The 141,736-nt window shown below is 49.9% G+C and overlaps 2 protein-coding genes across 5 annotated transcripts; one reads left to right on the plus strand and one right to left on the minus strand.

Moving 5' to 3' along the window:
• Positions 1-39,236: 39,236 nt before the first annotated feature.
• On the plus strand, positions 39,237-101,073 carry Znf710 (zinc finger protein 710). 4 transcript variants are annotated; one of them, XM_063250048.1, is made up of 6 exons: positions 39,237-39,477; positions 40,625-40,812; positions 90,130-91,618; positions 94,940-95,131; positions 95,419-95,593; positions 98,929-101,073. In XM_063250048.1, exons 3-6 carry the CDS (start codon positions 90,158-90,160, stop codon positions 99,096-99,098), a joined length of 1,998 nt encoding a protein of 665 aa, XP_063106118.1. In that variant the 5' UTR covers positions 39,237-39,477; positions 40,625-40,812; positions 90,130-90,157; the 3' UTR covers positions 99,099-101,073. The 4 variants fall into 4 exon arrangements, with proteins under 4 accessions (XP_063106118.1, XP_063106119.1, XP_063106120.1 ...); XM_063250049.1 differs by lacking the exon at positions 39,237-39,477 and adding an exon at positions 40,178-40,305; XM_063250050.1 differs by lacking the exon at positions 39,237-39,477 and adding an exon at positions 61,406-61,513 and having other exon boundaries at positions 40,319-40,812.
• Positions 101,074-102,911: 1,838 nt separating this feature from the next.
• On the minus strand, positions 102,912-117,273 carry Idh2 (isocitrate dehydrogenase (NADP(+)) 2). Its single transcript, XM_003475240.5, has 11 exons — positions 117,087-117,273; positions 109,313-109,404; positions 108,675-108,840; positions 107,025-107,185; positions 106,801-106,944; positions 105,907-106,043; positions 105,574-105,725; positions 104,041-104,153; positions 103,799-103,896; positions 103,629-103,721; positions 102,912-103,276 (listed from the first exon to the last, which is right to left on the minus strand). Exons 1-11 carry the CDS (start codon positions 117,199-117,201, stop codon positions 103,189-103,191), a joined length of 1,359 nt encoding a protein of 452 aa, XP_003475288.1. The 5' UTR covers positions 117,202-117,273; the 3' UTR covers positions 102,912-103,188.
• Positions 117,274-141,736: the final 24,463 nt, after the last annotated feature.

Raw genomic sequence — 141,736 nt, forward strand, 5'->3', positions numbered from 1 at the left:
AGAGAGAAGCTTTCAAAGATAAATAAATACAAGCAATATATAATGAACTGTTACAATTTAGTAATAGACAATCTAAAGTAAAAATGGGCAAAGGATCTGAATAAGTTTTCCTCCCAAGACTATATACAAATAGGAGTGGGGGTATAGCTCACCGTTAGAGAGATTTCCTGACATGCCTCAGACCCAGGACCACACACATACACAAAAATACACAAATAGCCAATTCACTTGTGATGGTTGGTTAGCATCATAACTACTACAGAAATGAAAATCAAAACCAAGATGAGATACTACTTCATACCAAGATGGCGATAGTAAAAAAGAGATCATGGAAAGTCCTGGAAAGCACTGGGGAAAACCTGAACACTCAAACACTGCTCTTGGGAACGTAAAACGTGGAGCCACTTTAAAAATCAGTCTGGTGGTTCTCGAAAGCATAAACATTTAGTTGCTGAATTACTTAAAAATTCCACTCCTAGGTACGTGCCCAAGAGAAAAACCACACAAAAGGTTAGACACAAATATTTAAAAGTAATCCAACATAAAAATGGCCAACGATCTGGATAAGTATTTCTCCAGGGAAGACAGAAATAAGGCTGAGGATGTAGCTTAGAAAGCTTGCCTAGCAGTCACAAGACCCTGAGTTCAAGCCCCCAAAGCCCCCCCCACAAATTCATAGCCTTATAAATAGCCAAAAAGTATCAACTAATGAATAAATAAAATGTATGTACATAAGATGGAACAGTACTTAGCAATAAAACAAAATAGTGAACTAGGAGCCAACTTTGCTAAGTGAAAGAAGCCAATCACAGAGGACCACATGTTACATGATTCCCTTACAGGAAGTATCCCAAACAGGCAAATCTGTGGAGACAGAAAGGAGACGTGATTGCCTAGAACTCGGGTAACACGTGAGCTGGAGTGTGTCTTTCTCCGCTCTGTCACTGTGACTACAACCTGGGAATAACGAAGGAGCAACAGTGTACGGGGCTCCTGGGCTCCCTCCTGGTCAGGCCAAGAGCCCGGGGCGGGAGGGCGTAGCTGCGGGTGAACCGGGAGAGCGAGGGGCCAGGGACAAAGCACGGTCCTCGAGCTCATGCCCTGTGACTTCTGAAAGTCCCACCCTGAACACATACCCCTTTTGGGGGACATTATAGATTCAAGCTGTAGCAGAAGTGACCCAGCTGAGGGGTGTGGGTTGGTTTGGGGGTGATAAGTGTTCTAAAACCGACCACACTGACGGTTGCCTAACAATGTACTAAAAGCCATCAAACTGCACATTCTAAATGGGTGAACTGTATCATGCGAGTTATATCTTAATAATATTTTAGCCAGACATGGTACCACTGAGCCAAGAGGATTGCAATTTCAAGCCCAGGCCACACAACCTAGTGACTTACTCAGTGAGGCTCTGCCTCATAGTTAAAAATATGAAGGGCTGGGGATGTAGCAGAGTGTGAAGGCCTTAAAGTTCAGTTCCCAGCATTAAAAAATAAAATGGGAACCAGCGCCATGCCCGGGCAGCTGCCAGACTGGAACAGACAAACCCCAGCCCTTTCTCATGAGTCAGTGGTGTTCACAGACCAGGGGTAGAGAGAACAAAGCCACACCAGCAAGCAAGCCCAGTCTGGGAACCAATGCCATGCGTGGGCCGCCACCAGACTGGGACAGACAGACCGAAGCCCCTTCCTGCTTGCAGGCAGGCAAACAAGAGGTACCACCCTCCTGGCCCCCCACCCTGGCATAAGCAACAGGCTTGTCTGGAGAAACACAGGCTGTGCTGACAGTTACGGAGGCAGAATGCAATCGGATGCCTGTGGTGCTTCATTAATATTGCAGGGCCAGGACCAGTGGTCTGACTATAGGTTCTGAGGACAGTGGTACACAGGGTGACATCTAGGAGGAGCTCCTTCTGAGGATTGCAGCCATTGCTGATTCCCTATGGTCTTATTTTGAAGTCCTGTATCGTTTCCATTGTTTTGTTGAGTTGGGTTTTATTCTCTTTTGTAATTATGTCAAATCGGATGATAGGAGCAGCTATTTCAAAGATATTAAGACATATTATGGTAGCAATTTTGCATTTACTATAGGCTTGTTTTGAAGTCCTTTATAATGTTCATTGTTTTGTTTTTATTGTTTCTATTCTATTCTGTTCTGTTTGATTTTTACTATGTCCAAAGTTACTTACAGCTATTTTGAAGACATCAAATGGCATTATAGTAACTATTGTTCATTTCATAATGTTTTGAAGTCCTATATCTCTTACACTGGTTTGTTTTGATTGATTTTATTCTGTTTTGTCCTCTTTAAAATTAAAAAAAAAACATTAATTTTAAAGCAAAAATAAATAAGGGCCAGGTATGGTGGCACGTGCTGGTAATCCCAGCACTTCAGAGGCTGAGGCAGGAGGATGGCCATGAGTTCAAGGCCAGTATGCACTACACAGTGGGACCCTATCTCAAAAATAAAACCAAAAAACCCCCTATTTTTTAAGAAAAGAGGCCTAGCTTCTGCACCATATGTAGGCCACTGGGGGGACAGCCAGAGGCCAGCCTTTTCCTGTGAGTCAGTGCCATTCACAGACTTCAGGGAAAGATAAAAAGAAGTCAACAAGAAGCAAGCCCTTCCTGCCAATCAGTGCCACGCATGGGCTGCTGGGGAAGTCAGATGGCAGCCCCTTCCGGTGCACAGGCTGGGAAACAAGAAGAGCCACTACCACCCGCAGGCCATCAGTGACCAGCTGATCTGGAGAAACACAGGCTGCGGTGATAGCTACCGAGGTGAAATGCAATTTAATGCTTATAGTGTTCAGTGTTTCACTGACTTTGCAGGCCTAAAGACAGGAGTCTGATCATCTATTCAGAGGATAACAATATGCAATGTAGCATCTCTGGGGATCTCCTTTTGAGGGTGGTAGCCATTTAATTCCTTATTATCTTGTTTTGAAGTCCTGTATCATTTTCATTATTTTGTTGGATTGTATTTTATTCTGTTCTGTTTTGTTTGATTTTTATTATGTCTGAAGGTATCTGCAGCTATTTTGAAAACAAGAGGCATTATGGTAGCCATTTGGATTTATTATTATCTTGTTTTAAGTCCTTTATTGCATTCTTTATTTTTTTTTTTTTTGTTACTGGGGATCGAACTCATGACCTCATGCTTGCCAGGCAGGCGCTTATGCACTGAGCTAAATCCCTGGCCCTGCTATTTTGTTTTCATTGGTTCTATTCCAATCTGTTTTGTTTGATTTTTACTATGTCTGAAGACATCCACAGCTATTTTGAAGACAAGAGGCATTATTAACCATTGTTGATTTCCTATTGTTTTGAAGTCCTCTGTCACTTACAATGGTTTGTTTTCATTGGCCTTATTCTGTTTTATTTTGCTTGGTCTTATTCTCTTTAAAATAAGGGCTGAGGATTTAGCTCAGTGGCATAAGTGCCTTCCTGGCAAGTACGAGGTCATGAGTTCAAACCCCAGTACCAAAAAGAAAGACAAATAGTAATAATAAAATAAAAATTTTAAAAAGAGGCTGAGCTTATAAATGCCAATACATGGGAGGTTAAGGCAGGAGGATCACTTCAAGGTCAAGGTCAACCTCGGCTACATAATGATTTCAAAGCCAACCTGGTCTCCACAGTTATGAAGCAGCTAGAATTGACACACACACAGCTGATGGTACAGGACATTTTGGAAAACTATTAAACTATTTCTGTGAAAGCTAATATATACAGATTCTAGATAGCCAACCAGGAAATACATATCTATGAACACCAAAAGGTCTATGTGAGAGTTTATAGTAACATTATCATAATCCTTCAAAACTCAAAACCACCAGGCACCGTGCTGCACACCTGTAATCTTGGCACTCTGGGAGGCTGAGGCAGGAGGATCACAAATTTGAGCCCAGTCTGGGCAATTTAGTGACTCAAGGAGAACTTGTCTCAAAACAAAACATAAAAAGGGCTTGGAATCTGGCTCAGTACAAAGCCCTGGATTCAATTCCCAATCCCCTCTCCAAAGTATAAGTTGTAAATAAATTGTAGCGTCGTCCTATATGGAATGTGATACAGACACAAAGTGAATGTGCTAGTTTGAGAACAACGTGGAGAGCTGGGTAAGTGCAAGCAGCCCCATAGGTTGAAATCCACTTAAGGGAAAACCCAAAATTAGGCACAACTAACTTACATGGTTCGGGGCTTAAAAATTGTGATGCTACACTTGGAAAACAAAGGCAGGGAAGTTGCCTTTCTGGGCGGGGAGAGGAATTGAGAACCTAGGATGGGTCTGAGGAGAAGCAGGAGGTGTAGAGCAGTTCTGCAGGGTTCTCAGCCAGTGAGCTATGCAGGTGGGCCCCTGGCATTTTCTGTGTGTTGCTCAGTTTCACAATGAAAAAGCTCCCAGGGGCACCACGGGTACAGCTCGGTGCCAGAACACACCCACGTCCCCAGCACTGCCGAAAAAGGCTGCTGTCTGCTGGCAAGGAAATATTTTCTTGAAGTGTGGAACGGTCACAAAACTGTCACAGGGCACATGGCTCTTCTTACTCTATGGATGTCTATTTTTACGCGTTTATACAGTGATACACTGTTTGGTAAGACAGTAGTTAGCCCTGTATGCAGCCAGGGTGTGGGGTTTGTTTTTGTGTATTTTCTAATTTTTCTGTAATAAGTCTTTATTGCTTTTCTAATAAGAAATAAAGTCATTTTGTAGCATCGACTGGGGAATAAACCAACAGATCAATAGAACAGAATAGAAAACTGAGAAAGAGATTCAATAGATAGAAGAATTTGATGTGGGATTTTTGAATCAATAGGAAGAAGATGGGTGGCTTGATACATTTCATGGGTTCAATTGGCTGACAATTTGGAAGCTCTGTCTCACACCAGATGCTAAATAAACCCCCATTTTATTTAGAAAGAAGCAAAGGAAACTGTGTTGCTGTTACAATTTTAAAAGTAAAAGCATGAATGTTTTGAAAGAAGATGTCAGCGGATAGTTAGCTCTTGAAGTAGAGAAGGCCTTTCTAAGCCTAGTAACACAGCTAGTGAGAAACAAAAGAAAGCCTGGCAAATTTGACATTAGAAAGCCATAAAACTATCTATCAACAAATTCGCAGTAGTAACTGCTGTAGGAATAACTGTGGAGTGCCTGTGTGATGCAGAAAATTAGAAAATGCCCTGTCTGCTTGTATTCAGAAGAAGGAGAGACAGAGGGAGAGACAGAGGAGCTGCGTTCTCATCAGTGGGTCCCTCCCCTGGCTGCAGGGTTTAGGACATCAGCCCTGCATGCACCTCCCCAGGGAGGAGGAGTTGCTGACCTTCACTGGGCTCAGTTAAATGGGGCTGGAGTCCCAGTGTGGACCCCACCTCCATCTTCCCATGCTGCCCCCCCGCAGGCCCCGGCTCTGGTGACTCCCGAGCCTCTGGCACTGATTGGCCAGGGTCACTGATTGGCCTTGTCCTGCCCCAGCCCTTGCTGTGAGCTCCCAGAGCCCTTGGAGTCCAGGGTGGGGCAGCAGTGGCCAGGCCTGCTGAGCTGTCCACCCCAGAGACAAATGGCCAAGGGTGCAGTGTGACAGAGGCTCCTCCCTGGCAGCCTAGGGACATAGGACTGTGACCTCCTGAGGGATCCATGAACCCAAGTGCTCAGTCTGGATGATACTGGTCTCTAAATGCCTTAGAAACTGGCCACGCACATGGGTTGGTAGAAAGAGGGGTCCCCACCCCTCTGGGGTACAGCAGAGTGAGTGGTGGCCTGCAAAGCTCCCTTATTATTTATTATTTACAGCCTGAGCACCTCCTCCTATCAGATGGATGGAGTGTTAGATTCTCTTAGGAGCCTGAACCTTCCTGGGAACTTGGCTGTCAGGGGTCTGGCTTGCTGGCTTCTTTAAATCACTCACAAAACCAATTCCTGGTGCCAACATGGTTGGGGGCTGATAGGTACACTGGTGCAGAACAAATGTGAAATAGCCAGGCGTGGCGGCACACACCTGTAATTTCAGCACTCGGGGCTGAGGCAGGAGAATCATTGTGAATTCGAGACCAACTTTGTGGGCTACAAAGTATGCTCAAGGCCAACCCAAACTGCATAGTGAGACCCTGTCTCAAAAAGATAAAGAAAGAAAGAAAGAAAGAAAGAAAGAAAGAAAGAAAGAAAGAAAGAAAGAGGAAAAGAAGAAAATAGGGGAGCTAGGGATTTAACTCAGTGGCATAAGCACCTGCCTTGCAAGCAGGTGGTTGTGAGTTCGATCTCCAGTACCAGAAAAAAAAAAAAAGAAAAGAAAAGAAAATAGAAAAAGAACAAACGTGAAACTGCCTGGGTTCAAAGCCAGGGATCACCTTTGCTGGCTGTGTGACCTCAGACTTATCCCATTTCCCCTCTAAGAGAGGAGGGGAGCAGGTGGAGGGCAGCAATTCCTAGCCAGCACCCTTCAGAGTAACAGTAACCAATACAGGAAGTGCCAGGGACCCCCACTATCCACTTGTCTGGAAGAAATCAGAAACATGAGAAGAGGAAGAAACAAAAGGCAGTCTCCAGCCTCCAGCCCAAGCAGTACCAGGAGAGGTAAACACAGAAGAGATCGGGGTTGCACACCTGCAGTTTCTGAAGAAACAGCGTCTGACATAAATACCTTTGTGAAATTGTAAAAGAACTTAAAACAGAAATACTAATACAAGAAGCTATAAGAAAAATAATAAAAGAAATGCTAAACACCTCTCAAGAAGACATAGATGGAAGAATGGAGGAGCATAGAAAAAGGAGGGAAACCTTTGATGAAGAATATTAAAAAAATCTAGAATACATGAAACAGATTCAAAGAGACTACCAGGATATTAAAACTCCATTGAAAGCTGGCAAAACTGCTTGAAAGAAACTAAAGATAGACTATCAAACCTTGAAGACAGATTTGCAACATGTTATCATAAAAGGAAAGATCTAAAAATAACAAGGAACCAGGAAGTAACAATACAAAGGCTAGAGGATGACAAGAGGATCTATAACTTACAAATAAAAAATGTGAGTGAAGAAGCAGGAGTAAACACAAATGAAATACAAAGGCTAATTACAGAAATAATTAAAACTTCCCAAGCGTAGGATATCTGAGGCATACAGAACCCCAGCCATCTATAACCAAAATAGATCTACACTCAGACATATAATAATATCCCAGAAATTCAACACAAGAACAGAATATTAAAAGCTGTCAGAGAAGCCAGGTGTGGTGGCTCACACCTGTAATCCCAGCACTCGGGAGGCAGAGACCAGCCTGGGCTACAAAGTGAGCTCAAGGCCAGCCTGAACTGCATAGTGAGACCCTGTCTCAAAAAAAAAAAAAAAAAAAAAAGCTGTCAGAGAAAAGAAACAGATCACCTATAAAGGAAAACCCATCAGAATCACAACAGATTTCTTGACACAAACCATCAAATCAAGAAGAGCTTGGAGTGAAGTATTCCAAGCCCTGGAAGAAAATAACCTCCAACCCAGATTGAGGTACCCTGCAAAACTATCTCTCAAAATTAATGCAGAAACAAGATGCTCCCATGACAAAGAGGAACTGGGGGAGTTCGTGACCACCAATTCAACCCTACAAAAAATACTGAAGGACATTCTAGAGAGAGAGAAGAAAGACCATGGCTTCAGGAAAAGTGACAGAGGGGGCTCACTGAACAGGGAAGACCACTGGGGAATGAAGGGGAAAAGTAGACAACCAAGACAGAAACACAGCATGGCAGAGATGAGGCAGAGAAGGTTGGCCATAATCACTAACATAGATGGCCTGGATACACTAATAAAAAGAAACACAGGCAGAGTGGATCAGGAGATCGGGTCCATCAAGATGCTCTATGTAAGAGGGTTCATGGACTGAAAAGTCAAAGATGAGAAAATAATGCTTTATATGACAGGGAACCAGAAAACAGTGGGGGTAGCTCGCCCATCAGCAGCAGACTGGTTGGAAAAACATAACACTTTTATACAATGGAGAACTACTCAGCTGTAAGGAAGGAAAGCCTTGAGGCTCTTGTAGGTAAATGGATACAACTTGAGATCAAGCTCAGGGGTAAAAAGGTTCAGAATCACTTAGGTAAACAGCAAGTTATCTCCCTAATCTAAAAACTAAAGGAGTTAGTGGGATACAAAATGTACAATGCACCCTGTGAAAGTGAAAGGGAGGAATTGTCTAAAAGGGGAAGGCAGAGGAGATTGTTAATCTTTTATCATGATTTGAAATCCATATTGTTTTCATCGTTCTGTTTAGTTTGATTATATTCTGTTCCAGTTTGTCTACTTGTACTAGATTTAAGAGCATAGACAGCTATTCCAAAGATAGCAGGATATACTAGGGTAACCATTTTAAGGTTCCTGTTAACTTAATCTGAAGCCCTGTATTGCTTTCAGTGTCTTGTCTTGACTGATCTTATTTGAATGTGTTATGTTTGACAGTATCAAGTCTGAGCGTATAGGCAACTACTCTGAAGACAGTAAGATTCACTAAGATAGCCATTCTGGTTTGATTGTTACCCTCTTTTTAAGTCCTATAATGTCTCCAATGTCTTGTTTTTATTGATTTTGTTCTGTACTGCTATGTTCAATTTAATTGTGCCTGATAATATGGGCAATTCTATGGAAGATAACAAGAGACATCATGGTAACCATTGTAGATCACCTTGTGGTTTTAAATCAAGTACTATGTCCATCCTTTTGTTTTGAATTACCCCATTTTTTGTTTGTTTTTTTTCCCCATTTGGTTTTATTCTTTTCAAAATAAAATATATTTAAAAAGAGAGTAAAGGGTGTAAATGCTGTCAGGACAGGGTCTGCCTTCCTGGGCTCTGTGCCATGCACAGTGTAACCATGTAAGTGCTTGTCTTCATCACCACCACGAGGGACCAAGGAGACTCCAAAATCCCGACCCTGAACAGCTGAGTGCCTGACCTCCTGCTTGGGAGGCTGAGGCAGGAGGGTTGTGCGTGTGAAACCAGCCTGGGAAATTTAGGGACACCTTATCCTGAAAACTAAATAAATAAAACAAAATTTTAAAATTAAATAAAGATTTTTTTCAACAAACATCAAATCACAGCAAAATATTTACGACATTTATGGCTGACAGAGCTCAACTGATGTCTATACATTCAGGAGTAGAAAATAGTTGCAGAGAATAGAGTAAAATAGCAGAAGTGATCAGCCCTCAAAGACAGCATAATGCCATACTTTGGTGTTCTTTACCTTTTCTTTTTTTTTTTTTTCCAAATTTTTAGCAGTTGAAAATGTGCTCTATTTTCTAGTTAAAAAAACCAAGTCAGCCAGATGTGGTGGCTCACGCTCGTAATCCCTGCACTCGGGAAACTGAGGCAGGAGGATTGCCACAAATTCAAAGCCAGTCTGGGCTACATAATGAATTCAAGCCCAGTCTGGGGCTACATAGCAAGACCCTGTCTCAAAAAAGAAACCAGCACACAACTATTTGCAGTCTCACTGTTTGAATGTTCACTTTGTATGCTTTGATCCTGTGACCTGAAACACCATTTCTAAGATGATAGCGTGTAACCTATTAACTGGTGATAGCTTACTGTTTTTTTTTTTGTAGTTCTGAATTACTTGTACCCTTACACTGTTTTGTTTTGTTATGCTTTTTTCCCCTCTTTTTCCTTTTAAATAAAAAAAAAATAGCAAAAAGAAAAACTGAATTAAAGGGAAACTGTGAGAAGAAACCAAGATCTACAAGTTTTGAAAGGACAAGCAGGAAAAATAAACACAGAAAAGGGAAATAATTGAGAATAATTATTAGAAGATATGATATACTATAAAATACACACATGAGCTGGGCATAGTGGTGCACCCCCATACTCTCAACACCGGGGCGGCTGAGGCAGGCCAATGTGGGCTACCTAGTGATTGAAGGCAAGCCTGAACAACATAGCAAGATGCAGTCTCAAAAACCCAAACCAAAATAAAACAAAGTCAACTAGGCAGGAAAGTGGCCCTATGTGTATGTATGTGTTTTCCAGTGCTGGCGGTTGAATTCTGAGCCTTTTGCCCTGAGATACAGCCCCATCTTTTTTATTTTTCACTTTGAGACATGGGTTTTATAAATTGCCCAGGGGGGCTTGAATTTGCAGTCCTCCTGCCTCAGCCTTCCAGAATACTAGAATCAGAGATGTGTACCACCATGCAGAGTTGTCAGAGACCTAGGTTGGCCCTATGCCATCTTCCTTAGATTCTTCCCCAGCCCACTATATCAGAAACTCTGAGAAGGGTCTACAAACGTGTATGCTGAATCACAGGTTCAAGGCCAACCTGGATAACATAGTGAGACTAAAAAAAAAAAAAATTGTAAACAAACTAAACGCAAAAGCTGGGCATGGTGGCACACATCTGTAATCCCAGCACTCAGAAGGCTGAAGCAGGAGGATCACTCCAAGTTCTGGGCCAGTGTAGGTTACATAGTGAGTTCAAGGCTAGCCTGAACTACAGAGTGAAACCCTGTCTCAAAAAACAAACAAATAAATTAAACCCAAAACTACCAAAAGGAGGGAAGTAAAATATAGTACAGCAAAGAAACATAAAATTAAGACTAGAAAAACAATTTTAAAAACTCAACCAAATATAAGTTATTTTGCTAAAAAAATTTGGCGAAGCTATATTAAGAAAAAATTCAAATAACTAAAATCATAAATTAGAAAATAAAAATAAAATCATAATATAAAGAAAATAAATATTGCTGGGGAACTGTATTTACACCTGCAAAGAATAAAATTGGAGTTTTATTGCACATAAAAATTAATTCAAAATGAATTAAAGAGAGAAATGTAAGACTCAAAACTACAAAACTTTAGGGGAAACCCTTCATGACACTGGCCTGAGCAAAGGTTTCTTGATTATGACACTGAAAGCACAGACAGCAAAAGCAAAAGTATACAAATAGGAGCACATCAAACCTAAAGACCTCTTTGTGTAAATAGACACAAGCCACAATGTGAAAAGCAACCTACAGAATGAGGGAAATATCTACAACTAATATATTTAATGAAGGATTAGTATCCAATATACATAAAGAACTCCTACAACCCAGGAACAACAAAAATAACCCAATTTTTAAAATGGAGAAAAGACTTAAATAGACATTTCTTTGAAGAAAATAAACAAATGGCAATGAGTCCATGAAAATCTGTTCAACATTACTAATCATTAGAGGAAATAAAAATCACAAGATTTTATCTTACAACCCTGAAAATAGAAACCATTTTAAAGAACAAAAAATAGTCAGGTATGGTGACTCATACCTATAATCCCAGCACTTAGGAGGCTGAAGGTCAGCCCAAACTACATAGTGAAGACTTCCGGGAGAACATGGCAGATAGATAGCAGCAGCTATGGAGGCTCTCTGAGATACCCCGCTTAAAATCCAGGAATGGTGTGGAGCGAGAAGTCCTAAGTAAGGGGAGATACACCCTGCCGATCCAGGAATGAACTAAACTAAGAGAAACCAACTGGAAACACAATCCTGGTGCCATAACAGGAACAGATAAGGTCTCAGCGTGGAAGCTGGAGCCCGCGCCACCGGAAGCCGTGATTTGAATTTCCTGCAGCCGCTGCTGCGTCCCAATCGGCATAGCAAAGAGAGAGGCGTGAAAGCTCTGAGAGTGGGAAGTGGTGAATGGAGTTGAGAGCGGGACTGGCCGGGAGCCCTGCATCGACCTGCGGTGAGTGAGCGGATCGGGGACCCTTCCATAGAGTAGGAGGCTTCAGCAAAGGACATACTGGGACTGGGCAGACTTGCCAGAACAGGACGCTGCAGTAACTTTAGTCGCATATTCCCCTCTCAAGCAGGATTGGTGGGGAGGGCCTGGCTTGGGTGTCGCCGCTGACTTAAGACCCAGTAGGCTAGCCCAAACCAGGTCCCAGAACCTGGAGGTGCACCCTAGCAGTGAAGCCTTCAGTAGGTTGACCTGGAGGGGCGGGCCCACCAGAGGCTGCCCAGGTCTGTGTCTCCCTAGTACACTGCAGTGGGCGGGAACACCTAGCCGGCGCATTCAAACAAACTAACTGACAAAGAAAGAAACTGGGCCTCCTATATATGCTTGTATGGAAGGAACAAAAAATATGGGAAGAGGGAGCAACAAGAAGGGATCCTCGGCCCCCAATCCTGAGAAACATGCAATATCAGACACGGCACCAATAGACATAAAGCGATATCTCCAGAGCCTCATAGACCAGTTCAAAAATGAAGTTATTAACGACCTAAAGCAAGATATAAGTAGAATAGTTAGAGAAATGCTAAGCACTGCCCAAGAAAAAACAGATGCTGGAATGGAAGAACAGAAAAAAAGGGGAGAATTGTTTGATGGAGAAAATAGAGAAAACATAGAATACGTGAAGCAGATTCAAAGAGATTACCAGGAAACTAAAAACTCTATTGAAAGCTGGCATAACAGCTTGAAAGAAACTAAAGATAGATTATCTGAACTGGAGGGCAGATTTGTAATGTGGGAGCATGAAATGAAAAACTTCTTAAAAATAACAAGAAAACAAAGAGCAATAATACAAAGGCTAGAAGATGATAAGAGGATCCATAACTTAAGAATTAAGAACATAAAGGAAGAAGTAGGGACACAAAAAAATGGATTACAAAAGCTATTCACAGAAATAATCCAAGACAATTTCCCTAATTTATCAAACCACCTACAACCCAAACAGAGCTACACCCAGGCATATAATAATCAAAATTCCAGAAATCCAATATAAGAACAGAATACTAAAAGCCATCAGAGACAAGAAACAGATCATTTACAAGGGAACACCCATCAGAATTATAGCAGACTTCTTGACACAAATTATCAAATCACGAAGAATGTGGGGGGAAATAATTCAAGCTTTGAAAGATAATAACCTCCAGCCAAGATTGATATATCCTGCACAACTGGCCCTGGAAATTGATGGAAAAACAAGGTGCTTCCAGGATAAAGAGGAACTAGGGGAATTTGCAACCACCAATTCAACCCTAGAGAGAATACTGCAGGATATTCTAAAAAAGGAAAATACCAAGATTCCAGAAATAGTGGCAGAGAGGCCACATTGAATGGAGCAGAAAGCGAAATGAAGAAGACAAACTGACAACAAATGACAGAAAAAGAGCTCAACAGAAATGAGGCAGAGAAGATCGGATGGTAGGAAGAGCTATTTTGGAGAAAACAAGACATCATAATAGCTAGTGCTGATTTAGTATCATCTTGTTATGAAGTCCCATCAAGCTTTTATTCTTCTGCCTCCATCGGTCTTAACAGGTTGTATCTTATTGGATTTTATTATATGTGATAATATAAGCAAAAACTTTTATAGACAAGATTATACAGAAACCATTGTTCATTTTCTGTTAGTTGGCTCTAAATACCCTGTAATACTGTCATTCTCTTGAATGGTTTTATATTGTCTTGATATGTTTGGTGCTACAGTATATGAAGTTATACTCAAAGATTTCAAGGAAAGAGACACTATGGTAACTATTTTTATGTCGGGATATCTTGTGGTGAAACACTATTTTGCTTAAATGGTTATGTTTTGACCTGCGCTGTTTTGTTGTTATGCCCTCTTTTATCTCAATCTCCTTTTTAAAATTACTTTTTTATTTTTATCTTTTTTAATTAAGGGAAAAATAAATTAAAAAATAGCAGGATACATTATAGTAACCTACTTTGATTTCCTATTAACTTGATTTGAAACCCTGTGTTGCCCTCACCATCTTGTTTTGACTGATTTTCCTCTATTCTGCTTTGCTTGATAGTACCAAGTTTGAAAGTATAGGCAACAACTGTGAAGACAATAAGATTCATTATGATGCCCATTCTGGTTGACTATTATCTTCTTTTAAAGTCCTGTAATGTCTCCAATGTTTTGGTTTTATTCTTTACTGTTTTGTTCAATTTTATTATAACTGATGATATAGGCAATTCTTCTTTTTTTTTTTTTTTTTTTTGGCAATTCTTCTTAAGATAGCAAGAGGCAGTATGGTAACCTTTGTTGATCACCTTGTATTTTGTTTTTAACATTATCTATTATGTCCATCGTTTTGATTTGACTGACTCTGTTCTGATATGTCGCATTTGGTTTTACTCTCTTCAAAAAAAGTAATAACAACTGTGGGAGTAATAAAACCCAAAATGTGTAATTGTCATTGTACAAAAGAAAAAAAAAAAAAGAAAGTGCTCTAAAGGTTATAACTGCATATATGTTTAAATGTATAAGATAGATAATCATATTACTGAGTTTTGTTGGATCATTGAACAAAACTGTTTGCAGTCTCACTGTTTGAAAGTCCACTTTATATGCTTTAATTTTGTAACTTGAACAACTATTTCTAAGATGAGAATATGTAATCTATTAACTAGTGATTTCCTGTTTATTTATTAAATTTTGTATTACTTGTAAAAAAAAAAAACTACATAATGAAACCTTGTCTTAAAACAAAACCAAACCAGAAAATATCAAATACTGATCTGACAAGGATGTAGAGAAATTTGAACTGTTTTGCCTTGGGGAGACTATAACATGGTATCACCACTTTGGAAGACGACAAAGTGGATTCTCAAAAAGTTAAACATAGGGGCCAGGGATATAGCTCAGCGGCAAAGCACTGGCATCACCATTCACAACAGCCAAATGGTGAAAAGAACATGAATGTCCACGGTTGGGCAGGTGGGTACACAGTGTGCTGACGCACACCTCAGGGCGCCGCTCAGTTTTTCAGGGAAGGGAGTTGGGACCTGGCTGCAACTGGAGGAACCAGGGGACACCATGTCCAGTGCGACATGCTGCACGGCACCACCTGCCCTGCTGAGGTCCTGGGCAGCTGTTTCACGAGGCTGAACAGCACCGTGGGTGCCAAGGGTTAGGGCTCAGGTGGAGGAGGAAGTGGAGGAAATGGTGCCAAGTTTCAAATCTGCAAGGTGGAAACTTCTGGAGACTGGTTGCACATCAGTGTAAACGCACTGAACACTACTGAACCTTACACTTAAAAACTGGCCATGTATTGTGGTGCATGCTTGTGATCCCAGCACTCGAGAGGCAGGGACAGGAGAATTGCCACAAGTGGGGCTGGGGATTTAGCTCAGCGGCATAAGCGCCTGCCTTGCAAGCAGGCAGTTGTGAGTTCAATCCCTGGTACCGATAAAAAGGAAAAAGACAAAAAAAAACAAAAACAAAAAAAGAGAATTGCCACAAGTTGGAGGCCAGCCTGGGCTGCATAGTGAGATCTTCTCTCTCAAAAAAAAAATTATGAAGGTAAATGTTGTTACTGGTTTTCTTACTGCAGAAAGTACACCTTTAAAAAAAAAAAAACTATTTGGAGAGGGCAAGAAAAAAATTTTAATTGCTTCACAGGTGATCCTGACATGCCCAAGAGAATCCAGATGGCTTCCAAAAGGAACAGCTGGCCCCGGCTGCGATGGGCAGAGCATTTTGACCAGAGAAAGCACGGTGCAGAAGAAGGAACGAGCAGCATCACTAATCCCATTCAGTGTGCATGTCAGGAGCTGGACACAGTGGCACACATTCCTAACCCTAGCTACTGGGGAGGCTGAGGCAGGAGGATTGCAAGTTTGAGACAGTCTGGGGACTTAGCCAGATCCTGTCTCAAAATGAAAACTACAAAGAGCTGGGGGCTAGTAGCGTCTGGATTCAGTGCCCAGCGCCTCCAAAGAAGCGCCTGCGTGTTTCCCGTTTGTGAGCACACGTGTTCCCTCACAGACTCCTTACAACAGCAGTCCTCGGAGGATCCTCCAGAGAGAGGGGACCCACCGGGAAGCACGCGCTGTATCCAGAGGTGACCAGAGAGGAATGAAGGGACAGCTCCTGCAGGCTGTTACACTTCTCTGAGGCCTCTCTGAGAAGCCAGGTGACGCCAGGGACGCGGGAGCCATCGCAGGCTCCTGAGCAGAAGCACCAGGTGTCTCCGTCTGGCTGCAGAGCGCACACCCGTGTGCCCTGCCCGAGGAGGAAAGCCAATCCGTGCAAAGCGAGTGGTAAACAGATGTGCGTCGCAGGCTCAAGGAGGCGGCCTCGGGGAGGGGGTCTCCGCCTTTCCGCGCCTTTGCCAGCAGTCCCAGGAGTTCCTGGCTCCTGCAGCTCCAGGCTGGCGTGGGCCCCTCCCGGCCCCTGCGCGCCCCCTGCTGGACGCTCCAGCCCGCCCGGTTCTGCAGGCTTAGGCGCTGGGCCCAGCCCGCTTTCATTTCTCATTAGCGCGGTGGGCCGGCCTGGGCGGTATTAATTACAGCCGGTTGTGTAACCGCCGGTGGCCGATCAGAGGGTGGAACGGCTTTCCCGAAGGCCTCCGGTCCATGAGACCCTCCAGAAGGGCCGAGGGCTCCAGGACTCAGGGCTCCCTCCTGCTGGCCCTATGCATGGGCCTTCCACTCCCAGCCCAGCCCTGGAAGGGCAGCGGGGGACCTAGGGCTCAGCGAAATGCCTGAGATTAGGCTGGAAGAAGCCACCCTTAAGAATGGAGAGCTTTAGCCAGGCCTGGTGTTCTATGCTGTAATCCCAGCACTCTGGGAGGCTGAGGCAGGAGGATCACAAGTTTGACCCCAACTTGGGTAACTAAGCGATTTAATGAGACCCTGTCTTAAAAAGATAAAAAGAGTTAGAGAAGTAGGTCAATGCGAAGGCCCTGGATTCAGTCCCTATAAACCCGGCATAGTGATGTATGCCAGTAATCTCAGCACCCTGGAGGCTGAGGCAGGAGGATTGCTGTGTATTGGAGGCCAGCCTGGGCTGCATAGTGAGACCTTGTCTCGAAAAAAAAAATTTTTTTTAATGAAGGAAAATAAGTACATATTTTCAAAAAGCAAACAAACAAACAAACAAACAAAAACTATTCATTGTTTATGCAGCCTAAACCGGGTTGGCTGGATTTGGAGGTTCCTGAGTTTCTGGTTCATTTTTCTCCCTTAGTTGATATCATAAAACTCAAGGGAGCTGTGAACGTGCCAGGTATCACGCTGCTTTAAAAATGCCTTTTCATTCTCAGTCACATCTCCTCCCACAAATAAGGGTGGGCGAAGAGCTTGTGGGTGACTCGCCCAAGAACCCCCAGCCGGAGGCCAGATTCAGTTTCACAGCCTGCCAGCCCCCGCACCCTGCAACCTCTGCGCCCCTGCCCTCTGTCCCTGAGCCCTGCCCACCAGCCCCAGCCCTGGCCATCCACCAGGGCCTGGAACAGGAAAAGTGCTCTGGCAATGCTAAATGCACACTAGGAAATAGCAAGACCCAGGTCGGTGCGTATTAAGGCCATCTGGGGGCATATGAAGATTCTAGACAGATTTTTGTTTTGGTTTGGTTTTTGTTTTTGTTTTTTTTGAGACAGGATCCCTCGATGCAGCCCAGGCTGCTTCAGACTTGTGGTGAACCTCCTGCCTCCACCACAGGAATGCTGGGATTACAGGCATGTGCGGCTGTGCCCTGTTATTTTTGTTTTTGTTTTTCTGTTGTGTGTTTGCTTTGTTTGCAGTACTGGAGGTTAAACCCCGGGCCCTCCTGCACAGCCGCATCCCCAGCCCTTTTGTATTTTTCATGTTGAGACAGATAAGTGCTGAAGGCATGTACACAGCAAGGCTGGGATACGGTGTGATTTGGCTACTAAAGGTTCACAGGACAGAAGCTTGGTCCCAGCGAGGCAGAATTCAGGCAATGGAGCCTTTAAGAATTGGGACCGGCTGCACATGGTGGTGCACACCTGTAATCCCAATGTTTGGAAGGCTGAGGCAGGAGGATCACCATGAGTTCAACCAGCCTGAGCAAAGTGGGTTTGGGGCCAGTGTGAACTACATAGCAAGACCCTATCGAAAAAGAAAAAGAAACAAAAGAAAGAATTGCAACCAAACACACAGATGTGTGCATACCTATAATCCTAGCTACTCAGGAGGCTGAAGCAGGAGGATCTCAAATTCAAGACCAGCCTGGACAACTTAATCAGACCTTGTCTCAGAAGAACTAGAAAAGGGGCTGAGGTTGTAGCTAAGCTAAGCAGGAGAGTGCTTGCCTAGCATGAGAGGGACCCTGAGTTCGAGCCCTGATACTGAAAAGAAGTGATTAGTCCTGTTCCCCAGGAATGGGTTGTTATAGAAAAAGCCAGCCTGCCCCTTCCTATGTGTGGCTTTCTGTCTCACCCTGCCATCTGTTCCCATCACGGCTTTCCTGTCCTAATGGCACCTGCCACACTGTGATGGAGTCGCAAGGCTCTTGTCAAAATCCTAAGAACTGGCAGCTGCTCTCAAATACTCAAAACTGTACCCCAAAAAACCTCTTATTTATGTATTTATTTTTAAAAATTTAACCTCTCATCTTTATAAAGGTCCCAGCCCCAGGCATTTTGCTACAGCAAGATAAAACCAGAGTAAGACAAGTCCTTGCCAGAACTAAAGGGACCTAAGTTTTCTGGGGGGCTTGCACATCTCAGCCACTCCTGTGCTCAGCACCAGCACCCTGCGGTCATACTCCAGGCTCCCAGAGAGTGGCAGGCCACACCCAGCCCCGGGACACAGTGTCTGTCATCCACACCACCCACTCGTCCTCCACAACATGTGCTGAGTTCTCTTTATCCTTTTCTTCTCTCCTCCTCCTCGCTCACAGAGGCGGATGTCCGCTGATTCTGCTTACACAGAGATCACGGCAGCCTCCTCCTGTCCCCACTGTATGACAATGTCACCTGCTCAGTGACAGGACTCACTGCTTCCAGCCCTCCCCCCAGGACCGACAGGCACACATGTTGGCCTGGACCACCTGCACCAGCCACCGCCCCATAGAGAGGCAATCAGGGCTCAGAAGGGTGTGTGGCTGGCTCAAAGTATGCACTGTGTGAGTGACCGTGCCACACTCGAACCCAGGGCCACCTGAAGCAACATCCACTTGCATCACCGTGGCTCCTGTTAAGGGATGGAATGGCCCAGCCTGCTCAGCATGTCTGTGTCTGTGCTTTCCGGGTAGCAGAGGCCTCAGCCAGAGGGTCTGGGGAATGCAGATGGCAAGCAGAGCGGCCACTGATGTTCTCCGGGTGTTCTGTGCCCAGGCACTGAGTTTTACCCACTGTGTCAGCCAGGCCTCAGAGATAATCCCCTTTTGCAAATGAGAAAAAAGACTTGAGAGAATTAGGGGTTTGCCACCAGCTCACAGTGTGGGAGATCCCAGGCCTCAGGGAGGCAGAGGCAGGAAGATCCCAAACTGAAGCGCAGTCTGGGGAACTTAGTGATTTGGCTCAAAAATAAAGAAAAGGAAAGGGCTGGGTTGAGCTAAGTGCAAAGGCCGTGGGTTCAATCCTCAGTGCTGTAGGAAAAAATAAAGAGCATTTAGACCTAGGTCTGTCTAGGCCTGAGCCCAGTCCTGTGAGTCTTGCCCGAACCTGCCCACCAGAGCCTGCCCTTCAAACTTGGCCTTGATGATGGGCTAGGGACATGGGCCTGGTCACTGAGGCCACTGGGACTCGGAGTGCCTGGCCTCCTGTTCCCGCAGGGCTTCCTGCCCCTTGGTGCTGCCCGTGCTACCCCCTTTCCACAGGAGAGCAGCTCTGGGTGCCAGGACGGGACCCAAGTGACAGCTTGAGAGTTCCCCGGAACCCTGGGAATATGAGTGACCCCTCTGTCTGGCCAGGCAGAATGGCCTGGAGCTCAGACTGCTCTACAGCACTTTCTTTTTTCTCTTTCTTCTTTCTTTCTTTCTTTTTTTCTTGAGACAGGGTCTTGCTTAGTAGTTCAGGCAGCTGATCCTCCTGCCTCAGCCTCCAGAGTGCTGGAATTACAGGTATGTACCAAATATGAACCGCGATGCCCAGCAACAGTTTCTCTTCTTTAGAATGTGTGTGCAGTGTTCATCCCCAAGAGGGGGAAGAAGGTGAGGGGGGAGTGGACAGTGGGGATGGTGAACAGGTCCTGTGCCCCCGGCGCAGAAGGACATTGATGGTAGACCGGCACTGGGAGGGCTGTTTTAGTGTCAAATGACGGAAAAGTTAACCCCAACTAGTTAAAGCACGAAGTAGATATATTGGTGCAGAGACCAGGAAAGCCCAGGAGTAGAACAGGCTGTAGGTGTAGCGTGATCAAGGGACCAGTGCAGGGCTCCAGTCCCCAGCCTCAGCGGCCTCCCCAGGTTGACTTTCCCACCAGTGTAAGACGTTGGACAGAGCTCCCAAGCCCCCAGCACTCGGGCCAAAGGAGCAGCAGGTTGAGTTCCCCCAGGTGAGGACGGCCTGCTCAGGAGGCTCAGGGAATACAAGGCCTAATTCACTGGACCTGGGCAGCCCCCACCTCTGCAAGCACTGGGCGTTCTGGGCATCCGAGGGGGAAGATGACCGGGCTCTGTGGGTGCTGTGTCCTCCTCCAGGACGCTTGCCTTTCCTCTCGGTATAGAAGAGTCTGCAACAGCCCTGGCAGCTTGAGGACAAGTAGGGAGCAACTGGCATCCCTGTCACCCTGGAGGTTTACTCTCAGGACAGCCAGGAGAGCAGGAGCTGGTTCCATAGCAGCAGGCTGGAAGGAGTCAGAAGAGGCACAGGCCGGGCTGAGATCAAAGACAGCTGCTTAAACCAGTGTAGTGGTCCACACCTGTAATCCCAGCACCTCTGGAGGCTGAGGCAGGAGGATGGCGAGGCTGAGCCAGCCTAAGCAACTTAGTGACTTAGTGAGATCCTGTCTCAAAATAAAATACAAAGACTTTTTTTAAAAAAAGGGTTAGGAATTAAAAAAAAAAAAAAAAAAAAAAAGGGTTAGGGATGTAGCTCAGTGGGAGAGGCCCGGGTTAGCCCCTACCACTGCAGTAGGAACATACCTACAACTGTGCATACAACGTGAGCATCACTTTTCTAAAACTCTAGCTGTGATGGTGGCACAGGCCCGTAGCCCCAGCATTCAGGACGCGGAGGCAGGAGGATCAATGTGGTTTCAAGGCCAGCCTGAACCACATAGTGAAACCCTACCTCAAAACAAAACAAATTACAAAATTCAAAATGTTCCAAAGTTCAAAAGTTTTGTGCGTGGGGGTACTAGGCATTGAACCCACTGGTGCTTTCCCACTGAGCTACATCCCCCCATCCTTTTGGTTTTTTTTTTTTTAATTTGAGACAGTGCTGTTGAAAAATTTCCAACCTTGGGCTTGAATTTGTGATGCTCTTGCCTTAGCCTCCCAGAGTGGCTGCCCCACCACCACATGTCATTCTTAATCCAAAGCTTTTTAAGCTCCAGGATGATGCCACTGGTAGAATACTCCACACCATGAAACTTTATTTCATACACAAAATTACTAAAAATACAGTATTGTATGGTACAAAATTATCTTCAAATTTAGCAGGGTGTGGTGGTGCACACCTGTTATCCTACCCTTCATGAGGCTGAGGTGGGAGGAGGCTGCAAGGTATGAGGCCAGCCCAGACTACATAAGTTCAAGGTCAACCAGAACTATTCTGTGAGACCCTGTCTCCCAAAAAAAAGTCATTGGCCACTTAGAGGATACAGGGGCTTCACCTGAGCGGAGGTTCCGGGAGGGCCTCTGGAGGCAGCAAAGGCACACAGTGCAGGACAGCCTTGGGGATGTTGGGGCAGGAGAACTGGGGTGCACCTTGGAGCCACGAGGCCGGCGGTGCACAGAGCAGGCTGGCAAGGGCGGATTTGGAAGAGGCTCAGGGACTGCACTGGGACTGATGCAAATCCTGCTGTAGGAAAGGGTGGGCTCCTTTTCCTTTTTTTTTTTTTTTTTTGTCTTTCTGAGACAGGGTCTCGCTATGCAGTTCAGGCTGCTTTGAGCTCACTTTGTAGCCCAGGCTGGTCTCAAACCCGCAACGATCCTCCTGCCTCAGCCTCCCGTGTGCTGGGATTACAGGCGTACTCCTTTTTGTTTTTGCTTTCTTTTTTTTCCTCTTCCTCCTCTTCTTCTTCCTCCTTTTTCTTCTTCCTCTTCTCTCCTCCTCTTCCTCTTTCTCCTTTTTCTTCTTCCCCTTCTGTTGCTGGGGACTGAACCCAGGACTTGCATACTGGCCTACATTCCCACACCCTTTTTTATTTTCTGTTTTGAGACGGGGTCTTGATAAACTGATACATCGTCCAGGTTGGGCTCTGTCTGGGTTGCTTTCCTCCACTGCAGAGACAAAATACCTGACACCCAAAATGAAGGAAGGAAAGGTTTGTTTAGCTCACAGTTTGTGGAGGTTTCAGTCCATAATCAGCTGGCTCCAAGGCAGGGTGGCATGTCATAGGGGCAACTGTTCAAGGTGGCCAAAGACAGCAAAAGCAAGAGCAGGCGGTAGGGAGAAAAGCCTCTTCTCCTCCCTTATATTGTAAGCAGGCCCCTGCCCCCATCCAGGGTGGGTGTGGCACTCACAGTCTCTGTGCTCTCCTCCTGTACAGGCAGAAGATGTTTACAAAATGAAGACCCCGACCCCTGCATGGGTCCCTAGTTACACTTCTAAACTTTTCAAGTTGACACACTGTATCAGTCATTGTAGGCTCCACCTTGTGATCCTCCTGCCTCAGCCTCCCAGAGTACTGAGATTATAATGTGCACGATGCCCAGCTGCGTGGGTAAGTTTCTTAACTCTGCCTGTTTCCTATTTGCAAAACAGCATCTTCTCCAGCTCCACACTAACCTCGGAGCTTACCAAGGCCAGGCCTTTTCTTAAGTACTCTGCCTAGTACAACTAATGGCCACTTGCCCTGCCCCTGTGAGATAACCACGGTTCCCACTTCACAGATGATGAGCGGGCTTGGGTGGAAAGGCGGGCACGAGGGGTCAGTGGGTAAAGCAGTTAGTGAGGACCTGGCCGCCAGGTCTGCTCCACCATCTTTGCTATTGATGTTTACCCACAGGGCAATGGGAAGCCACTGTGAGGTTCTCAGTGAGAAAAAGAACATTTTACACTTGATCTTAGCAGAAAGGCCAAGAACCAGTGTGAGAGGGTACTTTAAGAACAGTGGATGTGGGCCCAGCATGGTGGCACACACCTGGTATCCCGGCACTCAGGAAACCGAGACAGGACATTCACCACAAGTTAAAGCCAGCCTGGACTGGACTATAGTGAGACCCTGTCTGAAAAATAAAAACAAGAAGAAAAGAAAGAATAAAAGAGAAAGGGTGGGTGTGAGGGTCCAGAGCAGAGGGAGCACAGGAGGCCACGGGTGCGGGGAGACTTTGCAAGCTCCCCGGTCTGCTCCAGGGGGAATCACAGGCCGCAGTGCGAGTGGGCGAGGGGTGAAGGGGCAGGGGCAGGGGACCAGGGGACATCGCCATCAGCTGTAGCCCAAGGCAGGGGACACTGACTGCCAACAGGACAGGGGACAGCTGGACTCTTGTGCAAAGGCCTGAGCTCTGCAGCCCGGGCCACTGCTCTGCTCCCTCACTGGGACAGTGAAGGCCGAGCCCAGACTTCCCAGGACCCCCACCCCCGCCCCTTTACTGAGCCACTGAACCCCGGCTTTACCCAGCTGCCCGAATCCAGACCCAGCCCAGCGTCTACAGCCTCTTTGCCCTGTCTGGGAAAATGCTGGGGCTCTCTTAGGTGAAAAATGAGGTGTCCATCTCCAAGGGTTTCCATCTAGCCTTAAAACCCACACCAGACATGGTGACATGTATCTGTGGGTCCAGCTACTCAGGAGGCTGAGGCAGGAGGCTTGCTTGACACTAAGAGTTGAGGCCAGCCTCAGTAACAAAGCAAGATCTCAAACATAAATAAATAAATAAAAATATATGGACAGATCAACCCAGTCCATCAATCCCGACGTCTACATCAGCTCTGCCCTCTGTACTCCTCTTCCGGTCATGTCTACCATGTCCTTGGGCCCCAGGACCCCTGCCAATCTTTCCCTTGTGCTCCAGGGCAGTCCCCAGGGAAAGGACCCTGCGTGGGGCACTAGACAGCGTCCCCCAGTTTTGTCCGCAGGTCCCAGATCTTGGCACCTCCATCCATTCCACACTGCACCTCTGTGGCAGGAATGGTAACGGGGTGAGAAGGGGGACAGGACCAACAGGTATGCGGCACCATTCTATTTTTTTGGTGCCGGGGATCGAACTCATGACCTGGAGTTTGCCAAGCAGGCACTTACGCCGCTGAGCTAAATTCCTTGCCAGTCATTCTGTTTTTCACCATTTCTCCTAAAGACAAGAAAAGGGCTTCAAGGAAATGGCGGACTTCAGGAAATGGCAAGTGTGAGCTGGGAGTGATGGTGCACACCTACAATCCCAGCCCTCTGGAAGGCTGAGGCAGGAGGATCCTAAATTTGAGCCCAACCTAGGCAGTTTGGCAATTTAACAAAAACCTGTCTCAAAAAGAAATAAAACAATCTTCTGTACCACTAAAAAAAGAAAAAGAAGGGCAAGACCACTGGGATAACTGTATGTGAAGAAATCCAGTGTGGTGTCTAAGACTAAGACCGTAAGCCCAGCACTCAGGGAGGGAGCTGAGCAGGAGGATCACTGTAAATTCCAGGCCAGCCTGGGCTACATACTGAACTCAAGGCCAACCTGAACGACACAGCAAGACCCTGTCTCAAAACCACAACAAACAAACCAACAAAACCCAAAATAATCTCCAAATAAAATAGTATTAAATAGTTCTCGGGGAGCTCTTATCCAGGAGTCAAGCAAGCAGAAAAAGCAGTGACACTTAGATGCATGTCAGACCGGTGGGAAGAGGAGCTGGGCGCAAAAATGAGCTGGGGCTCAAGGGTCAGAAGCCGTGACCGTGACCGACGGAGACTCAGTCTTGGTGCTTCGTGGCAGAGTCTGAAGGTGATGGCTCCCATTTTCTATCTGTGATTCTCCCCAGCACAAAAATATCTCTGTTTTCTGGATATTAAATTATCTGTTTCATTGAAGTTTGAAAATTTGCCGTCAATTCCACCCAATGTCATTTTTGTACATAGTACTGAAATGTAACTGCCAACCTGGTAAATGTCAGATACACCCAGTTCGTGATCCCAGAAATTAAAGAATGAACTCTAGGGAACGATAAAGGTTAAAAGTAGGAAAAATTAACTGGGTGTGGTGGTGCACACCTCTAACCCCAGCACTCGGGAGGCTGAAGCAGGAGGATCACTGGGAGTTTGAGGCCAGCCTGGGCTACATAGTGAATTCAAGGTCAACCTGGACTCATAGCCAGACTATCTCAAAAAATTTTTTTATCAAGGAATAGGACTAGCTCCTGAGATAAGAGGAGTCCTGAGTGGGTTGTCAATGACCGCACTTCTTGACAGTTTTATAGAGTGAAACTACTGGGTGGGTATAATGTAGGTTGAAACTATAATCAACCAATAAGATTCTAATTTTAGTAGTAGTAGTATTTTTTTTTACCGGTACCAGGGATCGAACTCACGACTGTGCACTTGCAAGGCAGGCGCTTATTGCTGCTGCGCTAAGCTAAATCCCCAGCCCCTAGCCGTAGTATTATTATACACAGTTAAATTAGGTAGCAGTGCGGTGGCCCTCCAGGGAGTCAGTGCGGGAGATGAGAGCCCATCAGGACTTGGCTGGAGGCTGGAGGCGTATCAGAAGATCAAAGCCACAATGACCAGGTTTATATACTCCCCGGAGGCCTGAAGTGGGCTGGGGGTTATTGGGGTCACCTTTGCCATCATCTCCTTAGGGGTGGGTCATCCTCTTCCACCAAGACTGAGACTAAAACCACTAAGGCTAAGAACAAAGACTGAGATTAACAAGACTAAGCCTGCAGATCACTGACCAGGGTTACCGATGCCGCCTCGCTGCCCTGAGATCACAGCACCGAGCTGGCTGTGCTCGAAGTCTTACTGGTTGCCCTGCATTTTGACTCCCGCTGTATCCTCTTCATGACTTCGCTCTATAAAACTTCCTGTGCGAGGCCGGCTCCTTGGCAACCCTCTCAGGGCCCTCCGGTCTCTGGGGAGCTAGTCCTGTTCCCCATCCCCTTTCTTCCCCCCAATAAATTTCCCTGCTCTTAACCTCTATTGTTCCTTAGAATTCTTCAACTTTAGGGGACCAAGCTTAGCATATTTAACCCCTAGTATTCTCTGTGTCATTGGCAGTGAGACTTGGTGGCTCACCCCACCCATCATGGGATCGTGATTTGTCCATACAGGAGGAGATCTCAGAAGGCTGACACCAACAACCCCACGCCTTCGTGCACCCTTAGGGAAGGACGCAGAACCAGCCATTGTGACTTTAATTTTGAGACACGCCTCCAGCCACCCGTGGTTATGTTCTCATATTTTGCACTGACTTCCTTGAGGGCCCAGCCCTGTCTCACCGCCTAGAATATTTCTACATCCCCAGCTGTCCATGGTAGTACCGGGGATTGAACCCAGGGCCTTTGCTCTGAGCAGCATTCCCAGCCCTTTCATTGTTCCTTTGGAGACCGGGATTTGCTGAGTCTCTAAACTGCCCAAGTTGTTAGAATTTGTGATCCTCCTGCCTCAGCCTCTCAGGCTGCTGCCATCACAGGTGTGCACAACCACACCCCGCTCTCATTGATATTTTTAGCATCACTCTATGTCTGTGATTGAATCCACCCTTTTAATTTAAATTCTATTTCTGTTTTCTTCTTCATTTTGTACATTGTAATGTTTAGATATTGTATTTGCAAAAGAACCAACCCAAGGACCTATGAGTTAATTCTATTGTTCTGTTTCCTAATTTGTTCTTTTTATTTCTTTCTTTCTTTTTTTTTTTTTTTTTTTTTTTTTTTTTTTTTTTTGTGTGTGTGTCTTTTTCATTTTTATCGGTACCAGGGATCGAACTCACGACTGCCTGTTTACAAGGCAGGCGCTTATGCCACTGAGCTAAATCCCCAGGCCCCTATTTCTTTCTTCATCGTCTCTGGAAATTTAAAAAGTATTCTAGATTATGTTAAGAGTGATTTTTGTTGTCGGCGATGTTTTGAGACAAGATCCCTCAATGTAGTTCAGGCTGTCCTTGAACTTACTATGTAAGCCAAACTGACCTCAGATTTGCCACAATCCTCCTGCCTCAGCCTCCAGAGTGCTGAGATTACAGGTACACACCACCATACCCACCTTTCATAGATTTTCTAAATTAATTAAACTCAAAGGCTTTATACTTGGCTATATTCCAAAGTGGCCTTCTCTCCTTCCTTTTTATTCTTTTCTTTCTTTTTTTTTTTTTTTTGAGACAGGTGTTCCCTAAGTCACTCAATTCCCTGGGCTGGAATTTACAATCCTCCTGCTTCAGCCTCCCTGAGAGCTGGGCTTACAGGGCCGCATTACTGCTCTCAGCCTAAACTAACACATTATTCTTGTTTCTTCCTTTATTCAAAAGCGATCTGGAGAACTGTCAGTGGCTGATTCCTACTATTAATTTCTAGTTTCAGCATTTTGCAAACAGGGTTTATGCCCTCAATGACATCTGCAATTTTCAAATTTATTGGGAGTTTCTTTTTTCTTTTTTTTTGGTACTGGGGATTGAACTCACGACCTCCTGCTTGCCAGGCAGGCGCTTATGCCGCTGAGCTAAATCCATGGCCCTATTGGGAGTTTCTTTATGGTGGAAAATATGATCCATGTTTACAATTATCTTGCAAATTCTGAAAAATCGTCTGGGTAACTAAATCAACATCCAAAGCATCTAGAGGAACTGATGAGAAGCGCAAGATGTGAACAGGAAGTGAACTACAAAGAGGAAATGATTTTGTCAGCAAAGGGACAGAGAACTGGCTTTTTTGGTGCCTGCCACAGGCCGGGCACTGCACTGGGCACTTTGCATATCTTACCTCATTTAGTGGGAGGCAGGATCCTTCAGAGCAGGAAACTGAGGCTCAGGAAGGTTAGGTAACTTAGTTACCTCTTCCTCATGCTTTATCAAGCAATTTCTCACCTTTCCTTCAAGACTAGGGTTTAGGGGCTGGGGATTTCACTCAGCAGCATAAGCGCCTGCCTTATGAGCAGGCAGTTGTGTTGGAAAAAGACTAGGGTTTAGCCAGGCATGGTGGTGCATTCCTATATTCCTAGCATTCAGGAGGCTGAGGCAGGAGGATCCCTATGAGTTCCAGGCCAGCCTGAGCTACATAGGGAGACTGGGAGGGGAACTGGGTTTAAACATCCCTTCGTAGGCAGGGGTAGGGTCCTTGCCTAGCCTGGCCAGGCATGATTGTGATCCCCAACATTCAAAAAAAAATCACTTTTTCTGGATGGGGTCTCTCTCTGGCTTCAGGCTGACCTTGAACTCACCACGTAGCCCAGACTGGTCTGGAACTCCTAGAAACCCCGAGGGTTGAGATTACCTGTGTGTATCACCCCTCTGCAAATTTTTAAAAATTTGTTATAAGACACGCTGGCATTACCCGTGCGGAGTACTTCCCTTTGCCCTGGACACACTCATCCCATCGCTCTGTCACTTTCTGAAGCTGTTCTAGAAGCCCTCTTTCATGACTATCTTTTTTTTGGTGCCGGGGATTGAATCACGACCTTGCATTTGCCAAGCAGGCACTTACACGGCTGAGCTAAACCCTCGGCCCTCATGACTGTCGTTAGTTGTGCTATCTCTATGTCTTTTTTCTTCCTTCATTTTTAATCATTAATGAAGTCTATTGGTACAGTTTAGACATCCATAAGGATCACATCCATCACGGAGAACTGTACACAATACACCCCGATTCTTGTCTTTTACTCTTCCCACTCCCCTCCCCTAGCTCGTCCTCTTCCTCTTCTTATCTACAGAAACTTTGTTTTCATCTTATCCCTCTTTGCTCAGTTTTTTCTTTGTGCCTTCCTTCCTTTCCTCCTCCCCTTCCCTAGTCCCCTTTCTCATTTGAACATTTGCTTCCTATTTTGCAATATCTATTATACACTTTGATCCTTATTTACAGTGTCGCCTGGGTGCAGTGGCTGGAACACCTGTTGATCCCAGCACTCAGGAGGCTGAAGCGGGAGGATTGCTGCGAGCTGGAGGCCAGCCTGAATTCAAGGCCAGCCGGAACTGTATAGTGAAACTCTGTCTCAAAAAGACCAAAACCAGAGCTGCGCGTGGTGGCTCATGCCTGTAATCTCAGCACTCGGGAGGCTGAGGCAGGAGGATTGTTGCAAGTTCGAGACCAGCCTGGGCTACAAAGTGAGCTCAAGGCCAGCCTGAACTGCATAGAGACCCTGTGTCAAAAAAAGACAAAAAAAAAAAAAAAAAAAAAAAAAAAGACCAAAACCAACAAAACAAAAAATCTAAGAAAAGAAACAAAAGATCCTTACATTGAAAACTACAGTACTCTAAAAAAGAAGATTGAAGAAAATCTCAAGAAGTAGATGGGAGAGAATCAGGCCTCACCAGGAAGCGATCCCCACCTGGAAACCACATCATTTTCATTGTTTTGTTGGGTTGGGTTCTATTCTCTTTTGTTTTGTTTGATTATGTTAAATCTGATGGCATGAGCAGCTACTTAAAAGACAGCAAGACATATTATGGTAGCCATTTTGGATTTGCTACTGGCTTGTTTTGAAGTCTTTTATTGTATTCATTGTTTTATTTGTATTGTTTCTATTCTATTTTGTTCTGTTGATTTTTACTATGCCTGAAGCTATTTTGAAAACAACAAAAAGCATTATGGTAATTATTGCCGATTTTGTAAGGTGTTGAAGTCCTGTATCACTTTACTGGTTTATTTTGATTGGTTTTATTCTGTTTTAGTTTCCTTGGTTTTATCCTCTTTAAAAACAAAAGTGGAAAGACATCCCTTGCTCTTGAATCGGAAGAATCAACATAGTAAAAATGGCCACACTCCCAAAATTGTTACATGGATTTAATGCAATCCCAATCAAAATCCCGGTAACATAGCTCACAAAACTAGAGAAATTTACAAAAATTCACTTGAAACCACAAAACTAGAACAGCAAAAGCAATCCTGCGTGACAAAAGCAAGACAGGAGGCATCAATCCCTGATTTGAAAGTATACTACAAAGCTACTGTGATAAAAACAGCATGGTACTGGGGGAAAAAAAACCCAGAATCAATGGAACAGATTAGAAGATTCAGAGGAGACAATGCCAAACATACTCAGCCACATTATCTTTGACCAGGGGGCCAAACACCCTTACTAGAAGGATAGTCTCTTTAATATATGGTGCTGAGAAAACTGGCTTTGCACATGCCAAAGACTAAAACTATACCCATGTCTCTCACTATGCACTTTGAAAAAGATCAAAGACCTAAATATTAAAATGGAAACACTAAATCTGTCTCTATGTCTTTTTTTTTCTCTTTGCTACTGGGAATTGAACTCAGGCCGTTGCACTTGTCAGGCAGGTGTTTGTGCTGCTGAGTTATATCCCCAGCCCGAGTTTATTCCTTGAATGATTCAAAATATTTCCCTTTCATGGTCATTCTGACTTGGAGGAAGATCTAGAAGTTGGTGGAGGTAGACGGAGTGAATAAGGAGGGTGAGGACCCCCTGGGATGGTCTCACGTGCCTGCTTTTCCACTGGACAGTGCTTGGCAGCAACATGCACCACACTTTTGATCACACTAGGGAAAGAGAGCGTCCAGAACTACTTCAGAAAGTGGCGAGAATGACGGGTCACATCATGAGTTCAAGGTCAGCCTGGCCAAGAGAGCGAGGCCTTGTCTCAAACAAACAAACGAAGAGAGCGATTACGTATGTTCCAAGTGAGCGTGGAAGGGTAAGATTTGAAAGGGAAATTATGGCAAAATACCTTTTACTGTGATAACTTTTTAAACATAAGCATATTTTTCAATCACCCCTTGTAATTCAACATATCTGTCACCCAGGGGTCCCCCAGAGATCCTCGGAGATGCCCTGCACATTGTGAGCTCGTAGGTGTTTGTTGATTGAAAGAAGGATGAAGACTAATGGAGGGGCCCAAAAGAAGGTTCAGCACAGCAAAGCCCACGGAGGCCGCACCTCCCTTAGACCCCGGCAGGAGCTGGTGCTGGGGCCACACAGAGGTGACGGCCTTGCCTGAGCCTACACCCGTCGTCCTCCCAGTGCAGGGCTCCTTAGGCCCACACAGCAGCAACCTGCATGCACCATCTAGCCCAGCAGGACACACGGGTCTCTCAGCGCATCAGAGTGAAGGACTCAGGGTCGGACTCTGGCCAAGGTCGCACAGCGGGCAGCTGCTGCAGCCAGGGGCACCTGGGTGTCCAGCCGCTGCCACACTGGAACTTGAACCCTGGTCCTTATGCCCCCCCCCACGGCTGCCTTGGTGGCAGAGACTGTAAATCGCCCTGCTGTCCGCTGTCCTGAGGTTTCACAATGGAGCCTTTCTTCTGCAGACTGTTTAATTAATGCCTGAGAGGAAACTCAGGAGAGGGATCCTTGATGTTCCCCATCAGCCAGCGTCCGCACTCACCTACAATAAACCTTTATGAACACTGCATTCGGCACGGACTGGCCCGGGACACTGAGACCCGGGCCGGGCTGGGGAGGTGTCCGCAGGGACCTTTGGGTGGCACTGCCCAGAGCTCCCCGCAGTAGCTGCTTCCAGGCCTCTGAGGGATCCGCCCTTGGCCAGCTCCTCCTCCTCCTGTTCCCACCCCACACGCTCTTTATCTGCCTTTACAAAAAGAGCTATTCTCTTGTGTGCACAATACACGTTTCTATTCAGCTCCCAGCCCAAATCATCCTACTGCGCTGGTTCCTCTTTCCTCCTCCTTCTTCAAATATTTGCCAGGGAAGAGAAACTGTGCCGTTGCTGCCAGGACCGCCTGCAGACTGGAAGCTTCTTGAAGGCCTGGCCTGGGTCCTTTCACCACTGCCTGCAGAACAGATGAATGAGAAGCCGCAACCTTGTTTTCTCAATATGGAAGTAATAACTGAAAAATAATCAACTGGGTATGATTGTGCATATCTGTGATCTGAACACTCCGGAGGCTGAGGCAGGAGGACTGAAAGTTCAAGAGCTCAGCTCGGGCAATTTAGCAACTTAATCAGATGTTTGACAGGAAAAATAGTGCTACTGTTGTGGAGGTCAGTCTGGAGATTTCTCAAAAAGCTGGGATTGGAAGCCCCATTTGACCCAGCTATTCCACTCCTAGGCATATTCCCAGAAGAACTGAAAGCATCATACCACATTGATATATGTGCACCCATGTTTATGGCAGCACAATTTGTAATCGCCAGATCTTGGAAACAACCTGAGTGTCCATCAACTGAGGAATGGCTAAAAAAGATGTGGTATTTTTATACAATGGAGTACTACCCAGCTATAAAGAATGATCACATTGAGATATTTATAAATAAATGGACACAGCTTGAGACCATACTCATAAGCAAAATAAATCAAACTCACATGTATAAATACCGAATAGTTTCCCTAGTGTAAGAAATGGTAAGAATACATAAAAATATGTGGTAATCATGATTCTCCATTATATGGCTTGAAGCCTTATAATGTTTTCATTCATTAGTTGGAATGGTTTTATTCTGGGGTGTTTGATTTTATTGTTTGTGATGGTATGAACAGCTATTTTGAAGAAAACAAGACATTATAATAGCTAGTGATGATTTAATATCATCTTGTTTTGAAGTCCCACCAAGCTTTTGTTCTTCTGTCTCCATTGGTTTTATGTTGTATGTTACTGGATTTTATTATATGTGATAGTATAAACAAAAAAATTTGTATAGACAAAGAGATAATATAGTAACCATTTGTTTTCTGTTAGTTGGTTCTGCACACCCTGTAATACTTTCATTCTCTTGAATGGTTTTACACTGTCTTGTTATGTTTGATAGGATAGTGTAGGAAGGTATACTCAAATATTTCAAGGAAAGAGACACTATGGTAGCTACTGTTATGTCGGGTTGTCTTGTGGTGAAACACTATGTTGCTTAAATTGTTCTGTTCTGACCTGTGTTATGTCCTCCTTTATCTTAATCTTTTTTAAAAGTTAAAATTTAAATTTAAAAAAAAGAAAGGAAAAATAAGAAGTTCTGGGGAGGTACACAGCGCACAGGCTCTGGTTCAAACCACATTATCCTCCTCAAAAACACATATAAAATCCTTACCGCAGATACAAAACCAAACAATACAAGGACACAAAGAAACAGCTTATTTATTTATCTTTGGTTTTCAGAGACTGGATCTTAGTCCAGCTGGCCTTGAACTCACAGTAGCCCTCCTGCCTCAGCCTCCGGAGGGTGGGCGCACAAGTGCACACCACCATGGCCAGTTCCTAAGGAAACTTTGGAAGGTGATGCGGGTGACCTTGATTGTAGGGACTGTAACAAACATGGTATACACATGTCCAAATGTACCTTGTATACCTTAATAACAGAGGAAGGGGAAAAAAGAAAAAGAAATGCAACTTGCTTAAGGGAGAGAAAAATACGACAAACATGCTAAAAATTAAAGAAGAAAATAGAGTCACCTGTAATTCCAACAAATAATTCTCAAATTTATATTTCCTTCTATATACAAATACATGTATATTTATTCTTTTGAATATACATGTATTTGTAAAATTTTATAAACATAATTATGATATATTTCCCATCATTAAATTTTTGTTTTATTTTTTGAGACAGGATCTTACCAAATAGTTCAGGCTGGCCTTAAACTCAATATGTAGCCCAGGGCCAAGGATTTAGTTCAGCAGCTTGAGCACTTGCCTGGCAAGTACGAGGTTATGAGTTCGATACCTGGTACAAAAAAAAAAAAAAATAGCCCAGGCTGGTCTCAAACCCACAGGTGATCCTCCTGCCTCAGCTTCCCAGTAATGGGATTACAGGTGTGTGCCACATTTCCAAATCTTCTTTAAAACTTTGAATTTGGTGGCCCAGGCATAGTGGTGCACACCTGTGAACCAAGCACTTGGGAGGCTGAGGCAGGCATTTGGGGCCAGCCTGGGCTACAAAGTGTGTTCAAAACCAGTAGGGACTACAAAATGAGATCTTGTCTTAAAAAAAAGTTTGATTTTTACTAGCTTATGTAGCATTACATCATCTGTCTATGCCATACCTTCTTTATAAATACTTCCTCATTTTTGGATATTTAGGGTGCTTCCTGTCTTTCTTTTCCTTTTTTATTTTTGTCCATGTAAATAGCATTTTGATAAACACCTAGACACACCTCTTTGTTCACTTTGCTGGTTACTTTTCTCAGGTTTCTTTCTTTCTTTTTTTTTTTTAATCGTTACCAGGGATCAAACTCACAACTTCACACTTGCAAGCACAGACAGAGGCTTATGCCACTGAGCTAAATCCCAGCCCCTTTTCTCAGGTTTCTGAACGACAGTCACTGCATCAAAGGAGAGGACTCCTCAACTTTTAGTAATCTGGGTTACCGCACACTTCTGCAGGCCTCGTATCAACCCTCTCTCCACGGCAACAAGTTTCACTAACTTGGCTTTTACTTACCTGTTTGGTGAAGCTGGAAGTTGCCTGTTTGTGGCGGTCAGTCAAGGTGTCTGTGGCAAACCCGTGTCCTTCATTTATTGAGGTAAGAACAACGAGCTCACCGTTCACCACTGTGGACAAACTGTGCCAAGCTGTGCTCCAGCACTGGAGGGGTAGGAGGAGGTGAGGTACTTAAAGCATCTCATCAATGCATGATTCTTAAAATAATTTGTGAATTTGCCGGGCATGGTGGCTCACGCCTGTAATCCCAGCACTCAGGAGGCCGAGATGGGAGGATCGTTGGGATCAGCCTGGGCTACAAAGTGAGCTCAAGGCCAGCCTGAACTGCATAGCGAGACCCGGTCTCAAAAAAGACAAAAAATAAAAATAAAAAAAATAATTTGCGAATTCCAGATGCTCACCCCATCTATTCATGAATATTTTTGCTTTCATTGGATTTCTCCCCCAAACCCTGAGGATTTCTACATTGTTACTATGTGTACTTCTGTTTGTTTGCTTGCAACAGGGTCTTTCTTCCTTTGTACTGTAGCTCACAATGGCCTTGAACTCGCTATGTAGCTGAGGCTGGCCATGAACTCTCTGAATCCTCCTGCCTCAGCCTCCTGAGTGCTGGGATTACAGGCTTTGTTAATGTGCTGAGGCCTCTGAATTGCTGCCCTACATATCTCCCCTGTCATGAATTGAGTTCTGTGACTCCTCCCGCCACATCCCCTGATGGTCCTCTCCGGAGTCCAGTGCCAACCTTTGCCTCAGAGTTCACATCTTGGTCCACCCTGGAGGCTCTTTGTTTCCTAGCCTGATTCCAGTGGGGAGGCTTAATTTTAAAAATCAAATATTAGATATTGCAAAGCTGCCGTTATCTTCTAAGAGATTTGTTTGGTTCCTCCAGTGAAAGAAGCAGATTTTAGTAATCCTGACAGAGTTCCTTGGTAACAAGTCAGCAGAGCCATAAAAAGCTGTATTTTCCCCTTTCTTGTTTTATAAATTCTAAGGCTTTTCAGAGATGGATAGGAACATTCTGGAAGGTCTACATCATGTATGCATCCTCCCTTTGGGAATAATGAGGGTTTAATAAATCTTATAACAAATCTACCTCCCATTCTCAGCTCTGGAGGGCAATACGGGGGCTCCTGAAATGTTTCAGGGAGCCCCACTTACCAGTGTGCATCCCCAAGGGTGAATCTGGAGGATTCCCTCCAGAGTTTGAGTGAGTCAGGAGATTCGGCTAAATGGCAATATCTGTGATTTTAAACTTTTACCAGGGCTGCTTCACATTCAGACAGACTTTATAATTTACAAGAATGTCTCTCTTCACCAGGTAGCACACGTCTCCAGTGCAGGGACTTGGGAGATTAAGGCAGCATGATCAAAATTCAAGCCCAGTCTGGGCAATTTAGTGACTTAGAGAGTTTCAAAATAAAAATAGAAAAAAAGTTGGGGGTGTAGTTTAGTGTGAAGGTTCTGGGTGCAAATCCTAGTACTGCAGAAAAAAATGAAAAGGGGAAAATAGATTCAGAGAGAGAACTGCTAACAGGAAACCCTGGCTGCACATTCTAACCTTCTCATGCCGTGACTGTGTCATGGAACATTCTCTTGGCTCGGTTTCACTGTGTAGTTCAGGTTGACTTACATTCACTATGGAGCCCAGGGCCTCAATCTCACAGGGATCCTCCTGCCTTGGCCTCCCAAGTGCTAGGATTACAGGGGTGCACCACCATGCTTAGTAATTTTTTAGCTTTCCTATGCCTAGGGTTCCTTATTCATTTTTTAAAAAATTTTTTGGAACTCAGGACTTGCACTTGCCAGGCAGGCACTTATGCCACTGAGCTATATCCCCAGCCCAGTTTCCTCATCTATAAAATGATTACACTAGCGTCCTAGAAAGTGCAGCTCTGTGATGCATAGAGACAGCTGTACAAGAATGTTTATCATAGTAGAGTCACAGAATCAAAAATCCACAAATATTCCACAAGTCCAACAATTTGTTTAAACAAAGTAAAATACATAATATGTGTCCACCATGGAATATACTTTGTTTTGATCTCAGGGGTTTTTTGTTTGTTTTGTTTTTTGTCTTTTTGAGACAGAGTCTCACTATGCAGTTCAGGCTGGCCTGGAGCCCACTTTGTAGCCCAGGCTGGTCTGGAACTCACAGTGATCCTCCAGCCTCAACCTCCCAAGTGCTAGGATTACAGGCACGTGTCACCATGCCCAGCTAAACAATGTGCAATGGTTTTGTTTTGTTTTTTGGTACCAAGATCAAACTCATGACCTCGAGCTTGCCAGGCAGGAACTTATGATATTGAGCTAAGTCCCCCACCTTTTTTCTTTTTTCTTTGTACCAGGAATAAAACTCACGACCTCGCACTTGCCAGGCAGGTACTGTGCTGCTGAACTATATCCCCAGTGGAATACCTTTTGTTAAGAATGATAGTATGGATATTTATAGACAAAGAAGGCATTACTAGGAGAAAGTGGTTATGATTCGACTGTATGATGCCAGTTCCAATTTTCTAAAAATCATATTTACATAGTCATGTATTTAACTATATTTATTTCACAGTTTCATGTGTATTTACACACAGGTATGGTGATATAAAATGTTCAATGTTACATGCTCAAATCTAATGTAGATGGGGATTCTTTTTCAGTTTTGCTTTGTTGCTTTTCAAATTCTTTCCCAATGAACTTGTGCAATAAAATAATAAATGTGCAAAATGTTTAAACTGCATCCTCCCTTTGGGAATAATGAGGGTTTAATAAATCTTATAACAAACCTACCTCCCATTCTCAGCTCTGGAGGGCAATACAGGGGCTCCTGAAATGAAACTGGCACTGGTGTTTGCTTGGTTCCAGGAGGCACTTAGCTGGTGCCAAGTTCACCTGCAGGTTGTTTAGAGAGCTGGGCATGGCAACTCATACCTATAATTCAGCATTCGGGAGGCTGAGGCAGGAGGATAGCTGTGAGTTTGAGGCCACTCTGGGCTACAAAGGGTGTTCAGGGCCAGTCTGCACTATATACCAAGCTCCTGTCTCAAAAAGCCAAAAAAGAAAAAAAGGTTGCTTGGAGAACCAGGACCTACATAAAGAACCAGGGAGTTCTGAGAGATTTGAGGGCTCAAGAGAAGCCAAGAACACTCCCCACCACCACCACCCATGTAAGTTTCCTGTCTCTCTGCCCGAGCCAGCACAACCCAGAACCTGCTCCTCAGCCCCTTCCAGGTTCCCAGCCCACGGCTTCCTATTCCTATTCGGTTCTCAGGCAGGCTACACTCCAGCCATCGATCAACAGTTCTGTCCTGTGTGTTCTTGAGATGACTCTTGGTGTGAGGGGTGAACCAAGACCTTCAAACTGAGCTACATCTCTAGGCTCTCTTTTAAAAAATCTTTCTGAGACAAGGTTTCACTATGTACTTCAGGCTGACCTTGAACTTACTTTGCAGCCCAGCCTGGTCTTGAACTCCTAGATTCTCCGGTCTCAGGTTCCTGAGTGCTGGGATTATAGGTGTGTGCCACCACACCCAGTTTTGTTTTGTTTTGAGACAGGATCTAAATTGCTCAGGCTGGGTTTAAATTTTGGTTCCCTCTGCCTCAACTTCCCAGACTGCCGTGCCACCACACCCCTCCTGGGTTCCGCAATCCAGCCTTCCTGAAGGAACATTTCCTCCACGGCTGGCTCTTCGTGTTTCTGGCCTGGTGAGTCACTCTGGGTTCTACCCACATCCCACTGCCAGGTGTCACTCCCTTACAGTATATTAGTAGTGAAGAACAGGGACCAGGCGCTGGTGCTCACATAAGCTAGGCACCGTAAGCTAAGCAGGGCTTGCTGAAGCCCGGAGTGCATTCTGAGAATCTAAGTGTTGTTATCTGCACTTTGCAGCTGAGGAAGTGCAGACTTGGAGAGCTCCACTCCCCCAGGGACAGTAGCAACAAGCTGTCCCAAGAATGTAAGCCACTGTCTTTGTGGCCCCCCGGGGCTTCTGGCCCCATTTTACCCAAGTGAGGAGACTGAGATTTGCTGAGACAAACTCATTCACCCACTTTCCAAGTCAGAAGCTAGGAGAGGCTAACATGTGAACACCTTCAACACCCTGCCCTGCCCCCACTAGGCCAGGACACCAGCCTCTGGCCGCAAGTACTTGCTATCCTGACACTTCAGGAACCTGTGAGAATGTCCTTGACTGGGGCCCTTGGACAGGCTGTTCCCTCCCTATTTATGTAGAAGTAGCCTCCTCCAGGAAGCCTTCCCAGAGCACCCTTGTCCAAGCACATACTATGGCTGCCAGCCTTTTTGCTCCTTGCCCCTCCAGTCCTCACAGATCAAAGGTCAGGTCCTAGGCCTCGGTCCTGAGCAGCCAGTGAGGTAGCGGGCACAGAACAGTATCTAAGAGTTTGCTGAATGAATGCTTGCTTGACTCTCAGAGCTGTGGTTGGCTTTGTCCAGAGGGTGCCAGAAACAGTAGGCAGTGACAGAAACCTGGCTTCCTGCTGCCCCATTAAGGGGGCATCCTGGGCCAAGGTTCTGGGCCATTCGGGCTCAGTATGCTGGTGACACAATCATGGTGTCCTTCTTGCTGAAGCAAACTCCTGCTTCTGTTTTCTCACTCGAGTCAGAAATTAATCATGTCTGAGTGACTGAAGTCATTGCTCACAGCACCCGAAGCCGGGTGCAGGGTGGGGCGAGGGGCAGTGGCCTTGGGGCTGAAGTCTCTGAGGCCCAGGCCTCCCCGCTGGGGGAGGGGCGAGGCGTGGCAGGTCCCGTCCCGGGGACGCGGCTGTCGCGGGCGGTGGGGGGGGGCGGGGACAGACAATGGGGCTCTGCATCTGCTCCTCGCGGGGAGAAGGGACCCTCCAGCGAGGAGCCTGGGCGAGCAGGGAAGTGTGGGAGGAATTGATGAGGAGAGGGCGGAGCCAAGGAGACGCCGCCGGGAGGAAGGAAGGGAAGGGAAGGAAGAGAGGAGGGAGGGAGAGGATCAGGCTTTCCTCCTCCTCCTCCTCCTCCTCTCCTCCTCTTCCTCGGTGACCTGATCTTGCGCCGGGCCTGGTTCGCATTGTTCCCAGCGGAAACTCTCAGGGGAGGGGGGGTCACCAGGACCTTGCGCCCCTCCCCCTCGGCCCCTGGACCCCAAGCCACAGCCCAGGCATCCAGCAGGTGCTCAATCCTTACTTGAGAAAATGCGAAATGTGACCAACTTTGCTCTGGGAACTTTTCCCCTGGCTTCTCCCCACTCCTGCGGAGAAGCCGGGCAAGGAGCAGGTCTAACGAGCACGCCCGGGCGCCTTAGGGATAACTGACCCTTCGTGGCGCCTGAGGAGCGGCCTCGCGTCCCAGTTCAGAGCCGGGCGTCCCGGGGGTCGGAGGCCGGGTGTCGGGCCGGCCCCGGAGCAGGGAGCAGCCCTGCGGGGACCTGCGCGGGCCGAGGCGTCCCAGGGCCCGGCGGGGCCTGGGGACCCGCGGGGGGCCATCCCGAGCCCCTCCCCGCCCGCGCCGTCCGGGGCGCTGCCAACAGCTGTCCTCCGCTCCGCGGGGACTGTGGCTCGGAGCCCATCTGCCTACTTCAGAACAGAGAAGTGCGGCGCGCATCCAGCCGCCACCCCTGGCCGGGGCGGGGGCGGCTTCGGACCCCCTCCCGCACCCCGCAGAAGTCGGACACCCAGGGGCTCCACCCGCGCCCCAGACCCCAGGCCCCCCTTCGGGAGAACACCCGGGCTCCCCGGGGGGCGGGGTCCCCGCGCCCCCTTTGTGCCAGGCAGGCCGGGGGCCCCCCCATTTCCACGCGAGATCCTGACGCTCCCTTCTCCCCAGCTTGTTAATCTTTGTTCCCCTTTTCTGCTGAGAGGAGAGAAAAATAATAAAAAGAAGGGGGGGGGAGAAGGAAAAAAAGGCGTGACTTGATTTTCAAACGAAACTCCCACAGCAAACAAAACCCTTTTGGAGAAATAAGAAAGGAGGAAGAAGGAAGAAAAGAAGGAAGGAACAGTGAGAGAGAGAGAGAGGGAGGCAGAGGAGGGAGAGAGGCAGAGGGGGGAGAAAGAGAAGAGAGAGGCTTTCAGGCTTTCCATTCGAGTAGGAGAGTTGAGCCGAGAGCTAGAGAAAGAAAGGAAGAAAAAAATCCTCTCTGCGGTAGAAAGAGAAAAGAAACTTGGGCTGACAAGAGGGGGGTGTCGGGGGTGGAAGGAAGTGAGAAAACAAAAGAGAGATAAAAGGGCCGCTTTTCTGCTCTCTTCCTCCGCGAGCCGGTTAGGAGGAGCTGTTTTGCATCCCTTCACGTCAGCCCTGCCTCATTCCCTTCTTCCAGGGAGGGAGAGCGCGAGCGCGGAGCGAGCGGGGGGAGCCGAGCGCGAGCGCGAGCGCCGAGCGAGCGAAGAGAAAGCGGCCGGAGGGAGCGGCGAGGCGGCGCGTGGAGGCGGCGCGGCGCGGCGCGGTGGGCGCCCCGGACCCCGGCCCGGCCCGCCGGGGCCCGCGCAGAGCCGCGCCCGGACCAGGGTGAGTGTCTGGCGGCCCGGCTCCCGGGCGGCGGCGGCGGGGACGCGGGCTGGGGGGTCGCCGCGGCCGGGCCGACCCGCCCCCCGCTCTCCCCGGGGACGGCGGCGCGCAGGCCCGCGCCGCACTGCAAACATGTCGTCTTCCCCTTCGCCTTCCACATTCCCTCTTGCCGGGAGCCGGAGGGAGCGAGGCAGCGCCGGGAACGCGGGAGCGAGATGGCGTCTGGGTGGGGGGGAGGGAGCGAGCGAGGAGGAAGAGGGGGAAGGGAGGAGTGGGGAGAGCGCGGCGAGCGCGCGAACGAGGGAGCGAGAGAAGCAAAAATGAAAGCGCCGCGGCGTTGGCGGCGGCGGAGCGGGAGGCCCGCGCGGTGGCGGCGGCTGTGGCGGCGGCGGCGGCGGGTCCGCCCGCACGTGGGTGTCCCGGCGCGCTGCGCGCTCCCCCCGCACCCGGCCTGGGACTCAAAGTTTCACCCCCTCGCCGCCCCGCCCCTGCGGCTGCCCACAAACTTTACTCGGCGCGGCTGGGGGAGCTGCGTGGTCCCGAGGGCCGGCGCGGGGTGGAGGTGGGGGCCCGGGCGCGCCGTTCGGGGTGTCCGGGAGTCCCCGCCCCGGGCAGCCGCCAGCGGGCGTCGTGCGATCCCCGGTGTCCCGGCGTCCGGGGCGGGGACCTGTTGAAAGCGCTCGCCGGCTGGGTGGGGAGGTGGCGGGCGGGGTCCTCACAACTGGTCTTTGGCCTCCCCCGGCTCAGGCCCCCTCCTGATTGCCGGCTTTCTGTCTTCTCGGAGTCATTTTCTTAATTGCTTGGAGCTATGGGGCTTGATCGTGAAGTCAGATCAGCCCCCCCCCCCCCGAGGGTGCCAGATGGGTGCCGAGGCCGGGGGACCTCAGGGGTGCTGATCTGGCAGATCCCACTGACCCTGGCCCTGTCTCCACCACCAGCCCCCTAGCCGCGGACTTGCTAACTAGTACGTATCAGGGCATTTGTTTTTTTATTTCCGACTTGCCTTTTAAGATGACTTTTATGGTTCCTACAACTGCTTACCTCCAGTCTGAACTGTAGTTTGAGAAGATTTAAGAGGCCAGGGAGGTGCTTGTGGGTTTTAACGAACCCTACACAGTCATTAATGTATCTTTAAGTTCGAAGAGATGGCCCAGGTGTGGCGTCGCAGTAGCTGGATGTGTTTTTCCCGGACCTTTTCAGGTCCTTCCCTGTCAGAGACTAGGTCCTTCCCCCTCCCGAGAGGCGCCTAACGGCTTGGGCACATCCTAGTAGCCCACCCTTGAGCTGCAGGTCGAGTGCCCTGCCTGCGAAGGCCACCCTGTGCACTTGTACTTTTGTTCACAATGTCAACTGCCCTCCCATGTCCACCTGGAGAGGACATCACTAGTCACCGTGGGTATCTAGGAAACCCACAGAACTCTCTGTAGGTGTTTGGAGGAAGACGGAGCACTGGGGGCTCATCCAACCAGCTTTGAAGCTGCTGTCAGCCCTGCCTTTGTACACGTGTAAGTAAAACAGGTAGTGGTCCCAGGTAGGGGGGCCGGGCTGTACCTCAAGTTTCATCTTCACTGTTCGGGCTGGTGGGAGGGAACAGAAGCCAGACCTTACTTGTCCTTAACTAGAAACTTCCATCAGAGCTGATAGGCCTGCCTGATTCTGAGTTGAGACCTAATGCAGGCACTGCTTTCTCATTTGTTTTAAGGTGAATATTATTTTCTAGTACTTTTCTGATAGTGTTGTTGCTGCTCCTCCAGCCATATGTTGCCCTTGCCAGGCACCTGCTAGGCTTGGAGCAGAATATCTGCTCAGTCACCTGTGGCTGGAAATTCCAGTGCCCACACAGAGCTGGCTGTCAGTCAGGAGGACACTGGAGTGGAGCTGCTCCCCGTGGGGCTAAGAGATAGGCTCTGGGGGTGGTGTTGTCTCCCTTTAGCCTGGCCTGGGAGGTATCCTGTGTGGGAGGTGAGTCTCCTGTTTTAGGCCCCCTGTGTGTGAGCCAGTCTTTCTGTGCTTACTTGGGCCACTTCCACCCCCAACTGGGCGCTTCCTATCAGGGAGGCTTATTTCCCTCTTCCTCTCTAGACAAGAGACAGTCAAGGTTCTGTAATGGCTCTCTGGTTGGAGGAAAGCAGACTAATGGGACCACCAGAGATTTTGCACAACTTCTATTTTAAGTTTGCTTTGTGGCGTGGAGATATTTTGAGCAAGATTGCCCTTGGAAAGAAGCACAACTTCTTTCTTGATGGGAGTCAATAGATAAAGGCAAGAGGCCCTTGAAATCTCAGTCTCTGCCAGGACTGATGTAAGGTGCAGGTTCCTCATCTGGCTCTGTTACCCAGGATGCTGCCTGGCTGGCCAGGGGCTGACCCAGGCTAGGGCACAGTGCATAGAATTAAAAAAAATCTAGATCTGTATCAGGAGGCTGAGGCAGGAGGATTACTGTGAGTTTAAGGCTAGCCTGAATTACACAGCAAGACCCTGTCTCAAACAACAAAAAACTGGATCTGCTGAGTCTGAGTCAGCAGTTGATCAGCGGTTGATCCAGCCTTTTGACTGAAAGCTGGAAAGGAACCTTAGAGATTATTTAAAAGAAAAGGAAGCAGGGATAATTCTCCCTGTCCCAGAACACACAGTAAGGGACAGAGCCAGTGCTCAAACTTGAGCTTTAAGAATCTCTATCCACAGTGTCACTACCTCCGTGACTCCTGGAGCTCCCTGATCAAGCTCCTTTCAGATAATGTGGTTCTGAGAACAGGAAACCTCTGTCTCTTGCCACCTGCAGGAGCTGGGGAACCTAAATGGAGCTATTTTCCAGGGAGGCTGTCACACAGACCTGAAGGGTATGACAGGCCCTTGTGACTTGGAGAAACTGGGTGCTTCTGGCTATTTTAATACTGACTTCTTCAAAGTCCAGCAGTCCAGCAGGGTGGAAGTTTAGTCATCAGGATGTTCCCAAATTACCATTTTTTGATCTGGAATACTTTATTCATACTTTGTACTTGTCGTGTGGGGCTCCCTTAGGACTGGCCAGAGGGGAAGAATAGGGCCAGAAGGAAGGGCTAGACACCAGGACAGATCTCCACCCATGGATTTGTGTTGCTGGAACCTCCTCATCTGTGTGGCTAGCAGATTTCGGTGCCTATGAATTTGTTACTTTGTGCTTGTTTTGCTTTGTCCATTGTTGAGCTCCTGTGGAACTGGTCCTTAGTGGACCCTTCATAAATGCTTGTTAAGTGAACATCCTGGATGTTAGGAAAAGGATTTCCCTCCCTGAAGGAACCTGGGAAGGATACAGGCAGAGAGGCAAGGAGGTGATTGATGGGCGCTGCAGAGTTGTGCTATGATTCATTGTTTCAAACCAGCTCCAGACAGGTGAGGCAGGAGGGGGCTGGGAAGAGTAGCTCCTGCCTGGGTGGAGCTGCTGGGCGGAGACTTGAGCAACACAATGGAGAGGTTTGGAAGGTTTTGAACTGGACTCACCTTTGAGCAGATTGATAATCATGTGTCCACGGATAATGCTCCATGCTTTGTAGGCAGTTTGTTCCTTAGTCCGTGTAGATGTTGCCACAGAATTAGTCTCACTTGTAAGCCCTAGAAACAGCACAGAGGAGTCAAGTCACCTGTCCAAGGCCACAGAGCTGGTGTCCAAATCCAGGGACTGCTTCAGACTTTATCCCCTCCCCTACGATGATGAAAGGGTCAGAAAACTGTGCCCATGCCAGGGCGGCAGGCCTTCTGTGTGCTGGGTGTCAAATAGGATGGCAGAAGAAAAGCTAGATCTGTCAGTGCACAGCACAGGGAGCCAGGTCAAGGAGCAGACACACAGCTTCCTCTGCTAGGGCCTGCACCATACCCAAAGCCAAGGCTTATTTCCCAGGTTCCACTTGTTCTCTGGCAGAGAGAGTGGTAATACAAACCAGAACTGTTTTATAAATGGTAAAGCTTTAGAATACCTTTTTTTTTTTAATTGGCAAAGGTTGCTTTCCAACCTAAAGTTCTGCTCCTGAGCCACACCTCCGCGCAGGTGATGTGCAGTGGAAACTGGTGCTGTGTCAAAACGGAGTAGTGGGCCCTGAGGTCTCAGTGCTCTCCTGGTGCAGACCTTACCTTCCTGCTCCAGATTGGCCCTGCCTGCTGCAGACCACAGTAGCACCGGTCAGGCCTGGGCAGCCAGGATGTACTAGATGCTATGCGGCCCCGTCCTTGGTGCTCTTACAGTCTCCCTGGGAGGCGGACATTAAACTAATAATTACACAAATACTCTTTAATTACAGTTATAAATGCTTCAAAGGAAAAAGTTCAGAGGCGCAGGAGCCATAATCAGGGAGGAGGGGGGAAGGACGCCATCCTGAAGAAGGCCATTGAAACAGCCTCCTGGAGGAGGAGGGGTAGAGGCTGTACCCCAGGAGTACTGAGCAGCAACCTGGTGCAAGCCATGCTGCTCTCTCTGTGGGCCGTGGACCAGCTTCACTTGGCCTGGGAGCGCCATGGAGATGCAGGGTCTCAGGTCCTCAGCACACTTGCTGAATTTGTATTGCATAGGATTTCTGTGCAGGGTGATGCCTGATGGACTCAAGGACTGACCCGGGAGGTTCTCAGCCCCACAGTGAGAGATGTCCTCAGGCAGGTAATAGGGAAATAGGTAGTCTCCTGCTTCCTCTCTGGTGGTCTTTGTGCCTGCTGAGGGCTGCTGAGGGCAAGGCCCTGGGCTTCCCCAGTGTCTCACCCCGGTGACCGCTGCTGCGTAGGGAGGGCGACAGGTGGCAGGCATTGTCTCCACTCTGGGCTAACATGAGTGTGCACAGGAGGGCTGTGGAGAAGGATCAGAATTCTTTGCAGAAAGTGCAAGGAGCGTTGTTGCATGTGGAGGTTGTCTTCAGGGGACCTAGGGAGGATGGCCTGAAGCAAGAGAACTGGCAAGGGTCAGAAGGGCTTTGGGGAAGAGAGGTGTAAGGTTTCTGCCAAAAGCGGAACCATAGCCCGGGGGAGAGGAACCTGCTGGGTAGTTCCCTGTTCCTGGGAACATGATAGTGTAAGAATTGTCTCTGAGGCCTGTTCTACAGCCCCTGTGTCACCCCAGAGAGGGCTGAGACCAGGTGTCCTTGACCTATGCAGGGCGAATGTGGGCTTCCCGGCCGTGTACCTGCAGGAAACCTTTTCCTAGGTTTGAGCTTTTCTGAGGACAGGACCTGTTTTTCACCAGTTCTAAAGGGGCCTGTGGCCCGAAGAACTGGAGTGTAGTCTTTCCCAACTCACCTCCCCACCTCTGCTCTTAGCCAGCACTTACTGTGCGCCAGGCCCGGTGCCAGTGCCTCACCTGCCAGTTGCTCGTTCACGTTAGGACCTGTGTCATGTGCTGGGCCCCAGGGTTCCTGCTTGTGAAGCCTGTAGTGACAGGGCAGCAGGACTGAGGGGCGAGCTCTTCTTGGTAGCACAGTTGGAGGTGACAGAGACCCCCCTGCCCCAATGCACATGCACAGAAGCAATTTCCCACAATTGTTCCTGCAAAAAACAGAGTGTCAGGTAACTCAGGGTGCCACACAAGCCTGTGTCACCTTTGGGCCCAATGTATGTTTGCTTGCAAAGAAAAGAATTAGAAGCAGAGAGTACCGTGACATTAAATAGTATATTTTTTAAAATATGGAGTCAGAAGGAAGGCATTTAAAGAATTGTACCCTTAAATTAGTGGGGGAAGTCAGGTGTGATGGTGCGTACCTATAATCCCGCACTCAGGAGAAGGCTGAGTGAGGCAGGAGGAGCACTGACAGTTGGAGGCCAGCCTGGATTACCTAGGGAGATCCTGTCTCAGAAAGTCTAAAAAACAGGGCCAGTGGCACAAACAAGTGTGAGGTCATGAGTTCAATCTTCAGTACCCTCCCACTACCAAAATTAGGAGATGTGAGATGGGACCAGAAATCTCTCTCTAGATTCTGAGAGAGAAGGAGAGGGGAGGATGCTAGAGCCAAAGCAGAGCCAAAGGGGTGTGGGATCAGCAGCGCCATATGGTAAAATAACTGGTTTTATTACCTACTAATTAATGTACGGAGCTCCCTATCCTGACCCTTCCCCCATCCCCAGAGCTTCCCCCAAGTGCAGAGGCCTTTGTCTTCTCTTTTATTCATTTCTGTGTTATTTGACTGTAGTTCTCTGTAATAATACACACACATGTGTGGACATGGTGTTTAAGCACCTCCTGAAGTGGGTTGCCCTCTGAGGGGGTTTTGCTTCTGTCTTTCCCCACCTGCACTGTGAAGGAGGTTCTGATAACGTGTATTCTATTGTGTGTGTATTTCTAGAAGTGTGCAGGAGCTGTGGGAGATGGGGGGGGGTCAGCACAGTGGGAAGGGATAAGGGACCACATTGTGTCCAAACTCTTCTCCCTTTTTTCCTTCCCCGCCCCTGGCTGTGTGTAAGACCTGCAGCACCAACACCAGGTGAGGACAGTGCCCACCCACAGCCCCACTGGGAAACTGCCCTGCTTCAAGGGCTAAATGTCTGTGCCTAGGTGTCCCTGCCAGGACCCCTTTCCATTCCCTGCCCGGCAGGCATGGGCTGACCTGTGTCTCTGGAGAAATGCAGTGGCCAAGCTTGGACGGCTATGTTCTGTGTCACATCAGAATGTCCCCACAAGGACCTCATCCAGGCAGCCCCTGGGAAGCTCCAGGTGTTTTGGGAAGCAAATCCTACTTTGTGGTTCTCTTTCTGGGACCCCAGGGTGACCAGCCCTCACCTCTTATTAGGGCGACTTCCTCCAGCGGCAGGCTCACAGGACCACATGTAGCAGCCCTGCCCTGACTTGGAAGGGGCACTGAGCTCTTGTCCTCCAAGTATACAGCTGTCCTGCCCACCTCACCCGAGCCAAGCCACTGCATGTGCGTCCTTCCCTGGCTGCCTCCAAGGGACCCGGCATGCCTTCCTCCCAGGCCCCAAGGCCTATCCCCACAATCTTGCCGCTTTCCCCTCTGTCACTTACTTCACTGCAGTGTTTTATAAAGAAGAGTGTGCCCCATCTGTTCTTGTCCCCTGAGTTGCCACTTGGAGCCCTCACTCCTCTCCAGCCTGCAGATCCCGCCATTCCCTGTCCTGCTCCATGCTGGTGCCTTGACCATGAGGCTCTCTCCTGTCCCTGTCCCAGCCTAATGGCAAGGGCTGTTTGCAGCCTATGTCCTCCTTTAGGCTGCTAGGCTTCCATTTGTGATCTGGGCTGACATCTATGTAGTTTAACTGGTGAATTCAGGCCATTTATATTTGTTGCAGGTTTTGATACATGGATTTCTTACTGTCTTACTTTGCACTACTTGTTTGTTCTTTTTCTGATTCTTTTTTATTTTAATTTGATTCAGGGGTTTTCCCCCCCACTGTTTTATTTGTTGGTTTGTTTTTGGTTGTTTTGAGATAGTCTCAAAACCAGGGATGGCTTGAAACTCATGATGATCCTCTTGAGTGCTGGGATTATTGGTGAGCTCCACCACAACCAGCGTTTTTCCACTTTTTAGAATTCCTTTACTCCCATTTTGCTCTTATCCCTGGTCTTCTGAGACCAGAACATTATATGATGGTAAAGACTTTTTTAGTCATAAACATTCAGTCTTTGGGTGAAATTTTATTTCATTCTTACATTTAAAAGCTATTTTTGCCAGGTATAAAACATTAACTTGACAGCTGTTTGCTCTTAGTTCGTACAGGCAGCCCTGCCCATACTTCTGGGTGTTACTGCTGATGTAGACGTTGGTAATGGAATTATTGTTCTCCTGGGTATTTTCTCTCTAGGAGTGTATGTGTGTAAGTGCACTGAGGAATGAACTTTATTTTGCTGAAGATTTGCTGGGATTCTGAAAACCAAGGATTGATGGTTTTTATCAGTTGTAGAATATCTACAGCCATTGTCTCTTTGATGTTTTTTTTTTTTTTTTTTTTTTTTTTTTGAGATGGGGCCTCAGGGTCTTGTTATGTGGCTTAGGCTAGTCTTGAACTCACTATGTAGTTTAGGCTGGCCTCAAAATCATAGCAATCGTGCCTCAGCCTCTCCTGACTGCTGGGATTACAGAGGTTCTCCATCGTGCCTGGTTCTGAAAATTGTTTATTGTTAATCTTTTCTAGTCTCTCCTTTAGGAATTCCAACTAGATATGTATGAGATTTTTAAAAAATGTACATTAAATACTATTGTACCTTTTGTCTCTCAACTTTTTATTGTCAGTCTTTGTCATTTTGAGCCTTTTTTGGATAATTTTTTTTCTACTTCACTAATTCTCTTTTTAGTTACCTGGACTCCTCTGTTTAGCCTTTCCTAAAAGCTATTTTTAGTATCAGTATTAACTCATAGATTCAATATATGATGTGGTATTTTATGTTTTCCTTTTTTTGAGATAGGTCTCCCTGTGTTGCCCAGGTTGGTCTTGAACTCCTGACCTACCGCCCCACCTTAACCTGAATACCCTGAGCACTAGGATTACAGGCGTATCCCATAATGCCTAGCTCTGATGAGGTTTTAATCTGGATGGTTTTTAAAAAAATGTTCTGTTTCTTTTTCCTTTCTTCTGTCTTTCTTTTCTTTTTTTTGTTGAAGAGGGGTAGGGCTCAGTTTGTAGTTCAGACTTGCCTTGAACTCATGGTGATCCTCCTGCCTCAGCCTCCCAAGTGCTAGGGTTGCAAATGTGCACCATCATGCCCAACTCTCTTTTTGGGTGGGGGGGAGGCATACTAGGGATCAAACCTGGTGCCTTGCATGTACTGCTGTGGTAGCAAGTGTACTACATACATGTCTACATACTCAGCCCCTGAATCCAGGGCTTTCACATTACACTACATCCCCAACCTTTTTTTAAATTTTGAAACAAGTTGCTAAGTAACTAAAGTTGCCCAGGCAGGAACTTGTGATCTTCTTGCCTCAGCCTCTGAGAGTACTGGGGTTACAGACATATCATGCTTGACTCATATAATTTTCTGTCTTTTTTTTTTCCAGATATGCTTGGTCTGTTCTATGTTTCTTTTTAAAAAAAACCTCTTATTCCTTACTTGTGCCTTTAATTTCCCACTGGCTTTTTGTTTGTTTTTGTTTTTGTTTTTGAGGCAGAGTTTTGTTATGTAGTCCCAGTGGGTCTTGAGCTCATTATGTCGCCCAGGCTGGCTTCATGTTTATGGTACTCCTCCTGCCTCAGTCTCCCGACTGCTGGAATTACAGATGTGCACCACCAGGACTGGCTCCCCACTTCTTTCTTTAATCAGACTGAACATAGTTATTTTGTGTTGTGTATCCACTAATTCCAGTTCTGATGTCGAATGTGCCTGCAGACTCCTGCACAAGAGTGCTTCTTCCCTGGATGTTCAATGGTTTCTGACTGTGAGCACAGGTTGCTTAGTTTACCTGTAAGGACCCATGAGGACTGGTGCGTGCACACGTCTGTGTGCATCCCCTGCTAGATCCCTGAAGGGCCTCCTTGCACGTGTGGCCATTTTCTTTATATTCACCACTTGAAGTTTTGGGGACAAGTCCAGCCCACGGGAGGGCCATAGACCCCCAAGGAGCCACCCCAGCTCACTCAGCGCCAGATGACTTCCTACTTGGGTACCTGCTTTGCGCTATTGTTGCTTTATGACCAAACACCTCGTTTCAGGTCCCAAGTCGGGTCCTGTCAAACCCACTTAAAAGCTGGATGTCTTAGGAGCCTGCTCGGTCCCTTGCAGCGTTCACTGGTGCCTCCACATTTCTCAGCCACCACGGCCTTGCCTAGTCTGGGGGTATCCTGTTTGGAGTCCACACTGGACCTGGCTTTTTGAAAGCTGGGAGCTATACCACTGATTGCTGGAGCCCCAGTGCCTGGCTCACTGTTGGGCAGAGTAGACATTTAATAGATACCTACGGATTGAACAGAATTCATGGTGAAATCAGTATCTCTCCTGAATAGTAATATAAAAATCATAAGACCAGCCAGCCCTGTGATCTTAGAAAAGTCCAGTTCCTCTCTTGCCATCTCAGTGCCCTGAGCTGTGAAATGAAAGGCTGGTTCTGAGGGCTGCTTGCTCTGGGAGGCAGCGTGACTCCCTGTGGGTCATGGGACTGTGTCCACTCGCCGCTCAGAGATGGGATGAAGGACCCGGTGAGGGACGGCTGGGGCTGCGGCCTCAGAGAGGAAGTGCACAGTTCTGGGACAGAACATAAGTTAACAAAAGGAAGGAGAAGGGTCTTCAGAGCAAGTTCGTATAAATAAGGGTGGTATTTTAAACTTACTGACTTAAGATGACTATCAAAAATGAACATGTAATTGCACCAGGGATGTAGTACAGCGGCACAGTACCTGCCTGGCAGGCATGAGGCTGAGTTCAATTCCTGGTACAAAAAACCAAAGAAAAAGAAAATAAAAACGTCACTAAATGAATTTCGAATGGATTAAGGATGGAAATATTTTTTTAAATGAACTCATGAAAGTATTTGAAATATGAATTAAAACCCATAAAAGATAAAAAAAGGAATATATGTGACCTTACACCAAGAGAGAATTTCTTTTTTGTAGCTTTTTCCCCCCTCAGATAGGGTATCGTTATATACTTCAGGCTGGCCTTGAACTTGGAGTCCTCCTGCCTCAGCCTTCCCTGGGCTGAGATCATAAGCACGTGCTGTTTGAGGTGGCCTTGTTGTCTTGGCTGGCCTTGAACTCATGATCCTTCTACTTTAGCCCTCCCAAGCTGGGAGTATAGGAATGGCCCAGCATGCCTGGTTTGAATAAAGAATTGCTTCTGTTTTCATTTTTTGTATGTTTGGTGTTGGTACCGGAAATTGAACTCATGACCTTGTGCTTGCCAGGCAGGCACTGTGCTGCTGAGCTATGTCACTGGCTGAATAAAGAATTGCTACACGGCAGAATTACCATGAAGGAAGTCAAAAACTGGGAACCAGTTTTACAACATACGTCAGAGAGCACGTTTCTTTAATACCTAATGCACTTCTACAAGTGAATAAGAAATTATCAACTGGATGGGGGAGTGCTAGGTGTCAAACCTAGGGCCTTTTACACGCTCAGTACCTGATCCACAACTGAGCTACACTCTCAACCCCTCAAGCCAGCTTTTAAAGAAAATAGAAATTGTTCTTCGCTGTATAAGAACATGTTCCACCTGTTAGTAATAAGAGAAACAGTCAGTTCAGGGATACTACAGTGGGCATGAGGTGTTATTTGTTATTATTATTATTATTATTTTGTGCCAGGGGATTGCACTCAGACCTTGCATTTGCCAGGCAGATGCTTATGCCTCTGAACTATATCTCTGGCTTATTTATTTATTTTTGGTACTGGGGATCGAACTCACGACTGCGCGCTTGCCAGACAGGTGCTTACACCACTGAGCTAAATCCCCAGCCCTTCCTGGCTTATTTATTATTATTATTGACAATGTCTTACTGTGTATTCCAGACTGACCTTGAACTAACTATGGTGCTCCAGGCTAGCCTTGAATTTGCAGCAGTCCTCCTGACTCAGCCTCTGAGTGCTGGGATTACAGGTGTGGCTGAAATTATGCATTTTTAATAATAGTTCATTGCTTATAAAGCAGGGAGAGAGGGCAGATCAAGTGTGGTATTGCATGTGCCTATAATTCCAGCTCTCCAGAAGGCTGACCAGGCTGAGGACTTTAGTGACCTAGAGGAGAAGACTCAATAAAAAATGCAAAAAGGTTGGGGGTGTGGTTTAGTTCAGAAATCCTCAGTACAGAAAAAAAGAGGGGTGGGGAGGAAAGAAAGAAGAAAAGAGATCTGCTAACTGCCCTTTACCAAGGCCTCACTCCTTCCTGCAAACTGCAAACTGCCTGGTCACTCTTTCTTTCCTTTCCCTATCATTCCCTCTCTCTCTCCTCCCCTCCCCTCCCCTCCCCTCCCCTCCCCTCCCCTCTCCTCCCCTCCCCTCTCTTCTGCCTCCCCCCGCATCTCGCTTGCTCACTTTCTGGAGAGGGGTTTGAGACAGGGTCCCATATGTAGTCCAGGCTGGCCTGGCACTCGCTGTTTAGTCCTAGAACTTACAGTGATCCTCCTGCTTCAGCTTCCTGTTGCTGGGATGACATGTACGGACCACACCCGAGGGCATCTCTCTAAAGGGAGGGAGAGGTACCTACTTGTTTTTTCTTGTCTCCCAGAAACACCTGCCCTGTTTTTCTAAGTAGGGTATTGACTGCATCCTCATTCACCTCACAGAGCAAAGCTGAGAATATGAAACTGTAATTTATAGGGTAGCGCTTCACCCGAGGGAAGAATTTGATGTCTTTAAGAGATACAAAATCATCCAGCACCAGCTGTCCTCCTGCTCAGTGTCGTATTTATTTTCCAAGTTGGAGCCATGGTTTCTTGAGAGCACTGGGATCCTCGGGGACTGATGAATCCACCTTGGGGTAGGAAGTTTTGGGACCTGGACCCTGGCCTGGGCTAGAGTGCCCCATGCATGTCCCGGTGCCAAGGCATCTTGATGCTGTCTGCCCCACCCACATAGGTGAGGGCAGAAGTGTCTCGAATGCCACAGTGCTGTCCCCACACACATTCATGCCATCATTGGCTGGATGCGCGAGAGGACAGGAGCTGCCCCCAACATTTCTCAAGTGGATGTGTCTGATGTCTGAGGTCCGAGAAGCTTTCAGCTCCTGATCAGGGAGAGGCCTGGAGATGCGTGTCGCCCTGTCGCTCCTCAGGCCTTCTGTCCCTTGCCCTGTGGAATTTTCCTTCTTCTAATTTCTAGAAGTCACGCTGTGAGCAGTCCTGAAGCTGCCTGCCCTGCTAACCTTCCTGTGTCTGTCATTGTCCTGGAAGTGCTTTGGCTGCAGAGGCTCTGGGAATGTCTGTTCCAACTCCTGTTTTGGGACTTTACTACTTTGGGTGTAAAAATTCATGTTTCCTGTGACTGCTGTGTGGAGTAACAAATCTCAGCTTTGGCTTATTGTTTGTTTTTTTGGTACTGGTGTTGAGTCCAGGGCCTTCATGATTAGATGTTCAAGGAATGTTTAGTTTCTTGAATTCTGGATCTCTTCTTCTTTTTTGGGGGGGGTATCAGGTATTGAACTCAGGACCTTGCACTTGCCAGGAAGGCACTTGTACCACTCAGCTACATCCCTGGCCCTGATCTCTCTTGTTTTTAACAAAATAGTTATTGTTGATTGTTTTTTCTTATTACAAGAAAGTTTATATTTAGTGCAAAAAGTTTATGAAGCATAACCAAGCAAAAAAAGAAAAGCCAACTATTAATTATTAATTTTTTTTTTTTGGTCTCTTTGAGACAGGGTCTCCCTATGCAGTTCAGGCTGGCCTTGAGGCTGGTCTCAAATTTGCAACAATATTCCTGCCTCAGCCTCCCGAGTGCTGGGATTACAGGTGTGAGCTTCCTGGCCAGCATATTTTTTAATTTGAAAAAATGAGACCATACTATTTGTACCATTTTTCCTTTTAATTAACAGTGTATTAAATTAATTTTTTAATTAAAATTTCTATTGGCTTAAATATTTACCTCCCCGTCATTTTAAAGGGGACTTGGTGGCTGATGTATATAATGCTAGCAGTCAGGAGGCTGAAGCAGGAGAATTGTCATGGGTTTGAGGCCACCCTGGGCTGCATAATGAATTCAAGACCAGTCTGAACTACATAGTAAGATTTCGTCTCAAAAGCCAAAAAAAAAAAAAGAAAAGAAAGAAAGAAAAAAAGGGAGGCTGGGGCTGTGTCAACAGTTTTGAGAAGACAAACTGCAAGTTTTGAAGCAGTCTATGTTTGAGTCATTTCTTCTCCTTTTGTCTCATAAAGAGCACTGTCAGGAGTGTCCTTAGGTAACTCTGCCACCGTCTCCATGGTTTCCACTGGGGGGCGGTGGGTGCAGAACTGCTACAGTGCCTGGCAAGGCCCCCAACGCACACCCTCGAGATGCTTCTCTCCGACCTTCGGCCTTTTGCTGCCCAGTCATCATCTTGGTGTGGGGCCAAGCAGGGATGGCTGAGGAAGGGGGCTGCTGAAATCAGGCTAAATTGGCTCTTCCTGCTTCCTCTCCTGACGGCTCTTCCTCCTTTTCTGTCTTCTTCCTCCTCCGCAAAGGTACTTTATTTTTCCTTTTTGACAAAACTGGGTACTGACCCCAGGGCCTTCATCCCAAGTCCTTTTTTATTTTTTATTTTGAGACAGGGTCTTACTAACTTGTCCAGGCTGGGCTCAAACTTTTGACCCTCCTGCTTCAGCCTCTGGGGTAGTGCAGCACATTCTTTAGGGTGCTTGGTGGGACTTCTGAGGGCCTTCTCTGCTTCTCTCTTTACTTCTTGTCCTGCTGACGTCTGCCTTCAGACAGGCACTTCCATGCATGGCAGACATTGTCCCTCTGACCTTGCCTCTCCTGCCTGGCAAAGCTGCCCAGCTGAGGCCATGGGTGCTCAGAGGCCCGAGCTGTCACCCCTCAAGGGACAGCGTGCCAGCTGCTGCCATGTGGGTTACAGAAAACAAACACAAACCCCCAGCCTAAGAGAAGGGGACAGTTGAACTCCAGGAACCTGACAGACTCATTGCTGAGAACAGAGGCAGGAGATGGGAGAGAGGCCAGGTGTCCCCAGGGATGGGCTTTGTTTAAATTTTAATGCTGCTTCCTTTCTCTTACAGTGCTGGGACCGCCCTGCTCCTTTGTGGCTTTATCTCGCTCTCTGTCTGGTGGGGAGATCTCTGATCTGCCCAGGCCCCTCCCTTCCCCAAGTGGCTGCCCCCCACCTTCATTGTCCCCCCCACGGGTGACACAACATCCCAGAGCCCATTCTGCAACCTGAGATTCAAGGGAACTTGTCACTTGGCTGCTTCCTTCACTTTTCCCTCCAGTCCTGGAGATGGAATCCAGGGCCCTCCAGGGTCTGTAAGCCTGAGCTCTGCCACTCAACTCTACCCCCAGCTTTTATTTTATGAAGGGTCTCATTGTGTCACCCAGGCTGGTTTCCAACTGGCAATCCTCCTGACTCAGCTTCCCAAAGAGCTGAGATTATAGGTATGCAAAAGGGGTCTACTTTCCATGGCATTGGGCCTGCCCAGGGAATAAGTTCCAGCCACCGTGCATGTCCCCATAGGCAGTGTGACACATCGCCTTTAGCACCATGTGAAACCAGCTGAGTATCTTAGCCCAGGCAGGTTAAGGAGCAGCAGGTGTTTGCTCCACTGTTGTCCTGGCTTGGACCAGGCTCATTCTTGCCTTGGGGAGCTGTCACCTGCATCCTTAGAAACTGGTGAAACACAAATGCAGAGCTGCTTCCCCGCCCCAGGCAGGACCCAATCTAGCAGGCTCTGCAGACCTGGGCTCAGAGTCAGTATCAGGTCACAGACTTGGAAGGAAATCAGCCTCCTGAGCCTGGCTGAGCCCCATTCTCTGAGTCACCTTCTGCCACTGTGCCTCTGTGTGATGTGCAGTTACCTTTGTTCCCTTCGTCACAGAGCCTGGAGCAGAAGTGCATGCACTGCCCTCCGTTACCTCTTTACGTCTCATCGAATCCCAGATACATGCCAGACACTGATAGAAAGGTCAGCATCGTGGTCTCTGCTCAGCGAGTCCCCAAGCCAGAGGCAGTGCTGCATACTGAATATTTACACAAAAGTATGAGAATTAGTGTGAGTGTTTGTGTTCAGAACAGGCCCCCTTGCTAGGTCTCTCTGTATCCCCAGCCCAGAAATCTGCTCTTTGAATGCAGGACTGGTGGTGGAGGGGAGAGGGAGGGTGGAGGGTGGCCTGGTGGGGTTAGTGTCTGGCAGAGTTTCAGCAGACAGCATGCAAAGCAGAGAACTTGGCAGGATGCTGCACAACCTGTAATCCTAGCCCTCTGGGAGGCTGAGGCAGAAAGTGGGTGACTTGATCACTTAGTAAAACCCTATCTCAAAAATTTTTCAAAATGAATTGAGGGTGGGGATTTAGCTTGGTGCAAAGGCCCGGTTTCAACCCGTAGTACTGGCCAGAAAACAGAGAGTCGCAGAGGACAGCGTTGTGGGGCAGCGGTTACGTGTAGCAGGCAGCAAGGTGTAAGGTGGGTGGCAGCAGAGCTGGCCAAAACTGGCTGTAAAGCATGTCGGGGGAGCCTGGAAAGAGCAAGTGGCCCCTCTGTGTCCCCCTGAGCTTCACTTATGGGGCAGTCCCCTCACCCCCAGAAGGCTAAGCGGGGAGCGGAGGCAATCCTCACCGTGACAAATGACTCTCAGTTTGAATTCTGTTTCATTCTACCTGGACTCTGCTTCGTACCAGCTGTTTACAGATAATTTACAAAAGTATATTTCTGTGCGTGGTTGTGTTTCTGAAAACTCAGTGAGAAATGACCCCAAGTCAGAGTTTTCCACTGGGGTGTGTTCCCAACACACGGCTCTCCTTATGAAGCCCTTTTGAGAGGGCAGGAAGATCTTTTGATTAACTTTTTTTTTTTTTTTAAACTGGGGATCGAACTCATGACCTTGCTCTTGCCAGACAGGCGCTTATGCCCCTGAGCTAAACCCTTGGCCCCAGGAAGATCTTTTGTAATGGGGCACTGGTCGGGGTGCCCTCAGGCTGGCAGGAGCAGAGCCTGTGTTCACCCAGTACCTGCTTCGAGCCAGATACTCTGCTATACTCTGCAATCAGTGACCCTGTGAGAAACAGCATTCCTAGCTGGGTATGGTGGCAGACATGTAATCCCAGCTCTGGGGAGACTGAGGCAGGAGGATTGCCACAAGTTTGAGACCAGTGTGAGTTACATACTGAGACCCTGTCTCCAAACACACCCTGAAAAACAAAGAGCATTTCTGTCTTCATATTAAAGACCAGGAAGCTGGGCATGTATACACCTGTGATCCTTGCACTCTGAGAGACTGAGGCAGGAAGATCACAAGCTCTGATCCAGCTGGGCAGCTTAGTGATTTAATGAAACCCTGTATCAAAAGTTTTAAAAATTTGTTTAAAAGCAGTAGGGTTGTGGCTCAGTGAGAAGGCCTTGAGTTTAATTCCTGCTGCCAAAAAAAAAAAAAAAAAAAAAGGGAACAGGCTCATGAAGGCATCTGCTTTCCCACTGCTCCGTACCAACACAAGGCTCTAGGGGATTTGAACCCAGATGTGACTGTGTCCAGAGCTCACTCCATCCACTGGCATGCCAGGAAAATAACGCAGGGTCACAGAGGTGGGTCAGTGAGCCCTTGGAGAGCCTGTTGGTTTCTGGATAAAAGTTAGAGCTACGGCAGCCAAGGTTCTAGCGCGGTGGCATAAGTGCCTGCCTGGCAAGCGCAAGGTCCTGAGTTTGATTCCCAGTACCAAACACCCCCCCCCAAAAAAAGCTGCAACCTGCCCTCACTATCTGCCTTCTTCCCACCGTGTCTAATGACACGAGGTGAGGTCCTTGTGCTCGCTCTCTGGGGAGCATTCTTTTAGCCCTTGGCTACATTCTGATTTGGGGTTTAACTGCTCTAATCAGTTACCACATGGAGCAGAGGGTGAACAGTTGGTGCCTATAGGTGAGCACCTGCTAGGAAGTCACCGTTTAGAATACCCAGGGGCCCGGTGGAGCTCTGCCTGGATGTAGAGAGCAGCTGCGTGGAGAGGGGAGCAGGCAGCATTGTGTACCCCTTTTACAGCCTGTACCTTCACCATGCCCACCAGTGCACCTTTCCAGGAGCACCATGCTGGACTGGGCCAGCCCTCATCTGACTTTCTGGCCCCTGCCATACTTGCTGGGCTGTCTGTGTCCTTCACCTGCAGATGAGCACACCTCTGGCCAGTGGTCTCCCCGTGTCTCACCTCTGTACCCCCCCCCCACTGGCACAGGGGGCCCAGGCAGAGGCTGCAGGGTAAGGCAGGAAGGAGACCCCACTGCCTGCTGTCCCTGGTAACAGTCACAGCGTGTATTCACAGGTCACATGCCTGTGACATGATGGGTCTGGGGTGTCACCTCTCTTCCCTCACGGTGTCCTGCCATTCCCTCCTGCTTGTGTTTTCTCATGCCCGCTGCCTCACCCTCCACCTGTGTCCTCTTTCCTCTCTGGTGGCTGTCACGGTGGAGCAGGCTTTGAAATCTGAGTTCCGGGCTGCCTTCCAGAGCTGCTGGTTTGGGCTAGTGCCTCGAGCACTTAGGACATCCAAAGGGGCAGCGGGCTCTTGTGGATGGGGCTCTGCCCAGGCTCCTCAGACTCAGCAGCTCCTTGGCAGGCGGCCTCTGCTTGGGGGGCTGTGGAGGTGAAGCTGTGGAGGAGAGGCAGTCATGGCCTGGGTGGGTCTGCAAAGGGTGCTGGGCTTTGCTGCTTTGATGTGCACTTTCCTTTCCTGCAAGGGAAGATGAACAAAGGTGAGGGACGTGAGGGACACAGGTGCCCTAAGAATGAACTTCCTCCCCCAGAAGCAATCTCGAAAGCCAGAGTGACCGTGACCATGGGTACCTCGCAGCACCACCCTCTTCAGCCGTGGATGCTCTTTTGGGTCCAAATCTGATTATTCATTCCTAAGCCCTCCTTGGTGGTTTCCTTAATCCCTGGCTACGCTAGCCTTTGTTTCAGCAACAGAGCAAACCTGTTTCCAAAGCTTAGGCAAATAAACATTTAAAGAAATCTTATTATTAAAGTAGTCAACCTTATAGCTCTTTAGGGAATTTGAGAAATACAGAAAAGTACTCATTATCCTATAAACTAGAAAATTTTTTCATAAACTGGAAATTACCAACACAATTAAAATCCCTTTGTGCGTTCCTTGGTCTTTGTGGTGCATATATGTAAATACACTGTGTTTCAACACGTTCAGGACAGGGCCATAATTCATATGTCTTGCTGCCAGGCAGCTTTGTACCACTGGTGGTCCATCCAGCAGCATGGGGCTGTCCCATTGGGTGGGACAGTCATGCACATACACCGGTGGTTCAAGCTGGTGGGAGGGTGATACACATTGCAAGCACCAAATTGAACTTTTACATCCTTTTCTCTTTCTTTTAGCATCACCTTATGGCAAGCAAAAACTTTTACAAGCACTTGGGCTTTGCGAGTGAACATATGCTGCACACACGTATCTGTCAGCTACCAGTAACCAACTGCAAGAGCTTGCATTCTGCCCACAACAGAAATTGTGTCACTCGGGGAATCCGCTGATTGCCATGCAGTAAACCTAGCCAAATATTGTAAATTTAAACACACTACAGCTCAGACCCAACCACAAAACGTAAAGTTCTCTTCTAAATTGCTATTGGGTCAAGAAAGAAATAAAGAATCTACTGACAAATATTTAGAAAAGCATTGAAACCAGAATGCCACATAACCAAACCTGTGGGAGACAGCTGGCACTGTTCTCATAGCCTTAAATGCTTTTATTATTAAAAAGGGAGAGAGAAAAAGAATAAGCCAGCATTCATTCTGAGATCTTTTAAAAAAAAAGAGAATAAAAACAGCCCCTATGGGAAAAGAGAGAGAGAAAAAAAACATTAAAGATACAGGCAGAAATAAATGAATTAGAAAACAGAAACACAGTGAAATTAGCAAATATATCCAAGAGCTGATTCTGTTTTCAAACAAACAATAAAGTAGACTAACCTCTGGCAAACCCATTTGAGAAATAAAGGGGATAAAGAAAACAATAGGAATGAGGAAAGGGGACATCGCCATAGATTGAGAAGAGATTTTTAAGACAAAATTTATGCATAGGCAGCCTAAATTTGAAAATCTTAATAACATGCATGCTTTCCTGAAAACATATGTTGCTAATTGAGTGGGAAATGTGATCCTTAATTGAACCACTACCCTCTCTACCCAAAGACGACACTAGTCCCTAGTGGTTTTGCTGGTTAAATTCAAAATTGATAATATTGATAATATTAATCTTGTCCATGGTTTAGCAAAAGATGGAGAATTCTCTGGCTCATTCTACAAAGCAAAATAAGTGTGATATTAAATATGGCAAAGAGACCATATTAAAGAATGAAAATGAGGGGGCTGGGGATTTAGCTCAGCGGCATAAACGCCTGCATTGCAAGCAGTCAGTCGAGAGTTCGATCCCTGGTACTGATAACAAAGGAAAAAGACCAAAAAAAAAAAGAAAAGAAAATGCTAGGTAGGAAACAGAATTCAGTAATATATTAAATAAGTTATCCAGCATAACCCAGTGGGCCAAGAAGGGAAGAAGAGTCCATATTAGGAAAGCTTAATATAGTAACTACATCATGCTAAGAGTTGAAAAAGTAAAACCATATTAACTCCAACATATGTAGGGGGAGAGTGGTTAAATCGACCAGTTTACCTAACCAGTATGCCAAAAAAGGAACACTAGGATGCACTCTTAGTATGATTAAGAATATCTATTTCAAGCCAATAGCCAAGGTTATAAATAACTAATAAACACTAGAGGCATTCCTGTTGAAACCAGTAACACAATAAAGGGGCCTGCCATCACTATTAACATTGCTTTTGAATTTTAGTCAGCACAGTAATTTTTTTTTCTTTTTTTGAGACAGGGGGTCTCACTAAGTCTTTACTATGGCTCAGCTCAAACTTGCAATCCTCCTGCCTCAGCCTCCCGGAGTGCTAGGATTACAGGCCTGTACCCTGATGCCCAGTCAGTACAGTACTATTGAGACAGAAATATGCCAAGGTCCTATGTGGTTTTTTTGTTTTTCTTTTTTTAGTCAAGAATTTTGCTGGAAGACAATGTGAGTGGACAGTACAATTAGCATGTGAATGCCTGACCCAAAGGAAATGCTACATAGTAAGCTCACAGTGAGGTGAGCGACCAGGTCAGTTCACTGCATGACAAGCACTTTGCTGAGTTAGTGTTTGTTGCCTGTGACAGCGAAGGTGGAATGTCACCTGGGGGCCTGGGGGGCCAATCCCCACACTTGCGGCTGTGTCTGGTTGGGACGTGGAGTCTCCCCTTGGTCTGTGTCTGTCTCTTGCACCTTCCTTCTGGGCGCTGCTCCCCTGCCCTGCTTCCCACTCACTGAACCAGGTGTCTTTATTTTGCCTTCCACCGTAGTATTCCTGCCTTGTAGCCAGCAAGCAGGCCGTGGACTGAATCCCCTAAAAAACTCTCCTTGGGCACCAGGTATTGTGTCTCAGTGCTAGGAAAGCTGGCTTATACATTGAGTATATTGAAGTGTTACTTTTTGAATAAGTAAATGGATACTATATATATATTTTTTTATTTTTTTTTTTTTGAGACAAGATCTTGTTATGTGTTCTAAATTGGCCTTGAACTCACAGTGATCCTCCTGAGTCCATGAGTACTAGGATTATAGGCCTGATTTCTTTTTTTTCTTTGTCTTTTGTGACAGGGTCTTGCTATGCAGTTCAGGCTGACTTTGAGCTCATTTGTACCCAGGCTGGTCTCAAACTTGCAACAATCTTTCTGCCTCAGCCTCCCCAGTGCTGGGATTACAGGCGTGAGCTACCACATCCTCTTTTTTTCTTTTATTAATTTATTTACATGCTTATTTTTGTATTACTGGAGGATCGAACCTAGGGAGCTCTGAACTATAATCCCAACTCCTTTTAATTTTATTTTGAGATAGGGTTTAAGTTGTCCATCCTGGGCTATAATTACGATTCTTCTGCCACTGTGTCTTTTACCTTTTAAATCTAAAAAGACTTTTCTCAAGGATTTATTATGAAAGAATTTTAAATATTTAGAGAAGTAGAGAAACATATTACTGTAAATATCTATACACTCACAGCCTAATTGGCCCATTCCACCGAAACATAGTTATAATAGATGCTAACGCTTGCTATGTCTGCTTCATCTAGACATGCATATATTGTTTTCCTGAACCTTTTTTGAAATACAAAGTTAACTTTTTTCTTTAATGAAAAAGACATTATTAGAGAAGAAGCAAGGCTTTTATCATAGTGTTTGAAAGTAAGTTACTTGGCTAACTTAATGAATCTTACACCAGGGATATAGCTCAGCAGCATTAGTGCTGCCTGACAAGTACAAGGTCCTGAGTTCAGTTTCCAGTTTCAAAAAATATCCTGAATCATGTTGAAGACATTTGTGCAACACACATCCCTCTTTCCTAAATAGTTCAGCAAGTGAATCCTAAATCACCCAAGTTCAGCAGTCTCTGCAGAGGGTGTGGAAAGCTGCTGTGTGTACCCTGGTCCAGAAGGACCCCTGTGGATTGTCCTTGTCTTTGAGAAACAAACTGCGTAGGTCCTTATTCAGCCCAGGTGTCTGACACTGCGGAGTCCCACGGTACTGGCCTTTCCTTTATGTGTGCATGGTGCATAGAGGTGACTGCCTGGGCAGCAGGGACAATTTGGGAGCGGTCTAGCTGTGACCATGACATAGGCGACTGATTATGGACACGTAATGTGGGGAATTGCTCTGGCATCCAGGGAAGGAAAAATAGATGGCTCACTCAGTGATCAAAACCAGGTGAGGAGCATGTATGAGGAGCACCCGGGAAGAACTAATGCAAAGAGTAATGGGTTAGTGTAAAAAGGTCTTTGTTATTTTCCCTCTGTCCCCTTCAGCCTCTTCAAATGGGTGACTTGAGTAATTTTATGAGAAAGAGCTGTTTCTACCCACTTCACCAGGTTATGAGGTCATGGCAAGGCAAGACTCCACTCTGTTTATTGCTGTTACTATGTTCCCCGTGCCAGCCCCACGCCTGGCACATCATGGACATAATAAACAGGAGCATTGGACAGGTGCCCACTGGGAAACTTCTTGCAGGGGCTTGACATTTGCAAAGAGCTTCCCCCGACTGGGCTCACAGAGGAAGGGCACAGGCCTGGTGTGTGTCGTGGGCAGAGCCTTTACAGGGTGGTCAGCTCTCCTGCTACAAGAGGGGTGGCCTCAGCAAGGGCTGGGGGCCAGATTAGCCATCCAGCATCAGTAAGGGGCAGGACATGTGGCCCAGTGGCCAGTGTGTGCTTAGCATGCCTAAAGCCCTGGGTTCAGTCCCCACCACACGCACATGTACATATACACACATATGCACCTATCATCACAAGGGCAGATAGTACCATGGGACATAAACAAACTCCAGCTCAGTTGGGAACAGGTTTTATGTCACTCTTGGACTTTCACCCCTGATAATAATGATCACAGGCAGTTATTATTAGCGAGTGCTGACTCAGCAGAGACCAGCCCAGGTCATTCCTCTTCATTTTCACAACAACTCTTAGCATCTTCTTTTTATAAAGGAGGGAGAACAAACTGAAGCACAGAGCAAACAGCGGGCAAAGTCTTGGTTTTACCAAGGTGGCAGCTGGCATTTGCCTAGGGCTCACAACAGGCTAGGCACCCCCTGGCTGCAGGCTCAGAATAGAGCCTCCTAGCTTTCAAGCAACCCATGGGCATGAAGACAAGCAGGCCCAGCCGGGTGGGGGCTGTGAGGCCACCTTCCTAACAGGAAGGAAGAGCCCGCGGAAAAGGGCACTCCCTCTGAGCTCCATGAGATGCCCAGATTTATAAAAATTGTTGAATGTGTTTGGTAATGAAAGGATACTGACTATGGTGGAAGGCGTATTTGGTGGTGGGGGTTTTTTTTTTTTTTTCCCCCTTTTATTTTAAAGTAAGCATTTGAATTTGTGGCGCAAGCTCCTATGACAAGGTCACAGATCTGACATTTGGTAGTGATGGTTTTCCTCATAAATTAGAATGGTAGTCATGCACGGAATTGCATGAAAAAGAACACAAAAGCCACGAGTATAGGGACCTGTTATAGACTCTGGGGGTTGGAATGTACCTCAGGGATCAAGGATTCAGTTTAGATCACCCACCTGAGAGCTTCAGAGATGCCACCCTGGACCTGCTAAACCAGAACCTGCATTTTAACAAGACCCCTGGGTGAGTCCTGCACACATGGGAAAAGCAACGCTCTCCTGTCCTTCCACTCTGTCTCTGGGGAGGAAATCAGACCAGAGCGTTTAAGTGATCATACCTGAGGACACGCAGGAAATTCTAGAAAGCAGAACTCTGTTCTCAATCTAGATAGTTCTGTTTGGGTTTGTTTTCCCAGTACCAAGTCTCCTGAATCACCAGCTGACCCATCCTGATAGAAGCAGGTCATCTGCAATGGTCACACCACTTACCATCCCTGTTGGGGAGCTTATTAAAATGCAGTTGATGGGTGAGCACCTGGTTCCCTGGGTCTGAGGGGACTCAGGTGTCTGCCTCTGAAAAGACCCTCTGGTAGTTCCTACACACCAGGATTGCTGTGGCCAAACATGACCTGTTAACAGTGGCATTTTCTTCTGAGATGAAACCTGCAGATGCTTGGATAAGTGTGAACCACAGAGGAACCCAGAGGAGTGATGGCAAATTTTGGGCTGCAGATAGAGCATTTGGGAACTTGTCATTGACAGAGTGTCCTCTTCAGACCTCAGCTCCATGGAGCTCATCAGGCCACAAGGAGTTGGGTGTAAGTTTCAACACTTAAGAAACTTAAATGTATTATTTTCTGAGAAGAAGAGAGGCAGGTAAGATGACCTTTGAAAATTAAACTTCCCACAAAAGGATGAGGAGTAAGGGCCAGGGGTACAACTCAGTGGTAGAGCACTTGCCTAGTTTTGTGGGCCCTTGCATTCCATCCCTAGCACTACTTTTTAAAAATAGTGACTTTTCTGTTTTTTGTTTTGTTTTGTTTTGTTTTTTTTGTCTTTTTCGTTTTTATCGGTACCAGGGATCGAACTCACGACTGCCTGCTTACAAGGCAGGTGCTCATGCCGCTGAGCTAAATCCCCAGCCCCAAATAGTGACTTTAAGATAGAGACTCACCATATACCCCAGGCCGGTCTATGGTGATCTTTCTGCCTCAGCCTTCTGAATGTCAGGATTACAGGTGTGCACCAGCATGCCTGGCTAAAAAATAGCTACGATTTAAGGAAAGAGGGTAGCAGGTGGCTGTTATCTCAGCACTCTTGGAGGCTGAGGCAAGTATCACAATTTGTAGCCCAGCCTGGGGGCCTATGGATGTAGCTCAAAAGTCCTGGGTTCTTTTACAGTATCAGTGAATGAAAACAAAAAGTGACAAGAATGTGTTTTTGAACCCAAAATGCATGTCTAAGAAAGGGCAAATTTGAGAGTCTTCTTCCTTGTGATTAGAATTTTCATGTAAAAGGAAATGTCTGCATTTTAATATCTTTAATTTGTAAATGCTCTTGTTTATTTTTAAGCCAGTGCTACACAAAAGTACAGGCCACAGACAAGTGTTCTGTGCAGGGTCACCCAGCCAAAAAGGGCCAAGCACAGATACTGCATATGACAGTTAGAAATTTTAGTTTGGTACTGTTGCAGTCATCCAAATAGAGGATCTGTAGTTGCTTTGCTTGTTTGTTCCTGGCCTCAAGCTCTTGGCCATCCTCCTGCCACAGCCTCCGGGATTTTAGGCATATGCCACTGCACCCAGCCTGTGGCTGCTTCCTCAGGACCACCGTACTTGTTAGGTCTGCCAGGAACTGGATATGTATAACTGTCTTAGCAGAGCATTCGAGAGCACTGAGGGTGTGAGAAATGGTGAAAGTTCTTCCACCCTGCACTCCAGATGCCGGCAGGCCCCTTTGTACAGAAGGACTTGGCTCCCAACCACCCACTAGATGTTGAGCCTTTCCACCTTGTCACATAGACGTTCTTTGAACTCTGATCACAGAACCCAGCACTCTGGAGCAAGGTGGCTTAAAAGATGGCTGAGTCCTGCCAAGCCTGGGTCTGGAAACATGGGTGCTGCCAGCAGTGTAGCCTTGACCACTAGCTTTCCTTCCCTGTGCTTCAGACATTAGGACTAGGAGAGGCAGTTCCGCCTGGAGCTCCTGTGTGAGAGGCAGAGGAGATAACACAAGGAAGAGGCTGCCCACCCTGTCTGTGCTCAGGAAAAGGAGGATTCTTTGTGTTTCGTCTGTGTTATTTCAAAAAGTGGATTTGCAGGAAGTTGCCAGCAGCCCTCTCTGTTTGCAAATTCCTGTGAGTATGTGTTCTATGCCCATGTGGTAGTGGCAGCGGAGGTTGTCAGGAAGCAGCTGCCAGTTTCCTGCTGATTAACCCAGTTCCTGGAGGGCCCTCCTAACATCGAGAGGCCTGGCCTGGCCTGGCCGCTTGGCTCCTCTCAGGCCTCCACCTCCCCGGTTGCTGTCCTCGCCCTTCGGAGAGTCCTGCCTACCTCCCAGGGCCCAGGCCTCCCTCTCAATCAAGCCTGGAGAGCTTTGTTGTGTTCCTAGGTGGGGCACCTGGCCTCCAGCTGCCTGGGTTTGCCTGCAGGTGCACTTCCTTTGCACACCTGGCACTAGGGCTCTTAAACTGCCTGTCTATTTGCCCCCAGGTTGGGCCTAACAGATTTGGATCATTTGAATTGAAGCCCTTGGAGGCGGTGTTGCCAGTGACCTGGGCCTACTTGGAGGAGGAGGACACAAGTCCAGCTGCTAGTGGAAGGGGGTTTTGGCCAGGGGGAGAGGCCCATGCAGCACTGAGATTAGGGGGTTCCTGGCTGTCTCTGGGGTCTTGAATGAAGAAACAGGTAAAGAAAGCAGCAGCATTGCTGAGGAGGACCTCTCTGAGAGGCCCAGCTGGCCCGGCCATGGCTGTGGTGTCTGCCTGAATCCACTGTGATCCACTGTGATGTGTGGTCTGGTATGGGAAGAGAGATGAGCCGTGGGTTTGGTTGCCAACCCCACAGTTCTCAGGCTTCAAGGAGCCAGTGATGTGCTGTGGCTTCCTGCCGCCTCACGCACCCCGAAGCTCAGGATGTGGAATGGCCCACAGCACCAGGGCACCAGGCACATCTCCAGGGCATGCTAGGCCTTAGCAGCAGCTTTCGGCAAGCACAGCCAGGGCTTCTCAGACAGGCTAGGACCTGCTTGTGTCGGGCATCTGGCACACACGTCTCTGCAGCATCAGGTCCAGCTCCTCAGCTAGGGGAAGCCTGCATGTCCTGATACCTGGTAGCTGAGTCAACAACACAGGGAAGAGTATTTAGATAGCAAACAGCAAAACAGCAGCTGGGCCAGCCCACTGCCTCCTTCCTCCTGCCTTGCCAGCCAGAATGTCCTCTGCTAAGGTCAGCCAAGACTGGCTACAGAGTATTCAGGGCAGGTGCAGGATGAAAATGTGGGCTGCATGTTTGGAAATGAGTAAGAATTGTAGGATGGTGACTGCGGAGCATGAAACCAAGCGGGGCCCTTCCGAGCGTCCCTGCGTAGGCTTTGTGACGCATTGGTACTGCTGAGATAGCACTATTGGCCTCACTTGGGCACGAGAGGGATGCGCCCTGCAAAGCAGGTGCTGGGTCCCAGGCCCCCTGTCCCAAGGGCTGGGGTGGCCTCCACTTCCAAGCAAAAGGAGCTTCAGTTTCTTTTTGTTCTCCACCTTGTTTTCCCTGTCTTTGTAAACTCCACAAGCTTTGAGGTACCCTGCCTCCCGTTCTGCTTCTTCCCCTCCACCCTTGCCACTTTCCCTTCCCCCCATTTCTCTCTTCCTCTTTCCACTGCTTTTATCTGGGGGAAAACCCTTTACCCCCTTACCAGATTGATGTGTAACATTTCCCACCCATTCATCCAGTGCTACTTGATCTTAATGTGCCTTTGAATGGCACCAGGCTGGGGCTCCTTGGGTTTCTGAAAACTCTCTGAAGTGTCTTGAGCCAATGTCTTCCCTGCTGGGGGACAAGGGATGTCCCTTCAGTGGCCTCTGGCTCTGTCCAGATGGTCTTTGCCCATTGGGAGCCTGGAATGGATTCTCATTGTTAGTGATGTCACTCACCACCTCCTCCCCATATTCAGCTGTCAGCCTTACTGGTCTCAGGAAAGAAAGCCTGCTCCCTAGTGACACCCACGAGCTCTGGTGACAGCATGGAGCTGGCCGTCGGTTCCCAGAGACAGCAGCCTCTGCAGACCTCAAGCAGAGCAGAGCGTGTGAAGGGTTAAGCAGCTAAAGATAAAGCCCCCAGGCACTGTCCTAGCCCCTTTCCCCTACCTCCACCCAAGAAGCTTCCTGAGCAGGCAAGTGTAATACCAGCAGAGTGGAAGGCTGAAGCAGGAAGATCTAAGTTCCTGGGCAATTTAGGGGGGCTGAGGGCATCTCTCAGTGGTAGAACACTATCTAGCATGCCCAAGCCCAGGGGTTCAGCCCTCAGTATTGGAAGAAAAAAAAAGAAAGAAAGCAAAAGTAGGTAACCTTGTTCCTTACAACCTTTCTCTCTGGTCTTCCATGTGGCCTTCAGGCCACTGCCTGCCTCAGTGACTCCATCTCCAGCCACTGACAGCAGTTCCATGTATCAGGGAAGTCTGCCCCGTAGGGGCTGGGGTTGCTGAAGAGGCTCCAGCTGCCCTGGGAAGCACAGGCCTCCTAGAAGAAGCAGAGCCGCTGGAGGAGGGGAGGGCTCCATCCTCGCACTCCGTCCATCTTCAAGCATTTGAGGGGGTTTTTCACTCTGGTGTCCGAGGTGGGCCCAGCCCAGGGCTGTGGGTGCCAGACCCCACTGCTTTGGGAAGGATGTCAGGGCCGCCTGGCTCCTCAGCCAGATGCGGCAACTTCCCTCTGCAGATCGGATGGAAGGTGACCTCGCCCTGTCAGTAGGTGACTGGGCAGAGGGGAAGTTGGTGAGAGCTGACCCGAGATGGGCCCCTGGAGAGTCAGCTGGGAGGCCCCTTGTTCAGAAGGGGAACCCACAGCCTGGGCACCTGCCAATGCCATCACCGCCACTTGGTGAGGGCGTGATGAGGGCTGAGCCGGGCCTCACGGTGGGAATGAGCATGTGCTTTACAGTTCCTGTCCTCAGGGGAGAACGTGGGCCTTGCTGGCAGCTCCCCCCACCCGACCCTGTCATGGAGGGTTTGCTGTGGACACTGCTTCCAGGGCCTGCAGGGAGGAGCCCCAGAGGGCTGGACACAGATGCAAAGGAGCTGCCAGGGCCTGCCGGTCTGCACACTGTGGCTGTGCCCTGTGCCCTGTGCCCATGGCCTGGCTGGTGTGAGGAGCCATGCCTCTTCACCCAGCGAGCAGTCCTGGCAATCTTCTCGGTCTTCACCCTGGAGGTCACAAGGAAGCACTGTTGTCGGCTGGCTCCTCCTCACACACATGGCTAGCTAGCTTGTTTTCTTTCTTTTTTTCTCTTCTCTCCTTTGTCTTTTGTGGCAATGGATATTGAACCCACAACCTTTTCACTGAGCTACATCATCAGCCCTTCTTAAATCTTTTGAGACAATGTCTTGCTAAAACACTAAATTGCCTAGGCTGGGCTCCAAACTAAAATCCTCTGTCTCAATTTCCCAGAGTGCTGGGGTTACAGGTGTGTATGTCTGAGCTATGAGCATGACTGGCTATGAGCACTGGGGACTGAGGTTGGGAAACAAGCTAAGGGTTGGCCCCATAGACTCAATGTGCTGCAGCTTACCCTCATGGTGTGTTTCCTCTTTTGGGTTAGAGTTAGGCTTAGGGTTAGGAATCAGACTTAAGACCTTGTGCTAAGCTACAGCACCAGGCAGGCATTGTACTGCTGGACTGTATTCCTGACTGTCACACGGTTCTGATATATCATTTGAGAGCAAGTTGCAGCTGGCACAATACTTTTCCCCCACCCCAGTACTTCAGCAGGTATCTTTCAGGAACGAGGATGTTTCCCTTGGGCAACCACAGGAACCATCATCAAACCTAAAAGGTCACTATCATTTGATAACATCACCTGATATATAGTCCTGTTCAAGTTTCTTCAGTTGACCTCCATAAATGTCTTTGTGGTTCTGTCTCGGATCCAGCAAGCCTCGTGCATTGCATTCCGTTGCTTCTTTAGCTTCCTTTAATCCAGGACAGTCCCCCTGCTTTGTGTGGACGGTGGGTGTGACATTGACTCTGAGGAACCCTCGCTTGCCAGCTGTGTTTGTCTGCCCGAATGTAAAGTTTCCATAGTTTTGAAACTTGCCTGAAAACTGCTTCATTGTGTCTAGGAAGGCCCTAAGGCAGAGGATATATACATAGAGTTGGAGGTTCGCCTTTGTTCCCTGCCCGGTGTGAGTCATGGGATGTCCTGTCCGGCTTTGGTAACATTATATTTATAATAATGTTCCACCTGACTGTAAAGATTACCTCACAGCAAGCCTGACCGGTTGGGCAAGTGTTACCTTCGTTTCATGGGACTTTGAGAGCTTGAAGCTATACCTAGGTCCATGGTATTAGGCAGAACTGACCAGAGCCCAGCTCTGTCATACTCTGGGCATGTGTCCTGCAGTGGCCGCTAGGAAATCTGGACGCAGTTGCCCCAAGACGGGATAAGTTGCAGGGTAGGCCATTTGCCAGTCCTGAGCCCAGCATACTTTCCTGAGTCTGGAAATTGTTTTCTGAGACAGGATCTCACTATATAATCCAGCCTGGCCTCGAACTTGATCCAATCCTTGCGCCACTCTGCCAGCTCCTGTGTCTGGGAATACTGAATGTGATAGTCGACTCCAAGTTGTAGTCCTGAGCTTCTGTGCTAAAGTGAGGGACAGCGCTGTTGGAGCTGCTTACCTCGGCACAAATGGCCCCAAACTGCCATTTGGTCATGTTTGCCCTGCACCCTGTCCTGTGCCAAGCCTGTCACACCCCTCCTATCTCTCTCCTTCTCCTTTGGATTTGCCACTTGCATCTGCCTAGGTCCAGGAAGCCAGAAAACCATGCTCATTAGAATTGAGCACCAGTCTGTGAGCCCAGGGTGCCTGGGATATGGAAGTCTCTCTTTGGGACACCGATATGAGATTTAATGCTGGTGTCCTTAGCTTTGGTGTGCTCTGGTCGGGGAGGAGGAGGCTGCCAGAGAATGGACATCAGACAAGTGGGATGTCGCCGTTTAAAATGTGTTCACAGTTGCATACAGCGCAAGTGACTAGTGAGGAAAGCAGTTGGGATGTGTGTGCGTCCATGCTCGAGCGTGCATATGTGTGTGCGCCAGTGCAAGTGCCAGAGCAGCAGGGCACTTGGGCACAGTGACCACTAATGCTAAATGAGCATGCAAGCTCAGCCTGGGACTTGTGAGGTAGCCCAGACCTCAGGACTGTGTGCTGTTTCCTGCTTGCCTCATTGGTTGTCACTCAGAAGTCGGCTGTGTCACTATTACACACCCCTGGACCCTGCATGAGAGCTGTGGCAACCGCAGGGATCCAGTCCGTGGGTTCCCTCGTCCTGGGGAGGTGTCTCTGGCGCTCCTGGCTTGTCGTTAGAGCCACTTGCCCCTGCTCTGCAGGTCTCCCCAAGCTCTGTCCCCTCCTGTCTGGTTCACCTAACGTTACCGCCTTGGGCAGGAGCTTCTTGAATTCTACCCAGTCATTACCCAAAGCCTTTGCACTGAACTACACCCCCACCCCTTTTTAATATTTTGAGACAAGGTTTTGCTGAATTGCCCAAACTGGGCCTGAATTTTGATCCTCCTGCCTCAGCCTTCCAGAGTCCCAGGATTGTAGACATGTACCACCACCCTTGGCTCTACCTGCTCACTCTTGAGGAAATCGTTACACCACCTCAATGCTAATAGGATAAGCAGCAGGCCTACCCTACTTGACCCCTACCCCAGCCTCTGAGCAGTCACATTGCCAGGGCCGTTAGTCCCTCCTTCCTGCAGCTCACCTAGATGTTGGAAAGAATTATATTTCTCCTGCTGCTTGATTTAGCAGCTTCGGCAGTATGTGTTGCCTCTATAGTCCTCTGGGTAAGGATTTCTCTCTCACCACCTATCATTTCCCCTTTCCTACTAATATTGTGAAATCACAATTTTGGGTTACATCCGTGGCATAAATACTGTTCATTGCTGGGCTAGCACTGAATATAATAACTTCTTGTAGAAAAAAAGGGTTAATTGTCTCTGCAGTTCTCACCATACTATTTTTCTCTATGCCTATCTCTGATTCTTCTCAATAAACATCGTCCAGGAAAATCTATCAGTATTGTATCTATCAGTTAATTGATCAGCAATGTTTTTTTTCTAGACACCAGTTATCTCATCAGTGATATTCTTTGAGGCTTTCTCAAGTAGACATGTAGGTCACTTTCATACATTAAAATAACTCCAGGGGCCTCTTCTGAAAAAGCTTCCTGATCACCACTTCCTCAGAACAGCCTCCTCTGGGCTCCTCCTAATGGGTTCCTTTTCCAACACAGCCTTTTGCACAGTCAGTTGTAACTGCCTGTCTTCTTACCTGTTGCTTCTACTACCCCCAAAGTTTCTGAAATTATGGCTGGTTTGTATTTACCCTGTTGCCCAGGAATACACAAGAGCTGGCTGGCACAGAAAGAACAGTTGCTCAATAAGCTTTTTTTTTTTTTTTTTTTTTTTTTTTTTGGTGGGTGGGTCTTTTGAGACTTGAGTTTCAGGTTCGGCTGGCTTTGAATCATTTTGTAGTCCAGGCTGGCCTTGAACTTGCAATGATCCCCCTGCCTCAATCTCCTGAGTGCTGGGGTTACAGGCCTGCACCACCAGGCCCGGCTCAGTATTTGTTGCAATGTGCGTACTTCCAATTGAACTGCAAGGATGAGAAGGGCTGCAGGTGGTGCTGCTGACTTTCTTCTCTGTTCTGCTAGTATTTGACTCCTGGCCCTTGTCTCCAGCTTCCTGGTGGGGTTTAGAGGCCTTTCTGGGGGTTGTTCCAACTGGTTATCATCTTTCCCACAAAGCTGGGGCCCCTTTCCCTGATCCGTTGTGCCCCCCCCACACACACACCAGCTGGGCCTCAGGCGTCTCAGTCCCCATTGGTCTACACTGCTGAGCTCCCCATCAGCTGAGGCTCCACAGTGGAGGAAGGCTGAGCCGAGCTCAATCAATCAATCAATAAACCAATCAGTCTTCCTCCCGCAGCCTCTCTGCTCCCAGGCACTTCTCATTATCTGGCTCATGGGCAATCAGAAGGAACAACAGCCTCCATGGAAAGGTGACCCCATTGGAGGCCTTGTCATGACACACTGGGTCCTGAGAGACAGGAGAGGTCAGAGAAGGCAAGACAAAGAAGGGAGAGGTGAGGCCCATTTACTTACCATCTCAGAGGGATTCTGGGAGACATCTGGTCCCAAGTCAGAGAGCTGTCCCCCAAAACTGAGCCCTAGCACGCTCCACTCCAGTGTGCCCCGTGACCCCTGTCGGGAGGCAGGAAAGAGGAAGGCAGCCAGTGGCCGACCAGGCTGCCTGGCTGCTTGCAGTCTCAGCCAACCCAGGAAGGTGCTGCTCTGTGTTGTCAGAGCAAGCCTCAGTGTCCCCAGGGGCCTGTCGAGTACTCTGACCTGACAGTCATTAGCTGGCAGGAAGACTGTCCCACTGCCCTCACCCTCCTGGATCGAGGACTCCGCCTGATCAGGCTCTTTTGGAGAAGTCCCTCGAGCAGGAGTCGGAGGACCAGGTCCCAGGGCTGAGATGTCATTCATTCCACACCTCTGCTGTGTGCACAGAAGGTGGCCTAGGTAGACACAGCCCAGCAGAGTGAGTCAACAAGCCATCCATCTCCAGTGTCATGGGTACCCCTGCCTGGGTCTCATACCCTTGTGGGGAACAGAGCAGCCTGCCAGGCCTAAAGCTCTGGTGCGCTGCGCACCCGGGACTACAGGGGACAGGGCCAGGGCAGGGGCAGCTGACCCTGAAATAAAGCTGATGGCCACCAGCCCAAGGCACCCTGGCAAGGGAACGCCGTTCTTGGGGATGTCATGAGTTTTGGGGGGAAGCCTTGCCAGCAGTTCTTTGATGTTTCTCTAGTGGAGCCGAGTTTATTTTTTGTACTTTGAGAAATTAACTTGCAGTTCTCAGCCTCTCCCTCCGCAGAAAGGAGAGAAGGAGAAAAGAAGAAAGGGTTTGCATTGTCGCCGTGATTGGCACCTCCCGTGAATGAGGGGTCACTGCGCCGGGCTGCTCCTTTTCAAGCGCGCCTCTGCCCTGCACGCTGTATTCAGCCGGAACATTCTTTCTTTGAAAGCTCTGTCTCTCTGTCCCCCCTTTGTGTCTCCGCTCTCCTTCGCTTCACTTTTGCCTTTCATTCTGCACTCGCGACGCCTCCCCCGGGACCGCTCTCTTTTTTCCTCCCTTTTCTTCTTCTTCTATTCAGTATCTCTTTTTTTTTTTTTTTTTCTTCTTTTGCCTCTTTTTAAAATTTCTTTCTTCTTTTCCTTTTGAATAGTGCTTCTGTTTTCAGGGGAAGGGACAAGTAGAGAAGTGGGTGTGTTTGAGGAAGGGAGCCTGTGAGTGCTTTTCTCTGCTTCTGCTCTCAGGGTGCCTGCCCCCCTGTGTGGGACGCCACCGCTCCCCAGCCCCTTGGAGATGGCAGGGTGCGGGCCAGGGGCTCCGCTGTGCTGAGCACCCAGGAGTCACTGGAGAGGTACCCTGCGTGGTGCAGCCAGCACAGTGGCACAGCTGGCCCCAGATATGTCCATGTCTGCCTGGCCCAAGCCAGGCTGATACTGAGGTGAAGGTCAGAGGTCAATTTGGGTCCCCCAAATGCCCTTCTTCTGGAGAAGCCTGGTGTCAGTATTCCCAGCCCAGGGGGCTTGGTAGAGGCCATGAGAGCACTCGCAGGGGCCAAAGGGAAGAAGAGGGGTTCTCATGCGCGTGGCTGTCAGGGCTCGTTCCAGGCCTCACGCGTGGGTGCAGAGGCTGGGCCTGGAGTCGGGGCTGCTGTCCAGTGACAGTGGGCATGGGCTGAGCACAGTGGAGCTCAAGAAGAGAGGCCCTGCCTCTGGGTGGCAGACTGCATTAACACATGCTTTGTGACTGGAACATAAATGTCTGACGCATTAGTCAGAGGGATCTTTAAATGTCACCTGTGAGCTACTGAGAGCATTCGCTCAGGTTTTCCTAAATTATCAAAACATAGCACTTTGGTTCTGTGCTGGCTTTTTTATTGTCCTGTAAGCCTGGAGACAGGAGCCTCTCCCAGGCGCTGGCACGCAGGTCCATCAGGCACGGGAGGCTGGGCACACTCCCTCCATCCGCTGCCCTGGGCTCCTCCTGTGTGCAAGTTCAGTGGACCCCGGGCAGTACCCCTACTTGGTTCAGCCTGAGAGGCTACATCTCACTGTGGAACTAGGGGTGTGTGGTATGTTTCTGCCCAGCTAGGCTGCAGTTTAAACTCTTGTGATCTTCTGTACCTTCATAATCACTGCTTCCTCCCCCTGGAATACTCTTTTTAGTCTGCTTGCTAAAAACTCCTATAAAACCTACAACACCTTATATGGGGCCATCTCCCATTTAACTTCCCATGTAGTTAATCACGCGTCCCTTTTACCCTTCTGAGACTTTCACACTGCAGTTATCAACCTGCTATAGTAAGCAGTCCTCTGTTGTGGCTCTTTGAGGGCAGCCACTGTAATATCTTGTCTCTCTGGATTACCAGGGAGGAGAAATGGTTACCCTCCATGTTCCCTGGGTGCTGAGAGTAAAGGGCTTCAAGGATGGGAGGCATTTGGAGGCAGGACAGGGTGAAGAGGAGAGAAGGTGTGACAGCTGGGTGCCTCAGGGGCCTGGGTGGAGGCTCCCGTGACAGCAGGCACAGGGGTCTCCCTGAGAAGCCCGCTCTAGATGAGAGAGCAGAGAGACCAGCTGGGGAAGGACCAGGTGTGGCCATGCACATCTGTAATCCTGGCACACGGAGACTGAGCAGGAGCAGCAGGACGCCATGAGGTTGAGGCCAGCTAGGACTACATATCTAGACCCCGAGGAGCGAGGAGAGGCACAGATCTGGGAGTGGATGGCTGAGGCTCATGAGCTGAGGGCAGAGGTAACAGACTATGTGTGTGACAGGATGGAGGGGGACCCCAGCATCGGGCCCCCACTGCTCATCCTGGCTGTATCTGTGGGATGCCTGCTAATGGAGCTTGACCCTGCTGGGCCAGGCCTAGCTGGCCACCAGGTTTTTCCAGTTTGTGAGAATAATTTTCCTGACACCCACAAAGGCTGCACCCAGAGGCAGCTTGGCCTAGTGACGGCTGGGGAGTGAGGCTGAGGGCTTTCCATTGTGAGCATTTCCAAGGCCCTTTCCCAAGTGACCAGGGACCGGTCAGTTCCCCTTTAAGAACTGGCACCTGGACTCTGCTCCTCCAGGAACTGGCTGGCTGGCCCCAGGCAATCACCAGGCTAATAATAGTAGTGACACTGGGGCTGCCAGGCTCTGCTTAGGGGCACTTTGCATGATTTAGCTGGGGGGCAGGTGCTGAGGGTACAGCTCCTGGTGGGGAGGAGGAGGCTGGGGCGGCCAGCTCCAGGCCAGACTCCAGGACAGCACTACTGCCACCTGGCTTTCATTTTAATTTAATGTAATTCTTCTGGTGGAACTGGGGTGGGACCCAGGTGCCTACCCCTGAGCTACACCCCAGCTCTGTGTCTTTGAAATCACTGTTATTCTCTCAGGGTATCCATGGGGAAGGGTTCCAGGCCCCACCCACCTTGGAGACAAAACTCTGGGATGCCGGAGTCCCTCATCAAAGTTGCCGTGGTCTTCACAGGTAACCTAGGCTCAGCCTCCCATATACCAGAAATCATCTCCAGACAACTTCCCTCAGATATGGTGTAACCAGCTGTTACACTACTGGTTAGGGAATAACGACAAAAACAAAACAAGGCAAAAAAGCCAGGACAGGTTTGGCTCAGACACAGCCGCCCTGGCCTCACTATATCATGCATGTTGATAACAATGGAACAGTTTTTCAAATATTTTCAAATCCCTCCCCCCAAATATTTTCAGTCTACAGTTGGCTGGTTGAACCCTTGGATGTGGAATCCATGGATGCAGCAGACCAAATGTATTTCTAAGCCTCACAGCTGCTACCCCATCAGTCAGGTCTGCATGGATGCGTGCTGCATGGTTGATGTAGCTAAATGCGATCCTAAAGGAAAGGCCGACCGTGGTGGCTATCACCCCAGCTATTTGCAAGGCTGAGGCAAGACAATCACTTGAGCTCAGGGATTGGATAAAATGGTGAGGCTCAGTCTCGAAGGAAGGAAGGAAGGAAGGAAGGGAGAGGGAGAGAGAGAGCTATTAAAGGCTGCTGTTGTCTCTTGGGACCATACTGAAGGAACAAAGCTCTGGAGTGGGTGTGTCCAGCCTCCGGGGGACCTGGGCTACCCTGAGTGAAAAGGAGCTGTCTTGGGGCCCATACAAAAATATATAACATAGTTAATAAATGACAACTCTGTTTATGTCCATTATAAATTTTATTTTTACTTACTTGGTTGTTTGTTCAGTACTAGGAATGGAATGGTGGAACCCAAGGTCCTGTGTGAAGATAGCTCCTCATCCCTTTTATATATTTTTAAGATTCTGATATGGGATCATACAAAGTTGCCCACACTGGGCTCAAACTTGCAGTCCTCCTGCCTCAGCCTCCCAGATGCTGGGATTGCAGGTGTGTGTCACTTGTAAGTTCTTTTTTATAGGACAGCAGAAGCATGAAACTAGTGGAATAATTTGTTGCTGTGGTGTATCAGCATCTGGTTGTGGCTGAAGCGCATGTGGCTCTGAGTCCCCACATTTTTTGTCTGATTCTACTTGAGTGTTTTGCAAATGAGCACACTGCCAAAGGTGAGGGGATAAGGGGATGAGGGGAAGGGGTGAGCATGAAAGGATCATTTTCTTTCAGGAAGACTGGTTTCATGAAAGTCTAGTAAAGAGACATGGTTGAATTTTTGAGTCAGATGTCTGATTGTAACTCTATACATTTCAAAAATTAACAAATAATAAACCATTTATTTTTCTAATGCTAGAAGTGCTGTATAAGTAATTTTAATAATATCATGAGCAAAACACTATTTGGTGTATTTTTGTAGCTCTGTGCCACAGCTGTTCAGAAACTATTCCAGTTTATTTTAACTTATTAAGTTGTTTTATGAAATAACACAAGCCTAAATCTAATAGTAAGAAAATCTACACAAGCAAGAAAATTACAGGCATGCACCAACCATGGTGGTGCACGCCTATAATCCCAGCACTTTAGAGGCTGAGGCAGGATTGCTGCCCAATTTCAAGGCCAGCCTGGGCTACAAAGTGAGCCCTGTCTCAAACAAATTTTTAAAAAAAGAAAGAAAGGAAACCTATGTCTGTGTCACAGCAGTAAATATGGCTTCCCAGGCACACTCACATATAAGTAGGTGAAATCCTGTTACATCCATAATCACTGTGCAGTTTACTAAGTTGCACACATGTGTAACGTCTGACACATTTGGGTTTCAGGTCACCTGATTCTGGTGGGGCAGGAGGTGGAAACTGCACAGCACCCTCCCCTACAGTGTTTGTCACCTGTGTTGTCACTTGAGTCCCCATACTTGAGTCATGAAAAATAAAGTGGCGATGTTACTACCAACCACACCCTGCGGCTGGGACTGATGCACTACACTTAGAGTTGGCACAGCTGGGGCAGTAACCCAGGGCAGCCGACCTGGCTGCTGTCGCTAGCAGGGGAAGAGCAGCACAGGCAAGGGCAGAGCAGGGCCTGGAGGATCTAGTGACGCAGGCCAGGCCCAGGGAGGAGCACGGCCCTCACCTCTTGAAGCTTTCTGGGCTCTTCAGTTTGAGGCCTGGGGTCAGCAGGAGGTGAGGGTAGGGGCTCATAATTTTGGGCCTTGCTGCCTGCCCTCGTGGCACCCAGCCAGGCTGTTTGCTGAGGACTGGGCAATCCCAGCTAGCTGCTGGGGTGACCGAGCCAGTATCCTGTGACTCCCAGGCAAAAATGCCCAGCAACCCAGGGTTTTGGGATTCACTGAGGAATGTGGCCTTTGGGGGCTTTGAGCCTGAGTGAGTCATAAAATTTCAGAAGAGAGACAGCACCTGTGCCCTCCCTCCCATTGCACTAAGGTTCAAGGAAGGAGTCCTCATAGCCCCACGAGCACCCTGGCAACTCAGGACTTGCCGTGGGCCAAGAACTTGGGCTTGAACTTTGAGCACTGAGGTCAGTCGCTAACATCTCTCTGTCCCTCCTGGGGCCTGATGTGGCTGGTCTTCTTGTTTCCACCCTCTCACCACTCCTTCGTGGTATGTAGGTAATTTTAGTGATCAGAAGAATATTGCAAATCCTGAGGTGACTCATACTGTGTGTACATACATTGTGATAGTTAAATCAGGAAGAGCCGGGTGTGGTGGTGCACGCCTGGAATCCCAGCATCTGGGAGGCTGAGGCAAAAGGATTGCAAGTTCAAACCCTAACCCTGCCTTAAAATAAAATAAAATGGAATTTTTTCCATAGCACTGAAAAAAAAAAACAAAACAGCTGGGGGTGCCCCGTGTCTCAGCCATGCACACTCACTCGAGTTGCTTATTGAATCTTTCCACTGCCCTACGGGAGGGGCAGCTCCCACTTTACAACTGAGAAAGCAAGGCTCTGAGAGGGAAGCAGCTTGGCCCAGGCTGCACAGCCACGAGGTGGGCAACCTGACTCTTGGCAAAGCCAGAGGCACACTCTGCCCCACTCGAGCTGCCCAGGTGCCCTCAGACCCCATAGCACAGAGTCATGAGGAAACCCCAAAACCTCTAGGGAAGGCCAGCAGCTGGTTGTTGGGTGTTGGTCCCTGCCACTGAAATCATTGTGACATTTGGGTCCCATGCGTGTGCTTGCATCTCAGCATGCTGGGCCAGGGTGCCCAGCACCCACCTCCCCGTGCCACTCTCAAGCTCCTAAGGGCCATCCATTGTGATCTAGCTTGAGAGAGGCCAGTTTCTCTCTGGCCGCTTTGGGGACCTGCCGGTGACCATTCTGACCCTTTGCTGCAGGCTCCAGCCGCCTCCTCAACTGTTCTTGGTGAAGGCAAACCCCATCGCCTGGTGGCCTCTTCCGCCTGCCCTTGGCACCCCTGGCCTCCCGTATGCTGTCCCTTTCCATCCGTGCCACGGTTGAGTGTGGACACCTGGACTCCCACCCCTGCTGGGCCCTTGCGGCATGAAGGAAGCTCCATTCACTGCGTCACCCCGCCTGCCGGGGATGACAGCCTGCACGGAGGGCGGCGCGTGGCTGGCGTGTGCGTGTGTACACTGCCAGCCGAGACGGCGCACCCGCCGTCCCTCCCCCAGACAGCGGCGGTGTTACGTGAATGAGAGCAGCATCCTCCGTTCCTCTCCTGGCATCCGTCCGGCCGAGCTGGGTGTGTGGGTGACAGCAAAATAAATGTTGATTACAGCGTCGGCTCCGGGAGGCAGTGCCGCCAGGGGCCCTGCGGGGCTGGCAGCTCAGGATGAGTCACGCTGGCTGTGGGGAGGGTGAGAGCGCTGCCTTGGGCGCCGTGTGGCCTGGAGCCCCAGCACGGCTGCTGCCCGCTGTTCCCGTGCGTCCTCTGTTCAGAGGAACGGACCGTTGTCACTGGGGGCATTTGGGGAGAGACTTTCTAGCCTGCAGGCCTCCTCAACCCCACCCAGGCACTGCACCCCAAAGAGCTTTCTCATTAGCTCACAGTGTGCTCAGCCTTCTCTGGGCAGGGGGAGCTCTTAGCCCAGGCCACGGACAGATAGACTGAGGCCCACACAAGCCAGGTGCTAGGGTCAGGTTCAGGCCGTAGTCTGTGCAGCGCTGGCTCTGAGTGTGTCTCCCAGAGCACTGGTCCCTGTGAAAGACTGTTCCTGATGCCTTAAGTTAAAAAAAAAAAAAAAAAAAAAGCATAATTCTTCTGTGCCTTCGTGGTTCTCCACATGTTATGCTCATTGCATCTGCTGTTCTGCACCATTGTTGGTGGCTCTTACTCTTGTCTCTAACCAAGCTGAGTCCTTGGGACATGCGATCTCTGTGTCCCGCCATCACCCAGCCCCTGCTTGGCCCCTGGAGTGGACGACGAGGGAAATGGGAACAGCCGCAAGTCCTCGATGCGCCAGCCTGGCTTTCACGTGCAGTAGTTCCCGTATCTCTGTCATTTTCTGTGAGAGTGTGCACGTGCATGCATTTGTGTGGCACTGGGGATTGGATCTGCCCAAGGCCTTCACACTGAGCTACATCCCCAGCCATTTCATGTATAACTTTTAAAAATTGTTCCTGATTTTTTTTTTGAGACAGAGTCTCACTAAGTTCTCCATATTGGGCTAGAACTTGTGATCCTCCTGCCTCAGCCTCCCACGGTGCAGAATTACAGGTGAATGCCACCACACCTGGCTTATCTCCTTTATCTTAAAAACCATGGAGGTGAGACTTGGCCTCCTGATGCTCAGTAGCCTTGAGCAAATCTTTAGGTCCTCAACTCCTGGACCTGTTTTCTCCTCTGTGAAGTGGGTTTTGTTGCCAGAATGCCATGATCTGTAACATGATCTCATAGGGTCTGTGCCTGTCTCTGCTCAGTATAGACAAAAACACCAAACACCATCACAGCTGTTAGTCACGGGCATGCTCGGCAGGCTCTCTAGCTGGCCTCTGAGTCTAGGTCTTGGGGTTCTGGTGGACAGCAGCCCCACACCTCTGCATGCACAGCAGGGTTCTCAGCAGCAGCCAGATGCCCACAGCCTGTGGGCCCCTCCAGACTCGGGACCCTCTCCTCTGCACGTGACTTCACATTTCTGAGGGGCCTGATACTGTTTTCCACCAGCTGGTCTCTTCTCCCTGTCCTGTGGCGACACTGGGGCCACAGCCATAATCGGCTTGCTTTATTTGCTCTGGTAAATCTGTTCCCAGCCTTTGTTTCTCCTGTCATTTATGCTCACTCGAGATTAAACACAGCCATGGAGAAGGCGGGAGGAGGCTGGGCAAGGACAGAGGTGCAGGGAGGAAGAACCAGAGCGCAGTCAGCTCAGGCCTTACCTGTGCTTCTCGGTCTCCAAGCCTCGGCGTGCTCATCTGCAAAGTGAACATTGAAATGCCGTACCGGGGCCTCAGTAAACGATGGCTAGAAGGGGACTACAAAGAGCAGACAGTGCTTCATTCTGCCTTCAGCAGGACCCATGGAGGACCTAGAGCTGTGCTCCCCCTCCTGGGCAGCTGAAGACCAGTAAAGAGGGCTTTGAGGTGGGGTGGAGTGGGACCCAGGCCCTGCGAATGCTAGGCAAGAACTCTGCCCAGAGCTACACCCTCCGCCCTCAAGATTCTGCAGAACTGAAAATTCCCACTACGTTTGGATGGAAAATCTGCTCCCACTTGCCTCAGTCTGGTCTCAGTCACAAGGCTAAGTGGGCTGCAGAGGAAGGCCTGGTTAGGTTTCCCTGCACCTCGGGGAATTCCTGCCTCAGCAGCACTGTGGGGGATTTTAGGGGCTGGCTTAAGCTCTACCCTGAGTTTTGGCTTCTTCCTTAACTTGACCTTTGGGGAGCCCAGCACCTCACTCTCAATGGAGTGAGCCTTCCTGTACACACCTGTCATCTGTATGTGGTTACATCCCCAGCCCGTATTAATTTTTTCATTTTGTTTTGTTTGAGATACACTCAACTATGTAGCCCAGGTTGCTCTTGAACTTGAGGTGATCCTCTTGCCTCAGCCTCCTAGGTGCTGGGGTAATTTTGCATTTTGAGACATTCATTAAGTTGCACAGGCTAGGTTCAAACTTGGAATCTGCCTGCCTCAGCTTTCCAAAGTACATTATAGGCATGTGCCACCAAGTCTGACTATGTGTTTTCTTTCTTCCTTCTACTGCTCAGGTCAACAGGAAAGCTCCGTCGTGGTGGGCAAGGAGTGTGTTCCGCCCTGCACTGTGGGGACTCAGACCCTTAGAGAGGCCCCAAGAGAAAGGAGGCCAGGGCTGATGGAATAGGCTCTTTCCCTTTTTTATTTTTAAGCAAGAGGTAAATAAATGTCACTCTGGGATGACAAGAGAACGTTGAAGGAGATAAAAGGACAGTGAAAGATAGTGAGAGGCCAGAAGCAAAGGACATGGGGCGATTTGGGCTCTCCCCTGCGATGCACAGAGAGATGAAAGAGGAAAGAGATGCGATGGGATCGCAGGACCAAGTGGCAGAGCAGAAGATGGGGTTGCCACGGAAACAGAAGAGGGAGGGATGGAGGGAGAGAAAGACAGGATGAAGCCAGCATGGAGGGCTTAGGAGGGAGGGAGGCAGCTCGAGACAAGACTCAGAGAGGGGGAGGGAAGCCACAAGGACCCAGGTCTGACCTGAGGTTGGCAAAGGAGGAAGATGCCACCCAGAAAGCACCGACTTGCCGAGACCTGACAAGATAGATGGGGCCCTCTCCACCTGCCTGTGGGGACTGCCTCAGTTTCCACAGCTGTAAGACGCCATTGCTACTTTCCACCCCTGCGGTCAGGCCTGTGGGGTGTAGGAGTAGCACAGGCTAGTGCTTTTCCATCAACTGCCGCGCCTTCTGCCACTCCTGATTCTTATCTTTGACCCTTCAAACACAGGAGCCAAGCTGTTGTTTGTTTCTCCCCGTCACATTAAGCTGGTAACTTTGGGGTCCGGCACAGTATTCTTACTTGAGGAACCAAGGTGCTTTTTGCTTCTGGCTTTGGAGGAGAGACAGAGCCTTCCAGACTGGCTAGGGAACCAGAACCAGTCTTGCAGCTCAGGACAGAACCCAGGCCCAGGGTTTCTGCTGAAGCCAGGGGCCTCTCTGCACTCTCTGCCCTACAGATGGCTCTTCTCAAAAAGGCACCTGCTGGGGACACAGGGTGGACAGACAGGCCAGGGTGTTCCCTCAGGGAGTCGGTCATCTAACGGGTGCCAGAGATTAATCAAGTGTTTGCATATACAGATCATTAAGAGACCATCGCAAGTTATAAGGTACAAAAAAGAAACTTGAAGCTGCTCAGAACTTGGGGTGCAAGCCTGGATTAGGGGACTCCAGAAGGGTGAAAACGGGGAAAGGCATTACACACCCACAGGACTGATTGCGTGTGGCCCACAGGGTGGGTGTCACAGGGATTTGGAGCTGGCCTAGTGCTTGTTTTGGTTCACTCTCCCTTGGTGGACACTTTGAGTGAGGGCAAGGGGCAGGCACAGCGCAGGACACTTCAGTGACATCCTGCAGGAGGGTTGAGTGATGGAACTCCTGGCTGCCCACATCCCATGGCCCCCAAACTATGAACCCTAGCATTGCAGGTCATGTGGGGGATCACATGTAGCACAGGGGGAGGAAACACTGGGAGTCAAGAGTTTCTGGGGCAGGGGAGCAGGGGGCCTCAGTTTCCCCTCCTGTAAAATGATGGCCTTGGACAAGAGGGTCTCTGAACATTTCCCAACACCTCAGAGAAGACTGCAGGGCTAGCTTTGAGGACCATAGCCAACGCGGCTCTGGGGAAGGGTCTTCAGGGTAGCAGGTGTCCATCCCTGGCAGTAAAGAGCGTGACCGTGACGTGTCCACCCTGGGTGTGTGCCCGTCAGGCGGGAGGGCCAAGCCATGGCTTTTGGGGAGATCCAGGATGACACAGTCCTGAGCATCAAGGCCTCCCTCTCCATCTCACCCGTTCATCCATGCTTGGTCCCAAGGTGACAACGGTCAGCTGCCTTCCCTCCTCCTCATGCCCATGGCTCCCACTTGTTCCCTCTCTGCCTTGCGTCTTCTCTGAGCTGCAGTCCACATCTGCTGCCAGGGCGATGGGCCTCCTAAACAGATCTAATTAGGAATCAATGTGACTGTACCAGTCTGGGTTCACCAGAGAAGTGGAAGCAAGAGGAGCTACATGTGTAAAGAGGTACATAGATTATTTTAGAAACTGGCTCATGCGATTGCAGGGGCTGGCAGTCTGGGAACTTGGGCAGAGTTTGTAGGTTACACCTGGAGGCAGACTTCCTTCTGGGGAGATGACAGCTGCGTTTGTGAGGACTTGCACTGATCAGATGAGGCCCACCCATGCCTTGGGGGCTCCCTGCGTCACAGAATGGGATTAGTACTTTGAGACCAGTGTTTGGCAAGACCACTGGGCATGGCCACAGGGATGCAGCATGTGACCCAGCATGGGGTGGGCTGCAGCTCCATAGCAGAGCCTTGCCCAGCACACACAAGCCCCTTGTTCCATGCCCAGTATCACAAAAAATAAAATAAAATAGAACTCAGCCATCTAGCATTATTCCTGGGCAGGGAGAGGGGTCCTCGAGATGCCATGGGACATTTCTAGTGCCAAGGAAGGACAGTCCTGGCAGAGGCCCTATCAGCGCAGGGACAGGAGAGGGGCCTGACAGGACGGCCTTCCATCAGGTATGTGCACAGTGCCTCTCAGGCACATGGGGGAGGTTCAGAGACCCTAGCACCATCTCACCTTGGGACCTGGAACCAGTCCCTTCCCTCCTAGACCTGTTTCTGCCCCCCCCCACCTTTTTTTTTCTTGAACAGGGTCTCACTACAGTTCAGGCTGTCCTTGAACTCACAGCAATCCTCCTGCCTCAACCTCCCAAGTGCTGGGATTATAGACCTGCTCCACTATACCTGATATATATATATATATATATATATATATATATATATATATATATATATATGGAATCAAACTCAGGACCTTGTGCTTGCCAGGCAGGCGCTTATGCTGCCAAATTTCCTTATATTTTAAAAAGTAGAAGGTAAGCCACAGTGGCACATACTTGTAGTTCCAGCTACTTAGGAGGCTGAGGCAGGAGAATCACTTTAGCCAAGATATTCAAGGCCCCACTTAAAAATAAATAAGAGGAGAGGGAGCAGCAGAGCCTAGCCACTCTGGCTGCGGGAGCTTCAGTAAATCTGTCCACAGAGAAAAGGGGAAGCTGAGGCAGAGGTCAAATCCAGAGAGGAAGAGACTTGCACACTTCCCCTGAGCTACCCCACCGCACCCCTGGCACCTCTGAGCCCCTGAGCAGAAGCGAGACTGGCAGGGAGCTGCAGCTTGCACAAGCCTTGGACGCTCACTTCCACCTCCTCCTGGGCCCACCTTCCTGTCCACAGGGAGGAGGCAGGGGAAATGGGAGGCCTTGCCGCAGGCAGAGCCCAGAGCCCGGAACTCCCTTTCTCTATGGGCCAAAGGGCAGAGGCAGCTGGAGATGGGCCAGAAGGGGAAGGCAGGTCACCTCCCAAGAGGCTTAAATGTCCCTCACGCCCAGCAGGGTTTTGCAGGCTGATATTTCCCACCCCTGCAAGACCCTGTCAGCCCTGCTCCAGGAGGGCAGGAGCTTTGCTTGACTCCCAAGGTCTACAGAGCCTGATACCTGATAGGTGCTCGGTCAGTGTATGTTAAATTGGTAGCTCTGTTGCAGGATTAGAGCCTGGTGATTCAAGGACAGCATCAAGGGATCAAGGGCAGAACTGGAGGCCCACACCTGTCATCCCAGCACTCTGGGAGGCTGAGGCAGGAGGATCACAAGTTGAGCTGCTTAGCAACCTAGCAGGACCCTGTCTCAGAAATAAAAATGGAAAAGCCCTGGACTCAATACCTAGTACAGGGTGGGGTGGGGAAGCAAACCAGTCCCCGCAGCATGAGCCCTGGTCACTACTGAGTTGTCCTAGTGAGCTGAGACCTTCAGGCTCCAGGGAGTGGTCATCAACCTAAACCAGTCACAGTGTACTGCATCTTCAGCAGCTTTTGGACAGTCTCCCTGGTGCCAGGAGTGGGTCAAAGCAGATCCCAGTGTCACCAGGGCCTGTTAGTTCAAAATGGCTCTTGTCCTACCAACCAGACCAGGCTTTAGGGCCACCTCTCCCCAGAGCAGGAGGCTAGAGGCAGAAAGTGGAGAATGAGAGCCGACACCCTGCATTTTGAGGAGAGGGGATCCTGCACCACAGGCAAGTAAGCAAGGGTAACACACATGCCATGTTTCAAGTTGGCTTTGTGCCCATTTTATACATGAGAACACTGCGGCCTGAGGGTCCAGGGGACTTGCCAAGGGTCACAGGGCTGACATCAGTGATTATGAGAACTGTGGTGCAATGGAGAAGCAGGAAAAGCAGTAAGTGAGAGAGACAGGCTGGGTCTGAAACTGGGGTGGGAAAGTCTGGTGGGTCCCTCCCCAGGGCTGGCCTGGCCTGCTGTGACACTGAGACCTGGGAAGTAGGGCAGTCCTGGCTTCTGGTGTCCCCTCCCCTTCCCTGCTTTTGTTTCTTGGCGTCCACAGTGTCAGCCTCTGTCTCTCCCTCCCTCTCTCCTTCCCTCAGCTCAGGCTCCCCTGCCCCTCCCCCTCCCCTCCCTCTATGGCTTCCCTTCCCCCAGACCCACTCTCAACACATCCACACCAGCCAACTCTGTCTCTCCCTGTCTATAGCATTTGCACGAGGACTCCAGCGGCGGGGAGCTGAGGGACACCTGGTGTACTTGTCTAGGGTATGGAGGGCCCAAGGCCCTTTCAGAATCTTTTGCTCTGATCCCATAGCCCAGGTGGTAAAGGCCTTGTCCTAAGAAGGGAAAGGCCCCGGGGCCCTGGGCAGGTGGTTGAGGGGCCTGGGGGCACCTGGCAGGCTCTGCTCGGGCCCTGGGCAGCCCACTGGGCATGAAGCAGAAGAAGGGCTGCAGCTGTGCAAAGGAGCCGTGGCACAGGGAGAGGGCCCAGGCCTGGCCCGAGGGGACAGGATGCTTCTGCTGTTGCTGCCGTGCAGTGCCCAGGGAGTGACGGGAGGGTGCAGGTCAGAGTCCCTGTCCTCTTCTCTTGACTTGGTGGACACACGCACACACAACCTGCACCTGCCTGGTACAGGGTGGCGTGAGTGCAGGGCTCAGGCAAGCGTCTGTCCCCTTGAAAAGAAGTAGCACCTGCTGGGCAGGTGGACCTGGAGCTCCAGGTCCTGATTTGAGCTCAGAATCCAGCCCCAAGCACAGGCTCGCTTCCGTGCTCAGTTCCTCTCCTCTGCGCCAGTCCTGCCTTTAGGGAAGTCTAGAAAAAATGCTGAGCACATTGTTTGCTCAAAGCCACAGCAGACACATGAGGGCTGCTGTGTCAGAGGCGCTGCGTGACAGGAGGTGGTGACAGGAGGCGGCTGTACTCCCCAGCCTGCTCAGGAAATGGGCAACAGTGGGCACAGCCGATCCCCGCTGGGGGCTGGCGGGGCCCCTCACTCACCTTGCCGTCTCCGTGCACAGGGCCTGCTCCGCGGCACTTGTGGCCCCAGCGCTGAGCACAGAGCTCTTGTGCCACAATCATCCAAAGCTCTGCTCCAGGCCATCTCAGGGACTCTTCATCCTGGGTTAGGACTGTGATGAGCTGAGTCCCTTCAGCCCCCATGTGACCTCTGGAGCCCACACACCTTTAACCTGGGTGGGAGCCTCACCCCATTCTTTAGATGGGGAAACTGAGGTGCAGAAGTGATGCTGAAGTGACTGCTCAGTCACTTGTGAGTAAGTGAGCTGGGACATGAGGCCAGACCGACTGCAGATTCCTTGTCTCGTGCCCTTTCTAGCAGCTGGCATACGGTGTGTGTGTGTGTGTGTGTAAATCCTTTTCTAGATGGACGCTAAGCTGCAAAAGTTCTCTGCCCCACCTGAGACCCCACTGCAAGCTTGATGGTGTAATCTTCAGGCCCTGTTCCAAGGAAACCAAATTCCTGTCCTGTGTATTTTTAGGTGGCCGCAGGAAGGGGAAGCTGACGGCGGGTGGTGCCCCTGGCCTGGGCTGGTTTCCTCAGGAAGGGCTGCTGGCTGCGTGTGCCAGCCCTGCAGTCCAGGGGCACCCTGCAGCTCCTTGTCTTCCTCTGTGTGAGCCGGGCACTGAGCCAGGCAGGCCTGGGGACCCAGGGACCTAGGGCCCATTGGAGGTTCCACATGTCCCACGCAGATGGCTGGTACATCATAGTCCTGGGGAGCCCAGGGTGAGCTGCGGCAGGCTCACCCCTCTGGGAGGGCCAGGGGGCAAGGGAGTGATTGGAACCCAGGGCCTTCACACTGAGCTGCTTGGAATCCTTCTGCTGGGGTTGGAACCTGAGCAGGTGGGCACGGTTTCCTAGCACCTGTGAGATCAGAGGCCTAGTGCAAGAGCCCAGGGTCCCAAGCATGGTGGCCACTAGGGAGCCAGATATGTAAATTTAGATATTGAAATATGTGACACTGAGCTGGTCCTCAACACCTAATTTACTGTTTTGTGTTGTCCTATATTTACTCTGTGTGTGTGTGTGTGTGTGTGTGTGTGTGTGTGTGTGTATCTTCCCATTCACACAGCCCAGGTGCCAGCCATGGTGACACTTGTTTAACCCCCTCCCTCGCAGCACAGACCCCGGTCTGTGCAAAGCTGATAGCCTTGGCAGTGTGGCCAGTGGGACCCCAGTGTGCTGGAATGAGCGGGGGCATAGCACATTTGAGTGGGGGGTTAACTAGTTTTTACAATCACAGAATGGTTGTTTTTGTGTTTTCAATCTGATATCTGAGAACAGCTTTAGGGGGCCTATTCAAGAGCCACTGAAGCCACTGAAGCCACCCTCCGTATTCTATTGTACAGTTGGGAAAGACTGAGGCAGGAGGGACGTGGCTCACCCAGACACCCACAGGACGGAGGAGACAGGCACATGGAGATGTCATTGCTCCCTGTAATTACATGTGCATCCCGTTCCCAAGAGCAAAGTGGCAAGGCCAGACACAGCCTGCATTAGCCCAGCAGCACTAACACTCCTCCTTCTCCTCCGCAGCGATGCCCTCCTAGCCAGCCGCCGAGGAATGGAGGGCTTCATGGACTCAGGGACACAGACGGACGCCGTGGTGGTGCTGTCCTTGGCCCAGGCTGCAGTGCTGGGCCTGGTCTCAGAAAATGAGCTCTTTGGAGCCACCATAAGCGCCGAAGCCTTCTACCCAGACCTAGGGCCTGAGCTGTCCGGGGCAGCCATCGGGGAACCCCGGCCACCCGGGCCCAGTGTCTACCAGCTGGCCTGCAATGGACAGGCCTTGGAGGAGCCAGTGGAGGAGGAGGTGCTGGAGGTGGAGGCGGCCTTTGAGAAGCACACCCGGCGGAAGACACGGCCGCCCGTGCGACTGGTGCCCAAGGTGAAGTTTGAGAAGGCGGAGGAGGAGGAAGAGCAGGAGGTCTATGAGGTCTCTGTGACTGGGGATGACAAGGGTGCAGGACCCCCCGAGGCCCCTGCTGAGGTAGCCAGGGCTGGCTGCGAGGCCCTGGTGCAGAGCAGCGCTGTCAAGATGATCGACCTCAGCACCTTCAGCCGCAAGCCCCGGACTCTCCGGCACCTGCCTCGAGCCCCAAGGCCAGAGCTGGACGTGGCCCCCTATGACCCTCACTTCCCAGACCCAGCCCGGGACAGCTTCTCTGAGCCCAGTGTGGCGCTGCCTGGGCCGGAGGCCTTGCCAGCAGAGTGTGGTTTTGAGCCACCTCACATGGCCCCCCTGAGCGATCCCAAGGTCCCCACCATGACCTCCCCGGAACCTGTAAAGCCGGAGCAGGGCTTTGTGTGGCAGGAAGCGGGTGAGTTTGAGGTGGACGCTGCAGGCTCCACCGTGGAGCGCCACAAGAAGGCCCAGCTGGACCGGCTGGACATCAACGTGCAGATCGATGACTCCTACCTGGTGGAGGCGGGCGACCGGCAGAAGCGCTGGCAGTGCCGCATGTGTGAGAAGTCCTACACCTCCAAGTACAACCTGGTGACGCACATCCTCGGCCACAACGGCATCAAGCCCCACTCCTGCCCGCACTGCAGCAAGCTCTTCAAGCAGCCCAGCCACCTGCAGACACACCTGCTCACACACCAGGGTACGCGGCCCCACAAGTGCCAGGTGTGCCACAAGGCCTTCACGCAGACCAGCCACCTCAAGCGCCACATGCTGCTGCACTCCGAGGTCAAGCCCTACAGCTGCCACTTCTGCGGCCGTGGTTTCGCCTACCCCAGTGAGCTCAAGGCCCATGAGGTGAAGCACGAGAGTGGCCGCTGCCACGTCTGTGTTGAGTGCGGCCTGGACTTCTCCACCCTGACCCAGCTCAAGCGCCACCTGGCCTCCCACCAGGGCCCCACCCTCTACCAGTGCCTCGAGTGTGACAAGTCTTTCCACTACCGCAGCCAGCTGCAGAACCACATGCTCAAGCACCAGAATGTGCGGCCCTTCGTGTGCACCGAGTGCGGCATGGAGTTCAGCCAGATCCACCACCTTAAGCAGCACTCACTCACCCATAAGGTAAGGGCCCAACGTGCCACCCTCCTGCTCGCGCTCATCCAGGACCTCAGAGCCCCAGTGGGAGAGTTTATCTGGCATACAAACCAGCAGGTATTGAGCCGGGCGTGTGGCACACTCCTATAATCCCAACACTGGGGAGGCTGAGGCAGGAGGATCACTTTACAAGTTACAAAGTGTAAATTAAAAAATTTTAAAAATTAAAAAAAAAAAGTTACAAAGTGAGCCCAAGGCCAGCCTGAACCACAGTGAGACCGTATCTCAAAAAGACAAAACAAATTAAAACCAGCAGGTGTTTATTGGTAAAGCATGAGCATGGCCAGGCATGGCAGTGCAGCCCTAGTTTTGGCACCCTAGAAGATCAAAGCACAAGTTCAAGCCAACACTTGGCAACTTAGTAATTTAGCAAGATCCTGTCTCAATAAAAAAAAGGGCTGAGGGTGTGGCTTAGTGCAAAATCCTGGGTGAATTCCACTACTACAAAAAAGACGAAAGAGCCAGGGATATAGCTCAGTGGCACAGTACCTGCCTGGCAAGTATGAGGTCATAAAAAGAAAAGGAGTGTGACCCCAAAAAGGAGGAATGGAGGAAGATTTTCCTAGTACAAATTTATCTTGATGAATATTAGAAATAATTGGAATTAGATTCTCTTTTTTGAAACGCTGGGGATCAAACCCGGCTTCACACATGCTACACAAGTGCTCTGCCATTAATCTATATTCCTAGCCCCTTTTTAAATTTTGTTTTGAGATAAAGTCTCAATGAGTCTCCCAAAATGACCTCAATTCAGTCAGGTGCAGTGGCACATAACTATAATCCTAGCACTTAAGAGGCTGAGACAGGAGGATCCTTGGGAGTTGAAGACCAGCCTGGGTTGCAAAGTGAGCTCAAGGTCAACCTGAACTGCATAGTGAGACCCTATCTCAAAAAAGAACAGGAAGCCGGGCGTGGTGGCGCGCACCTGTAGTCCCAGCTACTCGGGAGGCTGAGGTGGGAGGATTGCTTGAGTCCAGGAGTTCTGGGCTGCAGCGTGCTATGCCGATCGGGTGTCCGCACTAAGTTCGGCATCAGTATGGTGACCTCTCGGGAGCAGGGGACCACCAGGTTGCCTAAGGAGGGGTGAACCGGCCCAGGTCGGAAATGGAGCAGGTCAAAACTTTCGTGCTGCTCAGTAGTGGGATCGCGCCTGTGAATAGCCACTGCACTCTAGCCGGGGCAATATAGTGAGACCCTATCTCTTTAAAAAAAAAAAAAAAAAAAAAAAAAAAAACAGGAAAAAAAAAATTGAAGTTCAACTTGAACTACACAGGACCCTGTCTCAATAAATAGTAAAACTTTACTTACTAATTAAAACGAATTATTTTGGAGTTGGACAGCACTTGGAAGGCTGAGACAAGAGGATCGTTGTGAGTTTGAACCCAGTCAGGGTGAAATAGTGAGTTTAAGGCCAGACCCTGTCTTAGAAAAAAAATGTCCCATAAAATGTTGGCAGAACCCCTGCAGAACCCAGGGAACAGTTTGAAAATACACAGTAACCTAACCTGCCATTTTCCAGTGGGGAGGCCTGAGGCCTGAGAGAGGCCAGGACACCACAGGGACATGGGCGACGTGACCAGAAATGCATACCTTGTCTCTCCTCTTCACAAAAGTGCATTGAACATGTGGCTTCCTTTGGAGTAGGCCGATGGATGCATTGGATTGTGAGGAGGGGAGAGAGGGGAGGAAAGCCTTTGAGACAGGGCAGGTGGTTCTGGAGAGCGGCTCAGCGAGGCAGCATGATGTGGAGGGTGGAAGGCTGAGTGGCCCACTTCCGTCCACGTCCCAGACCCAACTTGGACCCATCCCCTACTGCTCCCTCCAGCCACTTGTCCCCCGCCCGTCACCTCCTTGCATCCAGACACGTGGAACAAGGCCTCTCAGGGCCCAGGGGCTCTCTGGCATGCGGCTGGTCTTTCTGCGCTGAGTGTTTGGGGTGTTTCCTCCCTGCGTGTGGCAGCTGTGGTGCTGCCCCAGGTCAGACTTGGGACCTGGCTGTCATTGCAAACATGACAGGAAGTCGGGGGCCAGCAGCCTGCCAGCCCAGCCATCTCCAGCCCTGGGGGTTCCCTCTGCTGGGACAGGGACAGTCTCGCAGGTGTCCCTGCCAGGGCTCCTCCAGTCAGTGGGTGGCAGCTGTCTAAAGTGTGACACTGCACAGCGTCAGTGCTCGATCGTATCTGCAAGGCAGAGTGGAGGAGATGGTTTGTATGCTGCCGTATTTGCCATTTTCTGCTATACTAGAAGACTTCAAAATCCCTTGCAAGAGAGCACAGTACTAAAAGATAAAAATTACCATGGAGAAAACTGAGAGTAAAACTCAAAGGCTAGTAAAACGGAAAACATCCCCAGCATCCACCAAAATCTATACCACGCACATCACGTTCCCACAGATTCCTGGGTGGCAGGGCCCCCTGGTGGCCAAGCTCACATATGACATCTCAAGGATGCCAACATCCTTAAAATGTAGAGTGCTAACCGGGGCTCAACCCCCAGCAGCAGACACATAGTAAAAGATGTACAGCATTTGCACAGCAGCTGCGCCTGGGGACACACATCTGTCCCATCAGGTTCCTCTTCCATTACCTACTTACCAGGGAGGACAGTTCCCAGCCTTGACCCCAACTGTTCCACAGACTGCAGGTGGAGCCACAGTGCTGCCACCCTGGAAAGCCTGAGTGTCTCCCAGCACTGGGGGTCCCCGAGCTGGGAGTGTTAAGAATCACACTGGGGGCACCTGTTGAGATAAAATTTCTTGGACACCACAGGCCCCTCAGCATTAGACTCTGGGGAACTGCCAAGAGGCCACATGGGGACAAGAACTGCAGGTGGCTTTTGTCACCAGGGAGGGTTAGAAGATAGCCCTAGTCCAGTCACTAGATGGGCTTGGAACTGTTGAGAAATCCCGTACAGTGCAGGGAGTTTGTCTCAAGGGGCTGTGGACCAAAAAGACCACCAGGAGGCAGCACTGAATAGGAAAGAAAAACCCCACACGCGTCCTTTGTGGATGGAGTGGGCCAGGGCCATCAGGTGAAGGCCGTGTCCTCGAGACAGCAGGTACAGTGTGCAGGTGGGACCTGCGTGTACACCCACCCTAGTGAGCAGGTGCCGCTACCCTCTGCACCTCTCCCGGAGTGAGTGGCCTGCCTGTGCCCTCCTTGTGGAGATGCCCAGAGGAGACCGTCCCTGCCGTGTCAGTGGACCCTACGACCCTGATGCCTTTCTCCTGGCTGCAGTCACTTCCCCGGGGCTGCCCAGGGGTGGCCTTGACCTCTCCCCTCCCCCCAGGGCGTGAAGGAGTTCAAGTGCGAGGTGTGTGGCCGCGAGTTCACGCTGCAGGCCAACATGAAGCGGCACATGCTGATCCACACCAGCGTCCGGCCCTACCAGTGCCACATCTGCTTCAAGACCTTTGTGCAGAAGCAGACCCTCAAGACCCACATGATTGTACACTCACCTGTGAAGCCATTCAAGTGCAAGGTAGGATGAGCCCTCTGGGGACACCAGGTCCAGCTGGGGTCCTGGACAGATGGCTGCCACCACTGCAGTCACTAAGTCACTTCCGGAGCTCAGAGCAGAGAGGGCCTGGGTCCAGGACTCCAGGTGACAGAGGTCTATGGCATTTCCGATGGCTGCAGCACAGAAAGGACAGCCTGTTTCTTGCTTCTTGAGCCCTGGGGTCACACAGGAAGGACAGCTGAGGTGCCATCTGTCGTGGTGGGCAGGGGCTGGCCGGTACATGGGCTGATGGCACCTGGGCGTTGCAGGTGTGCGGCAAGTCCTTCAACCGCATGTACAACCTGCTGGGCCACATGCACCTGCACGCAGGCAGCAAGCCCTTCAAGTGCCCATACTGCTCCAGCAAGTTCAACCTCAAGGGGAACCTGAGCCGCCACATGAAGGTCAAGCACGGCGTCATGGACATCGGCCTGGACAGCCAAGGTGGGTGGGCTGAGCACCAGGAATTGAGCAGGGCCATCTGAGTGCCACGGCCTCAGGAGCCCCTCATTTGGGGAGAGCCAGGGGGAGGGTGGCCAAGGCCAAGAGCTTCCTGGAGCAGGCTCAGGGCCAGAGGGGACAGCCCCCAAGGGCCAGCCTGATGATGATGGTGGGCATCTATGTCTTCCTTCAGGGGCTCCCTCAGGATCACAAAAACACTAGGAATAAAAGCAGTCACTTTATCTCTCAAGTGCTGTGTCACTAATGGGGTCCTTGCATTGAGGCTAGGTCTGCTGTCTGCAACCTACAGCTGCAGAAGCTGAAGAGCAGAGTTAGGGGACGCAAGCAAGTTCAGAATACACAGCTGACATGGCGCCTGGAAAGATAAGGAGGAGCCCAGTGAGGTCCCCATAGAGGAGCTAGAGACATGTGGAGGGGGGTGAGCTTCCCAGCAGCCAGGACAAAGAGGGTAATAGCCAGTCACTCCTCACAGCATCTGCCAGAGTAAGTGGAACCCACAGACACATGAGGGGCCAAATGTCCTGCCCGCTAGGCAGCTCCAAAGCAGTTTGTCCGGAAACATCCAGTGTCAGCAGAAGCCTGTCCCACAGTGCTGGTCCAAAGTACCAGTGTGCTTCTGCCAGGAGTGCCACTGAACCAACCCGAAGTCTTTGTGGCCTCACAGTGGGCAAGGCCACCTCAGGGTGCAGGGAAAGGAGGGAGCCGAGGGCACTTGGCAAACGTGCCTCATGCCACTGGGGTTTCTGCATGGCAGCTATTGGGCTGCCACGTCCCTGGCCTTGGTGTGGGGGTGGCCAACCAGGCCTTAGCTTGGGGGTGGCCAACCAGAAATGGCCTGGGGGGCCCTGGCAGGAGCAGGTGACTTGTTAGTTTGGGTTTGTTTGTTTTTCAGTAGTTACAGAGAAGGCTTCTGTTGGGTGTGGTGGTGTACATCTATAATTCTACTGCTCAGGAGACTGAGGCAGGAGGTCTTAAGTTCAAGTGAGCCTTGAGACTCAGTCGCAAAAAAAACAAAGCAAAGTAAAACATAGTAACACCTAAAGACCTCTGCAGGCCAAGAGGATCCCGGTCAGCAGTCCTCGGTAGCCCTCTGCTTCTCACAGAGCACATCAGCACTATGCCACTGCTAGGAGCTCTGCCCAGAGCTGCTAATCAAAGAAAGACCCCAAGCCAGGTGTGAGGGTGCACTGCAGTAATCCCAGCACCCTGGGAGACTGAGGCAGGAGGATTATTGCAAGTTTGAGACCAGGCTGGACTCCCAGGTGTGCGCTAGTCCAGCCTTAGCTACATAAGTGAAACCTTGTCTCAAAAAACAAACAAAATAAATAAATTCAACACAGTCTCATCAGATCACCAAGCTGACCGTGCTGGGCTTGAACCTGTGATCTTCCTTCTTCAGCCTCCCACATGGTAAACTCAGAGCAGCCCGAGGGCTTGTTGACACATTGCGGGGTCCACACTGGGAGTTTCAGGTTGAAGAGGTCTGCGTGTCCCACAATTCCCGGGTCTCACCCATGCTGCTGTTGGGCTGCATTTTGAGCCCCTCTGACCTGGCCTGGACCTGACATGTGTTGGTCTCAAATCCCTGCCAGCTGTGATTCACTGGAGGAGTATTTTATTTTTGGTTTTGGAGACAGAGTCTTACTGGGCTTCAGGGTGGCCTTGGGCTCACTTTGTAGCCCAGGCTGGTCTAGAATTTGCAATGATCCGCCTGCCTCAGCCTCCCGAGCACTGAGATTACAGGAGTGCACCACCACGTCCGGCTCTTGGAGGAGTTTTTAAATGCTGATTTGAGTCCAGATCCTAAAGGTTTGGGGCAGCCAAAGAATCTGCATTTGGAACCCCAAGTGCTGAAGTTTGAGAGCTGCTAGTTCAGCCAACCCACTGCATCCAGACCCCTGGAGGGGTGAGCAGACCCTGCCCTCTTACAAATGATGAGCCACCCAGACACTGTCCTAGGTCCCGTTTTCCAGGGGTCATGGAAAAGGTCTCCCTGGGAGGCAGTAACTGAGGACACAGGACCGCAGCCCCCCTGCAGCCACCAGACTGTAGTGTAGAATGGAGCAGAGCCCATGCTGGTGGGGTGGGGCCCTCCCTCCACCCCTCACAGATGGACGCTTGCATAGCAGACCCTCACGCACACCCTGCAAGCTCTCTCTAAGTTGAGGAGGGGAGGTGTGGGCCAGTGTCCTTCCCTGCAGCCAGCGGGACAGGACTGAGATGTGACAGTGGGGACAGGGATCCCAAGGTGGCAGTTTTCCCACAGCACCTCATGGAGCTTGTTTTTAGAGCCCTGGCTGCCTGCCAGCAGCCATCCGGGTCCTGTGGTTCCTGGCTCCCGCCCAGTGCCCCCTCCCCTCAGCCCTCCGAAGTCTTTGGAAGATCCAAGGGCTCCCAGCAGGCATTTCCTGCCTACCCACTGGTCAGAATCAGGCCACATGCTAATTCCTGAGCCACTCCTTAGTGGAGGGTGGGATCAACCATAGACTCTAGGCTCCCAGCCGGAGCTGGTATGCCCACAGGTGACGGTTGTCACAACTTGGGTGACAACTGCCATTTAGTGAATGGGAACTGCATGGCTGCTAGACATCCTGCAGTCATAGAACAGCACAGCAACAAACTCAGTGTCAAGGTTGTAATGCTGTAAGACGTTGTCAGGCCACCCCAAGGGCTGAGGTCTGTTCTCCCAAAACAGCAAACAGGGCAGGAGGAGGAGGAGCCGCAGGACCCTGGGTCCGGTCCCACCCTGACCGCTCTTGGAGTAGTTCTGCCTGGGTTTGTTCCCACTGTGAGGACTCTACAGTCAGATTTCAACGGGATAAAGTGGCAGAGGCCCTGCCTTGTGGTAGCCCACCTTGGGGTGGGGGTCCTGTCTCTGGAGGACCCGGTCCCAGGAGACCACGGGAGGGACGGGCCTAAAGCACCTGAAGGTCAGAGGAGAAACTGCTGCCTCAGCTGCTTGAGGTTCAAACCTGCTGCCACTGAACCTCTCACCCCTCCCAACTGTGGCCTTCGATCTGTGAGGGCGCTATGAGCTCTGGGAAAGGCCCTGCACCTGCTCAGTGAGGGTGTGAGGGAGCCTGACCGGCAGGGGGGCAGGGAGACAGGCTGCAGGAGCTGAGGATGATGAAGGACTCAGAAGGGTCAGTGCAGTGAGACCCTTAGCCCTCAGGGCCAGGGCCACCAGTCTTTTAGGGTCCCTCACCGTCAGCACGGCACCTGCACACATAGCTTGGGGCCCCTAGAACCTTGAGCCCTGAGGGTGCTGGGGGTACCCTAGGACAGTGTCCAGGCCTCACCCTGTCCCTCTCTTGCAGACCCCATAATGGAGCTGGCTGGCCCTGACGCCTCTGAGCTTGATGGCCAGCAGGAGCTGGAGGACTTTGAGGACAACGCCTACCCCTACGGCGGAGTGGACAGCAGTGCGGAGGGGGGTGCGCTGGCTGGGCAGGCCATGAAGGAGATGGCCTACTACAACGTGCTGTAGTGTAGCAGGTGGAGGTGGCAGGCAGCAGTGTGGGGTAAGGCCCGAGCTTCAGGCTACACTCCACAGCCCAGGCCAGGCCACTGCCCCATAGCCTGGCCCGCGTCCCCCTAGTCCTCTGTACCACTAAGGACCTTTAGACCAAATGGAGACTGTACTACTGGCCTCGCCGGAGCTGGGCATCCTGGTGAGGGCAAGGTCACTGAGAGGCCCAGGCCGGGTCTCCCTGACCTGCTGCTGGGGGCGGGAAGGGGCAAGATGCTGGCAGACAGGGCACAGGGCCACCTCAGGCCTGCAGAGCTGCCTCTGGGTCCTGACACTGCAGGGAGAGGTCCTCGAGCCGGGCCTCTTGTCTTCTGGACCAATCCAGGGATCTTTGAGCCACCTGCTGGCCAGCACTGCCCTCCTTACCCTCCCCGGCCCGAAGCCCCACTGCCCACCTGGCCACCCCTCCCAGTCACCAGACAGCCCGGCAGGGCCCTCTGCCTTCTACCTCGGGGCCTGCCTCACACCAAGTCCCGCCACCTCGTAGGGAAGTGGACGCTGCGCCTCCCACCACCCCGAGCCTGTCCTGCAGTCCTGTTTGGAATAAGTGTCCCTAACGTGGATTTCAGCATGTCATCCGGTTCTGAGCTGGGCTGGGTAACACACAGGTCTCCCACCAAACACACCAGGACGCCCTTGGGTCAGGCACACACAAACCAAGGTGTAGCAGGGCAGGGTGTGGTATCCCTGGGGACCAGAGGGGTCCTGCTCAGGGAAGGCCAAGGCCCACCTGTGGGGAAAGAGGGGACCTTAGTCATTGAAATTGGGTTAGCCACAAGTTAGCAGGTTCCTGGGAAGGAGCAGTGTATTTAAAAAGAAAAGTGAAAACCATAGAGGAAAACAAAACAATTTTTGAACAAATGGGGGTATTATGAAGGTAATTTATTATTTTTTCTTTGCAACTCTGTGTCGCCTGTTATCCTTCTGGATGAAGATGCATTTCTTTTTTCACACGTAAGCTTTCTTGTGTGCTGTGCGTGCTTCGTGCCTCCTCAGCCCAGGGCAGCCTGGCCGGGCTCTGGGGATGCAGGCTCTCAGGCCTGGAGGTGCAGCTGAGAGAGCTGGGGCAGCCGCTGGGGACAGCTGGGGCCTCTGCCTGACAGCCCAGGCCACTCACCCACCCACTGCCACCCCCTCCCGGGGCAGTGGAACAGCACATTCAGGAACTCCAGGTGCCCAACTCTGCCACTCGCCTCCCAGCCTCTGTGGGGAGGGGCAGGCAGGGCTGTCCCCACTGGCACAGGTGACACCTGGAGGGACACAGCTGGGCTGTCCCCAAGGCTGTATCCCTCACTGAAGGACCAAGCCAGGCCTTAGGATGATGGATAGACAGGGCTGGGGTAGACATGGTCCCCCAATTGTGGCTCCCCAGACCCCAAACCCCACCCCTCTCCGGCCTCCCAGGTGCCCGCCGAGATGACCCTCAGGTGGCAGTGACTCCTGTGTCACTGTACAAGACATTTTCTCCTGCTGAGCAGAAAGCATCACCCCTGCAAACTACCTCTTCCCACAACGTCTTTCTCCCCTGGTACCAAAAAGAACCCTGTTCCTCCTCTCCCCTGCCAGCGCCTGGGTGTGTCCTGGAAGCTGGACCCTCCTCTCCACCCCTCTCCTCCGGCGCCCTGGCACTGCCCCCGCGAGGCTCCTACTTGAACGACCCTGCCCCGTGCCTCGGACCTAGGCACTGCAAAGGGAGCAGACAGCACACTCCAGTCTAGCGGGGCAGCCTTGGCCCAGCTCCGGCTGCACCCTCCTGGCCTCTCGGGTGACTTGCAGACTCCTGGACAGATTCCATTCTAACTTATTTTCACGTGTAAACGGACCGACCATTTAGAGACCCCACTTGTGCAAAACCCTACTGTGTTTTTATGTTCCTGTTTAAGAGAGAAGTTTACTTAGCAATAATTATAAATAAATGAATATTCTTTAGTGAGGTGACTGCAAGTGCTTCTTTCCATATCTCTCGGGGACCCACACTGGAAGGAAGTCCCTCGAGGCTTCTGGGCCCACCCAGAGCAAAGCCCATCACTCTCCGGGGGCCAGAGACCATTCTGGTGACAGCCGAGCAGAGGCCAGGAACTGAAGGCGGCTACCCAGGAAGGGGTGAGCCCATGCCAAAGTGGCCAGGGCACTAGAAACTAGAAGCAGGCAGGCTCTTAGGCCGCTGTGAGCCCAGCATCGTGGACACTGAGGTAGAAAGAACAGTAAGTCCAAGCCCAGCTTGGGTAGTTAACAGTTTACCGAGATGCTATCTCAAAAAGTAAAAAAGCTGAGCACAGAAACGCATGTCTATAACCCCACCACTTGGGAAGGCGAGGCAGAAGGCTCACTGAGTTTGAAGCCAGCCTGAGCTACTTAGTGAGTCCTGCCTGAACTGCATAGGATGATCTCAAAATATAAAAAAGGCACGTAACTCAGGGGCAAGGCCATGAGCTCAATCCCAGTACCACAAAACAAAAAAAAAAGATCCCCAACCATAGGGTTCCAGGAGCCATGAGGATCCCACCAATCTTCAGGTCCCTAAGTATAATCATCTCTTGACACCGAATCAGCTCCAGGAGCTCCAACCCAAGCCATGGACACCAAAATCCAAAGGAGCTAAATTAACACAGAATCCACCCCCGTTACAGTTCCTGTTTCACTTCAGTTGTTTCTGTGGTGCACAGCTGGTCACTGTGATGTGTAAGGTAAGAACCAAAGCCAAGTTCTCTGCCTCTGTACCCCGCCCCCAACTTCGCAACCCCATAAAACCTCCCTCCCTGTAGTCAGTACCCCTTGGAAGTTAAATAAATGTGCCCTCCACTCTTGGGCCTCCTTGCAGTGTTTCAGTCTGCTGCAGCAGAATCTCCTCTATACCTCACGGTGTCTCTAGCTGGCTTGTAACACCTGTGACAATACAAACACCAGCTGAGGAGCTGTTACACTGTACTGCATTGTTCACAGGTAGTGACAGGCTGGGGAGGCCTGCGTGTGTACAGGTGCATTTCTTCCCCAATAACTCCAGTCCGAGGTTGGCTGAATACACAGATGTGGAACCTTCAGACTCAGAGGCTGACTGTGCCTATCTGTTCAAGTAAAGACTGGCCAATGCTTCCACAGACATTTCACACTGCAGAGTAGACATACAATCTGCATAGAAAGAAGTGCTTTAAATTGAACATAGGCAGCTCCAGAGCAACTTTTTTGTTTTTTTAAGACAGGATCTCTTTATGTATTCAGGCTGTCTTAGAACTCACTGTGTAGCCCAGGGTGGCCTCAAACGTGTGGCAATCCTGCTGCTTCAGCCTCCTAAGTGGAGGACAACTTTTTATCATCCCTTCTAGGTTTTCCAAAATGTGAAAATAAACCCACGCCTGGAGGACAGGACCCCTGTACACACGCACGCATGCACGGGCCCCAAGAAGGCCCATGTTCATTACAGAGAAAAGCAGGTAGAGGCCTAGAGATGTTCAGAAGGTTAAAACCAATGAGACACCCATGAAGACCCATGCTTTAGGAAGTCACAATCCCAAAGCAGAAAGGCAGGTAGAATGGATCCTGCTAGGAAACCAGGCACCTTCCAGCCTGTGTCCCTGGTGTCCCAGAAGCAGCTCAGGCCAAGGAAGCCCATAGGCTGGCTGCCTGGCCCTGGTACCCACCCCGCAGTGGCCCTGATTGGCCTACTGTGGCCTGAGGCAGCTGCACCCATCCCTAGGGAATGCACAGACTTCTGGGGCTGCTTCCTTGGGCCCCACCTGCCTCCTTCCCCAAGGGCACAAACACAGCAAACGGTTTTGTGAAGAGCTTTTTAGTAGCTAAATATGGCACCGTGTGTTCCAAGGGTGATATAAATTACAGTGTGCAGGGCACGCTGGCTGCTGAGGTAAAGCATACTTCCTGCCCCATGTCACATGAGGGGAAAGGCACGCATTCTCTAAAAACATCTCGCTTATAAAAAATGTCCCCTAGAAAGGCCTCCAGAGAGGGCTGTGAGGCTCACCCACGCTGCAGGGCCACAGGAGCCACTGTCACTTGTCCTGGTCAGGGCACCCGAGGCTGGCAGCGCTCCCTACTGCTTGCCCAGTGCTTTGTCCAGGTTGCTCTTGATGGTGTCCAGGAAGTCTGTGGTGTTCAGGAAGTGCTCGTTCAGCTTCACACTGGGGTAGGGACACACTGCTGGCATCGGGGCCTTTACAGGCCAAGGCCACCCGACACCCATGCTGAAAGGCCCCAGTGAACCCTGCAGGTACCCTTTGGGGACTTTATTTTGTTTGTGTTTCTCTAGGAGACATGTAACAGGGCCCAGGCGCTGCACGGAAAAGCTCAGGGTGGCTCAGGAGGGGACAGAGGCTCTGAGCAGCAGGACCACCCAGACCAACCACTCCCCAGCCCAGTCTGTGGATCCCTGGCCTGAGCTGCTCCCCAGGGTTACTGTGTCCTGTCCCACACCCAGAGCTCCCCTGGCTCCTGAGAATGGAAGCCAACCCCAGCCTGTCGCCAGGCACGTACTTGCTCAGGCCATGGATGCAGCCCGCTAGGTCCTTGGTCATGGCCCCACTCTCCACAGTTTCCACACACACCTTCTCCAGCGTCTGTGCAAACCTGTAGGGACAGTATCGTTAGCCCTGCTGCATGGGTTAGGACCCCAAGCCACTCAGCCCTGGCTCTTCCACACTCACCTGATGAGGTCCTGGTTCCCGTCCAGCTTCCCACGATGCTCTAGGCCACGTGTCCATGCAAAGATGCTGGCGATTGGGTTGGTGCTGGTGGGCCGGCCCTAAGGGCAGGCAGTAGAGGATCAACTCAAGAGTCCCCCAGCTACAGCTGCCCACCCCGAGACTGTCCTCCCACCCCGAGACTGCCACTAGGGACTCTGACTCCAAGGTGGGTGGCCCTGTGTGGCCACATGCCCCACACATACCTTCTGGTGCTCTCGATAGTGGCGGGTGACAGTCCCATGAGCAGCCTCTGCCTCTATGGTCTTCCCATCCGGGCAAACCAGCACAGACGTCATCAAGCCAAGAGATCCGAACCCTACAGCGTGGGGACCCATTTCTCAGTGCCTCGAAGAGCAGCAGGGCTGAGCCACCAGGGCCACCCTGCTGCCTGCGCCTATTGCTGCCTTAGCTCACTTCCCAGCAAAACAGGGAGGACAAGAACTTCCTGGAGCTTCCTGCCTTCTTCCCAGGTCTCCAGGCCCATCAGAGAGCAGGGCAGCCCTAGAGGGTGGCTCACATCAGCCACCAATGTCACCTGTGTGTCACCTCCGGATACCTAGGGCCCAAGATCCCAGACAGGTCCGCGGTCTCCAGCAGAAAACACAAAGCTCCTGCCGGCCACTTCCATGTTCACATTTCCAACTACTTTTAAATCACTTTTGAGGGCTGGGGATTTAACTCAGCAGTGTTAAGTGCCTGCCTGGCAAGAACAAGATCATGAGTTCGAGCCCCAGACCAAAAAAAAAAAAAATCACTTTCCAGCTCTGGGACTTACTTCAAAGTTTTCCCAAATCCAGAGGCCGGCTCAAATGATCTTTTCCTGGTTTTTTGTTTTGTGGTCTTGAGCATGGAATCCAAGGCTCAAACATGTTAAATAAGTGCTCTACTACTGAGCTATACCCGAACCTTTTTACTTAGAGACAGAGCCTCACTGAGTTGCCCAGGTTGGCCTCCAAATACGTGATCTTCCTGCCTTAGCCTATCAAGTAGCTTACTGGTTCAAGCCATCACATATGGAGCAAAAATCTTTTCTATTGCCAAGAACGTCAGGGCTTCAAACCAACAACATAAGCACTGTGAAAGCCCAAGGAAGAAAAAAAGAGCAACTTCTATGACTCTCTGGCATGCTCCTTTTCCCATCTCATCTGGATCTTTATGTTCACGCATTCCTCACACACTTAGCATTGTTTGTGCCTCTCATCTGGCTTCTGCTTTAATGCTGAGACTGAACCCAGGGCCTCACCTCCTCCTGTATGCTAAGCATAGACCCTACCACTGAGCTTCAGCATGAGTCCTTCTGTGGCTTTCTGTCCTCCCATCCGACACTGGAATGTTCTGAAGAGACAATTACTAATGCACTTATCAAGATAAAGCCAAAAGTTTGCCATTTCCTCTGATACTCCCCGGGGGTCAACAGCTGGTACCACCCAGAAGAACAAAAGCCCTCAGTCCAGCTTGCTGCCCATTCCAGGCAGGAGCAACCTCTAGACTGACAACCTGCCCTTGAGGACTCCAGTTCATGTGTCCTTTCCTCTACGAGGAGAGTCCTAGCAATGCACCAGTCCAAACCTCCTTGTGAGCCTCCCACTTAGAAGCCGGGAGCCTTGGACCCTGCTAGCCACAGGGGGAGCCTGTGACAAGTCCTGCCACACCCTCAAGTTTTCTACCCTTGCTTCTGAAAGCCCCCACCTAGAGAAGAATCACAGGGCACCCTCGGGGACATGTCCCCTGCGTACCCTGCGCCAGGATGTCCGACTGCACGTCTCCATCGTAATTCTTACAGGCCCACACGAAGCCACCTGAGGACTTGAGGACCTGGGCCACCATGTCGTCGATGAGCCGGTGCTCATACCAGATCTTATGTTTGTCGAAGTCCGTCTTGTAGTGCCTGAGAGCAATAGACTTACTGTGTGGGGGGAGGATGGGAGCCTGGTGGGCTGGGGACCCTCTCAAGTCTCAGCACTGAACCCAATGCTAGGTAAGTGGCCTCCCCGGGGGGGACAGGGACAGCACAGAGAGACAGGAGGTACGGAGTCCTCAGGAAGCCACAAAGGAGGAGGCCAAGTTACTTGTCAAAGATCTCCTGGAAGATGTCCTTGAAGCGCCCGTCGTAGGCCTTCAGGATGGTGTTCTTGGTGCTCATGTAGAGCGGCCACTTCTTCTGGATGGCGTACTGGAAGCAGCTGTGCGCGAAACCTGAGATGGACTGTGGGGGAAGAGAGGGCCTGGTACGATGCCCTAGCCTGGGGATTGCCAGCTCCCCAGAACTGCACTCCCGCCTCCATAAGACCTTGCAACCCCAGCCACCACGAACTGCACAGCGGAATTTCCCACATCCAGGAGCAAGCAGCACACAGTTACTCCGGCTGCTCCAGCGCTGAGACCACGTGGCTGGAGCAGGGAAAACATTCCCCCTCCCTGCTTCACAAGCCCACTGCTCATCTGGCTGCGACCTTTTTGCAGATGATGGGCTTCGGGAAGACTGTCACTTGGTTTGTCCAGCTGTAGTCCCACCTCCTGGTTTATCCAATCAGAACCCTTCCTCCTGGTTTAGCCAGTCTTTCTTCCCCTGGGGCTATGATTGGCTGACGGGGTCACATAACCTGCTCCTGCTCCTGATCCTCTTGCTGGAACAAGGAAGTATTTTCCTTCCTTCTTTTATTTTATTTATTTATTTATTTATTTGCAGAACTAAGGATTGAACCCAGAGCCTTCACAATGGACTACATTCCTATCTTTTTTTTTTTTTTTTTTTTTTTTGAAACAGAGTCTGCTAAATTACCAGGTTGTGTTAGAATTTGTGATCCTGCCTCAGGCTCCCAGAGTTCTGGGGGCCCTGGTGTGTATGGGTGGTCACTCTTTTCTGTGGAATAGCTGAATAGACAGAGGATAAACCCGGAGTGACAGTGGCCACCCTGGAGGAAAGGGGTCAGGGAGGCAGCAGAGGGAGGGGCTGGACCTACCTCGTCGGTGTTGTACATGCCCATGCCCACACCACCGGCAGGGAAGTTGTACACCTCCCACTCCTTGGGGCCACTGCCATCCTTTGGGGTGAAGACCATCCTGAATGTGCCGGCACGGTCCACCACGAAGTCGGTGGCCTTGTACTGCATAGGCAAAGGGCGGCTGGGTCAGGCCAGGGCTCCTGCCCTCCACCCCCCATCCTAGCTGTGTCCCCGCTGCCCACCTGGTCACCGTGTGCATGCCTCCCAATGGTAATGGGCTTGGTCCAGCCAGGGACGAGGCGTGGGATATTTTTGCAGATGATGGGCTCCCGGAAGACTGTACCCCCAAGGATGTTTCGGATGGTCCCGTTGGGACTCTTCCACATCTTCTTCAGCTTAAACTCTAGGGACAGAGATAAAGTAGCTTCTGCAGCCCCGGTTTCCACCCCGGTTTCTGTGTGCTCAACCCTGAGCAGCACAGACCAGACGTGGTGACGGTGCCACAGGAGCTAGTCAGGAACCTCTCAGGCTAAGGCCACCAGTTCCAAGGAGGGTACACTGTAGACAGTGAAAGCTCCACAGCACCTGGATCTGGGCTGCTGTGTGTGCAGGGCCCCTCAGTCCTGGCCCAGGCCACCTATACTGCCATGTCAGCCCCATGGTCCAAGTGGAAGTGACTGGCCCAAGTGGAAGTGACTGGCTGTGATACCAACGGGGTATGCCCATGTCACTAAGGCTGTGGTCCTCTACTCCCTTGTCCCTAAAATGAGGCTACAGAAATCCTTGGAATCAAGCCAGCTGTGGTGGTACACGCCTATAATCCCAGCAGCACTCAAGAAGCAGGTGGATCACCATGTGTTTGAGATCACTCTTGGCTACATAACAAGTTCAAGGCCAGCCTGTACTGCAGTGAGTCCCTGTCTCAGAAAAAAAAAAAAAAAAAGGAAAGAAAAAATAATCCCAGGATTTGGGAGAAAGCAAAATGCTCAGCACTGACTACGTACTCTGTGACCAGGCTTTCCCGGGAGGCCAGGAGGTGGCCGGAAGACATTGTAGATATTTCCTCAGTGCTTCAGGAATTAGAGAGAGGATCCAGAACTTAAAAATGCATGTATGTGCCTGTGTGTGTCATGTGGGGGACTGAGCCCAGGGCCTTGTGGACGCTAGGCAAGCACTTCACCCCTAACCCTTTTTAAATTCTAAGACGGTGTCTTGCTAAGTTTCCCAGGCTGGCCTAGAACTTGCCATCCTCCTGCCTCAGCCTCCTAAGTAGCTGGGATTAGAGCTACACACAATGCCCAACCTTAACCCATCCCCTTCTTAAATCATCCCCACATTGGTGTCATTTAACAAAACCCTCAAGAGCAGCATCCAGAACCAGACTCAGCAGGTGACCCAGGTCTGGTGTGGGCCCCTCTCAGAGCTCTGTCCATGACCCCTCCAGGGCAGGGTTACTCTGTGAGCCCAGGACAGTGGTAGACAACATTAGTCACAGTCCCCAGAGGCCTCTGAGGCTCTGGACACAGAGCTGCCCTCTGAACGGCCACTCTATCCCCAGGTTCAGACAAAGAAGCTGCCCAGAGGCCACCATTACGCTGACACCTTCAGCACTGCCTTCCCTGGCTCCTTGTCCCCACCCACCCCACGACCAACAACCTTACCCCTGTTGAGTCCATGCAGCACACCACCCACCTGCGTCGGAGGACGTGGACTCCGGGCTCAGCTGTGCTGCATGGAGGCTACCCCTTGACCATGCCTCTCCCAGCCAAGTCCACAGCGACTTCAGGGACTGTCCAGCAGGCATTCCCACAGAGCCTGGGGTCTTGTCCCCATCCCTGCCCCAGCTCAGATGCCCAGTCCTCCAAGACCCCGTCCCTCCCCCACCCTCGTACCTTCCACACGGGCCTCGTCAGGGGTGATGGTGGCACACTTGACAGCCACACTGTACTTCTGTGTGGCCAGCGCAGAGTCAATGGTGACCTGGTCATTGGTTTGGTCACGATGTGGGAGCCCGAGGTCAAAATACTTGAGCTGGACGTCCACGTGGGGCAGAATGAGCTGGCGAGGGGGCAGGGTAAGATGTGAGTTCCAGTGACTGTGACCCCGGATGGGACAGCAGAGCTTGAGAAGTCTGGGACCATGGCAGGGGACATTGGTCAAGACGAGAATGAGGGGAGGCCCATGGATGGAGCACAGCAGAGGGCACCATGCCCATAATCCTAGCTACTCAGGGGGCTGAGACAGGAGGATCACTTGGCTCCAGATGTTCAACGCCATCCAGGGCAACACAGTGAGACCGTTATCTCCCACATAAATGCTTTGAAGTCATGCAGACTGAGTACCAGCCTGAGATACATGGCTTGAGGCGGACCCCCGATGGAGGACAAGACCTGTGAGAGGTCCCCAGAAGAGCACAGATGGCAGGGCTGAGAACGGGGCTATTGCTGTCTTCCAAGATGACAGGCAAAGCCAGAGGACCCTGTGGGACTGGACACCTGCCTGGCCAGCAGCCTTCCAGGAAGGACACTACCTTCTCCTTGATGAACTGCCAGATGATGCGGGTCATCTCGTCACCATCCATCTCCACCACCGGCTTCGCCACCTTGATCCTCTTGTCAGCATCTGGAAGAAACATACGCAGGACATCAAGCCCTGGTTATGTCCACTCTGCACGGAGCTGGGAGGGCAAGAGGATGGGAGGACAGGGCCAGCACTTTGCCCCCTCTACAGATGCAGCTCTCTGACCACAGGGCAGGACCAGCCAGAGAGTGACCCATGCTACCCCAGGCAAGGGGCTGGGCCAGCCTGGCCTGCAGACCTGGAATCTGAGAACCCAGGAAACCAACTGAATGGTAGCTGGGTGGGGCTGGCCAGTCCTGCAGGGTGGCCCACATACCTCCTGTCAACTCTTGGCGCCTTACCATTCTCCTCATAACCTGCAAGCCATGCTTGTCCTTCCCTTAAACCCTCTTGAAGGTGACCAGCCAGTAAGTTGCAGCTAAAGCACAGTACAGCTCCAAAACACCCAAGGGGAAATGGTTCTCTCTACTTTAAATGTGGGGAAGTTGGGACTGCAGGTGTACAGCGCTTGCTTAGAAAACACAAGACTCTGAGTGTGAGCCCCTAAAAAAACAACTGGGGCTAGAGAGGGGGGCCTGAAAGGTCAGCAGCTTAACTGCCCAAGGTTACAGAGCTGGCAACCAGCAGGGCCAGGAGAATGTGGACCTTCTCCAGAGGGAAGGACAGGCACCCAGGTCCAGACGGCTGAGGCTGAGAGGCCTTTCAAGGACTCCACACCAGCTGACAAAGGTCCCGGGAGGCAGTGCAGGGGACGGGGGCCAGAGAGTGTCAGCCTCACAAGAAGCGAATCCCAAAGAGAACTCAAGGAAATGGCCCAGGTCATTTTGATTGGCGCAGCCACCAGAGTGGCACCACCACCAGGGGTGAGGGGGACAGACCTCAGTCTGTAGTACACTGGGCCACCGGCACAGTGCTCTGCTCAAGGCCTGCAGAGAAGCAGTAGCCAAACCTCAGGCATCAGTATCATCCATGACAGGGACCCGCTGGGCACAGTCCACCAGGGCCTCCCTTAGACCCCAGCTCCATGTGGTCCTCACCGATGTTTTCCAGTGTCTCAAAACACAGTGGATCAGAGGAGGCAGAAGGTGTCTACCTAGCAACTGAGCCAAGAGCTGAGGCTGCAGGGACCTGGGTTCCATCCCAGCACATTTAAAACAAGTGACCCAGCCTGGCACACACCTGTAATCCCAGCACTCTGGGAGACTGAGGCAGGAGGATCATAAATTTAAACCCACTGAGACACCTATTCTCAAAATAAAAGAGATTGGCGGGGGTTTAGCTCAGTGGTATAAGCGCCTGTCTGGCAAGCACAAGGTTGTGAGTTTGACCCTTGGTACAAAATCAATAAATAAATCAAAATAAAAGAAATCAAAGGCCCTGGGTTGAATCTCCAGTGGGGCTAGGAAAAAAATTCCTTAAAATAAGACAAGTGACCAAATCCAACAGATCTTGAACATCAATGTCCCACAAAACATGTACCAGTCATGAGCCATGGTGATCCCGTCTACTAAGAAAAAAGAAAAGGGGGCTGGGGATTTAGCTCAGCAGCATAAGCACCTGCCTTGCAAGCAGGTGGTCCTGAGTTTGATCCCCGATACCTATTAAAAAAAACAAAAAACAAAAAACTGGGCCTTCTTACATTATTAAGTTGCCCAGGTTGAGTTTGAACAGACCGCTCTCCTGCCTCCGCCTCCCAGAACCCTGGCGTTACAGGCAAGCTAGCTTAGTTTTTACGGCATCTGCTATTAGTTAAGAACAGCTAATCAAATTTAAACAAAAAACAAAAAACCTGACCCTAGGAGCCGGGCATGGGGCACACTCACTCATGAGGCTGAAGGAGGAGCATCGCTGTGAGTTCCAGGCCAGCCTGGGCTACAAAGAGAGTTCAAGGCCAGGGTGAACTGCATAGCGAGACCCTGCCTCAAAAACACAGTCAATCAAGCAAGCAGTTAATAAAACTGACCCCATATCATAAGCAGGATTCCTAAGGCAGAACCATCTGGGCTCCAATTCCAAAGATTTTACTCTTCACCTGGCTCCAGGGTGGGAACAGCCCCAAAGCTCTGGGCGCCCCACCTCCTCCAGGGGAACCCTGATGTGCATGGAGGTGTTGAGCCCTCAGAGAACAGGGGGTTCTAAGCACCCTTCCCACTGGGTATTGAACTGCCTGGGACACAGCAGTGCCACCCAACAGGGAGGACACCTACAGGTGACAGACAGTAGCAAGCAGCACCGTTATCCAAGTCAGGAGGTCCTGGCCTTCCCGAAGTCAAAGCAGCAGGGTCAGAGATGTGCACCAGAGCCCACCCAGCAGGGACCCATCCTGTCTGACCAGGCAGTGAGGTTTTGTAAGACACTCACTGGTGACAAAGGTTTAACGTTAAGGAGATTGAATGCATCAATAAAGCAAGTAACAACTAACAGTTTTATTTATTTATTTTTTAATGTGGTACCGGGGATTGAACTCATGACCTCGCACTTGCCAGTCAGGGGCTTATGCCGCTGAGCTAAATCCCTAGCCCACAACTCATGTTTTAATAAATGGGCAAAGACTTCGAGACTTCTGAAAGGAGGAGACACCAGGTGACATACCAGAGCCCCGTATATGCCAAGATGGGTAAGAAGAAATGGTGATAGACAGGTACATGGAGGGAACTTGAGACCATCCCCATAAGTGAAATAAATCAGACTCACATCTGTAAATACCATATTGTCTCTCTAATATAAAAAATAATAAGCTGAAAGAGTAATAAAATCCAAAATGTATAACAGATATTGTGATAATGAAAGGGAAAGAAAGTGCTCTAAAGGATATAACTTAGGTTTGTTTAAGTGTGCAAGATAGATAACCATACTGTTTTTGTTAGTTCATCAAACAGAATGGTTTGTACTGTCATTGTTTGACTGTCCACTTTTTATGCTTTGATTTTGTGACTTGAGCAGCTACTTCTAAGATAACAATATGTAATTTATCAACTAGTAATTTCTTACTTTTTTTTGCAATTCTGTATTATTTCTATCCTTTTTTCTGTTTTGCTTTTTTTTTTCTTTAAATTAAAAAAAAAGGTAGCAATGGTCATAGAGTATTTGCCAGTACACAGCAGGGTGCAATCCTTGACACCCCCTAAAAAAAGATGGCCAGTGTTACTGATCATTAGAGAAATACAAACTAAAGCTACGATGAAACACAACCCTCACACATTAAAGTGGTTACTACCAAATAATAATAATAAGCAATCACAATGGCAACCCCTCTGAAAGTTTCAATTGCTCCAGAGGCTAAGCAGGGATTAAAGAAAAAGAAAAAACAGGTGTGGTAGTATATACCTATAATCCCAGTATTTGGAGAATGAGGCAGGAAAATCACTGCAACTAGACCAGCCTAGACTACACCACAAGACCCTATCTCAAAAAAAAAAAAAAAAAAAAAAGCAATAGCTGGGCACGGTGACACATGCCTATAATCCTAGCACTTTGGAGGCTGACACAGGAGGATTGCCATGTGTTCAAGGCCAGCCTGGAGGTTACACAGTGAGACCCCATCTCAAAAAGGGAATGTAGCTTAGTGTGAAGGCCCTAGGTTCAATCCCCACTACAAAATACAGCAGAAAATAGCAAACTGTGAAGAAATTGGAATACTTGTGCCCTGTTGGTGGGAAGGTAAACTGGTACGGGAGCTGTAGAAAAATTATCCTCAAATAATCAATTCACAAAGGGACCTAAGCCCAGTAATCCCCCTTCTGGGCACAGGCCCACAGGAACTATAAGTGATGCCCACATGCCCAAATCCTTAGCCACACAGTTTGCATCAGCCAAAAGCTGGGAGCGACAAGGCCAGTGGTGAGTGGACACAGTGCTGGGCACATGGCCGGCAGGATGCTGTGCAGACTGAAGAAAAGACAGAAATCCTATCACACGCTACTCCATGGGTAAGCCTTGGGTTCAAGGTGTGACTCTACTTACAAAAGGTACCTAGAGGAGCCCAAGGCACAGAAACAAAACCCAGAAAGGGGCTGCAGGAAAGAGGGACAGGACAGGGGGCACTGCTGAATGCCATCAGAGATGCAGGCTGGCCAGATGCGAAGTCCGGAGATGGCTGGGAGTGAGTGGGGGTTGATGCTCCTGCCCTGTGCGCTTGGAAACAGCTAAGGAGGGAAATATGCTGTGAGTTTTTATAAAAAGGAAAAAAAATTCACACAAATGGAATTTAAGCCAGCCTCTCCCCCAAGATGCAGATGGTTTTAGCGTGAAAATCTAGATATATAGCTTGTCTTAAAGAATGAGGTGACCCTCAAATAGGGGACAGAGTGGAATGGGTGGCCCAGGTCACCTTCCAGGGTGCCCCAGGTTTCAGAGCTTGAGGCTCCTGGGTGTTAGGCAGCCCATATGAGGAAGACACCTCAGTGCTGTCCCTCTTGGGGAGACAGGGGTGACAAGTGATCTGAACTACAAGGACAGTATGACCTCCCTGCAAACCTCCAAAGTGACAGCCACCAGGAATCTCCACCTGGCTGCCCTCTTGGCCAGTGTGGGACGGACTTACACTAGTCACAAGTGGCGTGGGCCACTCTCCTCTCACCTACCCTGAGGAACACTTTCAAAACCACCCTGCCAGGGCACCCCGCATGCAGATGCAGAACTGCCCCTTCTGTATTCCTACCATGCTGGCATGCCACATGTGGGGGAGCCCTGTCGCCCCGGAAAGGCCTGGGGTACTATCCTGAGCAGTACCTCCTCTCACACCCACATTCAAGCCATCAGCAAAGCCTAGTGGCTCATTCTTCAAGTGCATCCAGGGCCAGCCCAGCCCAGCCCAGACTCTCTCTTTGTGAGGCTGACTGTCACCTCCAGCCCCCTGAAGTGAAGGGGGCTGACATAAAAGTGGAAGTCAGGCCAAGGCAGTGCTCACAAACCCCACAAAGCCTCCTTTTCCACTCCCAACAAAGGCCACAGCCCTGAGAAGCGCCTAGAAGCTAGCAGTGTGGCTCAGCAGTGCAGCACCTGCCGAGCAGCTGGGGCCCTGGGGAGTCCCAAGGAACCTCATCTCCTGACACTCACCAGTGTGACTGAGCTGTCCCCGACCCCCACCCCTGGTCCTCACCAAGGCCTGGGCCCTTGCAGGCCTCTTTTCCTTGCCACAGCACAGCATGCTTCTTCTCTTTTTTGGCTGCCCTGACCGGCCCCCCACACACACGCACAAGCATGCGCGCGCACACACACACACACACACACACACACACACACACACACACACACGCAGCCTTCCCTTTTTAATTCTCCCCCTTTGCTCCTGTGACCACACACTGCGCTATCTTGGTCCTATCTGCCCCTCCCAGGGTTCCTTGCTCGCCAATCTTACTCCAGTTCTGTCCCTAGCACCTTGCCCAGCGTCCTACACTCCACTCTGAGGAGCACTACACTTGTTGAAAGTACAAATGAAGGTCAAATTATAATTAGCTCAGAGCGTCTGGGCCTCCCGCCCCTGGGGGGCGGTGCCACTTACTGGGAGTTCCCGCCAGGACAGCAGAGGCTGAGGCTGAGGCTGAGGCGAGGCCTGCCAGGCCTCAGTCCCGGTCCCATGAACCAGACATTCACAGCTGAGTTTGGTCCTAGCTGCAGTGTGGAACTGAACAGTTCTGGGCAGCAAAGCACACGCTCAACGTGCTCAACCCCAGCATCAATAAAACTCAAGCTGCAGGCGTTTTTAACCTGGGTCTACTCAGCAGACTCCAGGGCAGCCCCCAGACCCTGGCTTCTGGCACTGAAAGGGTAGTTTCCAGCACTGCACCTCAACCCACACGGAGGATTCAGGGCAGGCCCCACACTTCCCAGAGGCCCCTCAATACCTATGGGGCCTGAGCACAAGCTCCCCGCCCAGCCAGATAGAAGGGCTTGGGGGGGGGGGGTTGGAGTAATTGGGGTCTGCGCTGATCCCACTGAAAGGAGGCTCAGAAGAGAACTCTGCCACTATACAGGCAAATTCCTAGTCACCACATAATTTACCCTGGCATCTAAAATGCAATCGAGCCACCAAAAAGACCAAGAGTTGAGGGGCAAGGCGAGAAAATGAAGTCATTCTTGATCAAGAGCAGAATAAAGGAAGGTAAGGAAAGTACTCCTGCCTCAAGCTTATCAGATTCATGCCAGGAATTTAGCCCAGTGGCATAAGTGCCTGCCTGGCAAGTGTGAGGTCCTGAGTTCGATCCTCAGTACAAACAAACAAAAAAAAGTATTTTGGTTCCAGCAGCGTTGCTAAGTAACAAGCAGGAGAGGTCTAAACTGTAGAGTCTGAGGTCCAACTCCAAAGGCAGGCATCTGCTTTCCCCACACCCAGCCACCCCACTTGGGGACTACCAAAAGGACCTGCAATGGACTGCTCTTTTCATCTGTATCCAAATTCTTGTTAGTGTAGTGTTTTATTTTCTTTTTTTCCTGTTGTTTTCATTTTGCTTTGTTTCTCCTCTTCGCCATCAATGTAGAAAAAGGCGGGGGGGGGGCGGGGGGGGGGGAGAACTGTAAAATGTATCTCACTGCTATCATATAGTGCTGCAGGCAGGCCAGCACAGGAATCTTTGGGGTCTGGGACCCTTGAAACCCTGTTTCAAAGCTGACCCCTTAGAAATAGATCCTGGGGTAGGAAAGCTGAAATGCCCCTTTCTCCTTGGTAGGATGTGGGGGCTGAGCCTCAGCTACGGTCCGCTGCTCCTACACTCATTAAAGATTACCCACGGGCCAGGATTGGGGAGGCCTGCCCTCTCCCTGGATGTAGGCCCTTCCGGAGGGGTTTGGACTGATCAGGATAGGGGTTTCCTTGGCAACAGGCATCCAAAATGGCCCAGGGACCTCCACTGTTCCAGTCCCTTGCAGCAGGGAGTGAGGTAGCCAAGGCATGGAGATGGACCGATGCCCTCATGCCAGGGTGGGCAGCTCTAGGTGGTCATGGAGGCCCAGGCTAAGGGTCGCTTTTGGTGCCTTTTCTTTCCCAAGCAGGGAGGAGGCCCAGACGTGGCGGGAAAGATCACAGAAAGCCACCTTTTGCGCGCCCGAACTTGCGGCCAGATCTCTGGGGCCGAGTCAGCCAGGCAAGACCCAAGAACAGGCCGATTTGGGCAACAAAAGGCCAGGTCCGGACAAGGAGACAGCGCGGGACGGAGCCTCGGAACAGCTACCGGGACGGAGGGGGAGGGGAGTGGCAGACAAACAAAAGGGGAGAATTAAAAGGACACTCTCCCAGCTGTCGAGTAAAGGCTCCAAAAATAGCTGACGTGGGCCTGAGGGCGAGTAGGGACCGGAGCGCGCCGGGCTGCAGAGGAAGGGGAAGTGGGTGCCTCCCTCCTCCCCACCTTTGTCCAAGCGGGGAGCCCTCGCGCTCGGCAGGGGTAAGGCTGGGGCTCCAGAGCCCCGGCGGTGCTCCTGTCCCTCCTGGGACGCAGAACGCTCAGGGAGGCCGGCATCTGGCCGCCCCCGATCCGCCTACCAGCAATGCCTGGGGGCGCAGAGCAGCTCTGAACCCCGCCCGTGCAGACCAAGCCATCACCCGCCACCGCTTGCCACCGTCCCCAGAGTCCCCACCCCTGCCCCTGGGGCGGCCCGGAAGCGCGAGGCAGGGGTGCGCGGCGTGGCGCCCCCAGCCTGTGTGCGCTGGAACCCGCGGCGCCCAGGGAGTCGCCCAGTCGAGGCGGAACGGGGCGCGCGCCCGCCCGGACCCCCTGCTCCACACTCACAGTGGCGTCGCGGCGGCTCCTGCAAGCCGGGGGTGGTCAGGACGGCCGGTGCCCAGGCCGGCCCGGGACCCGAGGCCTTGAGGAGCGAGCGTGCGACCCGCAGGTAGCCGGCCATCGCGAGCGTGCGAGGCGACGTGGGCTCCCGTGCCAGCCACCCTTTGCAGCCCCGGGACCCGGAGGCCGGCGCCGGGGCCCGGACCCGGGCCGGGCGGGGCGCTCCGAACGCCCTCCATTGGACTGCGCGGGGAGGGGCGGGGCCGCGCCGGCCACGCCCCCATCCCTGCACCCGAGCTGGAGCTCAGCTGCCCGGGCTCGGAGCGCGCGCTTCCTGGGCGCCGTGGGAGCTCGGCTTGGGTTTGCTAGAGGCTTGGAGACCTCCACTCCCGAGACTCAAGTTGCTGGCCGCTCAAGGACGCCCCGTTTTGGCCAGACACGTCACCTCTAACCCCTGTGTCCTCCCTGTTTGCCTGGCGGAGCCCCGAGGTGCCTTAGCCAAGCGTGCGCAGGTTGGAGGGGGGCGGCGGGGGCGGCGGTAGTGGGTTGATTTGGTTTGTGTGGTACTGGGGGTTGATTCAGGGCCTTCACACTGAGCTCCCTCATCAGCCTTTTAAAAAATTTTTATTTTGCCCCCAGGTCCCGCTAAGCCACAACATTGCTTGGGGGCTTGGTTCAAATTTGCGACCCTCCTGCTCCAACCTTCCTAGTGCTGGGGTTACAGGTGCGCACCACCGCGCCCCACTAAGGATTCTGCATTCTTGACCCAAGACCAGATTGCTTGTCCCTGAGTCCCTTAGCCTAGCCTGACGCTTTCCCCTTTGCCAAACGGGATGCAATGGAAGCAGGGCTCCCAGGAGAGCCGGTGGCACTGTCAAAGGTTCCAGCTGCTGGGTGCGTGCCAGCGAATGCTTTGCTCTTAAGTGGCAGACACACCAACCCCAGCAGTGCCATTTTCGTGGATGCCATTTTAGTAGATTTTATTGGGAAAAATCTACTAAAGTGCCCCCTCTTCCCAAGTCATTTCAAATAGCTTCCTGCCCCATGTTCCCCCCAGTCCTCTTTCCCCTATCTACACCACTAGTGAGGTTGGGCCCTGGAAGCTGAGCCAGGAAGCGACCTTGAACTGCTGATTTCAAAGCTTCGGTTTGGCAAGTTACCAGCATGGCCAAAAGTGCTGCTTTGGCTCTGGGGTTCAGTGGACTTGGCCCAAAGGAGAGCAGTTTCACCACCACCACCAAAGACTGAGGCCTCCGTCAAAGGCCTAGTAATGGAGCTGGATGTGATGGCACACACATGTAATCCCAGCACTCTGGGAGGCTGAGGAGATTGCAAATTCGAAGTTCACCTGGGTAATTTAGTGACTTAGCAAGATTGTGTGAAGGTTCTGGGTTCAAACACCAATGTTAGAGCTGAAAATTTAGCTCAGTGGTATAAGCACATGCCTGAGCTTAATCCTGGTACCAAAAAAAAAAAAAAAAGAATTATACAATGTCTTAGTTACTAGTGTCTTAGTTACTTTTCTCATTGCTGAAACAAAGTACCTGACACCCAGAGTTGAACAAAGAATTATTTAGTTCACTGTTTGTAGAGGTTTCAGACCATAACCTGCTGTCTCCATAACAGAGTGGCAAGCCGGGGATTTAGCTCAGCGGCATAAGTACCTGCCTGGCAAGCTCAAGGTTGTGAATTTGATCCCCAGTACAAAAAGAAAAGAAAGAACAAAACAGTGGCATGGCAGAGGGGCAACAGTTCATGGCCACATAAGACAACAAAAGCAAGTGAGAAAGAACATTCCTTCTGCCCTTACATTGTACGTTTAGCACTCACACCCCTAGCCCCAGCACTGGACCCTGAATCACTCACATACTCTAGATTCAGATACCTCCAAAAAACCATATGCGGCTTTAGAGGGGAATCCATATACAAACTATAACACCCACCATCAAACTGGGTGTGGTAGTGCAGGCCTGTTATCCCAGCACTCAAATGGCTGAGGCAGGAAAATTACTGGAGCTCAAAGTCAGCCTGAGCTACATGGTAAGAGCCTGTTTGAAAAACAAAAACAGGGCTGGGGACTTAGTTCAGTGGCATAAGTGCCTGGCTGGCAAGCATGAGGTCATGAGTTCAATCCCTGGTCCAAAAAAAAAAAAAAAAAAGAATTGGGCATGGTGGCGCTGAGGCAGAAGGATCACTGCAAGTTTGAGACCAGCCTAGGCTACAAAGTAAGCTCAAGAAGTCCAGCCCAAACTACATATTGAGACCCTGTCTCAAAACACCACAAAAACAAAAAACCCAGTACCACCAAAAAAATAAAATACAATGGCCTGGTATTGGGCCCAAACAACCTGATGTCCCTTTCACTGCAGTCCCAATGCTCTTGCTCAGAACATTAGTAGAGACCACAGAGCCTCTGACCTTTGGCTGTCCTGCTAACCTGGTGTTACCAGCACCTGGACCTGTGCCCACACCTGTGAAGTCGAAGAATGGGCCCCTGAGGGTCTTTCAGATCCAAGGAGCCCAATCCTGTTATCTGTGTCCACTGCCTGTGTTGTCACTGCTGTCCACAGGGACACCTGTTCTGGGCCTAAGGTCTCAAGGTCTGTCAAGGGGCTCTGTCACCGAGTCTGGCCTTTGCCTGCAGAGGGCACAGGACAGGAGCCTTGGGTCAGCACCACAGCAGCTAGGGAAAGCTGCAACCCAAACTTTATTTCTGGTGCTGGGAACTGAACCAGGCCTCCTATGTGGGAATTTAGAGTTCTATCACTGAGCTAAATCCCAGGCCATGGGTCTGAGCCTTTCCTCACCCAGTGGCTTTGAGAGGTTGAGACACTTGGCTCAAAGTCACACAGCTAAGACACAGCAGAACTCCACTGCTAAGTCACATACCTGGCTTGCACTCCATTCCTCTTTCAAGGCAGAAAATGAGAAACCAGACCCTTTATTACTGTGCTAGTCTGGAATTCCTAGTGGTGTTAGCCATTCGCCCTGAATGCCACTGCCCTGCAGAGAAAGAACTTAAAGGACTGACAGCCTGAAGTCTGCGGTCAGTGGGCTGGAAACTTCCACCTTTCCACATGTAGGGGTGTGGGGTTTGACACAGGATCTTAGTGCAGTCCAAGCTGGTCTTAAAATCACTAAGTAGCTCAGCTCAGGCTGGCCTCAGATGGGCAGTAATCCTCCTGCCTCAGCCTCTCAAGTACTGGGATTACATCATGTCTGACTTCCATATTTTTAAATTAAACTTTTTTGGGGGGGTGAGGTTGAACTCAGGGTCTTCATAATAAAGTACATCCCATGCCTTTATTTATTTATTTACTTATTTTCAGTTTTGATATGGGTCTTAAGTGGCCTGGGCTAGGATCAAACTTGTGACCCTTCTGCTTCAGCCTCCCAGACTTCTGGGATTACAGGTATGCACCCAGCTCCATTTCTTTATTTTTTTTCTAACACTCACATACATGTTTCCTGGGGAAACACAATATGCCTGTCACTCAGTCCCCTCCCTCTTGGAGACGGACATGGATGCAGCCACAAAATCAGAATAATAAGAATTAGTTTTGATAGGCTGGGCGTGGTGGCTCATGCCTGTAATCCCAGCACTCTGGAGGCTGAGGCAGGAGGATCATTGTGATTTCGAGACCCAGCCTGAGCTACATAGTGAGACCCTGTCTCAAAAAAGACAAAAAACAAAACAAAACAAAGAATTAGATTTGATGACATTGGAGGGATCTGACAGAGCCACTCTGCACAGGGAGCAGCCGTCAGCCCACCCCCTCAGGCTCTGAGACTGGAGGAGGCAGGTGCAGCGTCACAGTGACTCAGATGCCGTCTGGGGGCTGGGAACTTGGTGTACCATTATTAGAAGTTGGAAAGCAGGAGAGAGCTGTGGCAGAAGGCTGGATGGCAGAGCTATTTATGGTCATTGCTCAGTTTCCCTGCCAGCAGTCTGCCTTCTCCCCCATCCTGTCTGCCCCAGCGCGGCTTCCAGCACCTTCCTATGGAGGAGGCTCGGCCAAGCCTGGGCACCTGCACTGTCCATGGGCCTGGCCTCTGCCACCCTCCCCTCATGCTGCCCTGTCACCAGGTGCAGAAGCAAACAGCAGCATTTTCCAGGCTGTTATTGTCTCAGTCAACAAAGTGACCAGGACAATTGGTGAATGTAAAAAACTGTTTATTTTAGGGCAGGAATAAGAAGAAAAAGCGCAAAAGATGTGCTCAGGAGGCCAGGGTGCTTGAAGGGGAAGATCTGCACTGCAGGCAGAGCCGACCCCTGCAGGAAGAGGAGGGCAGCATCCAGGCTCAGTTACTTCCGTCTCTTGGATAGCTAGCTGGTCCAGACGGTCCCACCTGATCTCCAGCTAGAAGACTGGCAGCTGGTGTCAGGCTCGGCATGTTCCAGTGTTGGGAGAAGGATGCTGGGTACAGGGCTCAGCCCCATCCCCTATCAGGCGGGAGGCTGCTGCTCTGGGCCCTGATTCCTCAGTCTCTTGAACAGCAGGTCACACACAGCTGCTCCAGCTGTGCACACCTCCTACCCCACCTCCTCTCCCTAGGACCTTGCTCTAGCCGATCCCCCAGAGGCTCTGCCTCTGTGCCTTGGCCCTGTCCCTTCCTCCAACCAAGGACAAGGGACTCCAACCCCGAACCAGCCAGACTATTCGGTGGCTACTATGAACCAGGCCTTTGGGTGCCCATGATTCAGATGCTGGAGAGCTGTCTGGGTGGCAGGCGGAGCCCACGTGAGAAGAGGGGAGGGAGAAGAGCCCTCACCTGAGGTCCTCAGCAGGAGCGCAGCCTGCTGAGGCCTGCATCCCAGACTGCCCGGCTCCACACCTGAGTGCCTGCGGCGCTGAGCTTCACCCTGGCTTCCCCACTCTGATTTTAACTCTGTAACACGGACAAGAATGAGGCTCAGAAACAAATTTGGAAGCTTTTGAATTACAGTTTAATTTCATAACATTTTCTCTCTATTGCTTAAATTAAGCCTGAAAACTAATAAAACTAGAGAGAACCAAGCCAAGGAGCAATGACTGCAAGCCACCCAACCAGGTGCACAGGTCATCTTTGTGACTGAGGGCCTGTCACCAGGCTGTCATTTAGCCTCTCTGAGGCTCTGTTTCTTCATCTACAAAATGAGGATAACACCAGCACTGAGGAGGCTGAGGAAGGAGGATTGCTATGCGTTCAAGGACAGTCTGAACCACAGATCGAGACCCTGCACCCCCCCAAAAAAAACCCTGAAAAATGGGGATAAAAGCACCTGCTCCTAGGGCAGCTATGAGGAGTAAGTAAACTCATGCAACCAACGTGCTCAGATGGGGCTGGACCCAAGCTTCAGATCATCTGGTTTCCTGAGCCCTGTGACATCCAGGCCCATCTCAAGGCTGGACAGGACGGCACATTCCCTCTCTGAGAGGATGGGGGTAGGCTATGTAAACAAGGACAGCAGGGCTTTGGGCCTTGTAGTGTCTTTGTTTGTTTTGCTTTGCTTTGTTTTAGAGACAGGGTCTCACTGTGTAGCCCAGACTGGCCTCGAACTTTTAGCAATCCTCCTGCCTCAGCCTCCCGTGTGCTGGGATTACAGGTATGTGCCAGTATACTTGAGCAGTCCTGTTGATATAGGGGAATGAAACTCCTGACCTAGTATATGTCCCATACTAGTTTGTGTTCTTTAATATCAAAGAATGAAGTTGAGGAATGGAGGTTAAGAGCCGAAGTATTTATTGAGAGAAAAAAACTTTCTGTCTGAGAGAGAGAGAAGGGGTCCTTAGTGGGTGGCAAAGATTCTATATTTTCTAGGGATTTTTATAGAGTAAAACCATGAGGTGAGCTAGATCCAAAGTGGGGAAAACTGGGAACTCACAAGGCAGATGGGCAGGAGGTGGGACAGAACTATGGTCAGCCAGTAAGTTTAGTTGTTCAGGTAAAATTGACCAAATCAGGGACAAATGGGGAAGTGAGTCAGGTAGCAAGCGAGCATTCTTACGGATCAGTGACTGTTCCCGCTGGGAGTTGGGATGGTGACTCCTGGCTTTTCAAGGTGCTCCATACCTGGCCCTACAGTTTACACTTGGGGTGTAGTTGCCCTTGTTCTGCCTTCTGTTTTGAGATCTGGCTCATAGCAAGAGGTGTGTGTCTCTTCCAAGGTCGTAAGTCATCTGGTCCACGGTTCTGGATTCCTGGAGGGCCCAGCCTTATCTGACTGCCTATAATATTTCTAACTAGCTCAGCTGCCTGTAACGCTGTGGCCTCTGACCCACAGTGCAGGCACGTTCCCTGGAGCACAGCAACAGGGACTCACGCCCTGGAAATGCTCTGCAGGAGCACAGAGATGGACATCCAGGGGTGGCCACCATGGTGCTGCTTGTAACAGAAGATTCAGAAGGACTGCAGTGTCCACTGTGCATTGTATTAGGTCTGTATTTACTGATACAGAAAGATGCTCTGTGGGCAGGGGGTACAGCTCAGTGGCAGAGCACTTACCTGGCACACTCAAGGCCCTGGGTTCAGTCCCCACTACAGGAAAAAAAGGTATCTGTGATAATATTAAGTGAAAGAAAATTTCAGGGGCTAGGAGCTGGCAGGGTGGACTCCTGGCAGAAGGATTCCAGTGTAGCATTGGCCAGGCCCTGGACTCAATCTTCAACAAACATGCACAAAAGCAAATCACACAAAAATTACAGAGACATTCCCTTTCTCTCTCAGCTCATGTATACATACATACATGCATACTTACACACCCATCCACAGACAGGCACACACATGCACACACACATACACACAGGCTTCTATGTAAGACCCAAGGCACACAAGTTAGAGAGATATGAGGGAGGGGAAGATCAAGCAGAACTCTGTTTTGAGCTTACATGATTATGTGAGGCTTGAATGTGATATAACAAGTACCTGTCGCTATTGTAACCAGAAAAAGAACAGTGGCAGCATCTGTTTCACCTAAGTGTGGTGGCCCACAGGTGTAATCCCACCACTGTAGGAGCCTGAGGCAGAAAAATTGCAAGTTCAAGACCAGGCTGGACACTTTATTAGACCCTGTCTCAAAAAATAAATGAAGGGCTAGAGATGAATTTAGATGAATTTTAGCCCCAAAGCAAAGTTCAATCCAAAACACAGAGGAGAGCAGAGCAACAGCAAAAAGCCCATCTGTTCTTTTACCCAAAGTATAAACAAAGAACAAGACAATAGGTAGATAAGAGGAATCAGGGATATGGATCTTTTGCAAGTGAGAAAGGGACTATGTTGGGAAGGGGACTGTCTTAGTTACTTTTTACTCATTGCTGAGACAAAATACCTGATGCCCAAAGTTGGGGAAGGAAAGGTTTGTTTCTTACAGTTCTTGGAGGTTTCAGTCCATATTCAGCTGGCTCCAAGGCAGAGTGGCATGGTGGGGAAGCAGTTCATGGCGGCTGTGAACAGCAAAACAGCAACACATGAATGAGAGAGAGAGAGAGAGAGCGCTACATCATATCCTGGCTCCACCCCTAGGCGGGTGTAGCACTCACACCACCAATCCAGTGCCAGGCAACAAACAATCACAAATGCTTAATTGTGTAAGACTGGGGGCCACTGACATAAACCATGACATTTCACCCCGGCCCCCCAAAGACTCATGTACATCCTTTATACAAATGACATTTAGTCCATCTCCAAGCGTTGCCAAAGTCCTAACAGTTTTAGCATTGTTGAAAAGTCCAAATCCCAAGTCTCCTCAAGATCTATGGCAAACTCTTACAAATGAAAGAAGGTTAAAGGTTTCCAAAATTCAAAGGCACGAGATAAACATTACCATTCCAAAAGTTATAAATGGGGATACAAAGCACTGGAAACAAAGCAAGTCCAACATCTAGCAGGGTGAACATTAAGTCCTAGAATTCCGAGCTCAGCATTTGAGGCAATCTGGTTGCAAGCTCCAAAAGGCTTGGGTGATTCCATCCCTATGGCACGTCCAGGGAGTTCAGCGCTCCAAGCTTCTCTCTTAGGCCCCCTCTGCTCAGCTTTTGCAGCTTTCCTTGGATGATCCACGTTCCTGGCTTTTCCAAACTTCTGGAGTCTCCACTGCACCTTTGGCTTCACCCTTACATCTTTATATCTGTACTTCTCAGGGGCACACTGCTTGGCCTCCCAGGCCTTTTGCAATTGGGATAGAAGCCATCTTACCCTCAGAATTTGTGCATTTTTCTTGCACCTAAAATCAGTGGCCCATGGATGCTGCCAAGGTTTGCTGCCAGCTGGAGCAGTAGCCAGGCCTTTCTCTCTCAGCTGTAGGGGTCAAGCGCCTGGATCTCTGGGTTTTGTGAACCTGATTGTGAGGAACAGCTTCTCTACGTTGCCGCCATCCTGGAACCTGGTGCGGCTGCTGCCATTTTGGAAACTCAAGTGGCCTCTGTCGCCATTCTGGAGCATGGTGCTCTGCAGCTCTCTCCTCTGAACAGTCTTTCACTTTTGCAGTTTTGAGGCTGCAAAGGATGGAGACCCGCTGCTTCCTGGGATGCCCCCTGGCCACCTTTATTATTTCTCAGTTCCTTCTCAGCAATCAAAGTCTCAGCTCTATCTTTACAATCCACAGCTTTACTGGAGTTTTCCATCTGGCCAAACTCACAGCATTTTAAATTATCCCGCTCAGCCCTTTGCTCTTGATTTGCAACATAAATCTGGCTAAAAGCCCCCAACGATAGCCATGCCACAGCCTCAACATTTGGCTGCCTTGAAATTTCTCCTGCCAGATTAATCAGTCTACCACCCTTAATCTTAGTCTCAGGCAAATCCCTGGACACAAGCAAAATGCAGACAAACTTTCTGTCAAGCTGTAACACACTTCAACTGGAGTCCAACAACCAATGCAATCCTTCTTTCCAGCAGAAACCTGAACCTGGTCTTTACTGGCAGGCTTTTTATCTACCTTCTGGTCTCCTGAGCTCTGACCAGAATCTCCTCTACAGAACAGCCTAAGCTGCTCCAGCTCTATGCATCCAGGGAACATGTCCATGTCCAAATCTTTCCAAACTCCACCCACAAGCCATTTCCAAAGCCTCTCACACCACATGGTCAGGTATAGTCACAGCAATGACCCCACTCCTCTGGTATCAAATTCTTAGTTACTTTTTACTCATCACTGAGACAAAATACCTGATATCCAAAGTTAAGGAAGGAAATGTTTGTTTCTTACAGTTCTTGGAGGTTTCAGTCCATACTTAGTTGGCTCCAAGGCAGGGTGGCATGGCGGAGCCACAGTACATGGTGGCCATAAACAGCAAGGCAGAAACCAGCTAAAGAGAGACACCTTTTTCCCACCATTACAACATATCCTGGCTCCACTTCTCTGCAGGTATAGCACTTGTACTGCCAAAACCAAGCACTAGACAATGAACCAATCACAAGCACATAATTGCATGAGGCTTTTGGGACCACTGACATAAACCATGACAGGGACAGGGGACCTAAAAATAATTAAGATGAAGTATGTACTTGCATCAACTCATGATGAATGTAACCACTGTATATTGCAAACTAATGTAAATTAAGTAATCCCAGCACTCAGGAAACTAAGGCAGGAGGATCCCTATGAGTTCAAGACCAGCCTGGGCTACATGGTAAATTCAAAGCCATCATGAAATGCAGAGTGAGACCCTGCTGGGGACCATGAATTTATAATGCCTAACTTTCCTTCCTTCCCTAAAGGACAAATGCAAGTTTGGGATTATGGTATCACCCTTTTGAGACTTCTCATTAAATCTTGGGATGGGCCATCCTCTCCCACACTCTAAGACTAAACTAAAACTGCTAAAATGAAAAAGAAAACTCCAGAGTAAGGCCTTCTTAGTCATCCCAGGATTATCCATTGCCTGCAGTGTCATGAACCTTCGAATCTTCGATGACCTGCAATCTTCTGCTGGCCCCTGCTACCACTGGACACACCCACTGCATTGTGCGCACCCAATAAATAATGGCTGCTTTGGAGTATCTGGGTCTTTGCCCATCCTGAGGCACTGACCTCCCTGCTCCCCATCATGCATTACTAAATTAATTTCTTTCTCTCTCTCTCCTTCTTTTTTTCCTTCCTTCTTTCTTACACTGAGGAGCAAGCTCATGACTTGCCAGGCAGTCACTTATGCTGCTAAGCCAAATCCAAGGCCCCCTTTTTCTGTCTTTTTTGAGACAGAGTCTCACTATGCAGTTCAGACAGGCCTTGAGCTCACTTTGTAGCTCAGGCTGCTCTTGAACTTGCAACGATCCTCCTGCCTCAACCTCCTGAGTGCTGGGATTACAGGAGTACACCAGCACCCCCGCTCTGTTTCTTATTTTATCCTTCACCCGCCGAGCGTGGTGGCTCACACCTGTAATCCCAGCACTCAGGAGGCTAAGGCAGGAGGATCACTGCAAGTTCAAGACCAGCCTGGGCTACAAAGTGAGCTCAAGGCCATCCTGAACTGCATAAGGAGACCCTGTCTCAGAAAGACAAAAAAAATAAAAATAAATAAAAATTTTACCCTTCACCCTATGTCTCATACTGGCGGTTGGGGATCTTGACCAGGTCCCCGTGTAAGATTCTGTCTCAAAAAAAAAAAAAAAAAAAAAAGCCAGCGACCAGCACGTGGAGCACCTAGGCCTTGTCCGTTAGTGAAGGCTCTTCCTGGGCACCCGGCTGGTGGGGGAAGGGAAGCCGTTAAGGGGCGGGGGAGGGGAAGAGGACGTGCATAGGGCGGGGGGGGGGGGGCGGGGAGGGAGAACTCAGCCACTGGCAGGTGGTGCCAACTCCCATAAACCGCACCCAGCTCCTGAGGAGGCTGGGGCTGTTCTGAGGACTTGGAGGGGAGGTAGCAGAGAAGGACCCAGGTGGAGGCCAGGCCCAGACTCTGGGCTCTGGTGCAGCACTTCCGAAGCGTGGTCCTTGACTGGGGACACGCGGTCCCGACAGACAGCAGTGTGGCCACGCTGAGGCCTGGCTGCCCTCTCTCGCTGACCATTCTGCAAAGGGTGCAGCAGCCACCGCAGGAGCTGGGCGCCTGGGCCCCAGGCCGGCCTGGAGCTAGGGATGCAGGAGACTGGGAATCGCGCCGAACCTCGGCTCCAGTGGGGCTGCGTTTCCAACGTCTCTGGGATGTAGCGGGAAGGCGTTTTTTGGGCTCAGACGCCATAGCGGCATCAAGTCCAGAAAACACACCAGGCCAAGCAAACTGTCCAGCCCTGCCAGAGAAGGGGTCACTCAGACCTGGGATTTAGTAAATGCAGTCACCGCAGGGTGTCACAGGGATTGGTTCCAGGACCCCAACCACCGTGCCGTCCAAGATACCGAAACTCGAAGATGTTCAAATTTCTTAAAATATCACAGTGGCCAGGTGTGGTGGCATATGCCTGAAATACCAGCACTCTGGGAGGCTGAGGCAGGAGGATGGCAGGTTCAAGTCCAGACTATTTAGCAATTTAACAAGACTGTATCAAAATTAAAAAAAAAAAAAAAAAAAAAGCCTGGGGATATAACTCATTGTGAAGGTTTGATCCCCAGTACCACAAAAAAATTTTGAAGAGATACAGTTTTTGCATATTATAGTCTATTCTATATACTTTAAATCATCTCTAATAATTTACAATACCTAATACAGTGTAAATGGGATGCACATAATTATTTTAGTTCTTCAGGATAATGACTAGAGAAACAGTCCATACACATTGGGGACTGATGCAGTTTTTTTTTCCAACTATTTTGATCCCTGGTGGGTTGAATCCTCAGACAGGCTGGCAACTATGTATTCAGAGGGGCTGGGGATTTAGCTCAGCGGCATAAGTGCCTGCCTTGCAAGCAGGCAGTCGTGAGTTCGATCCCTGGTACCAATAAAAAAGAAAAAGACAAAAAAAACCCCTATGTATTCAGTAAAGTGAGTGAAGTTGAGAGCGCCAGACCTGGTGGCCCACACCTGTGATACCAGTCAGCACTTGGGAGGCTGAGGCAGGAAGGCTGCAGGGGTTTGAAACTGACTTGGAGTCCATAGTGAAGTCAGGCCCAGACTTAACTACACCCATACCCTGTCTCAAAAAACAAACCAACGTGACAACATAGATATATCTGTAAGCCTGGTAATGAGAAGGGTGAGGCAGGAAGACCAGGAGCTGGTGGGAGCCTAAATGGGTGAGGAAGACCAAGAGAATCAGAATTTTCAAAAGAATGATTTTGGAAAACTCACCGTCCTTCTGCACTTTCTCACCCAGCTAAAGGTCTGCAGTTTTGACAAGGTTTGCACAACTCAGCCAGTATTTCCCACATGATCAACGTGTGATGGGAAAGGTCAGCCCTGAGTACCTGATCCATGGAGGTGAAGCCAGGCGTGGCATCTGTGCCTGTAATCCTGAGGACTCAGCAGGAGGATCAAACTCCTGCTTTGATTCTTCAGCAACAACACCTGCAAAAACATCTGAATGTTTTTGCTCTTTGTATAAAGAGCTCATCAGTCCTGTTTCTAGGACTGTCACTAGGAAAAGCTTCCCTTGTACAGACTGTTACAGAACAGTGTGCCTCAGGGCCTGCTGGCACACGCCTGTAATCACAGCACTCCAGAGGGCGAGGCAGGAGGAGCTGAGCCTGGGCAATGTACCAATTTAGTGAGATACTAAGTGCCTGCCTGATAAGTGCAAGGTCATGAGTTCGATCCCCAGGAACAACAACAACAAAAAAAACTGAGGAATGTACCTCAATATGAAGGGCCCTGGTTCTGGGTTTAACCCCCAGTACAGCAAATAAATGAGCAAAAATATGAGAAACTTTTTAATATTTATTTTTTCTATTTATATATTTACTTAGAAGGCCTCCCTATGTAGTACGACTGGCCTTGACTCACTCTGCAGGTCAGGCTTGCCTCAAACTTGTAGCAATCCTCCAGCTTTAGTCTCCCAAGTGCTGGGATTACAGGTGTATGCCACCAGGCCATCAAGAAATTCTTCTGATCAACAAATCTTTATTAACTGTTATCAAAGGACTTCAGCAAGAGGGAGATGGTTGGCGATCTTTGAATAAACTGTTTTCTGTAAGTTTTTGCCACCAGATATGGGGTGGGGTCAAGCTTATCAATATCCTTGCTCTGTATTCAACTGGCACACATTAAACAAGATAAGGAAATACGTGTTCTTTTTTTTTTTTTTAAATATATGTTCTTAAACTATTTCCCCAAGAAATGGTCATTTTTATGACATCCTGAATAATTGTGTATTCTACATTAACTGAAATACAGGTATTAGTTTTTTGTAAATTTCACAGGAATACTGGGAAGAAACTATTTTAAAAGGTGACTATGGCACCTTTACCATCAGAACTATCGGAGATCTTTTCAAAGGCACCAGTTATCAGGGACTCTTGCAGAGGGCTGCAGTCTCCTGCAAAGTGTTACAGTGTAGCCCTGATGCAGCTCTAGATGTTCTGGGAAGGATGGTGAGGGGATGAGAAAATAAAGAAGAGATACAAGCTGGGGTCAAGTGGAGTGCTTACCGTCCTGATGGGAGGGAAGGAACTGCTGGACCACTGTGGCCCTCCAGTGAAGAACGTCAATTTCAACCCCACTGCCTAGCAACCTGTTTGCCTGGCAGACCTGGGCCCCTAATGAAAGGCTAATGAAAGGCTCACAGAGCTGAGACAGTCGTAAATGGCCTTCTTGGTGCAGGGACAGCTAATTTATGTAGTTTGTTTTGGGCTGTTTTCCTGGCCGGCCTTGCTTTAGCCCCACATATGTGATCAATCTCCAGCTTCAAGGGCTCCCTACATTGCAGCACAGCAAGAGAAAGAAAAGGAGATAAAACAGTGTGTAACAGGGGTCTGGGCTGAGCACTTGTTCTCAGGGAACAAAAGGCCAGGAGGAAGCCAGAATCTTGGTATTGATTTATTATCTTTGAGTCAAGGAACCGGGTGAAGTGGGTGTTTGCTGGCATAGTAATGGTGACTATGGTGGTCAAAAAACAAGAAAACGTTCTTACAAATGGGACAATAAGGAAGCTGTAATTTCCCAGAGCCTTATCGTGTCCAGCAGGTCTTATCTTGCCCTGTGAGCCACAGCAGTTATTAGTCCTAGGGCTTCCAGCTGTGACCAGAAAAAAGCGGCACATTTCCAAGTTCCAGTCTGGTTCAGAGGGCAGGACAAGGACAGCTTTGGGCAGCCTCTAGACTCAGTTTGTAATCCGTGGTTCTCAACAAGAAATAGTGCACAGTCCACCTCCTCTTCAGCTGAAGTCCAAGGTTATTGTTAGTTACAGACTCTGTCTCTGAGCCCGTGACAGGACCTGGTCACTGCTGGGAAGCCGGGTGGGGGTTCAGCTTTGAGGCCTGAAGGTGCCAAATCTCCTGCAGCAGCTGGGTCCTGGGGCCCAAAGGGGTATGCGTGGTAACTGAGAACTAGGAAGAGAGTGCTGTCTTGGGCCAAACCTGTAGGCTAAATGGCGCGTGTCCTAGACAACACCCACGGGTGCTGAAGGGGGCTGGCCTTGCAGGTAGATGCCCGGGGCAGAACCCTGCAGGCCTAGTAGTGGATCGGATGTGGAAGGAGGAACAGGAAATAGGCAACCCTGAGAGGCTCACAGAGCTGAGACAGTGGTAAATGGGCAGCACACCAAGGCCCATGAGTGGCACCCTGAGAAAGGGGGGACCCTCTTGTAACCATGTTCACCTCTCCCTGTACTATCACCTTCACTGGGAAAGAATTCCAGAGTTGCCGTTCATCATAGGAGCTGGACAGGAGGGAGAGGGCTTCCTGGAGACCTCAGGTACTCATCAAGGCCATAGTAAAGGCCCACCTGCTGGCCCAAATTCACTTCTAGGCATATTTATCTGCTCACAAGCAGTGGCAAGAGACTGCCTGGGAGGCTCCATGGTGAACAGAAGGGAACCATTCTAGGCCAGTGGGCCTTTCCAGGGAAAGACTTTTTGGTCTTCCTGGCATTGGTTTTACAATCACAAGTTCATCTTCCTGCACTGCCACCTTTCTGGCCATCTCCAGTAAGTTGTTTGTTTGTCTGACATAAATCCAGGCTGGCGTGGAACTCACTATGCAGCCCAGCCTCCTGCTTCAGCCTCCCAAAAGCTGGGATTCCAGGTGTGTGCCACCATGTTTGGATCTCATTCTATCCCCGATGCTTCAGTTCTCTGCTTGTACAACTTTACTTCCTCTGCGGCCAGGGCCACCTTGTCATCCACAGCCAACAGCAGCTGAGTGTCTTTTGGATTCAGCTGCTGACGTAGTGCCGCCATCTCCTGCCAGAATTCATTCTGAATCTCCCATTTTCTGCACAGGGTTCTTTGACTGTCCTTCCAGCCCCGCTTTGGCAGACTGCTGAGCTGTGGTGTGTGTGTGTATGTGTGTGTGTGTGTGTGCATGTGTGTGTGTGTTTTCTAGAACCTTGCCTGCTTGCCAGGCAGGTGCTTGTGCTGTAGAGCTATATCCCCACAACACTCCACCTTTCTTTTTTTGAGACAAGGTCTCGCTATGAGGTCCAAGCTGGCCTTAAATGTAATGTACAGCAATCCTTCCAGTGCTGGGATTACAGACATGCACCTAGCTTCTGTAGATTTCTTGTTTTCCAGCATCCAACTGTGATTTTTGACATCCTGTTCTCTTTCAGATCCTAAATAAGACCTTTTTTTGGAGTTTATTTTATTGGTACATTTTTCATATTCATAACATTTGTCCTAAGGAGTATGTACCTGTACGTGTTATATCTTGCTAATGGGAAGACTTTCAGCTCTATCACACAGAATTTCATTAGTTTTTTCTTTTTTTCCTTTATGACGCAGTGTCTCACCATGTAGTAGTTCAGGCTGGCCTTGAGCTCACAAGATCCTCTTGCCTCAGCATCCCAAGTGTCGGGCCACCACACTCAGCCAAGTATTTTTGTTGTTGTTTTGGTTTGGTTTGGTTTGGTTTTTTGGTGCTGGGGATCAAATTCATGAACTCTCACTTGTCAGGCAGGTGCTTGTCAGGCAGGCACCACTGAGCTAAATCCCGGACCCTATGGCCAAATGTCTTGATTTAATCATTTCATTGCTTCATTAGAGAAGCTATTTTGTTTCTTGGTCTCTTGAAGATGTTGCTTTGATTCCTTGATCTTTCGTTGAAAATTTAACTATTTGTTTTCAAATTCTCCATTTCCCTTCCTGACGTTCTTTAGTGACTCCATACTATCTATCCTTTACGGCAAGAGCAGTTCTCCAAAAGAAAATGGCAAATGAAACAGTTCCCAAAAGGCACAGGCTTCCCTAGTCGCCTGTAAAAAAGCAGCTCCAACCTGAACATAGTCAGGCAACATAGCAACTAGCTCCAGGAGTTCCAGGTCCCGAGGGAGGCGGTGACAGCGAGCCCAGAGGCAGACATGGCCATGTATAAGGCAGCTTTGCCGATTCAACGTCCCATGTGGGACGGCACAGAACCCAGTTCCCCGCCGATTCCTCGTTCAGAGGGAGACGGCACGGGTGGGGGCGGTGCTGCACACCGGGACACACTCCACCTTCCTCGCCTCTCGCTCTTAGCCCAGGATCATCCATGTCTACAAAAAGTTCCCAGGGCGATGGCGCCTTGCTGTGCGCCTGCGCGGGGCGGGGCCAAGAGGAACAAACCAACTGCGCTAGTGACTGGGGGAGGAGCGAATGGAAGCGGGAGAGTCCAAGTATAATAGACACAGTTTGTTTTGCGACTGGTTAGTCATTTGAGTTTTATATTCTCTTCCTCCCTCCTGAGTTTAGCCTTTTTTTCTTTGTCTTTTTGAGACTTTGGACTCACTTTGTAGCCCAAGCTGGCCTCTAATTCACAGCAGTGCTCCTGCCTCAGCCTCCTAAGTGCTGGGATTATAAGAGTGTGCCACCACACCAAATTGAGTTTAGTTTTTTAATTGAACAAATCCAACAAAATTCTGTAATTCAGTTTACCTGTCTGATTGTTTTAGTATTTCACCACCACTGCTATGATCTGAATGTTCCCCCAGATGCATATGTTGAAACTCAGTACTGTGATATATTAAAAAGTAGAGTCCTTAGGGGGGAGCCTAAATCACAAGGGAATGGCAGCATAAACCGGATTAGTGCCTTTATAAAAGGAATTGAAGCCACATGCGCTGGTACAGGCTTATAATTATAGCACTATGGAGGGTGAGGCAGGAGGATCCAATGGAGTTTGAGGCCGGGCTGATTTACATAGTAAGACCCTAACCCCCTGAGAAAAGGATAATATATCTGCATTTACTCTGTGTGTGTTTTCCTGGAATGAACCTAAGGCCTTCAGATTAAGCTGCATCGCTAGCCCTTTTATTGACTATACATTTTGAGATAAGATCTCTAAGTCACTAAAGTTGCCTTGGCTGGGCTTAAACTTGTGATACTCCTGCCTCAGCCTCTTGAGCACTGGTATGACAGGCTTATGCTACTATCCTAGTCTTTGAAATTTATTGTATTATTTACTCTTCAGTATACTATGTAGTGTATCTCAAAGAAACGATCCTTCCTTCTAATTGAGGCTTCATATCTTTGATATGATCTCTCCATCAACTCCAGCCTTTTTTTAGACAGATATTTTTCAAATATTTATCTGTCCTATCCCTCTGCCCAGAGCAGGGGTTCTGGAATCCAGCAAGCCTGTCTTCCCTGAAACAAGCTAGGCAGCCATCTTTAGCGGATAATTTAAAGTCTTAGTAGCTTTCATGGGAGATGGCCAGGTCTTGGGCATTTTTTGTTACTTGAATCTCAATTCCTAATTAATAATTGATTTAAGTTTTACATTACCTGATGAGATGGTGCACACCTGTAAGCCCAGCTATTCAGGAGGCTGAAGCAGGAAGATCACAAGTTCACAGTTGGCCTGGGCAATTTATCAAGATGTAGTCTCAAAAAATAAAGAAGGGCCAGGATTATAGTTCAGAGGTAGAATGCCCCTGGGCTCAGTCCCTAGTACCCTAAAAGAAGAAAAGAAAGAATTTAAAGAGTTGGGTTGAGGATTTAGCTCAGTGGCACAGCACTTGCCTGGCAAGCTCAAGGTCATGAGTTCAATCCCTTGTACTGAAAATAAATAAATAAATGGTTAAGGATGTGGCTCAACATTTCAGCACTCCTGGTTCCGTACCTCGAACTGGAATAAACATTGTAGAAGCTTTCCATCAACAAGAGGAGTGGGTCACTAACTCAGGAACAGCAGTCATTATTTATGTATTGACTGACATCTCTGTCCCTGGGATGAGCCACCTGTAAGAGTCCGAAGTTTTGTGGAATGTGACTAAGATCGTAAAACAGTAAACCCAGTGGGTGTCCTGAGGTGCTGGGAAACTAAGGTCAGAACTGGCTGGGGGACAGCCTGGTGCTGATACCACTTGTGGCTTCTTTATCACTTGTCAGATTAGTCTTTATCAGTGGGGCTCAGGGTCCTGGGGCCAGTTGCTCATGTGCTCACTGTCCTCTGTCAGGAGGGGGAGGAATAGTGTATTGTGGGGTCAGTGAGAACTGTGCTGAGTAAGAAACTGACAAGTGGTAAGTGATCAGAAACAGCCACCTGGCTGGACATGTTTGGGAGGCTGAGGCAGGAGGATCAATGTGAGTTTCAGGCTAACCTGGACTACATAACAAGACCCTGTCTCAATACAACACAACAGAACACAACAGAAAGAAAAAGAAAAAAATGGTTACATTTTGCAAAGTCATGTCAGATACTGAAGGGGAGACCCCCGGGGGCCTTCACCTCAAAGGTGGAGAAGATACAAGTGTTGAGCGTGTGTCCCAGAGCTGGCTGGTCCCTGAGGGTGGCAGGGTAGCCAGGTGTGTGTGGTAGGCTGACCAGTTGATGGTCAACTCGTAACAGCCAGCTGAGCTGGATCAGTGTGGCGATGGATACAGAGGGCCCGCCTGAGGACTGTTGCCAAGAGGGGGAGAAGTGTTGTTGGTTCTCCTGGAGGAGTCTGTCGAGCTTCTTTCCCGATGTGAACCTGGCTATTCTCATCGTCGGGAGCTTGGGACCTTATCGCTGACAATGGCTGCGATTCACCTTAGGGGAGCCGTGGTCTACATTGATTCCTGACTCGAGACGGGAAGATGTGTGCCGTGCAGTCTCCAGGAGAAGCTGTCACGCCGCCTTTCCAATATGAACTCAGCTGTTCTCATCACTGGAGGAGGTCAGCACCTCACTGTCATTGAGGATGGCTGTGGTACTTTTCGGGGGAGCCCTGGTCCTTTGAGCATTGCTTCCTGGCTCCAGTGCAGAACCCTCAGCCTGCTGGCACAGATCCTTCATTCCGTTGGCTCAGACCTGGCTTCCCCCACTGACCTTTGGGCCTTCCCTGTGCAGATCCATGAAACAGACTTGCGTAAGACATTGTCATGGGCTCTAGGCCTCCAGATGGACTCATGCAGGACATTGCCATGGGGTCCATGCCCTCGGCTGAATTCTTTGGGGTCTTTAGAGTGTGGACAGATTTCCTGCACTTTTAGTATGTGATGCTTTGTAGTATAAAATACTATAAATTATGTGTCCTATATTAAATCATCTTCATTGCAAACCCTGACTACCCACTGTGGGTGCCCTAGCTGTGACCATGGCCAAGTTCACCCAGCCACCAGGATGGCACCAAATACCCTCAGGTACATGGATCCTACAAAATGTGGTCAAATCATTGGAAAATGTTGGGTTCTGAGTCACTTACTTATATCAAGTTTGGTTTTGGTTTTTGTTTCTGCAGGGCTGGGGATCAAACAGACCCTCACACATGCTGGGCCAGTGTTTCACCTCTGAGTTAGGTACCCAGCCTAATTTTGAGTCTTTTGTTATAAGTTTATAGAACTGAGTTCTCAGTAATGGCATTGTTCTTAGTCTATTTTCTGTTGCTGTAACAAAAATACCCAAGACCAGGTAATTTATAAATAAAAAGGGTTTATTCCACCCATGTTCTGGAGGTTGGGCAATCCGAGGTTGAGGGACAAGGTCTGGCAATGGCTTGCTTCCTGGTGGGGCCCTCTGTAGAGTCCTGGACAGTGCACGCCCCTGCATGGGGAGAGGGCTGCTTGTAAGACCCAAAACCACCATGGCCCTCATAACAGAGTTACTCCCATAGAGCTCTAGGTGGAGCCAATTGATTCATAAGCAGAGTAACCCAGTTACCTCTTTTTCATTTTATTTATTCATTTATTTTCATAGTAGTGGGGATTGAACCCTGGCTCTTCACACTGAGCTGCATTCCCAGCTCCCACACAACTCCCCTCCCCCGCTTTTTTTTGAGACAGTGTCTCTCTAAATTGCTAAATTGTTCAGGTTGGACTCAAACCTGTAATCCTCCTGCCTCAGCCTCCCACTGTTGGGATTATAGGCCACTCCTGGCTCTCTTTTTTTGAGAAAGGGTGCTGGTCATGGTGGCACACATCATTGTGGCAATCCCAGCATTTAGGAGGCTGAGGCAAGAGGACCACTGCAAGTCTGAGGCCAACCTGGGCAACACAGTGAATTGAAGGGCATCCTGAACTGCATGGTGAAACCCTGCCTCAAAAAAGAAAAGAAAAAAGAGGGGAAGTCTTACATTGACCTGGGGGGCTTGAGCTCCTGAGCTCAAGTGATCCTCCTCACGCCCCGATAACAGCTATTATTGCTACATGCTACCACGCCCACCCCAGTCACCTCCTAAAGGTCTCACCTGTTCTCTAATTCCTCACAGCGGGGATAAAATGTCAACACAAGTTTTGATAGGAACATTCAAATCATAGCAACTGTGTTTAACAATTGGCTTCAAATCGGGGCACGGTGGCACATGCTTATAATCCCAGCACTCAGGAAGCTGAGGCAGGAGGATTGTTGCAAGTTTGAGACCAGCTTGGACAATTTAGGAATTTAGAGAGACACAAAGTGAGTTCAGCTGGGGATTTAGCTCAGCAGCTTAAGAGTCTGCCTAGTAAGTGAGAGGTCACGAGTTTGATCCCCGGTACCAAAAAAAAAAAAAAAGAGTTCAAATTCGGCCTGAACTGCATAAGTGAGACCCTATCTCAGAAACACAAACAAAACAGAGAGGGAGGGAGAACAACTGGCTTTGAAAATCCTTGAAGATGTGCCTGCAGGTTGTCCAGGTATAAGCTGGCTCCAGACATAGTCCCGGCAGCTGTGTCCTCTCGAGCAGCCTGCAGTCACCAGGTGTCACCAAGTGACACCAAGCTGTGGGCACTCAGAGCAGGTCCCAGCTTCCTAAGGACAGTACCTGTCCCTTCTCCAGGACCCAGCACCAAAGGTGAACTTTTCTTCCCTGGCTCTATGCTGTTTGACATTCTGAGCCTAATACACACACACACACACCCGGGCACACTGGCCCAGGAATGCCAGGGACCAGCAGAGGGACAGAGCTGCACACAAGGGCACCAGGCCAGTCAGGTGCTCCCAAGGTCGTCCAGCTGGCCGGAAGGAGAGGCAGCGGGGAAGCACTGTGCTCACAGCCTGTAACATCGGCGTCCTGGGGGGAGGAGAGAGACCCCCAGTCTTTGCCCTGCTGTGCCCAAAGCCAGGGCTGAACTACCTTCCTCAGCATCCACTCGCTCCCCTCCATCGAGGCTACAGCCTGGACAACAGCCGGGACACAGGGTTCGTCCTGGGACAAGCACTCCACCACATCTAGCCCCAGGCCCACAGGGGGACTCAGCTGCCCAGTGGCCACTGATCTCCTTTCTCTCCTCTGCTTCCATTTGCCAGCCCACAGGATGGCTCTGCTTCTGTGGTGCGCTGCTCCTCCTGCACCCTGGCCTGGGAGCCATGACCCCAGGATCACTGGAACAGAAGGCGCACTGTGAGGAGGGGTCACTGGTGAGACCCCAGCGATGCCCAGCCTGAGGTCCCCTGAGCAGAGGAGATGGAGAAGGAGCTGGCCTGCAAGTTCCCGGGAGACGCTCCCAGGGGCTGGTCCACACCAGGGAGGCTCCAAAGCAAACGTGTAAATGAGCACCTAGGGCCTCCCATGAGGCTGGCAAGGAAGAGCTGCCTGTGACCTTGGTGGGGTCAAGGTCGGAAGGAGAGGAGGCTACCGCAGGGAAGGCAGGAGCCCAAGCTGCTGAGTGGAGGAGGGCAGGCGGAGGTCACCCTTCAAAAAGGGGGAAGGAGGAGGCAGATGCTAGGGTGACGGGAGGCAGGTGTCAGGGGCTGGAGTTTCGGTTTTTGTTTGGTTCTTTTTTGAGCTGTTCCGAGGAGATGTGTGTGTCAAAGAAAGTTACTGGTGGAGGCAAGCTGAAGAGACCAGTGGCAAAAACAGGATGGCGAGAGGGACTCGCACCACAGGTGTCCAGGGTTCCAGGACATGGGGATGTCCCCTTCCTTCCTGGCTTCCAGCCAGGTGGCCTCTGGCTGCTGGGGAACAGGGCAGTGTGGAGGTGGGGAATCACAGACACCAAGGAGGTTTCCAGAGCGGCAGCTGAAGCAGGCTGGGCTCCAGGGATTGGGGACGGCCTCTGAGTGCCTCAGTGTCCCAGCAGCCACTGACTTAGACTTCTGGGGCGCCGGCCTGGGGGAGGACTGGGGTGAGGGAGGTAGCCCTTAAACTCCTCTTTGGCTCCTTTCCCGCTGGTGCTTTGTCCACCAGGTGGCGACACTCCCTCTCAGGTCCTAGAGAGAGCTCTGGAGCCCCCACCACAGAGGCTCAGGAAGGCGGCCCTGGTTTCTTCCTCCCTCTGAATGGGACTCTACCCTGTTCACCCATCTAGCAGCACTGATCACCCGCTCTGTGACTCCACGTGCAGCATGAGGAAGCGGCCACAGCAGGGTTTCCAGTTCCCTGTTGGCAATTTTCCATGTCATAAGGTGTACCACACATCTCTGGAGACCTCCCCACACTTGGCCACATAAAGAAATACAGGGCTGGGGATTTAGCTCAGTGGCATAAACATCTGCCTGGCAAGCGTGAGGTCGTGAGTTCAATCCACAGTACCAAAAAATAAACACAAAAACAAAACATTGCTTCATTGCCTTTTGGCTAAGATCAAGTATAGCATCAAAAAATACAATATATCCTTCCAGGAAAACACATGGCTTGAAAACCCCCCCCCCACATATGTGGTGTAGATGTGGGAGTTTGTGGCCCTTTTCCTTTGACCCACATTTACCTCTTCAATAATTTAGACTTGAGTTTCATTGGGTACAAAATAGGCTTTTTCCTGGTGACAGTGGCTGGGTGCAAACCCAGAAGAGCTCTGTGCTCGGCTGGTCAGGTCTGCTGCCGACAGGCTGTGGGGGTTAAGGGGGGCTAAGGGAGCGGTGGGGAGGTGACCAGGACGGGCTTTGCAGATTGGAGAGGAAACAGAAGCTACAAGAAAGCAGCGTTATTGGTCTCTTAGTTTCTTTGCTGAGTGGTTTAGAATATCGTGACTGTGGGTTGTGTATATTTAGGTCAGTGGTCACTCGCTTAGTTTAACATGCACTAGCCAGGCTCCAAGTGCTGTCCCAAGAACCAGAGAGAGAGGATAATGTTTATGGGAAAACTTATGTCTGTTTGGTGAAATGGAGGCAGGAGAATCCAGAAACACTAACATGGACTCCTGGTGTTTAGACACCCCTCCCCCAGACTTGGGGCCCTGCGAGCAGGGAATACGCCTCTGTTAAAGGCTAGTTTCTTCTAAAAGTGGTTGGCCAATTAAACGTTCCTGGGTTCTGGGCTGCTCTCCTCTCCCTCTGGAGTTGCACTTCAAGTTCTTCTCAAACAAAGAACTGAACTAAGTGAGCAAAAAGTAGTGCCAAAGTTTACTGGAGACAGGAAGAGTGACGAGAGGGAGAATCCAGCTCTGCAGCATGAGTTTGGACTGAGTAAAAGGAGAAAAAGAAAAAGAAACCAGGAGACCGCACGGTGGGCTACTGTGAGGAGCGGCAGCACAGGGCTTCCTGAAGCATTTGCATCCTTCTAGGAGACTCTGAGAACTGCTCCATCCGAGGCCTTGAGCGGGTGCTGGGATCCCACAGCTCAGGCTGAGGTCAGGTCCAGGCAGCCTACAGAAAGCTGCTCCAGTTCTCCGGAGAAGTCCACAGGCAGGGCTTTGGGAACTGCTCTGCACGTGTGTCCTAGGGCGGGGTCTTGTTATCAGCAGGTCACCCAACTGCTCCAGGCAGCTTTGCCATGCCCAGATCTATCTCAACCCGTTCTAAACAAGGGCACGTGGGCAGCGGGCTGTGGCAGGGAGGCCTGGTTCTTGCAGCAGGCTCCATGGCGGGGTGTCTGGTGCTCTCCAGACCTCCCTGGAATCTTTAAGGCCTTCCAACCTCAGAGGGCAGAGAAAGGAACAATTATACTGTTGGAGGTGCCTAATGAGCATGCTGGCTTTGAAGAAGAAAAGAAACTTTCTGAGAAGGAGACATGGAAGGTGGGCACAGTGGCTCACACTTGTAACCCCAACACCCTGGGAGGCTGAGGCGAGAGGATTCTGAGTTGAGTCCAGCCTGAACAATTTCACAATTTAGAGAGACTTACTCTCAGAATTTAACAACAACAAAAAATAAGCGACAGAGGAGATCAAAGCTTGGCAAAGCTGGGTGTGGGCTGAGGAGAGTAGGTGTGACCTGTTGATTACAAGATCCCAGAACACATGCACAGAGAAGTTCCTGAAACCATCCATGTGGACTCTGTCCCGCAGGTTTTCCATAGGATGCCTGGACCTGACGTACGCCTGAGGTGTGAGATCCCAG

Source organism: Cavia porcellus, unplaced genomic scaffold (assembly GCF_034190915.1).
Source record: "Cavia porcellus strain 051 isolate PalLab524CR breed Dunkin Hartley unplaced genomic scaffold, mCavPor4.1 scaffold_6, whole genome shotgun sequence".
Taxonomy (NCBI): Eukaryota; Metazoa; Chordata; class Mammalia; order Rodentia; family Caviidae; genus Cavia; species Cavia porcellus.

Excerpts from the sequence above, each read along its gene's own strand:
- Znf710 (XM_063250048.1), top strand. The coding sequence starts at position 90,158 with ATGGAGGGCTTCATGGACTCAGGGACACAGACGGACGCCGTGGTGGTG. Across the intron at positions 91,619-94,939 it reads AGCACTCACTCACCCATAAG|GGCGTGAAGGAGTTCAAGTG; the intron begins GTAAGGGCCCAA and ends CCCTCCCCCCAG. Across the intron at positions 95,132-95,418 it reads TGAAGCCATTCAAGTGCAAG|GTGTGCGGCAAGTCCTTCAA; the intron begins GTAGGATGAGCC and ends TGGGCGTTGCAG.
- Idh2 (XM_003475240.5), bottom strand. The coding sequence starts at position 117,201 with ATGGCCGGCTACCTGCGGGTCGCACGCTCGCTCCTCAAGGCCTCGGGT. Across the intron at positions 109,405-117,086 it reads GGAGCCGCCGCGACGCCACT|ATGCTGACAAGAGGATCAAG; the intron begins GTGAGTGTGGAG and ends TGTTTCTTCCAG. Across the intron at positions 103,277-103,628 it reads TGCATCCATGGCCTGAGCAA|TGTGAAGCTGAACGAGCACT; the intron begins GTACGTGCCTGG and ends TCCCTACCCCAG.